The sequence below is a fragment of the Pseudoliparis swirei genome, chromosome 12 (genome assembly GCF_029220125.1).
Source record: "Pseudoliparis swirei isolate HS2019 ecotype Mariana Trench chromosome 12, NWPU_hadal_v1, whole genome shotgun sequence".
NCBI lineage: Eukaryota > Metazoa > Chordata > Actinopteri > Perciformes > Liparidae > Pseudoliparis > Pseudoliparis swirei.
Genome location: NC_079399.1, coordinates 20,688,146 through 20,810,823, shown reverse-complemented (window position 1 = coordinate 20,810,823; position 122,678 = coordinate 20,688,146). Strand labels below are relative to the sequence as shown.

General features: G+C 45.2%; 6 protein-coding genes across 8 annotated transcripts; 3 read left to right on the top strand and 3 right to left on the bottom strand.

Annotated features, from left to right (window-relative positions):
• Positions 1–7,261: 7,261 nt before the first annotated feature.
• stmn4 (stathmin-like 4) lies at positions 7,262–23,473 on the top strand. 2 transcript variants are annotated; one of them, XM_056428257.1, is made up of 6 exons: positions 7,262–7,273; positions 18,237–18,301; positions 18,768–18,863; positions 19,080–19,282; positions 19,872–20,063; positions 22,009–23,473. In XM_056428257.1, the coding sequence occupies exons 2-6, from the start codon at positions 18,289–18,291 to the stop codon at positions 22,066–22,068; spliced, it is 564 nt and encodes a 187-aa protein (XP_056284232.1). In that variant the 5' UTR covers positions 7,262–7,273; positions 18,237–18,288; the 3' UTR covers positions 22,069–23,473. The 2 variants fall into 2 exon arrangements, with proteins under 2 accessions (XP_056284232.1, XP_056284231.1); XM_056428256.1 differs by lacking the exon at positions 7,262–7,273 and adding an exon at positions 7,287–7,357.
• A 2,875-nt stretch (positions 23,474–26,348) lies between these two features.
• On the bottom strand, positions 26,349–28,488 carry il17a/f3 (interleukin 17a/f3). Its single transcript, XM_056428945.1, has 4 exons — positions 28,480–28,488; positions 28,146–28,327; positions 27,879–28,022; positions 26,349–26,484 (listed from the first exon to the last, which is right to left on the bottom strand). Exons 1-4 carry the CDS (start codon positions 28,486–28,488, stop codon positions 26,349–26,351), a joined length of 471 nt encoding a protein of 156 aa, XP_056284920.1.
• An 8,794-nt stretch (positions 28,489–37,282) lies between these two features.
• Positions 37,283–46,308, bottom strand: mcm3 (minichromosome maintenance complex component 3). The gene is made up of 17 exons (XM_056428079.1): positions 46,165–46,308; positions 45,866–45,978; positions 44,995–45,203; positions 44,742–44,872; positions 43,978–44,216; positions 43,369–43,477; positions 43,090–43,243; positions 41,913–42,044; positions 41,625–41,833; positions 40,531–40,705; positions 40,317–40,443; positions 39,853–40,003; positions 39,583–39,723; positions 39,380–39,486; positions 39,217–39,290; positions 38,677–38,764; positions 37,283–37,791 (listed from the first exon to the last, which is right to left on the bottom strand). Exons 1-17 carry the CDS (start codon positions 46,237–46,239, stop codon positions 37,593–37,595), a joined length of 2,433 nt encoding a protein of 810 aa, XP_056284054.1. The 5' UTR covers positions 46,240–46,308; the 3' UTR covers positions 37,283–37,592.
• A 13,540-nt stretch (positions 46,309–59,848) lies between these two features.
• On the top strand, positions 59,849–76,259 carry znf395b (zinc finger protein 395b). The gene is made up of 10 exons (XM_056428426.1): positions 59,849–59,958; positions 62,822–62,922; positions 63,038–63,213; positions 63,306–63,418; positions 65,332–65,546; positions 65,657–65,757; positions 69,407–69,755; positions 72,129–72,224; positions 72,307–72,413; positions 74,091–76,259. The coding sequence occupies exons 2-10, from the start codon at positions 62,866–62,868 to the stop codon at positions 74,200–74,202; spliced, it is 1,326 nt and encodes a 441-aa protein (XP_056284401.1). The 5' UTR covers positions 59,849–59,958; positions 62,822–62,865; the 3' UTR covers positions 74,203–76,259.
• Positions 76,260–77,604: 1,345 nt separating this feature from the next.
• Positions 77,605–102,175, bottom strand: pnocb (prepronociceptin b). Its single transcript, XM_056428386.1, has 3 exons — positions 102,098–102,175; positions 88,437–88,689; positions 77,605–80,022 (listed from the first exon to the last, which is right to left on the bottom strand). The coding sequence occupies exons 2-3, from the start codon at positions 88,572–88,574 to the stop codon at positions 79,414–79,416; spliced, it is 747 nt and encodes a 248-aa protein (XP_056284361.1). The 5' UTR covers positions 88,575–88,689; positions 102,098–102,175; the 3' UTR covers positions 77,605–79,413.
• A 7,513-nt stretch (positions 102,176–109,688) lies between these two features.
• si:ch211-63o20.7 (Serine/threonine-protein kinase pdik1l-B-like) lies at positions 109,689–117,388 on the top strand. 2 transcript variants are annotated; one of them, XM_056428962.1, is made up of 4 exons: positions 109,689–109,793; positions 110,582–111,318; positions 112,388–112,613; positions 116,605–117,388. In XM_056428962.1, exons 2-4 carry the CDS (start codon positions 110,596–110,598, stop codon positions 116,841–116,843), a joined length of 1,188 nt encoding a protein of 395 aa, XP_056284937.1. In that variant the 5' UTR covers positions 109,689–109,793; positions 110,582–110,595; the 3' UTR covers positions 116,844–117,388. The 2 variants fall into 2 exon arrangements, with proteins under 2 accessions (XP_056284937.1, XP_056284936.1); XM_056428961.1 differs by having other exon boundaries at positions 109,689–110,043.
• Positions 117,389–122,678: the final 5,290 nt, after the last annotated feature.

The window sequence follows — 122,678 nt, the reverse complement described above, 5'->3', positions numbered from 1 at the left end:
ATTAATTTGGATGTTCGGATTTACAGTGTATAGGCTACGATTGTAATTTATTTGTTATAAAGCCGGTAACGGGGATACATCTCATAAGTCCAGCATCAGGCCCTTGAAACAATGTACCAACATCTACAGATGACCCGCATCCATATCCATAAAACAATGTAAGATACATTATTTTAGATCGGCTCTTTATTAAAACATACGCGAAAGCTCCCGGGCCACCGTACTGGAGCCGCGCGCACACGTTCCCCTCTCGTTCAGCGACTTCTCTCTCGCTGTCAGCTCCTTGTTGCCATGGCGACAGACTGCTCCAGACTGACGGCTGCACAGAGAAGGAGGTCAAGACTTCTTTACGTTATTATAGCGTGGCAAAAAAAGAAATAAAGGAATAAAGAAAGTCTTCTGGAGCGTGTCATGTTGTTATTGTCTTCCGCCGGAAACTAAAAACACATCTTTTCCGACTATATCTGGATTAAAACACAGATTTGCACTTCAGTGGCATAAATAGCTCTTATTATGGTACTTTTGTAGTTCGACTATGTTGAGGAAATGTTACTTTCTGTATTCTTGTTGTTCTTTGTTTGTACTCTAGGTTGATGCACTTGTTGCAGTGGCCGTGGCCGTGCATTTTTCATATCCAGGCCTTCAATGCTCGATGCTTACTACAGCTGAACAACCCTAATGTAAGATATTAGTTCACCAGTGTTCAGGATTGCAGGGGCTTTTATTGTGAAGGAGCAGACGGAAAAAGATAAAGTTGTCGTGTTTCTTGTGTTATTACAGTAGCATAAAACCCTCAGTTACACTGAGAATTCAGAGAATCGATCAAGACAGAGCATGCTGTATTTCTATCGATGGCAATGTGCATGACATACACACACATACATCGATATAATATGATGAAGATGAGTTCCTGTTTACCCAAACACATGACACAATTACCATGAGTTCTTTTCAATATGTCCCTCTTGTTTCTTCACCTGTTCATTTGTGCAGTTCAGTTGCAACGTTGATCTGTAGATCCGCTCCGTGTCCCCAAGGTTGTCAAGCACACCGATCTTGCCAGGTGCCAGTCAGTACTCTGGTCTCGTTGCTGCCTGCCAGTTGGAACAACTCAAGTTTTTAATGATGCCCGACCCAACGCAAATCGATCGCGTGACCACAGCAGTCCGGTGTGCAGAGCTGCGGGCTGAGCCATGACTGCGCTTCGTGGTTAGAACTTTGAAGTGTGAACGAACCCCTGTCCCTTGGCGGGCTTTGTAATCGTGACCGGTCTTAAAGGATTGGGTGAGAATAGCCTTATAATTATATCTCGACCAAATCGATATCTTCTCCTCTTCCGCCATTGTGGGTTGAACAAACAGCTTAGTAGTACCCAGCAATTATTTCGTTTATCAATTCAATTTCCTAGTTCTGAGGTTCATCTACCCATAGACCCCGCCTCTCAATATTGGTAATCCAATCAAAAGACCTGCAACCTCCGCCTGCTCGCTGCTCCTGTGCTGCCGGTTCGGGGCCTTGAGAAGGCCTAGAGAATAACTCTAAAGCTGATTGGTTGTGCAACATTGTCATTCCCCATTCACTTGGAAGCTACCAGCATAACCGCAGTGTTGATTCTGAAGGCCTAAGGCGAATCTTAACCCCTGGCAACACGATGGCTGAATATGATTGGATAAAGATCTAAGATAAAAGACCAGCCTCAAATCTCAACAGGCGCTGGCACAAACCAAGAGGGCTTCAGGTGAGAAAACACTCTACAAAATAAGTGAATACATATTTGTGAGCAAATATATTTAGAAAATATATATATTCGCAGTGATGTTTGAAACGACAGAAGGCCTTGCTAGCTGATGACCCATACTGACTTATTGTAAGTAACTTTGGATAAGCGTCTAATGACATGTTATGTGTTCTCGAGGGATATTATTAATAAGTATTATGAACTAGTATGTGATTATGCCAAATTATTTTGTTTGTTTCTTTTTCTGTCTGAATGAAGTATGATTATTTATAAAGTTCAGATCTTCCCTGTTGATATTAATACCTAGAAACCTATGGACTGGCTGTGTTCCTGTCACACACACCATAGTCAACATCCAGTTGTGCTAAGTTAAATATCAATTTGTTACCATGGATACTATACCCTGTGTCTTAATCCAGCTTGTGCACACACACACACACACACACGTACACATATAGACACACACGCCTTCAGTAGAGGGAGTAAGGCTAGTAGAATGATCTCATCCTGGGACACTGAGGGATGATGTCAGACTTCAGAACGGCCCTGATGCCGCCGCTGAGCTACTGTGCAACTGTTTATGTTTGCTGCACAGGAGGGCCAGCTGTGTGTGTGTGTGTGTGTGTGTGTGTGTATGAGTGTGCTTTAGGAATATGACTTTTTATTTATTATTATGCCTCCAGTCTGTGTGGAGATCATGCGTCCAACCGTGTCTGTGTGTCTGTGTGAGTGTGTGTCTGAGTGTGTGTCTGTGTGAGTGTGTGAGTGTGTGTGTGTGTGTGTGTGTCTGTGTGAGTGTGTGTCTGTGTGAGTGTGTGTGTGTGTGGTGAAACCTTTCCAAAGCACCCTGACTTTGGGCGTGGTAAGCTGTTGACTGGTTCTTCTTAATCTTCAAAAGTTTCAACACCTGAGCAAACTTGTGAGATGAAAAATTGGAGCCTTGATCACTCTGAACGACCTTAGGAATACCAAATATTGAAATAAACTGCGACAAAGCCCTAACCACCGCCTGTTGTAATCGACCTCAAAGGATAAGCCGCTGGATACCTAGTGGTTTGACACATCACAGTCAGCAGATATTTGCAACCAGACTTTGAACATGGTAAAGGACCCACACAATCCACAATGAGATGTGTAAATGGTTCACTTACCACTTGTATCGGCTGTAGTGGTGCTGGTTTGATCTTCTGGTTTGGTTTCCCTGTCAGCTGACACACATGACATGTTCTGATATACTGCGACACATCTGTCTTTAGACATGGCCAAAAGTAGTGCCTCAGGATGTTCAAATATGTTTTCCGAACCCCAAAGTGTCCACACTCATCGTGTGCGACTTTCAGGACAAGAGGACGAAGCTTAGTTGGCACCACCAGCTGGAAAACCTCAGTTTCCCTACCATCAACAGCCATCCATCTTCTAAACAACAAGTCATTACGCAACATGTATCCACTTGAAGTGTTTACCCTTTCTGCCATTGGCGCAGCACAGTCAAAAAGACCCTTCAATGAAGAATCCTGACGTTACTCCTTTCCCACCTCATGGTGTGTAAGTAACACAGAAAACTCAGACAAAGATGAAACCTCCACTGTGTCAGTTGACTTTCCATCTGATAGCAAGTCATGATCCCTTTTGGCCCTAGCCCGTGTGATCACACACGAGGCCGTAACGTCTGGCACCACTGTAGAGCGCCTCTCAGCTCCTGCCTCCATCAGACCACCAGTGACTACCACAGAAGAACCATCAGCCCAGACTCTACCACCTGCCAAATCGTTACCCAGAATGAACTGTATCCCCTCGATTGGAAAAGCCGGACGTACCCCAATAGCCACATCCCCTTTAACAAGATCACAGTCAAGATACATCCTATGAACAGGAACAGGAAAAACCGTTAATCCCATCCCCCGAGTCTGAACCGTGTCACCAGTGTCACTTTTCTCAGACAAAGGCAGAACAGAGTCAATAATAAAGGAGTCAGACGCCCCTGTATCCCTCAAAATTTTAATTGGAATTTTGACCTGGCTACCTACCAATGACACCAACCCCTCTCTTATAAAAGGAGCATAGGATGCCAGAACCTCAGGTCCACACAAGTGGTCCGTAAGCGCCTTGTCAACACAGCCACTACTCACAGGAGCAGCGAACGCCACTGGTTTACCCACAAATCTTCCTCCCTTGGATTTTGCTCTAAGCACCGGACAATCTGGTTTCCAATGGCCTTTCTCACGACAATAGTTACAAGTATCCTCCGATTTCCCCCAAGCCACTTTCTTTGGATCCATCCCCAATGACCCAACATCAACAGCCCTTCCACTTCCCCCAAACCCAGGCAGATCTCCAGCGCGCCCTCCGAACTTGCCCTTATGCAGTAACACAAACTCATCCGCTGCTCCTGCAGCCTCGGATGCCAAAGTTACCCTTTGTTCTGTTATATAGGTTGCAATGTTGTCAGGAAGGATGTTTTTGAACTGTTCCAAAATCATGAGTGTGCGTCTCTCTCCCTGATTGTCTCCAGGTGCAGCCTCTCCCCAGGTGCTCTCAATCCAATCAGGATCTCCATAAAGGACCTGAGGAGGGCTGCAGTCTTTCTCTCTCTGGCCGGAGGATGTGGGGCGAGGCAGCCAGGAACCGCTGACCTCCGGGCTATGATTTGTGTTTCCGCCGGTGTTGTTATCCGGTAGCGGTGGAATAAAACTTCTCTCTTTTTCTACTCGCGCCACAGTCTCCATCGTGCGTTTGTTGTGGCTGAGAGCCAAGCCATGACACTGTGTGAGTGTGTGTCTGTGTGAGTGTGTGTGTGTGTGTCCGTCTGTCTGTCCACGGCTTATCTCGCATATCCTGCTGATATTGTGTGTGTTTAAATACCCCATGGGAGCCACTTCAGATAGGCGCGATACGAGAAGAATAAATGGCTGTTTTATTATCTTGGCCTATTTGGGAGGGGGGAGGGGAGAGGGACACACACCTGGCACAAAGTGAACAGGTGTTATTGCATCTGTGATTCTTTTTCTTCTTCTTTTTTTCAAAGTCAGAACATCTGGACTTTGACTGTGAGGATGAGTCAGACTTCTAGCGGCCATCAGCTCATCTCTGTGTTCACTCTGATTCGTATCGGTCGTATTTCCTGCATCAGTCGTGTGTCTGCAGCGATGTAACGTGTCTCCGAGGAAGAGGCACCTGATCCGTCCTCCCTCCTCAGAGCATTTTATTAGAACAACCGTCTCCTCCCACTTCTCCCAAGGGTGCTCCCAGCGCTGCTTCACTGGGTGCTCTGGTCCTCCCTCTCATCTTTGTTCTCTCAGAACCCTTAAAATAATCTGTTTGATCTTATTTCCTCCACTTTTCTTGTCCTCGCCCCTTCCTCCTCCACCTCCTCCTCCCCCTCTCTCTCTCCCTCTGTCATTCCCTCTGTCTCTCTCTCTGTCAGTCCCTCTCTCCCTCTGTCTGTCTCTCTCTTTCTCTCTCCCTCCCTCTGTCCCTCTATCCCTCTGTCTGTCTCTCCCCCTCTCTCTCTCCCTCCCTGTGTCTGCCTCTTCCGCTCTCTCTCTCTCTCACTCTCTCTCCCTCTCTGTCCCTCTCTCTCTCTCTCTCCCTCTCTGTCCCTCTCTCTCTCTCTCTCTCTCTCGCTGGTGATCTCATTTCCAGGATGTGTGAGATGTCACACACGCACTTGCCGTCATTGGAGGTTGATGAGAGGAGAGGAGAGAGCAACAACAGGACACACCCCGATGTGACCTCATCCCTCTCTCTCTCTCTCCTCCCACGCTGTAGCTCTTTCGTCTGTGTGCCTGTGGACAGGCGGTGACATCATGTCGGTCGCGTGAGCCTGATGAAGATCAAAGGGCGGAGGAGACTCCACCGGACACCTTTCCTTTGTTCCTCTAGCGTCGACACCTTTTTGGAGAGAGGAATGTCGTGATTGAAAAAGAGCATTTTTGTCATAAGTAGTGGGAGACTTTTATGAAGTAATAACGGTGGCGACGGCCATTCACATCCACACCTGCAGCAGGGGCGTGCACAGGCTCTCCAAGGGGGGGGGGGGGGGGGGCAAATTGAAAAAAAACATGCCGGATTAGTCTTACTAGACTCTCGGGACTGCAGCCACAGATCAACATCAACCAGCCAAATAAATGGCAATCGACCTCCTGTTGTTCCCAGCAGCAGCTTGAAGACACATGAAGACACTATTCAGTGTTCCAGATACATTATTATATTATTATATAATGCCCTTGGGGGCAGTGGAAACAACCAGATGTGCTCCCCAAAATAAGATTTGGGTTTGTTTCGCGTTCTGATGTTTGATGAGAGCTGTGGGAGTGAATGAAACCAGTGCAGCTGAGGGCAGGAAGACCTGCCCAAAGACCCCCGGACCTCCAGCATTCCCAAAAAAAAACATGTGCACTGAATGGTTCGTGGTAGATTATTAAATGCATATGTTAAGGACCTTCTCATGCAACAGGCCTGGATCCTGAGACCTCTTTACTGAGTGTTCATGGTGCATATTACTAAAATAATTTGTATTTAATCCAATTATCACACAGCAAAGCCGGGATATGTTATATTCCAGGATTTTGCCTATGCTCAACAACATACTACATAAGAAGAAGATGAACTGGTTAATCATGAATGAAACACAATTCAACTTGGCTGGTTAATATATGTATATATATATGTATATATATACATATATATATATATATATATATATATATTATAATATATATTATAATATATATATACTGTATATTATAATATATATTATAATATATATGAATATATATTATAATATATACATATATATTATAATATATATATTATAAATTATTATATATATATATATGTATATTTAAATATAGATTATAAGATATATAATTTGAAGTACAGCAAAAACATGCCAATAACACAACAGCAACACTTTAGTCATAATAGTATAAGTTGTAAAGTAGCTGTTTGGGTAAAGTTGGTAAGTACCGGTGTTTGTGATCTTAACACAATTATACAAAATGACAATATATTTAATATGAAGAACTGCTTCACACGGCAAAAGGTTCTCTACTCGTTCTTCTATATAGTGTTAGGTTCTAAATAATTTTGTGTTCTCCGTGTTCCCAAACTGGGACCCCTGCTGAGATGCACACACACACACACACACACACACAAACAACCAATATTCACCAATTTCTCCCACTACTTCACTCAACTCTCCACCATGCATAATAAACACACACACACACACACACACACACTCCTGCAGCACACAATAAAACAGCGGTCCCACCGCCCACCCAGCAGGACAGCACAAAGAGCTCGGCGACCCTCCCCCGATCCTTCCTCCGCGCTCTCATTGGCCGAGAGGCTTCCGGTGCTGGCCGTGTCTCGGGCCAATGAGACGGCTCCAAGGTGATGTCATCGGAGGCAGCGTTGATGCTGATGCTGTGTTGCCCGGCGCCTGTATCCGTGCAGCCAGACTTGGGGTAACCGTAGTCACCGCTCCATCAGCAGCAGCAGCGGCAGCGGCGAAGACGGGGACAGAGGGGGGTGAGTCTGCGCCGCGAGACGCACAGCTGCACACATCTGCATTTCACTTCACGTCAACTTCTGAGTTCCAATGCAAAACGGAAGGTGTGTGTGTGTGTACACGTGTGTGCTTGTGTGTGTACATGTGTGTGTGTGTGTTGTACAGGGGGCAATGGGGCGAGGGGTGAGGGTAGTGATGATGCGGTGGTTGCCGCTGACGAGAGGAGGAAAAGGGAGGGAACTCGGTGAACCACAAACTGTACGCGGCGTCATTTATTATTGATCCGCCACGTGTGCAGACGCAGCTTTGTGTCTGCATTTGGGAGAAATGTGTTAGTACGTGCTCTGTGGTGAAAAGGTGTGTGTGTGTGTGTGTGTGTGTGTGTGTGTGTGTGTGTGTGTGTGTGTGTGTGTGTGTGTGTGTGTGTGTGTGTGACGGGGGGACAACAGTTCACGAAAGCAATCTCTGTGAAATCAAAATGGCTCGTGAAGATTTCAGTTATTATGGGCTACATTTACCAAACATTGATATTCTCTTCACGCGGGGAGGAGTGGGGGGAAGTTGGTGTCATCGGTATAACAGCTCATTGTATCAGAAATCAAAATATTACACTCAATGTTATCAGAGGTTTCTAAGATTGTGTGCAGTATTCATACAAGAATACGTAAATGTATACACCAACTCAAGTTTGAAAGCAATAATTTGACATTTATTCACCATATAGTTCTTGGCCACATACATAAACTTTTGATACTTTGTTTTTTTTATAGATTAGACATTTTCAATGAGTGACCTTAAGAGCTGCAGGTCGGCAGGTTTGGTTCCAGAGGGAGCTGGCTGCATGCTAGCTTTATGCTAAGCTAACCGACTGCTGATATAGCTTCATTTTCATCAAGAAAGAGGAACAAGCTTTTTCTCCCAAAATATTGAACTCTTACTTTAGATTTAACATTTAACGCATGATGTATCATTATTAGCGATGTTTTTATTTATTTATGTTATATGCAAATGTTCTCAAAACCTTTGTATATAAGACGGGGAAGGCTAGATATTCCGTTGAGTGAAATTGAGGGCGGTTGTCTTCCTGAAAAGACATTCCAAGAATACCATAACATTGTTTCATGTACAACTTCGCTATGACATCACTGTCAGCACATTGTGAGTCGTCTCCTCTGCACACCAGAGGAAGGAAGCACCCTCAAGGAAGCAGAGCATCGATCTGGTTCCATCAGCTGTGTGCGCCGCAACGGTGTGTGTGACACCTGTCAGGGTGGTCCGGTCAGCATGTGATGAGACACTGCTTCTCAGGCACGTAGGTAGGTAGGTGGATGGGTAGGTAGCTAAGTAGGTAGGTGGGTAGGTAGGTGGGTTGGTAGATTGGTAGGTAGATAGTTAAATAGGTAGTTAGATAGGTAGGTGGGTAGGTAGGTGGGTAGGTAGGCGGGTAGGTAGGTGGGTAGGTAGATGGGAAGGTCTGTAGGTGGGAAGGTAGGTAGGTAAGTTAGTAGATAGATAGATAGGTAGGCAGGTGGATAGGTAGGTAGGTTGGTAGGTAGATAGGTAAGTTGGTAGATAGATAGGTAGGTAGGTGGATAGGTAGGTAGGTTGGTAGGTAGGTAGGTGGGAAGGTAGGTGGGAAGGTAGGTAGGTTGGTACGTAGGTAGTTAGGTGGGTGGGTAGATAGGTAGATAGGTGGGAAGGTAGGTAGGTAGGTAAGTTGGTAGATAGATAGGTAGGTGGATAGGTAGGTTGGTTGGTATGTAGGTAGGTGGGTTGGTAGATGGGAAGGTAGGTTGGTACGTAGGTAGGTAGGTGGGTGGGCACATGGGAAGGTAGGTGGGTGGAAAGGTAGGTCGGTGGGTTGTAAGATGGGAAGGTAGGTAGGTTGGTACGTAGGTAGGTAGGTGGGTGGGTGGATAGGTAGGTAGTTGGGAAGGTAGGTAGGTGGGAAGGTAAGTATGTGGGTTGTAAGATGGGAAGGTAGGTAGGTTGGTACATAGGTAGGTAGTTGGGTGGGTAGATAGGTCGATAGGTGGGAAGGTAGATAGGTTGGTAGGTAGGTGGGAAGGTAGGTAGGTAGATAAGTTGGTAGATAGATAGGTAGGTGGATAGGTAGGTTGGTTGGTAGATGGGAAGGTAGGTTGGTACGTAGGTAGGTAGGTGGGTGGGCACATGGGAAGGTAGGTAGGTTGGTACGTAGGTAGGTAGGTAGGTAGGTGGGTGGGTGGATAGGTAGGTAGGTAGGTAGGTGGGTGGGTGGATAGGTAGGTAGGTAGGTAGTTGGGAAGGTAGGTAGGTGGGTTTTAAGATGGGAAGGTAGGTAGGTTGGTACGTAGGTAGGTAGGTAGGTGGGTGGGTAGATAGGTGGGAAGGTAGGTAGGTGGTAAGGTAGGTAGGTGGGAAGGCAAGTAGATAGATAGATAGATAGCGGGTGGTCAAACTGCAAAGGGAGTGTTCAACATGTTAATAAATAGGGTCACATGTACAACTCTCGTGGCTAGGTGATTTGCCTAGCTTAGCATAAAGACTAGAAGCAGTGCGAGAGAGCTAACTTTCAGGTCGCTACTTACTCCATCATGCAATGTTTCCAGCTGTAGCTCAGGGGGTAGGGGGTCGTCCCGTAACCACGAGGTAGCCGCTTCGATCCAGGCTCTCCCCATTAGTTGCATGTCGAAGTGTCCTTGAGCAAGGCACTGAACCCCCAGCTGCTCCCCGGGCGCTTCACTGCAGCCCAAGGCTTCTAACAAAGGAGGGGTCAAAGGCAGAGAAGAATTTCTCCACAGGGATCAGTAGAAGTGTACATTTCTTTCTTTCTTTCTTTCAACGCTATCTGAGAGGATGAAGGGGCGGTAGTAGCAGCAGGGGACATTTCTCATGTCCCACACCAGGAACCACTGGGATGTGATTTGCTCGTGCGTTCCTCGTGGGTGTCCACATGATGAGTGAGCTTATGACACCGAATAGAATTAAAGCCTTACTGCACTCAGCTGCGGATAGGTCAACGAACTGTGCGGCGCTCCTGGAACCTCGTGTGATGAGATTCTCTAATTAGCTGATATTTAAGACCTGCGAGCTGCTTGTTGATTTGATTAACTGGGAGAAGCAATGTTGTTCTTAAAACGCGATCACATATTCATTTCCTGTCGTGGTCTGTCGTCGTACTCTTCAGATAGAAAGAGAAAACCTTTGCTCTGCCTCATTATGTAAGCATCTCCTTCACACGTTTGTTTGCTCGATCGATTCTCGTCGTCCAACAGATGCCCATCAATTCAGTGTTGATGTCACCATCTGACAGATAAGCAAAGGGATAGACAGAGAGAGGGAGGGAGAGAGAGAGGGAGAAAGAGAGGGATGGCAGGTGGTGGAAGGTCTGATAAGACAGTTCTTTGCTTCTGCTCTTTCTCTCTCCCTCCCCCCCCCCCCTCTCTCTCTCAATTCAATTCAGTTTGTTGCAATTACTGCTTGAATGAAGTCTGACTTAAATGAAAGTATGCTTGTCAAATATTAACGAGTATAATTTGTTTTGGGGATTAGCAGGTCACTGCCTGTATCACAGAGACATATTTGCTTCCACACAGAGGTTTGGAAGCAGCTGGTGAAGCGGCTGTCGTCGCGGTCGATGCCTCGCTTTGTGGTTTGAGGCATTCCTCTTCCTTTGCATCCTCTTGCGTTGCGGCTGTGATTCACTGCAACACAGATGGCTGTCCGTCCCTCTCTCTGTCCCTCTGTCTGTCCCTCTCTCTGTCCCTCTGTCTGTCCCTCTCTCTGTCCCTCTGTCTGTCCCTCTGTCTGTCCCTCTCTCTGTCCCTCTCTCTGTCCCTCTGTCTGTCCCTCTGTATGTCCCTCTTTCTGTCCCTATGTCTGTCCCTCTCTCTGTCCCTCTGTCTGTCCCTCTCTATGTCCCTCTCTCTGTCCCTCTGTCTGTCCCTCTGTCTGTCCCTCTCTCTGTCCCTCTGTCTGTCCCTCTGTCTGTCCCTCTGTATGTCCCTCTCTCTGTCCCTCTCTCTGTCCCTCTCTCTGTCCCTCTCTCTGTCCCTCTGTCTGTCCCTCTCTCTGTCCCTCTGTCTGTCCCTCTGTCTGTCCTTCTGTCTGTCTCTCTCTCTGTCCCTCTGTCTGTCCTTCTGTCCGTCCTTCTGTCTGTCCCTCTGTCTGTCCTTCTGTCTGTCTCTCTCTCTGTTCCTCTCTCTGTCCCTCTGTCTGTCCCTCTCTCTGTCCCTCTGTCTGTCCCTCTGTCTGTCTCTCTCTCTGTCCCTCTGTCTGTCTCTCTCTGTCCCTCTGTCTGTCCCTCTGTCTGTCCCTCTGTCTGTCCCTCTGTCTGTCCTTCTGTCTGTCTCTCTCTCTGTCCCTCTGTCTGTCCCTCTGTCCGTCCTTCTGTCCATCCCTCTCTCTGTTCCTCTCTCTGTCCCTCTGTCTGTCCCTCTGTCTGTCCCTCTCTCTGTCCCTCTGTCTGTCCCTCTCTCTGTCCCTCTCTCTGTCCCTCTGTCTGTCCTTCTGTCTGTCTCTCTCTCTGTCCCTCTGTCTGTCCCTCTCTCTGTCCCTCTGTCTGTCCCTCTGTCCGTCCTTCTGTCCATCCCTCTCTCTGTTCCTCTCTCTGTCCCTCTGTCTGTCCCTCTCTCTGTCCCTCTGTCTGTCCCTCTGTCTGTCCCTCTCTCTGTCCCTCTCTCTGTCCCTCTCTCTGTCCCTCTGTCTGTCCCTCTCTCTGTCCCTCTCTCTGTCCCTCTCTCTGTCCCTCTGTCTGTCCTTCTGTCTGTCTCTCTCTCTGTCCCTCTCTCTGTCCCTCTCTCTGTCCCTCTGTCTGTTCCTCTCTCTGTCCCTCTCTCTGTCCCTCTGTCTGTCCCTCTCTCTGTCCCTCTCTCTGTCCCTCTCTCTGTCCCTCTGTCTGTCCCTCTCTCTGTCCCTCTCTCTGTTCCTCTCTCTGTCCCTCTGTCTGTCCCTCTGTCTGTCCCTCTCTCTGTCCCTCTCTCTGTTCCTCTCTCTGTTCCTCTCTCTGTCCTCTCTCTGTCCCTCTCTGTCCCTCTGTCCCTCTCTCTGTCCTCTCTCTGTCCCTCTCTCTGTCCTCTGTCTGTCCCTCTCTGTCCTCTCTCTGTCCCTCTCTCTGTCCTCTCTCTGTCCTCTCTCTGTCCCTCTCTCTGTCCCTCTCTCTGTCCCTCTCTCTGTCCTCTCTCTGTCCCTCTCTGTCCCTCTGTCTGTCCCTCTGTCTGTCCTCTCTGTCCCTCTGTCTGTCCCTCTCTGTCCTCTCTGTCCCTCTGTCTGTCCCTCTCTCTGTCCCTCTCTCTGTCCCTCTCTCTGTCCCTCTCTCTGTCCCTCTGTCTGTCCCTCTCTCTGTCCCTCTCTCTGTCCCTCTCTCTGTCCCTCTCTCTGTCCCTCTGTCTCTGTCCTCTCTCTGTCCCTCTCTCTGTCCTCTCTGTCCCTCTCTGTCCCTCTGTCTGTCCTCTCTCTGTCCCTCTCTCTGTCCCTCTGTCTGTCCCTCTCTCTGTCCCTCTCTCTGTCCTCTCTCTGTCCTCTGTCCTCTCTCTGTCCTCTCTCTGTCCCTCTCTCTGTCCTCTCTCTGTCCTGTCCTCTCTGTCTGTCCCTCTCTCTGTCCTCTCTCTGTCCTCTCTGTCCCTCTCCTCTGTCCTCTGTCTGTCCTCTCTCTGTCCTCTCTCTGTCCTCTCTCTGTCCTCTCTCTGTCCTCTGTTCCTCTCTCTGTCCCTCTGTCTGTCCCTCTCTCTGTCCTCTCTCTGTCCCTCTCTGTCCCTCTCTGTCCCTCTCTCTGTCCTCTCTCTGTCCTCTCTCTGTCCTCTCTCTGTCCCTCTCTCTGTCCCTCTCTCTGTCCCTCTCTCTGTCCCTCTGTCTGTCCCTCTCTCTGTCCCTCTCTCTGTTCCTCTCTCTGTCCCTCTCTCTGTCCCTCTGTCTGTTCCTCTCTCTGTCCCTCTCTCTGTCCCTCTCTCTGTCCCTCTGTCTGTCCCTCTCTCTGTCCCTCTGTCTGTCCCTCTCTCTGTCCCTCTGTCTGTTCCTCTCTCTGTCCCTCTCTCTGTCCCTCTGTCTGTCCCTCTCTCTGTTCCTCTCTCTGTCCCTCTGTCTGTCCCTCTCTCTGTCCCTCTGTCTGTCCTCTCTCTGTCCTCTGTCTGTCCCTCTGTCTCCTCTCTGTCCCTCTGTCTGTTCCTCTCTCTGTCCCTCTGTCTGTCCCTCTCTCTGTTCCTCTCTGTCCCTCTGTCCCTCTGTCCCTCTCTCTGTCCTCTCTCTGTCCCTCTCTGTTCCTCTCTCTGTCCCTCTCTCTGTCCTCTCTCTGTCCCTCTCTCTGTCCTCTCTCTGTCCTCTCTCTGTCCCTCTCTCTGTCCTCTCTCTGTCCCTCTGTCTGTCCCTCTCTGTTCCTCTCTGTCCTCTCTCTGTCCCTCTGTCTGTCCTCTCTCTGTCCTCTCTGTTCCTCTCTGTCCCTCTCTCTGTCCCTCTCTCTGTCCCTCTCTCTGTTCCTCTCTCTGTCCCTCTGTCTGTCCCTCTCTCTGTCCCTCTCTCTGTCCCTCTCTCTGTCCCTCTCTCTGTTCCTCTCTCTGTCCCTCTCTGTCCTCTCTGTCCCTCTGTATGTCCCTCTCTCTGTTCCTGTCTGTCCCTCTCTCTGTCCCTCTCTCTGTCCCTCTCTCTGTTCCTCTCTCTGTCCCTCTGTCTGTCCCTCTCTCTGTTCCTCTCTCTGTCCCTCTCTCTGTTCCTCTGTCCGTCCTTCTGTCCATCCCTCTCTCTGTTCCTCTCTCTGTCCCTCTCTCTGTCCCTCTCTCTGTCCCTCTGTCTGTCCCTCTCTCTGTCCCTCTCTCTGTCCCTCTCTCTGTCCCTCTCTCTGTTCCTCTCTCTGTTCCTCTCTCTGTCCCTCTGTCTGTCCCTCTCTCTGTCCCTCTCTCTGTCCCTCTGTCTGTCCCTCTCTCTGTTCCTCTCTCTGTCCCTCTGTCTGTCCCTCTCTCTGTTCCTCTCTCTGTCCCTCTCTCTGTTCCTCTCTCTGTCCCTCTGTCTGTCCCTCTCTCTGTCCCTCTGTCTGTCCCTCTCTCTGTCCCTCTGTCTGTCCCTCTCTCTGTCCCTCTCTCTGTCCCTCTCTCTGTCCCTCTCTCTGTTCCTCTCTCTGTCCCTCTGTCTGTCCCTCTCTCTGTCCCTCTCTGTCCTCTGTCTGTCCTCTCTGTCTCCTCTCTCTGTCCCTCTCTCTGTCCCTCTGTCTGTCCCCTCTGTCTGTCCCTCTCTCTGTCCTCTCTCTGTCCCTCTGTCTGTCCCTCTGTCTGTCCTCTCTCTGTCCTCTCTCTGTCCTCTCTCTGTCCTCTCTCTGTCCCTCTGTCCTCTCTGTCCCTCTCTGTCCCTCTGTCTGTCCTCTCTCTGTCCCTCTCTCTGTCCCTCTCTGTCCTCTGTCCCTCTGTCTGTCCTCTCTGTCCTCTCTCTGTCCCTCTGTCTGTCCCTCTGTCTGTCCCTCTCTCTGTCCTCTCTGTCCCTCTCCCTGTCTGTCCCTCTCTGTCCTCTCTCTGTCCTCTCTCTGTCCCTCTGTCTGTCCCTCTGTCCTCTCTCTGTCCCTCTGTCCTCTCTCTCTGTCCCTCCTCTCTCTGTTCCTCTCTCTGTCCTCTCTCTGTCCTCTCTGTCTGTCTCTGTCTGTCCCCTCTGTCTGTCCTCTGTCTGTCCCTCTGTCCCTCTGTCTGTCCTCTCTGTCTGTCCTCTCTGTCCCTCTCCCTGTCTGTCCCTCTCTGTCCCTCTACCCATCTGTCCCTCTCCCTGTCTGTCCCTCTGTCTGTCCCTCTCTGTCCCTCTCTGTCCCTCTGTCTGTCCTCTCTGTCCCTCTCTGTCTCTCTGTCCCTCTGTCTCCTCTCTGTCCCTCTCTGTCCTGTCCTCTGTCTGTCCCTCTCCCTGTCTGTCCCTCTGTCTGTCCCTCTCTGTCCCTCTCTCATCCCTCTCTGTCCCTCTGTCTGTCCCTCTCTCTCTTCCTCTCTCTGTCCCTCTGTCCTCCTCTTCCTCTCTCTGTCCTCCTCTCTCCCTCTCTCTGTCCTCTCTCTGTCTCTCTGTCCTTCCTCTGTCCCTCTCTCTGTCCCTCTGTCTCCCTCTGTCTGTCTCTCTGTTCCTCTCTGTCCTCTCTGTCCCTCTCTCTGTCCCTCTCTCTGTCCCTCTCTCTGTCCCTCTGTCTGTCCCTCTCTCTGTCCCTCTGTCTGTCCCTCTCTCTGTCCCTCTGTCTGTCCCTCTCTGTCCCTCTCTCTGTTCCTCTCTCTGTCCCTCTCTCTGTCCCTCTCTCTGTCCCTCTCTCTGTCCCTCTGTCTGTCCCTCTCTCTGTCCCTCTCTCTGTCCCTCTCTCTGTCCCTCTGTCTGTCCCTCTCTCTGTCCCTCTCTCTGTCCCTCTGTCTGTCCCTCTGTCTGTCCTTCTGTCCATCCCTCTCTCTGTCCCTCTGTCTGTCCCTCTGTCTGTCCCTCTCTCTGTCCCTCTGTCTGTCCCTCTGTCTGTCCCTCTGTCTGTCTCTCTCTCTGTCCTCTGTCAGTCCCTCTCTCTGTCCTCTCTGTCTCTCTGTCCCTCTGTCTGTCCTCTGTCCCTCTTGTCTGTCCTCTACTCTGTGTAACCTCTGTCTGTAGCGCCTCTCTCTGTAGCGCCCTCTACTTGTAGCGCCCTCTACTTGTAGCCCTCTGTCTGTCCCTCTACTTGTAGCCCCTCTACTTGTCCCTCCTCTCTGTAGCACCCTCTGTCTGTGCCCTCTGTCTGTCCTCTCTTGTAGCACCTCTCTCTGTAGCCCTCTGTCTGCCCTCTCTCTGCAGCGCCCTCTGTGCTTGCACACCTCTTGTAGCATCCTACTTGTAGTGCCCTCTACTTGTAGTGCCCTCTGTATGGAGCCTCTCTGTAGCGCCTCTACTTGTGGAGCCATCTACTTGTACCTCTCTGTAGCACCTCTACTTGCAGCGCCTCTACTTGTAGCCCCTCTACTTGTCCCTCTACTGTCCCTCTACATCAGGGGTGCTCCCTCGTCGATCACGACCAGTCTAGTATTGGTAGATCGCATGACATAAAAAAAAATTTGCCCGCCCCCCTGTCACTTTCTCTATAGCGCCACATTACAGCAGCAGCACGTCATTTCTGTCTCTTCGTGTCGCGTTAACAGTCCTCTGCCTGTGGCTCTCTCTGGAGCTCCGACGGGTCCGTTTGCAGCGCCCTCACGGACGGCCCAGAAAAAGTCACTTAGCACCCCCCATCAACAACTCTTCTCGGGTCCCGCGCGGTAGGTGAGCACACTTACTAGCACCCCCGGTCGATCGCCTTGACTTGGTCACATAATAAGTAGCTCGCATGCTGAAAAAGTGTGAGCACCCCTGCTCTACATGTAGCACCCTCTACTTGTAGTGCCCTCTACTTGTAGTGCCCTCTACTTGTAGCACCCTCTACTTGTAGCACCCTCTACTTGTAGCACCCTCTACTTGTAGTGCCCTCTACTTGTAGCACCCTCTACTTGCGGAGCCCTCTACTTGCAGCGCCCTCTACTTGCAGCACCCTCTACGTGTAGCATCCTCTAGTTGTAGTGCCCTCTACTTGTAGCAACCTCTACTTGTAGCGCCCTCTACTTGCGGAGCCCTCTACCTATAGTAACCTCTACTTGTAGCGCCCTCTACTTGCAGCGCCCTCTACTTGCAGCGCCCTCTACTTGCAGCACCCTCTACGTGTAGCAACCTCTAGTTGTAGTGCCCTCTACTTGTAGCACCCTCTACTTGTAGCACCCTCTACTTGTGGAGCCATCTACTTGTAGCACCCTCTACTTGTAGCACCCTCTACTTGCAGCGCCCTCTACTTGCAGCGCTCTCTACTTGCAGCACCCTCTACTTGTAGTGCCCTCTACTTGCGGAGCCCTCTACCTGTAGTAACCTCTACTTGTAGAGCCCTCTACTTGTAGCACCCTCTACTTGTGGAGCCCTCTACCTGTAGCGGCCTCTACTTGTGGAGCCATCTACTTGTAGCAACTTCCACTTGCGGAGCCCTCTACCTGTAGCGGCCTCTACTTGTGGAGCCATCTACTTGTAGCACCCTCTACTTGTGGAGCCCTCTACCTGTAGCGGCCTCTACTTGTGGAGCCATCTACTTGTAGCAACTTCCACTTGCGGAGCCCTCTACCTGTAGCGGCCTCTACTTGTAGCGCCCTCTACTTGTAGCATCCTCTACTTGCAGCACCCTCTACTTGTAGCGCCCTCTACTTGCGGAGCCCTCTACCTGTAGTAACCTCTACTTGTAGAGCCGTCTACTTGTAGCACCCTCTACTTGTGGAGCCCTCTACCTGTAGCGGCCTCTACTTGTGGAGCCATCTACTTGTAGCAACTTCCACTTGCGGAGTCATCTACCTGTAGCGGCCTCTACTTGTAGCGCCCTCTACTTGTAGTGCCATCTACTTGTAGCACCCTCTACTTGCAGCACCCTCTACTTACAGCACCCTCTTCTTGCAGCGTTTAAATGCCACCCGACTGGAGAACTAGCGCCACCTTATCTCGATGAACCTGCTCCTATTATAATAATATTTAGACACATACTTTACAAATTGGCACGCACTTTGGATGGAAACTTTGAAGCATTGTAACTTTTCGTGTCACTTTTGATATGAACAACATATGCATGTTGACAGATTCTTGATTTCTTTTTGTGAGGACAAAGAAAAGTAATTGAAACAATTTTCCACTAACAAAGCTTTTAATCGCTATAAACCCATTATCAAAGCAGGGATGGGCAACTGTTGTTCACATGTTAACAAGAAGATGACATATGTATGATGTTACGTGTTTGATGATGTCTTTATATTTATATTTTTCACTAGCCAGAATGACCCTCGGTTTTGGCCCACATGAATTATTTGAGGCAGAGCTGTTCTCTCATTGGTTGAATTAAACCTGAATGGGAGGTGCTTGCTCTCCAGCTTGCCGTCCTGTTCATTCTCTCCATTCTCACATTCATTATATGACCTTTGAATGTGTTTCATTCAGCCCTCCCTTCCTCTCTCTCCCCTCTCTCTCTCTCTCTGACAGACTGAGAAGGATCTTCAGCATCCCAGGAGAGTTACACATACACAGTGAGAAGATGACTCTGGCAGGTAAATGCATACACAGCAGAAAGTCACACTCACCATTGCCCACGGCTCCATTGAGGGAATGATGACGACGATGCGCTATTATTATTTTAACCATGTGTTATGACATGTCATAACAACATAAAAAAGATGAAGAGCCACTGTAAGAGTAAACACAATGTCAAGCATCATCAAGCAAGTGCATTAGTGTTAAGCCTAACCCTATATAGGTCAGGGTTAGGTTAGGTTTAATTTAAGTTGGAGGTTAAGTTCATGTTAGGTTTAGGTTAGGGTCAGGTTAGATTCAGGATTAGGTTACGGTTAAAGTTAAATATAAAGTCACGGTTAAGGTTAGGATTAGGCTGGTAGAGGTTATTAGGGCTAGGAAATGCATGTGCAGGTGGATGTAATGTCCTCTCTCGTAATGTAAACCCAACTGTGTGTGTGTGTGTGTGTCTGTGTGTGTGTGTGTGTGTGTGTGTCTCCTCAGCCTACAAAGAGAAGTTCAAGGAGCTCCCCCTGGTGTCTCTGTTCTGTGCCTGCTTCAACCCACAGACTTCAGACAACCCTTCATACAAGGCAGAAGGTAACAATAAATCACTTTAAACGGCCATACGGTATTCTTGCCAAATATACATGCATGCATTCTGGGAAATGTCGGAATTATTGTTCCCAAAGCACTTAGCAGAGACCTGTAGAAGTGACGTGGGTCAACCACGAACCACACTGACGGTGTGTAATAGTGTATTAAAAATGCATAACAAATGAAGAGTCTAAACATGGCCACAATCCAACGCCACAGATGCGGTGGACCTGGGCTGGCGCGTCATCAAAGACGTGGAGGTGATTGAGCTGAACAAGCGGGCGTCTGGCCAGGCCTTCGAGGTCATCCTCAAGCCCCCATCCTTTGACGGGGTGCCAGAGCTCAACGGCTCCTCGCCGCAGCGCAACCCGTCCCTAGAGGAGATCCAGAAGAAGCTGGAGGCGGCCAAGGAGAGGCGAAAGGTGAGGTCATATTTACGACGAACCCGACCGGACCGGACCCCGAACCCTAAACTCGTAAACCCTGGTGACTCGTAGCCCCAGCTGCTGCTCATTCAGGCATTATCTGACCACGCTCTTTGTGGCCAGCGTGATTTATAAACTCAGGAGGAAATAGGGTGGAAATTGATAAAAGGAAAGAGGGAGGGTGTGGAAAGATGAAAAGAGAGACATGAAAGCACAAGGAAAGCAATCCTGAAAGCTCGAGTCACGGTGGCTCATGTTCATCGAGCCAAGAGGATGGTGGAGAGAGGGGCGAGGAAGGGTGAGGAGAGAGGAATGATAGCTGGCACAGGGAATGTGTCCGGCCACTGAGCAACGCCTCCAACGTCAGATGTTTCCTTTAGTAATCCTTCAGCGGCCCGAAGATGTACGTCCTCAATCAGATCCTTGCTCTGAGTGATGGACACGTCGCAATAGGTTTGGTTCCTTCACATGAGAGCACGAGTTTGTAGTCGGCAGGACTTTGTTTGAGAAAAGTACTCAAGATCCCAGCAACATGACTACTAGTCCTCTGTTTGACATACCCGCGGTGCTCTCTGTCTCCCTCCAGTGCCAGGAGGCGGAGCTGCTGAAGCACCTAGCGGAGAAGAGGGAGCACCAGCGCGAGGTCATCCAGAAGGCCTTCGAGGAGAACAACAACTTCATCAAGAACGCCAAGGAGAAGCTCGAGCAAAAGATGGAAGCCAACAAGGAGAACAGGGAGGCCCTGCTGGCCGCCATGCTGGAGAGGCTGCAGGAGAAGGTACGGTCCAGTTGATTTGCTCTCAAGGTCTGAGTAATACCATAAGTAATACCATAAGTAATACCAAAGGTAATACCATCAGTAATACCATGAGTAATACCATAAGTACTACCATAGGTAATCACAAGAGTAATACCATAAGTAATACCATAAGTAATCACATGAGTAATACCATCAGTAATACCATGAGTAATACCATAAATAATCACAAGAGTAACACCATAAGTAATACCATAAGTAATCAAAAGAGTAATACCATAAGTAATACCATAAGTAATACCATGAGTAATACCGTAAGTAATCACAAGAGTAATACCATAAGTAGCCTAATACCGTGAGTAATACCATAAGTAATACCATGAGTAATACCATAAGTAATCACAAGAGTAATACCATAAGTAATACCATAAGTAGCCTAATACAGTGAGTAATACCATGAGTAAAACCATAAGTAATACCATGAGTAGGCTACGTGCCATTCAAGTGCCACATGCTCATCTGTTTTTATTCAAGGTATAGTCGGAAAGGATGTATTTTTTAGTTTCCAGCGGGTAATGTAGAGACTCTGCACTCGACACTACACAGTGCACTCAGTGTAATCGAGGAAATATTAAAGGAATTGCCCAACATTTTGAGAAATGTGCACATTTCCGTTCCTGAAATTCTGAAATGAGCTGGAGCCGGGAGACAAATAGCTTCACTTAGCATTAAGACCATACATTGTTGTTTTAATACTTCTGTTTCTGTGTTGTTTCTGTTAAGCAAACACAAGACAATGTGTTAATCAGTCAAGCCTTTTCTCTTTTTATTTACTTTGAGACAGCCAGGCAACCGGTTTCCCCTGTTTCCAGTCTTTACGCTAAGCTAAGCTAAGCTAATTGATTGCCTTATAGCTCCAGCTCCAAAGTTAGCATGTGCGGTATCAATCTTCTGATCTGACTCTCTTTAGTGAAGCAGATGACGTGATTTCCCAAAATGTGGTTCGATATCTTCTTTCAACTTCTATGTTTATGTTTAGTTTAGTTGTGTTGGTGTCATACGTGTACATCAGCAGCCAGCTAACCTAGTTTCGCAAAAAGACTGGAAGCAGCTAGCCCGGCTCAATCCAAAGGTAAAACAATCCGCCCACCAGTGCCTCCAAAGCTCGCTATTTCAGAAATGATGTGTTGCATACGGGCGTACTTTGCAAAACATTTCCTTTCATCTAAAACTCAATGTTTTCTGCAAATGAGGCACGCTATACGTACATAAACTGGGCTTTTCTATTTTTATGTGGTGCAAAGGCTTGATGATGGAAAGTGTTTAGCTCTCCCCACTCGGGAGATTTCCCCTGTTCAATTCTTCATGAATGCTGATATATATACACTACCGTTCAAAAGTTTGGGATCACCCAGACAATTTCGTGTCTTCCATGAAAAATCACACTTTTATTTATCAAATGAATATAAAATATAGTCAAGACATTGACAAGGTTAGAAATAATGATTAATATTTGAAGTATTAATTTTGTTCTACAAACTTCAAGCTCAAAGGAAGGCCAGTTGTATAGCTTATATCACCAGCATAACTGTTTTCAGCTGTGCTAACATAATTGCACAAGGGTTTTCTAATCATCCATTAGTCTTCTAAGGCGATTAGCAAACACAATGTACCATTAGAACACTGATGGAAATGGGCCTCTATACACCTCTGGAGATATTTCATTAGAAACCAGACGTTTCCACCTAGAATAGTCATTTACCACATTAACAATGTATAGAGTGTATTTCTGATTAATTTAATGTTATCTTTATTGAAAAAACAGTGCTTTTCTTTGAAAAATAAAGTCATTTCTAAGTGATCCCAAACTTTTGAACGGTAGTGTATATATATATATATATATATATATATATTTATATATATACTGTATGTGATGATTAACGCTGTCTCTTTATTTGTCTGGCAGGACAAACACGCGGAAGAAGTGAGGAAGAACAAGGAGATGAAGGAGGAAGCCTGCCGGTAGATGAGTGGAGAAGAAGAGAAGAAAAGAAGAAAGAGAGAGAGCAGGAATGGGAGTTTTATGATTGGTATGACAACATTTAAATACAATTTAAATGAAAGGAAATCAAAACAGTGCAGGAAGGAAGTAAAAAAACAAACTCTAAAGCCACTGAACAAAGGGGAACGCTGAGAGTTCACATTGATGTGAACAAGCAGTACAAAGTTTAGCCAACTCAAAAAGAAATCTGTCTCTTTGTTCCACAGGAAAAGTGGGTTGGGTGTGGGGTTGTGGGGGGGGGCATCGAAATAAACAATAAAATGGTCGATTGGTGAGGAACAAAAGCATCAAGGTGGGAAAGATGTACACGTTTGAATCTTGGCTTTCATTTCTGCAGCAGGACACTCGCTATGTATTTTAGCATCGGGAGTTGCCGATCACACCGTTTCTAGCCAATCAGAGGAAGGAGTTGTGATCTAATACATGATAAATGTGTGATGTGCTCAAACTAAACACTGGACACACAGATGTAGTTTAGGACTTCTAGACAGTCACAACCAGGAGCAATAAGAGTCTTCTGGACTATTACCAGTCAAGACACATAAACAGGAAATTACACACAAGCTGCTGCTGCTTCCCTTATTGAATACATCCAAATTTAATGAACAGATTTCCCCTCGCTCCACCGCTCTCATACAATTTGTGGGATATTGTTGTGTCTGTCTGTTGGGAGTCTGTTGCGTGTGCAGAACTCATGTGAATCTCACAATATGGTTTATGAATATCAAAGGAAAGAATCGGAACGCGCTCCAGGGACAAACACACACACACACACACACACAAAAGCTTGAAAAAGGGGGGAGGACGCCCAGCTGCATTCTGCCTCGTTCCAGCTCTTTATAGAAAAAAAAAGTTTAAATAACTTTTAACCCTCCTGTTACCGTAGGGTCAATTTGACCCCATTCAATGTTTAACCCTCCTGTTACCTTTATATTTACTGACATATTTTACCCTTGGGGTCAATTAAAACCTCCAGAAAATTATTAGAATTAATATTGTTTTCCAAGTTTAAGTGTGAGGTACTTTATGTTTGTTTGTTGACTACCTAAATAGCCCTTTAAATATATAAAAAAGTTGATATTTCTTATATGTTTGACACAGTGAAAAACAGCCTGGGGTCAAATTGACCCCAAAGAACACCGACATTAAACATTGAATGGGGTCAAATTGACCCTAAGGTAACAGGAGGGTTAACCGTAGTGTCTAGTTATAAATCAGTGACATGCATTTGAGTCTTAGATTTTAGAGCACTGATTGCACTCTTATTTCATTAAGCACAACTCAAAAGCACATGGACAGCAGATTTGGTCATGCGGAGGAGTAGTTGTGATGGAGGGAGGGGGGAGGCGGGGGGGGTTCTGGCTAACCAGCGGTCTCACTTTGCTTTCGGCATGTGTCACTGTGCTCTGATTGCCAGTGTTTGATTTTTTCAAAGGAATGTAAAACCCAACAAAAAGAAGAGTCAAACGTAAAACATGAAATGAGCTTGTTGAGTCATACTGACTTGATGGAGGTGTGTACATGTTGCACTGTGTCTGTGACGGGGTTGTACTTGCTGTGGCTGTGTGTCGCTGTGTATCTTCGAGGTTGGGTTGATTGTATCTATTTGGCATGGTCAGTAAAAAACGGCTTGATTGAAACTCTGCTTCTCCTCATTGTTCCTTAATGTTTTTTTGCATGCATTTTATGGTCATTCAAGCCAATTAATATAAATGAAAGAGTATTTAAATCCATAATTGATGTGATAGTTACATTTTACATGATAATGTAAATGCTAGAATATAAAGTTAAAAAATAATTAAAGCTGCGAGCAGCGATGAACGGGGCCTCGCTCATCTGCGCCAGTCGGGGGTGCCGGCGGGAAGTTTGGGGCAGATTTGAGAAAGTCCAGTGGAGTTCCAACAACCAGTTCAATTTAACACATGTATAAAGTTGCATGAGTTGTTGAGCATCCACAGCCACCAAGCTAGGAGTACATTATGGTATAAAATGTGTTCATTTCCCTTTGCCAGTAGGTGGCGCTTTGACTTTGAGTGAAAATAAGCTTGTCGATATCCTCAGATTGTCACTTGTATCAAGCATGACACGTTTGGGGCAGATTCAAGCAAGTCCAGATGAGCCAGTAGATGGCGCTGTGACTATGTGAACATATTCATGCATCATGTGTCTCTCGTGAAGTCTAGACCACATCATGGAAATTAAATGTTTTTAAAAAGTGATGCAAAAAGAACTGTGCCCTTCATTGTGAACCCGGGTCTCTGGGTCACAGGCACATGCTCATCATGTTGCACCACCAATCAGATGAAAAAACTCTCTGCCTTAGGAGATAACATTACGGTCTAAGTAAAAAACAGCATGGTCTAAAATGTATTCAGGACTTTGCTGGCGTCATGCGTGATTACTTTTTGGAATGATTGTGTCAGTAATAGTTGATAACATAACAAATTACAGGGCATTTATTGGGTTTCACATAACGTCACGATTTTGATGTGAAAAGTCACCAATCTCCTCCATATTTATCGTTAAAGTCTTTAGATCGTCCTTAACCAAAAGTGAAGTCGATTCGGACAAGTTTTGTGGGAGAAATCCTTAATTGTATAACGGCAAAAAATGACAAATTCAAGCAAAAAAACGCTAAAATCGCCCAACTTTGGCGAATTACTGTAGCGTCCCCTATTGTGCATGTAACAGGATGCAATGTGCACATATACTGCAAGTTTGGAGTGATTAGTTCCAATGGTGTTAAAGTTATGAGCATTGAAAAACAAGACACGCCCATAATAGGTTCATTGGGCCATATGATCTTAACACAATGTGATATAAAAAATCATTTGATACCTAGTAGGTGATATAGCTTCGATCATGATCAATAGAAAGTTTGGTATAAATCAGACCGAGTGTGTAGGAGAACTGGCCAATTATGTGTTTTTAACTAAATTCAAAATGGCGGAAATCTAAGTAGGCGGAGCTTAGGGGTCTGAGAGGCTTTTTGTAGAGCAGGTGAAGATGGATATGTGTGATGCATTTTGAGTCAATCGGACATTGGGTGCAAAAACCGTGGGTTTTTGAATGTATGAAAATTCAAGGGGGCGCTATAGAGACATTTCTTTACGGAAAAAATTACGAGAACTCCAAAATCTAATATTTTTCACCAGTCTGGATATGCATGGGAACTTTCACATGGGTTGGGGTATGATGAATACGTCTTGAACACGTTTCTTTGGAGAGGAAAATAATAATAATTCCTCGAAATATGATAGGTTCCTCTACGACGAAGTGGTCACGAGGACCCTAATTATCTGATTCTAACACCTGTCAGAGAGATTATTGTTAAGGTTACATTCATGAAACATGACGATACAACCTTAATACATACCGTAAATATGTATTAGGATCTAGAGAGTGTGTTTATGAATTGATATGGGACATATATTATTAAACATTGCATGTAAATTCTGATAAATATCTTCTTTTTTTCTCCTTCTTTTTTAAAATGAATGACATAATAAATCAATGTCCTATTGAACAATATCTAATAAATTTTCACAGCCTAAAAATCATTAAATTAAAAATATTTAAATAAAGCATTCTGAACGGTTGTTTTAAAAGGTGATTTAAAAACAACAACAACAACAAAAAGACACAATTATTGAGCATACACAAAAATAAATTTCCAAGAACTTACTTCTCACAGACAGTAAATGTGTTTGTCAGACACTGTTTATCATGTTCCACCACTAGGGGCTAGAAAGCATCACAGCTCTCACCAGTAATTGGCTGCTACATGTTAAAGGACACTCTAGACCACAGGTTAAAAACACAAGGCCCGCGGGCCGAATCCGGCCTGCCGCATCGCTTTAATGTGGCCCCTGGCGGCTTTAGAGACATATGATCACCTTTTCTTAAAGAAATTGAAGAAAAATATCCCGTGCTTTTATTTTGACGGTTTTAGATTAAATGGATTAATGTTGTAATATTAGAGACATTTTCTTATGTATAATATTTCTACACTCAAATAAACAATAATCAAATGCAAAACGTTGTATAACAATATTTTCGAAGAGTTTATAAAGTGTTTCCGGCCCTTTAAGAGGGCAGCCATGATGCTGATTTGGCCCACGGTGAATGTGAGTTTGACACCCCTGCTCTAGACATTAGAAAGTGGTGCAACAATATTCCTCTGTGTGTCTTTGTAACATACATAATAGAGGATTCAGTGATCAATAAAAATAATATTGCTAATATCAGAAGAGTCCTGCGTGTGGCGGCTGTGGGACCACACTGGGCCTCACACAGGTGCAGCCCACTGAGATCACCTCCGTCCCCAGTCTGAAGCCGTACCGTTTCCTCCTCCTGCTACCGGACCTTTTCTTCGAGATTCTGGGGTGGGATGGAGAAATGTGTGAGGGGCCGATAGAACGGCGATGATGTCGTTGTAAGATGAAAAAGAAGGGGAAGAAACAAGCAAAAGCACTTCCCAACTTATTTATCATCTATGCACCCCATAATGTTCACTCACTCATCATTAAATGGGTAAACTAGAATGGGCACTCGGTAGAGCGCATACCTTCGCATATCACAAGATTGGGAATTGAACTATGAACATGTTGGCATTAGTTGCATGCCAATTGGATACAAATTGACCGTGCTATGGTAAAAAGAAGATGTTGACCTTTTCATGACCTTGACCTTTGACCCGATCGATCCCAAAATCTAATCAAATGGTTCCCGGATAATGACCAATCATCCCACCAAATTTCATGCGATTCAAGAAGACGTTGACCTTTTCATGACCTTGACCTTGACCTTTGACCCGATCAATCCCAAAATCTAATCAAATGGTCCCCGGATAATAACAAATCATCCCACCACATTTAATGCGATTCGGTTTAATACTTTTTGACTTATGCGAATAACACGCACGCACGCATACAAATACACGGCGATCAAAACATAACCTTCCGCATTTTCAATGCGAAGGTAAAAATACTTGTACTGTACGTATGTACAGTTCAAGAACCCTTGGAAATTTGAGTCAATACATACACTTTTTTTTTTTAAGCTGCAATAAAAAACTATTAAAATACCGCCGGCCAGCAGATGGATAGCATCTTCCTGCCTGTCAAGAGATGATTAGCTTAGCTTAGCATTAAGATCATATATTCTGCTTCTGTGTGGATTAAAGAAATACAGCGCAATGTGGTAATCAGTCCACTTTTATTCAACTTTTAACTTTGAGCTAGCTTAGCATAAAGACTGCATCAAGTCGTTATGCTAAGCTAGGCTAATGTGCAGAAGAATACAGTGCTCTCACTCTGTTCTTTTACACTCATACTCTTATACCTATACTCCGTTCTTGTACTCTATGTGTATATAAAATCCTACTTACATCCTGGAAATATTGAAACTACAGTTCATCTTGTGCTCGTGTATTAGCTGTATTAATATACAATATGCCATATGCAGAAGGATTACGGAGTCAGGAAAGGAGGGTGATATTCTGAAGGAAAAAAACTCAACATTTCCCAGAATAAAATCGTGAATTTCTGAGAAAGAAACTTATTTCTCTGAGATGCATATAAAAAAATCTGATATACTTTTTTAAAAATCAATAGATAATCACTGCCCAGCAGCTGGTTTCTTCAGACTACATTTCCCTTTGTTCGGTAGGTTTTTACCAGTACGACCTGGTTGTAGCCCAGTGACTTCAACCAGAAACAGAAGCAGATCCGACTACTCGTCCGCTGCTTCGACTAAAGACCGCGCTGGCTCACTTGTGGAGGACCAGGACCTGGTGGTAGATGGGTTTGGCCTCCATGGCTGCATCCTCTGCTCCCCCCCGCAGGCTCAGGCAGCCGGATGTCAGGCACACGGCGTGGAAGATCCTCCGAGGCAGCCGAGACTCCACGCGGGACTCTCTGGAGAGGGAGGAAACACGTCCGCCTCGATGGCGTTGAAAGTCCACAACGGAGAACCGAATTATCTATTTTTTATGCATCGACTGGTGCAAATCGATGAGAGGAAGCCCGGCGAGGCCTCACCTGTACGTCCACGGGGACAGAGACGTGTTGGCGATGGCGGAGGCGGCCCTGCCGATCTGAAGCGTCACTGCGGGATCCAGGTCCAGTCTGGCGGATCTGCGCCTCAGTCTGGCTCCCTGAGCCGACTTCATGGAGACCGCCAGGCCCAGCACCAGCACCAGCACCAGCAGAGCTCTCGACACCTGAAGCCAGAAAGAAGAAAAAAACATCAATGCCAAAACACACAAAGGGACACACGACTGATGCTAAAACATTCCCACAAAATAAGTTTCACATCTCTCTTTCTTTGACTATGAGTGACCTCGAGGCCACGGAGGAGATGGAGAGCACTCACCGGAGGCATGGTTCTCCTGCTTCTGTCTCCGGTTCTCTCTCTCTGGGTTTTTATACGTAGGCGGGCTGTGCGTCGGTGTGTGTTGGCATGATCTGCGGTGCGTTTCCCGTTATGACTGTCACCGATTTTTGAAAGATGTCGATCTGGAGACACGAGCAGCGTCTTTGTTCGTCCGTTACTTTTCACCCCGTGAGCTCTTTTCCTCCCGCCTTGGTCGTCGCTGCTCAGCTATTTATTTTCACATTTGTATTTAGTTTGATTGTAAAGTAATATTGATTATTCATCGCTATTTAGGTTATATTTTGATATGTTAGAGTTTTTTCTTATGATAGTTGCAGTTTAGTTGAATACATTATGATTGTTGTTTGAATTCAATTCAATTCAATTCAGTTTATTTGTATAGCCCAATTTCACAAATTACAAATTTGTCTCGGAGTGCTTTACAATCTGTACACATAGACATCCCTGCCCCAAAACCTCACATCGGATCAGGAAAAACTCCCAAATAACCCTTCAGGGGGAAAAAAAGGGAAGAAACCTGGAGGAGAGCAACAGAGGAGGATCCCTCTCCAGGATGGACAGATGCAATAGATGTAATGTGTACAGAAGGACAGATTTAGAGTTAAAATACATTCAATGAATATGACAGAGTGTATGAATAGTTCATAGTAGGCATATTCCACGATGGAGACCTCCACGATCCATCAGGCAGATGGCGGTGGGGAGGAGGAGTGGCGGAGTCTCAACAGTGGGCGGAGTCTCAACAGGACAGTGGCGTAGTCAGGAGCAGGAATTCCACGACCCAGACCTCGATGATCCATCAGGCAGATAGGATCTATGCCGTCTCATAGGGTCCGATGACCCCATGAGACGTGAAGTCAAAAGGACTCCCGGGAGAAAGCAGAGTTAGTAAGGTGTGATTGAGAGATGAAAATTCATCCTTAAGGAGAGAAAAAGAGGAGATAGGTACTCAGTGCATCCTAAAACGTCCACCGGCAGCTATAAGCCTATAGCAGCATATCAAGGGGCTGGACCAGGGCAAACCTGATTCAGCCCTAACTATAAGCTCTGTCAAAGAGGAAGGTCTTAAGTCTACTCTTAAACGAGGTGACTGTGTCTGCCTCCCGGACTGAAATTGGAAGCTGGTTCCATAAAAGAGGAGCTTGATAACTAAAGGCTCTGGCTCCCATTCTACATTTTAAGACTCTAGGAACTACAAGTAGTCCCGCATTTAGTGAGCGTAGCTCTCTAGTGGGGCAATATGGTACGACAAGCTCCTTAAGATATGATGGAGCATCACCAATCAAGACTTTGTAGGTTAAGAGAAGAATTTTAAAAGTGATTCTTGATTTTACTGGGAGCCAGTGCAGAGCAGCTAGTGCAGGAGTGATGTGATCTCTTTTCTTAGTTTTAGTGAGAACACGAGCTGCAGCATTCTGGATCAACTGGAGGGACCTAAGAGATTTATTAGAGCAGCCTGATAATAAGGAGTTGCAGTAATCCAGTCTCGAAGTAACGAACGCGTGAACCAATTTTTCTGCATCTTTTTGAGACAAGATGTGCCTGATTTTTGAAATATTACGTAGATGAAAGAATGCAGTCCTTGAGATTTGCTTTACGTGGGAGTTAAAGGACAAGTCCCGATCAAAGATAACGCCAAGTTCGAGGCAGTATTTCGTTTTAGGTTCACTGATTGGGTAACACTGGGCACCTGTGGTTATATGTAGGTGTGGGTAGGCGCAGGACCAGCATGCACCTGGGTGGCCTATGTTTTTTTTTTACCAGCACACAAGAGGCAGTGTCAGCATTTTGTTTGTTTAGGAAATAAATTATCAGAGTAATATCATACGGAAATGGACATAACTTTCTTTTGGTTTGGCGTCAACTCCGAAACCCACGGTGCGTCAGTGGCAATTAGATTTATAGTTTTATTTAATTTCTAAAGACAAATGGCCACTACAAATAGCTTCAGATATTTTGTACATTGTTCTTTTGACTTGGCCCCATTTTGACCCGCCAGTGCCTCGAAGAAGCAATGAGTAAGATGAGCCGGGTGACACCCAAAGGTGGGAACACCTTTTTAATGTGGTTGTGAAAACAGTACACAATTCTATTTGTTTCTTTTACAGCAACAGGTGGTGTAATAATCTGCAAGTGGAGCTTGATTTCTTTTCTTTCAGTGCACAGAACAAAACCAGAGCGGATGTTGTGAACCTGAACCAAAAGGTCTTCCCTTGAAATGGGCCTGCGGGTGGGACCTGTCATCCTTACTGTCTCTTTAAGAAACCGACTCATCGTGGTTAAACAGCCTTAAACTTTGATTTTACTTCTCCGAGTCATATAAAACACAGAGGCCACCTACACACCGCCGGCCCAGTCTGAGCGATGTAGGTCAGAGAAGCGCTGATGACAGTTTCTAGGAATGAATCAGCAGAATTACTTTCAAACAGAAACTTTGCGATAACATCTTCTCTGCTCCTGCGAACTGGAGCGCGGCCACGGGGAGGAGAGACGGGTCCAGAGCGCCTGTTGCTTCTCACCGACGGCCGAACAATGTGTTGAAACCACAAAGAGGTCGTTGTGACCTTCAACCCGGTGCTCGGAGTTTTAACTTTGAGCTAGCTTAGCATAAAGACTGCAGCATGTCGTTATGCTAAGCTAGGCTAATGTGCAGAAGAATACAGTGCTCTCACTCTGTTCTTTTACACTCATACTCTTATACCTATACTCCGTTCTTGTACTCTATGTGTATATAAAATCCTACTTACATCCTGGAAATGTTGAAACTATAGTTCATCTTGTGCTCGTGTATAAGCTGTATTAATATACAATATGCCATATGCAGAAGGATTACGGAGTCAGGGAAGGAGGGTGATATTCTGAAGAAAAAAAATCTACATTTAACAGATTAAAATCGTACCATACCTCATCTTGTGCTAGTATTTTAGCTGTATTAGAGCCATTGTAGGTGGAAAAAAAGGGGGAAAAAAGGATTGCTGAGTCGGGAAAGGAGGATAATATATGGTAACTAGAATGGGCACTCGGTAGAGCGCATACCTTCGCATATCACAAGATTGGGCATTGAATTATGAACATGTTGGCATTAGTTGCATGCCAATTGGACAAAAATGTATCGTGCTATGGTAAAAAAAAAAGATGTTGAGCTTTCCATGACCTTGACCTTGACCTTTGACCCGATTGATCCCAAAATCTATCAAATGGTTCCCGGATAATAACCAATCATCCCACCAAATTTCATGCGATTCAAGAAGATGTTGACCTGTTCATGACCTTTGACCTTGACCTTTGACCCGATCGATCCCAAAATCTAATCAACTGGTCCCCGGATAATAACCAATCATCCCACCAAATTTCATGCGATTCGGTTCAATACTTTTTGAGTTCTGCGAAAGATTTTGACCTGTTCATGACCTTTGACCTTGACCTTTGACCCGATTGATCCCAAAATCTAATCAACTGGTCCCCGGATAATAAACAATCATCCCACCAAATTTCATGCGATTCGGTTCAATACTTTTTGAGTTCTGCGAAAGATTTGGACCTGTTCATGACCTTTGACCTTGACCTTTGACCCGATCGATCCCAAAATCTAATCAACTGGTCCCCGGATAATAAACAATCATCCCACCAAATTGCATGCGATTCGGTTCAATACTTTTTGAGTTTTGCGAATAACACGCATACAAATAAATAAATACACGGCGATCAAAACATAACCTTCCGGCATTTTCAATGCGAAGGTAATAATAGGGCTTTCAATAAACTAAATGGGTTCTGGCATTGGGACCCAGGCAAAGGGGCGGAGTCTATAAAAAGGAGGTGAGAAGTTTATCCTGGGCCTTTCCTCCTGAGCTGAGACCCACCTGAGAGAGCAGCTGGAGGCCTTTGATTGGTGTAAAGCATTGTTTTAATAGTGAACATGGAGAACCATGATGTATTCTTTTGAATTCATAGTGTTAAATAAAAGGTTTGCCGCCCTATTCGCTGTCTTGTTCCTGTTCATGCCCTCTATCTATGCATAACTCTACACACTGACCTCCCGGATGGTGCAGCTTGACCCCACATTCACGTATTAGTTGTCTAATTGACTCCATCCCTCCTTTATCATGACCTACATTCAGGACTTTATCGAAAGTCTTTTCTGTCGTTGTAACATTGAGCGAGCAGAATGGTATCACTTTGGACTCAACAAATGAAAAGGCCCAAAGCTCTATCCTGCAAACTCCCGTTGTATTCTGGAGGTTGTGTCTACCGTACATACACAGCCCTTTGGATAGAGAGAATCCTTCAGCGAAGGAGGGGGAGAGATGATTCCCAGGGCCCACTCCTCCCTCTGGTTACAGAAAGGAATCCTCCTTTAGAGGATACAAAAACAATGAAATCCAGGAAAGGACTTGAGGGCCCCCTGTGTTCATTCACTGGCATTACATCCCTTCTTTCACTCTGTCATACTCATTGAATGTGTTGTAACTACATAATGATTCCTTCTGGTCACATGACATCTATTGTTGATCCAGAATGCTGCAGCTCGTATTCTCACTAAAACTAAGAAAAGAGATCACATCACTCCTGCACTAGCTGCTCTGCACTGGCTCCCAGTAAAATCAAGAATCACTTTTATAATTCTTCTCTTAACCTACAAAGCCTTGATTGGTGATGCACCATCATAATGTAGCGACCCTGTGAAGTGGCTGCCAATCACAATGTGGCACCGTGCGTGCTGGTCGAGGGGGCGTGCCTGTGATTGGCGGAGTAGAGGGGAGGCGGGGTTAACCTGGGGAAGAAGGGGAGTTAAGTGTGGTTGACGGGAACCGTTGTTGACGTTGGAGCTGCGGAGCTGAGAGGAACACGCTGTCTGTGTTGGAGGATGCCCCAAATAAAGAAGGAGTAATAACGCCGTCCCGTCTCCGTGTCATCAGTCCATAACGTCTGAGACGTTACATTGGTGTCAGAAGTGATTTCGGACTAACAAGATCGATAAATCCGGTGGAGAGCTAACCTAGCGTGGAGAGAGCTAGCCGGGTAGCCGACTGTTTGGCATGGATCGTGTCGGCGGGACGAAGGTAAAGAGAGAAGATAGAGACATGGAGGAGGAGGGAGCTTGCGGATGGTCAGAGGACATCGCCAGAGAGTTCACGGGAGCTACAAGGGAGGCGAGGCATCGCCTGAGAGAGTCTGCAGCGAAGATGGCCAGAGACGCGGGTTTGAGTCCCGCAGCAACTTTTCGCTCCGTTTCTCCGCGGAATGTAGCGATACCGGAAGAGGGTTGCGGCCAACACTCAGTTTCAACGCCGACGGTAAAAACGCCGAAATACTCCGGTAAGGCGGCCTGGGAAGCCTTCCTTGCCCAATTTGAACTTCTATCACATGCTGGGCGATGGTCCACGGAGACTAAAGCACTGCAGCTGGCGTTGTGTCTCACGGACGATGCGCTGTCCTGCCTCCTACTGCTGAGCCCGGAGGACAGGCGGAGTTATCAAGCGCTGGTGGGGGCCCTGCAGAGGCGGTTTGGACAATGTTTACAGCCGGAGCTCCTGCGCAATGAGCTAAATAACCGCTGCAGAAAACCTGGGGAGCCGCTGCGTGTGTTAGCCAATGACATTGAAAGCTTATCACGGAGGGCCTATGTACACATGCCCCCCGGAGTACAAAGCGAGCTGGCACGGGACCAGTTCATCAGAGCAATCTCCCCCACTGAGTTGCGGGTCCAAGTGCAACTACAACACCCACAGTCGTTGCAGTCGGCCTAGGAGATGGCCGTGGAGAGAGAGAATGTGTGGGGTGTAGCGGCTGAACGCGGTCAAAGAGAGGGTCCACCTGCCGTACGGTCTGCAATGCCGAGTCACTCAGAGGGAGAGAGACCGGCATGGGTGACTGAACTGATTAGAGCCGTGTCTCTACAACCAGCACACCGACCACGCCCCGGCCCCAGGCTCTGCTGGGGGTGCGGTCAGCCAGGGCACTTAGCCAGGGAGTGCCCCAAGTCAAGCGGGTCTCAGGGAAACGGTTCAGGGCTCGCATAGAGGAGGATATGCGGACCCCGACCCCAACTCCAAACCCCCATCCTCAAGTCTCGACAGCAGGAGCCCAACAGTGCACCCGGGGGCACCAGACTCCACGTCCCCCAGAAGCAGACGACGACTCAGAACTGGAGCCTGTTGTGGCAGTGGGACGTACTGGTAAGGGAGACTCGTGCTATGTCCCCATCACTGTGGAAGGAGTGCCCTGCTTGGCGCTATTGGACACAGGGTCAACGGTAACCCTGGTTAGACCAGACATGGTCCCAGGCTGGATTCGTTTCGACGACACCACTGTTCGACTGCGCACTGTCACCGGAGAGCTGGCACCCATGAAAGGCAGAGGTCGACTGACCATATCGGTGGGGGGAGCGACGGTCTGTCATCAGGTGTGGATAGCGGCCGTACAGGACCCATGTATTCTGGGTGTGGACATTTTGAGGGCCACAGGCTGCCAGTTAGACCTGCAACGATGCACAGTGAGTTTCCAAGGAGGGCCTGCTATCGCGATGATCCCCAGTCTCACCCCTGCACTGCCTCCCTCCGGACCTCCCGCACCATCAGCGAGTACCGTAGAGACTGTAGACAGCAACCCAGGCCCCCTCACTGTCTCCCCTGGGGCAACCCTTGCGTCGTCTGACCACACTATGAGCTTCACAACTACGCCCCCGTCCGGGTTGGTCCAGAAGGAGGTGGAGGTGGATGGGACGCTGATGGCGGTGAGGGAGGTGTGGAGCAAGAACTGTGGCGACCTACACCCTCAGCAGCAGGAGCAGTTGTGGCAGCTTCTGCTAGAGTTCCGAGGCAGTTTCGCAAAGAGTGAAGACGAGGTAGGTCAAACTCATCTAGTGCAGCATGAGATTGACACAGGGGACGCACGTCCTATCAAGTGCCGCCCACGCCGCCTCCCGCTGGCCCGTCAACAGGCATGTGACGAAGCGGTCGAGAGCATGCTGCAGGCGGGTGTCATCGAGCCGTCCGATAGCCCCTGGGCAGCAGCCGTTGTCATGGTTCCAAAAAAGATACGTGGCTGGCGACTGCGCTGACTACATGCCTGTAAATGGGGTAACCAGGAAAGATTCATACCCACTGCCCCGCATTGATGAGTCTTTGGACCTGGTCTCTGGGTCCTCCTGGTTCTCTTCTTTGGACCTCCGCAGTGGATACTACCAGGTGCCTCTCGCCCCGGAGGCCCGGCCAAAGACTGCGTTTTGCACCGGACGGGGACTGTGGCAGTTCAAGGTCCTCAGTTTTGGACTGTGTAACGCTCCTGCCACCTTCGTCAGGTTGATGGACAAGGTATTGGAAGGAATTCCACGTCAACAGTGCCTGGTTTACCTGGACGACATCCTGGTTCACGGTAACTCGTTCGAGCAAGCCCTGGCATCATTGCGGTTGGTGCTGGAAAAAATCAGAGCGGCAGGCCTAAAGCTACACACACACACACACACACACACACACCTGAAACCTAATCCTACTGGCTCATGCTGAGCTGTTAAGTGAAGGTGGGAGCTGAACACAGGGACCTGTGAGCTTCATGGGACCTGTGAGCTTCATGGGACCTGCCTCCCACACAAAGTGGATGCTTTATTTTTATTTTTTTACTTCTTGTGAACACTCTTCGTACTGAAGCAGGAAGAGGTGAAGTCCTTCTAGAGCAGCTCTTCGTTAAAGTGTTCGCTCCAATTCACACGTGTGACATTAAAATTCCTCCCTGCAGTATTTCTTTGGCACACTTTTATAACAATTTGTCACAAAGACATTTTATAAAAGAAAAAGGTCTGAAGTAAAGATACAAATGAAACTCCAAAGCATGCTTCATATTTTGAACTACCTTGTCATTTGCAAGTGCCTTCATCCATTCAAGTGTTTATTCAAAATAAAGTTTTATTCACGTAACACACATGGGTCGAATAAATGCACCTGCACGAGGCATGCAGTGATCTCCTCAGGGTGCAAAGTATGAATGTATATAAAACGCATCTCGTCTGCCACCAGTCGAAAATACTAAATTCAATTCACTTTATTTAGTATAAATACTTATGTATTTTGGACACAAGGTTGATTTGTTGTAGTTCTCACGGTCGTTGCTGAGAACTTGGAGGTATGTCCAACAGTTGGACCTCGTAAACAGACTTCATCTGTAGTCCCAGTCACGTGAAGGTGATAGTTCAGGGTCTCAAATGTCTTTTTTTCCACGATTAAAACTTCACATTTTAGTGGGCCCCCTGTGGGGACCAGTCCACTGAGTGTGTGCGCAGAGAAAGTCTTAAAAGGCTGAACCAGGTTCACCTGGTCCAGACCTAGAGATGCTGCTATAGGCTGATAGGCTGCTGGGGGACACTTAGGATACACTGAGCACCTATTTATTTTCATCTCTCCATCACACATTACTAACTCTGCAGTCTTTGTAACTTCACATCTCAGAGGGTTCATTGGACCTGGCTGGGTCTGATACTTCCTGCCCTTACTATTTCTTGGGAGTTGTTTCTGATAAGACGTGAGGTCAAAGGTCAGGGATGTTGTATGTGTACAGATTCTAAAGCCCTCTGATACAAAATCATAATTTGTGATATTGGGCTATATAAAATAAACCACATTTAAATGAATTGCTAAATAAATAAAAAATGTCAGGTCAACTTTAAAACAATTGGTGGAAAAATAAAAAATGGTTTTCCCAGTGTAGAAACTGTGCAGAGAAGGTTAAAAAAAAAAAAAAGTATGAAGTGACATGTCTTATTGTAGCACTTCATCAACAATCGGAGTCTTGTCCCATTACATTTTTATTTTTTTAATAGCTAGAAATAGAACAGTTACAAATGTCAAAAATTCTTGTGAACTATATACAAATCCGGACGCGTTGGTGCGTCGCGCTGTCAGGGCGTCGGACACGGAACCACCGTCCATCGGGAGGACAAACTGCATGTGTCATCATGGCGGGGACAGAGATCAGCTGTTGGGTGTTTTTGTTTTGTGTGTGCAACACAAAGAGATGAAACATGACCGTACAACAACAACAACAACAAAACAGTCCCGGTTTCTTTTTTTTAAGTCCATGCGATCTCCGCCGGCCCCTCAGATGAGGAAGATGATGTCGTCGGCCATCATGACCTGGTTGTCGTCCTGCATGCGAGCCAGGGCGCCGCGAACCTCGGCCTCCGTGAAGCGGCTCTCGCGCCCCTTGTTGATGTCCTCCGTCAGGCTCGCCCTCTTCACCGATTGGGCGTGGGCCGACTGGAACACGGCGAAGAGGGACGACTTGAACTCCTTCAGCCTGGCGGCGGAAGAAGAGCACGGCGTCGGTTACGGTTAAGTCTCAAGACTCGTCAATCAAAACTATTACGACCCCTCTCTCCTCTGAACACATGGCTGGACGTTACAGAGGACGTTGACAACATGGAGAAGATAACGGCATCAACAACAAAATGTGTTGCATAGGTAACACCTCATCGACCCGATTTCATTTTCATAAATTAAATGTACAATAGAGAATATATCACTCCCTAGTTAGACACTGTTTTCTTTTTGTTTCATTCAGTCGCTTCGTTGTTGATTATCTTATGTTTTACACTTCTTGCTCTAAATATATATTTAACTAAAACGAGCATCATCTAAGAATCTGCACATGCAATGTCAATTGTCTGAAAGACATTTTTAAATGTCTGATTGATGCTGACTTTCAATAAAAAAAAGTTAGTAAAAAAATTCACACACACGCACAGTGAAGACCTCCCTAATGAAGGTAGATATGTCTTAATTACGGAAACAAAATAAAATTTCTTGAGATCAAATTAATTGATTAGGATTTGCAGCAACATATTTCAGCTTCGTAAGAGAAACCAACTATTAATTTACTTAAAAAACAATAAATTTGCTCTTAAAACACATTTTTTTGTTTATGTAATAAAGACACACATCTGCCTCCTTCCCCCCTGACTTTATAGGGAAGCAGTTGACACATTGAGACGGTCAACTGAAACGACGACATAAAGCTAATTTGCATCGGCACGATTAAAATAATGTTTACGATCGTAAAGTAAAAGCGCAAAAAAAATATATTTGTTGTTGTCTGGAACTACTTCCATCAAGTAGCGGCTGCTCATGAAGAGCACGCATCTGCAGCACAGCGGTGCACTTCCTGTTTGTGTGCGTCGCCCACCTCTCTGCGGAGAGCTGTGAGGCGGCGTCCATAGGCTCCTCCTCCTCCTCCCGCTGGGGCCTGGCCGGCTTGGGGGTCCCGGCCTGAACTAGAGTGACCAGAAGGACCGACGTGAGAACTCCAATACAAACTTGGAAACATGCCAGCTGAAGGTTAAAACACGTTACAGCCTCAAGCGTGTAACATACTGTCTGACTATCAAAAATAATTGGGCCATACACCGTTAAAGTAACACGGTACATAACAGTTTTAGGAAAAATTTAAATGATTTTTAGGTTTTTTTGCCCGCATATCCAGACGTTTTTCATTACACAGTAAATATTGTGTTTAGCATGGCAGGGCTCCATCACGAGAAGAACCGAGTTGATTGGATATATTTTTCAACAGATGTTCAGCCTCCACAGAAGTCAAGCTACAAAGTCCAGATGCAAAACATTTAGTTTGCAGTTTATCCTTCTTAAAAACAGAATAAAAGCAAAGTAGATGTGCTAAAGTGAGCCTGAATGTCTGGAATGGGTCCCTAATAAAAGGGATGCTTACTCTCAGGAACCTCCTGCTGCTCGCTGAAGTCATACGGGCTGTAGGCCTCGCTGCCCTGAGAACCGAGGCGCCCCCTGCTGGACAAACGGGATAGTGTGAACAACGATGGCCGCGAGAGCCTTTTCCCCATTTCTCCATCACGTCGAGGGGTCAAAAGCGTCACCTCTTTTTCTTGTCCGTTTTCTGTGAACTCTGAGTGGAGGCCTCCTCCTCCTCCTCCGAACTCAAGTCCCGCTCCTGCCGCGGGCGTTTCTTCACTTTCTCCAGGACCTGCGGAAGGAAACCGGACGGCGTGAGCTTCGTTCACGCGTCGAGACGCGGGAAAGCATCGTCCCGTTCCTCGAGCCGCCGCGGTCAGGACAAAACCTTTTTGAAGTAGGCGAACTGGACAAGCTCCACGGCGACCTCCGAGTCCTCCAGCTCCACGGCTTTGCTCATGCGGGCCTTGGCGTGTGCCGTGGACAGCCGGATCAGCGTCTCCAGCGTTCGGGCCGTCACCGGAGCGGTCTGAGGGAGAGGAGGAGGAGGGGCGGGGTCAGAGCAGCATCGAGACAAGACCCCTGCTCAGGACCTCATGTCTAACCCCCCCCCCCCCCCCCAATAGATACTCTTTATAAAAAAAGGCCCGGTGCTCACCCTGGCCATGTCGGCACCCATCTGCTCCTGGCTCCGCAGCCTCGTGTACTCCTCTGCAATGTGATTGGCTGCCTCCTCAGTGAGCACGGGCGTCACCGCCTTGGCGATGTGGATGTACTTCCTCATGAACTCCTTGCTCAAAATCTTATCCCTGAGACAAAAAGACACAGTGCATCTTTCTTTATTTATATATTTTTTATTTACGTGTGTGTATGTGTGTTTATATATATATATATAAATAAATACAAATTATATATATATATATATATACACACACATAAATAACACACACATATATATAAACACACACCTACATAAATAAAACACATATATATAAATATATATATATTAATCTGAATTTAAAAAATTCAGTGAATCAAATAATTATATATAAAATATATATATATATCATTTTTTAAGTCCCTGCAAAGGTTTAGTGTGTGTGTGTGTGTGTGTGTGTGTACCTCTTCTTCTTGGTTCCATGCAGCAGGTTGTTGTGCTTCTCGTAGATCTGCAGCTCCTCGTGCTCCTCCACGATGGCGTCCGGGTCTTCAGTCGCCAGGACGTCCACCGAGCCGCCGAAGGCCATGGCTGCGAGAAACACACACGACCACGATTAAAAACAAACAGCGACCGCTTTACAAAGACGGCCGTGACGGGAGGTCCTCGAGCACGTACCTGTTCCCTCCTGCTCGCGGGGGTCTCTGTAGCGGTGCATCCGCAGCACGTGGTCAGAGATCTCGCGGTCCTGCTCGGCGTCCATCTGATCCAGGACGATGAAGAGGAGGTCAAAACGAGACAGCAGCGAGTCCTGGAGGCCGATGTTCTCCATAGGGGTTTTGTACTGGTCGTACTGCACGAGACCAGAGAGAGGGGGATTAACACTTTCAGAGGTGGAGGGAGGAGGAGGAGGATGAAGAGGAAGGAGCATGAAAAAGGAGGAAGACGGATAAGAAAGAAGGATGAAGTAGAAATGATGAAGGAGTAGCATGAAGAGGAAGAGGGAGGAAGAAGGAAAAAGAAGGATGAAAATGAAAAGGGAGGAGGAGGAAGGAAGAAGGAATGATGAAGGAGTAGGATAAAGAGGAAGGATGATGAAGAAGAGGGTGGAGGAAGGAAGGCTGAAGAAGAAGAAATGATGAAGAGGAAGGAGCAAGGAAGAAGGGTGAAGAAGAAGAAGGAATGATGAAGGAGTAGGATGAAGAAGAAAAAAGAAGAAGAGGAATAGGGAGGAGGAGGAAGAAGAAAGAAGGATGAAGAAGAAGAAATGATGAAGAGGTAGGAGAAAGGAAACGAAGAAAAAAGAGGAAGGAAGAAGGAAGGATGGAGGAGTAGGATGAAGAAGGAAAAAGAAGAAGGATGAAGAGGAATAGGGAGGAGGAAGGAAGAAGAAAGAAGGATGAAGAAGAGGAAGAGGTAGGAGAAAGGAAACAAAGAAAAAAGAGGAGGAAGGAAGAAGGATGAAGAAGAAGAAGGAAGGATGGAGGAGTAGGATGAAGAGGAAGGATGATGAAGAAGGGATGAAGAAGAAGGAATGATGAAGGAGTAGGATGAAGAGGAAGGAAAAAGAAGAAGGATGAAGAGGAAGAGGGAGGAGGAGGTAGGAAGGATAAAGAAGAGGGAGGAGGAGGAGGATGAAGAGAAGGAAGATGAAAGGAAGGAGGCTGAAGAAGAGGAAGAAGGAGAAGAAAGAGGAAGAAGGAGGACGAAGAGGGAGAAGGAGAAGAAAGAGGAGGGAAGAAGAAGAGGAGCAGCAGCAGCGCGGTGGTTACCCGGCCGTAGACGGGGTTGGCGGCCGCCAGCACGGAGCAGCGCGCGTTGAGGCGCGCGTGGATGCCGGCCTTGGCGATGGTGACGCGGCCCTGCTCCATCACCTCGTGGATGGCGGTGCGGTCCATGTCGGACATCTTGTCGAACTCGTCGATGCACACCACGCCGCGGTCGGCCAGCACCATGGCGCCCGCCTCCAGGCAGCGCTCGCCTGGGGGGGAGACAGACGCAGAGGGTGAGCGATCAGGCTCGAGCGGACGCCGGCGGCGGCGAGGAGGAGCGCGTCGTACCGGTCTCCTGGTCCGTGGTGACCGCGGCCGTCAGGCCCACGCCGGTGGAGCCCCGCCCCGTGGTCGGGATGGCCCGCGGCGCCGTGTGGAGCACGTAACGCAGCAGCTGGGACTTCGCTACCGACGGATCGCCTGGTGAGGAAGAAGAGGAACACGAAGAAGAATAAAGAAGGATCAAGAGGAAGGAAGGATAAAGAAGAGGGAGAAGGAAGATGAAGAGAAGGAAGATGAAGGAGGAAAGGAAGGAGGATGAAGAAGAAGAGAGAGAAGAAAGAGGGAAAAGAAGAAAGAGGGAGGAGGAAGGAAGGATGAAGAAGAGGGAGAAGGAGGAGGATGAAGAGAAGGAAGATGAAGGAGGAAAGGAAGGAGGATGAAGAAGACTGGGAAGGAATAGGAAGAAGAATGAAGAAGGAAGAAGAGGAATAGGGAGGAGGAAGAATAAAGAAGGATGAAGAAGAAGGAAGGATGGAGGAGTAGGATGAAGAGGAAGGATTAAGAGGAAGAGGTAGGAGAAAGGAAACAAAGAAAAAAAAGGAGGAGGAAGGAAGAAGGAAGGATGGAGGAGTAGGATGAAGGAAGAAGGATGAAGAAGAGGAAGAGGAAGGAGAAAGGAAACGAAGAAAAAAAAGGAGGAAGAAGGAAGAAGGATGAAGAAGAAGAAGAAGGAAGGATGGAGGAGTAGGATGAAGAGGAAGGATTAAGAGGAAGAGGTAGGAGAAAGGAAACGAAGAAAAAAAAGGAAGGAAGGAGGATGAAGAAGACTGGGAAGGAATAGGAAGAAGAATGAAGAAGAGGGAGAAGGAAGAAGAAAGAGGGAAAAGAAGAAAGAGGGGGGAGGAGGAAGGAAGGAAGGATAAAGAAGAGGACGAAGGAGGAGGATGAAGAAGAGGGAGAAGGAGGATGAAGAGAAGGAAAATGAAGGAGGAAAGGAAGGATGAAAAGAAGGAAAATGAAGGAGGATGAAGAGAAGGAAAATGAAGGAGGAAAGGAAGGAGGACGAAGAAGAGGGAGAAGGAAGGGGAAGAAGAAGAAGAAGCGAGAGGAGGGAAGAAGAAGAAGAGGAAGAAGAAGTGAGAGGAGGGAAGAAGAGGAAGAAGAAGAAGAAGTCTCCCCAACAAAGTGCAGCAGAACCATGGATCAACACTTTGTGATCATTGCAGAAACAAGATGGCCGTACCGATGAGCAGGATGTTGATGTCTCCTCTGATGCGCGAGCCGTTCTCCAGAATCTTCTCCACGCCGCCCAGCAGCATGCACAGGATGGCCTTCTTGATGTACTGGTGGCCGTGGATACTGGGAGCCAGGGAGTGGGCCAGCTGGTCAAACACATCCTGGACAACACAACAAGTGATACAGATATAAAAAAAGGAAAAGGGAAGAATTCAAGGAATCACTAAAACAAGATATTAGGGAGCCGATCGTCATCGCGAGTCGTCGTGGGAACCGGAGGTCTGACCAGGGAGCGGCTCCGGCTGAAGTTCCTGATCTTGGCCACGTCGTCCGCCGAGAAGTTGGGCGACACTTCCTTGCTCATCGGTTTGACGTGGCAGGCGATCATGATGGTCCTGAGCGAGGAGGAGGAAGAGGAGGAGATAAAGATAAAGAACTCAGAGGGGGGCGGAGTCAGCCACTCAGGCGGGACGCTTTGATCCTGTCTTACGTGAACGTCATATATACACACAAATACATACACATGTATGTATAAATATATATAAATAAATACATATATAATATATATACACACACATATATATAAATATATACACACACATATATATAAATAAATACACACTAAAAAATATATATACACACACATATATAAATTAATACACACTAAAAAATATATATACACACATATATATATATATCTACACACATATATATAAATAAATACACACTAAAAAATATATATACACACATATATATATATATAAATAAATACACACTAAAAAAATATATATACACACACACATATATATAAATAAATACACACTAAAAAATATATATACACACACACACATATATATATATATATACACACATCCACGCTGTGATCCCGTCTCACCTGAAGGTCCCGGAGGTGAAGCCCCCCTTCTTGCCGGGCAGGCAGCGGTACGTGCCGATGGCCTGCACGCGGTCGCCCGGCTTCACCAGGTCCACCAGGTCGTTGTCCAGGATGATGTCCACGGAGCGCGGCAGCTGGCCGGCCGGGGCCTTCTCCGGCATCTCCTGCACCGTGATGGTCTGGTGGTCTTTGTAGACCGAGAGGCCGAACTCCGTCTCCAGGGGGTTGTTCTCCTCGTCCTGGGGGCGAGCGCCGAACGCGAGTAAAAGGTGCGTTCACGCCAAAAGCAGGTGCCAATTTTGGCGCAAATTGCACATTGCGAAAGCCAATCAGTGTTGGCGATATATATGTATATGTATATACATATACACATGTATAAATATATATATACACATACATAGATATTTATACATGTATAAATATATATATACACACATACATAGATATTTATACATGTATAAATAAATAAATATATATACACACACACGTATACGTATAGATATTTATACATGTATAAATATATATACACATACACACATATATATACATACACACAGACACGTCTTCAACAAGTATTAAGCAGAAATAGTGGTTAGTTCTTCGTGGTGGATGAAGGAAATGATAACCGTTTCCACGGCGATACGCTTTTGGTGTGAACGAGGCTTTAGTGATGTGTACATGCGCGCGCGTGTGTGTGTGTGTAAAAAGCATGGAGCTAAAGAACGTCTCAGATAAGTGAGGCGCTAAGAGTCGAGTGGCGTTACCTTGGTGGGGTAGATGGCGCTGGTGGGGAAGGCGTCCAGCGAGGTCATGTCGCTGTACTTCCTCTCGATGGTCTTCTTGGTCGCCGGGCAGTAGTGGACGCTGCGCACCACTTTAGGACGCACCAGGGAACCTGAAGGAGGAGGAGCCAATGACACGGGCGGTCTTAACATCACCTCAGCCATTTTGAAGCAACGATGACATAACAGTGGAGCCCAGGTGGGGGGAGGGGACCACACACACACACACACTCACACTTGGTGATGATGCCCTCCACACACACCATGCTGCCCAGCAGGCGGGCGTTGAGGGTGCGGGGGGTGACGTGCTTGGTGCCGAAGCTGCCCTCCAAGGCCACGAAGAACTCCTCGTACTGCTTGGCGTAGGTGGCGTCCACGGAGGCCACGAAGTCCTTCAGGGCGCGCTGGAACGCCAGCAGCTCCTCGAAGGCGTTGCTCATGAGTCTGGGCGGAGAGAGGGACGGAATATCACCTTCACTGTGCGATGGGCTGTGTGTACACGGCCATATGGGAATGACGACGACGACACAAAAACAAACTATACATGTTGAAGACGTGTATTCAGTGATGCTGCAGAACAATAACGTCAAAACTGAACTGAGACCACTAATACTGGTTGTAGCGTGAAACTTACTGCTGGTGAAACTTCTTTATTTTCTCTCTTTAGGTGAATAAACGTGAATTAAAACTCGTAAACAATCAGCACCGTAAGAGCGTTAGCATCATACGGTCTATTAAAACTATTAAACCTTGCAATAAATGCGCATCTGTCCATCCGTAAAATAAGTGCGCTTCCGTTTAACCTATCAAAATAAAAGTCCGATTAAAGTATAAAGAGGAAGTAGATTAAAACGTCTATAAAGTATTCAAACGATACAATATAAAAAAGTCATACATCAAAACTATTAAGGCAGATACAAAAACAGTCAAACACATAATAATAAACCTCTCATGGGGTTATTTACACTGGTTATTTTATGCAATGAATAATAATGTAGGAGAATGTAAAAGGTCAAAACAGGTCAAATGTGTAGCCACGGTTTCTTAGATCAGCTGACTGCTTTCCCAAACGACACACACACACACACACACACACACACACTTACTTTGCAGCCCGGGCCTCGTTGCGCCTCCTCAGGTCGTTGATGTTGACCACCAGGCGACCTTTATTATCACTGATCATTTCCCGGACCTTACTTTGGTAAACCCCCTGGTCTTGCTGCCGGAAACGGACATAAAAAGGTTTCTAAGTGTTAAAATAAAATCACTTTAATATTGATTTCACTAAAAGATGCTTCCGATATGGGCGAAAGAGACTCAACTGTCACCGGCGGCTTTACTGACTTCTTTTGTTATGGCCGCATGGACACAACTAAAGATAAAACGGGATAAAAGTCCGACTTACGTCATCGTCCAGGAAGTCCAGGTAGTCCCTCTGAGCCTCTCTCATCGCCTGGTCATCCACGACGTTGGTAGACATGGTGGGTTTTTATTTATCACGCTTATTTCCCCTGAATCTTGGAAATCGGTGCTGTGCGCGCCTCGCTGCAGTCCGACTACACACAGAGGAGCTTTTCCCGCCACTGCGTGTCGCGTGCAAGCAGAGCGTGAGAAGTGATTGGTCAGCTCTGCGCACGCGTATTGCGTCGTCGGCGGGTAAGCGTCCAGCTGGCCAATGAAATCCACCGGGACGAGCACATGGGCCCGCCCCTTCAAAAACTCGCGCGAAAGTGGCGCCGGAAGAGGGTTGTGGCCTGGCTGGGGCTCGTGTGTGTGTGTGTGTCAGAGGGAGAGAGAGAGAGAGAGAATGGGGGGTGTGGGGAGAGTAAGGAGGAAACAAAGTATAGGATGTCAACATATCGTTGTACAGTATATCATTAAAAAGTGTTTAATACGTTGCAGTATGTAGTATATCGGGAAAAAGTCTGACAGCGTACAACTGTGACCAATGCAGTTTACCTTTAGGCCACTAGAGGGCGCCAAATCACTATAAATACCATACAAATGTGCTCAAAGAAGCGGAGCTTCATTTTCGTAGTTTGGCTCTAGCTCACAGATTTAATTTGATATAGTTCATTAAACCTGCCTGTAGAATCCTTCATATCAGCTGTGGATAAAATAATAATAGCACCTGGGAGGGAAACCAGTGTGTGTGTGTGAGACGTAGAGAGCTAACTTGATGTGCGTTGTGATATTCATAAGATTACAATTAATCTTCTTTATTCCTTTTTATCTTGAGTTAAGATCATATTAAACTTTATTTATCCTGGAGGAAATTATTGTGCTATTAAAGTGTAAGTAAGTGTTATTAAATATTACAACAACAACAAAAACAATAGAAAACTAATATTTACATATTTGAACAATAAAACTAAGAATTATTTTTTTTTAAATACTGACACCAGTGAAAAATAGAATATGATTGCAATAACAGTTAGGCAAATAAATACACTACAATAGAGCAAAAAAACAACAAAGATTAAACACAAGAGTAAAAATACAAAATATAAGAATTGACACTAACACCAGTGCCTAATGGAAACTTTTTAAAAACATTTACATTTTTTATTTGGTTTATCTGATAAGGGACAGTGCACATTAATAAAACATTTCTGTAAATGTGCCAGAGTTATCAGCCAAGAGGTTATTTTTCATCTGTAGTCCCGAGAGGCAAATGTCATAAAACAAACCTAAAAACATAAGATTACATATACAACTAAAATAGAAACATAATACTGAGCATGATATGGATAGAGTGAGTCAGTGAAAAGTGTGATCGAGTTAGCTATTCAAAGTGAGAATAGTGTAGATGTGGTTTCTGTAGACGGCGTTGCCCTGGCATCCAACACCACTGTAAAGAATCTTGGCGTTATCTTTGATCGGGACTTGTCCTTTAACTCCACGTAAAGCAAATCTCAAGGACTGCATTCTTTCATCGATGTAATATTTCAAAAATCAGGCACATCTTGTCTCAAAAAGATGCAGAAAAATTGGTTCACGCGTTCGTTACTTCGAGACTGGATTACTGCAACTCCTTATTATCAGGCTGCTCTAATAAGTCTCTTAGGTCCCTCCAGTTGATCCAGAATGCTGCAGCTCGTGTTCTCACTAAAACTAAGAAAAGAGATCACATCACTCCTGCACTAGCTGCTCTGCACTGGCTCCCAGTAAAATCAAGAATCACTTTTAAAATTCTTCTCTTAACGTACAAAGCCTTGATTGGTGATGCACCATCATATCTTAAGGAGCTTGTAGTACCATATTGCCCCACTAGAGAGCTGCGCTCACTAAATGCGGGACTACTTGTAGTTCCTAGAGTCTTAAAAAGTAGAATGGGAGCCAGAGCCTTTTGTTATCAAGCTCCTCTTCTATGGAACCAGCTTCCAATTTCAGTCCGGGAGGCAGACACAGTCACCTCGTTTAAGAGTAGACTTAAGACCTTCCTCTTTGACAGAGCTTATAGTTAGGGCTGAATCAGGTTCACCTGGTCCAGCCCCTTGATATGCTGCTATAGGCTTATAGCTGCCGGGGGACGTTTAGGATGCACTGAGCACCTATCTCCTCTTTTTTCTCTCCTTAGGGATGAATTTTCATCTCTCAATCACACGTTACTAACTCTGCTTTCTCCCCGGAGTCCTTGTGACTTCACGTCTCATGGGGTCATCGGACCCTATGAGACGGCATAGATCCTATCTGCCTGACGGATCATCGAGGTCTGGGTCGTGGAATTCCTGCTAACGACGACGCCACTGTCCTGTTGAGACTCCGCCCACTGTTGAGACTCCGCCCACTCCGCCTCTCTACCGCCATCTGCCTGATGAATCGTGGAGGTCTCCATCGTGGAATATGCCTACTATGAACTATTCATACACTCTGTCACATTCATTGAATGTGTTTTAACTCTAAATCTGTCCTTCTGTACACATTACATCTATTGCATCTGTCCATCCTGGAGAGTGATCCTCCTCTGTTGCTCTCCTGAAGGTTTCTTCCCTTTTTTTTTTCCCCCTGAAGGGTTATTTGGGAGTTTTTCCTGGTCCGATGTGAGGTTTTGGGGCAGGGATGTCTATGTGTACAGATTGTAAAGCACTCTGAGACAAATTTGTAATTTGTGAAATTGGGCTATACAAATAAACTGAATTGAATTGAATTAAAAGAGCTTCTTGTCTGGAACAGTTAATTGATCGACTGAAATTCCGAAGAACGAGAAATTCCGAAGAACGAGTCTGCTGAGTGGACTATACCGACCAAGTGAACCACCCTCCCAATGAATCAGGAGACTGAAAGGAGAGGAATTGGTCCTCCAACATGTACTCCTTTCACCGGCTTGTTGTCAGATCAATTAGTGAGACAAAAGGCTCCACAATGGGCTTGTTCATGGGCTCGCTGTCAGCGCCTCCTTCTCTCCACACCAATGGTACGAGTCCCTCCCTGAGTCACCTGCCTGCTGCGAGCCACATAAAAGCACCGGCAGTGGAATGACTGACAGCAGTTGGTGACAGGGGAGTCAAGCGGCAGACACAATGTAAGTAGTGAACACCTGTTTGGTTCTTGTTTGGCTTTTTCGCTCTATCGTCTTTTTTGGAAAGAATATGTTCTCGCTGTATGTTTGCTGGACATCATCAGATTGTATTTTAATCGGAAGAAATCCATGTTTTATTCCACATCACCCACTTTGGTTTGCTTGCGACTTATGTTTTGCCGACGTGAACCCTGAACTTTGCCGTTCTTCCAGAACCCCCGGCACGATGGCTCCGATAGGGATGGTAGGCTCGCTGGGTTGGCTCTCATCCCCGGAGGTGGGCATCGTCTCCCTCGTCGTCTTCCTCGTCCTCGGCGTCACTCTCCTCGCACTCTGCGCCCGGTGTCAAAGGTGAGGGGGGGAGTCATATGTTTGACGAGGGAACGTGACTGTGTACTTGTGCTCCTCGAGAACCATAGAACACACGCCCGATGGCTCTATTCGATGGCGTCACTCAGAGGGAGTTGAAGTGATTAAGAACACCCAAAGGTGTTGGTGATGGTGACCAACCCAAAACAAGTCTGCTCCAGTTTGCCTCACAATGCGCCCGGCTGATTCATTTCTACCCCTCCCAGACATAAGAATAATTGGTTAACGCCACTTTTCATCAGCACAGAGCCGAAGACTCGTCGGACCCGATGTGCGATTTCGCGACGAAGGGCGTCGCCCATTTGTAGAGGAGGAAGCGGAGAAGTTTCTCTCAGAGATCTTCTTTCTTGAGGAAGTTGAAGCCAAATGGGCTGTACTTGATCCAATAACCCTACAACACTGATGCTCCCAATGAGATCTTTGTGTGTGTGTGTGTGTGTGTGTGTGTGTGTGTGTGTGTGTGTGTTTGCATTCGTTCCATACCAGTGTCACAGAGCTGAAACAGCACTTTAACAATCTGCAGCCTGTTTCTCTACATTCCATTGCTGGCTTGTCACTCTGAGGAATGGGCCAGCAATCACAAGGCGTCAATTGTTGGTGTAATTAACGGAGAGGAGCACAGCGGCGTCACCTGTGCTGATTGAGTTTGGACGCGGGTGGCCTCAAGGAGTTATTCGCTGCATATCCGATACCCCCAGTTTGTTTGCTCGTGAGTTTTACGCCGACGATGTAATCCTTCACTTTGCCAACGCCGTTGGACCTTTCAGAGGAGGACCATGGCTGCAGCAGGGATGGGTCGGCGTTTTCATCCCCGAGGGTGGGCATCAGGCACGTGCACAGACATTTTGGGGGGCAGGTGCTCAAACCAAAAAAAAGGGCACCCAATGCTAAAAAAAAATTCTGACAGAGTTGAAGCATGAGCAGCAATACACTGATGATGCAATACATCCTCGACCTGCGTCTCCTCTGGCAGCATCAGACCGCTAGCTTACATTTTCTTTATGAATAAAGATGAATTATTATATAGCAACAACAGTACAAGCATTCTGATTGGCTAATGGTCGTCATGCCAGCCACGTATTGCCCTCCTCGCTGGTCTGATACAGATCCGTATTGCCCTCTGACGTCATTTTCAAAATGAGCGATATTGATAGACATCAACAACCAAGAGCAGTGGTCCTCAAGCTCCGGCCCACAGGCCGGATACGGCCCGCCCCGCCTCCACATTTGGCCCGGCCCTCTGAACAAGAGAGGCCTTATGATTTTTTTTTCAGTCTGGCCACGCAAATCCTAGACTAGCCCATTAAATAGAACGTAATAAGAATTCTCTCTCTCTTTTCTCTCTCTCCTCTCCTCTCTCTTCTCTCTCCCTCTTTCTCTTTTCTCTCTCTCTCTTCTCTCTCTCCCTCTCTCTTCTCTCTCTTCTCTCTCTCTCTCTTCTTTCTCTTCTCTCTCTCCCTCTCTCTATTCTCTAAACATAACTAACGTCAGTAAACAGCTGGACGAGGCTTTGAAATCACAGTTTAAAAAAAAAAAAATGTAGGAAACGTCGGACCAGTTGTGACGTCATGTTTTCAGCAGCGTAATGTTGTGGTTGATCACAAAACAACGTCAGGGGACAAACACCGTCATTACTTGTGTGTCTGGTGCTGCGGGTCAGAGGAGAAGGAGGTGCACCCGTTTGGTGGCGCGAGGAGACCTGCGCGGAGGAGGAAGTGGAGGAGGAGGAGGAGGGAGGAGCGCGGCGGGGGGAGGGAGAGGAGGGGGGGCTCGTGAGCGCCGCGGACAGGGTTGCCAGGTCTGTGTGACAAAACCAGCCCAATGGCCAATTAAAACCAGCCCAAAAACCAGCCCAATATCAGAACTCAAAATATGCCCGTGCCAAACCATATACACTGCTGTTAAAGTCCATGTCCAGTACCGCTGCTAACCATGTTGGTGTCCTAAGCATAACTCCTTCATGATGGGGGGGGAGCTCTGCGGCGCGCGAGACGGAGATCGGAGTCGTGTTAACGCGACACGTAGAGACAGAATGACATGCTGCTGTAGAGACGACCAACAACAGACGGATTGGAAGCTCATTCTGCACATGCGTTAAATGCGTTAACAAAATTTAACTAATTAATCCTGTAATTTAATCATAACGCGTTAACGCGTTATTTTTCACAGCACTAATATATATATATGGTTCTTTGAAATAAGTTTTTTTTAGGGCACTTATAAGCTAGATAGCTTCAGCCTCGACCCTTTCGGTCAGCCACTTTCTTCTTTTGTTGAATTCTGATTGTTGTATATTTTGCTGATCGAAATAAACTAAACTAAACTAAACTAAAATAAACTAAACTAAACTAAGGGGTTAAAAGGGCCCCATTTGTGAATCCCACAGAACCAAACCCACCCCGGGATGGGGTGTAGGAGTAATCACACAAGGTGATTCTCGCCAAACCGTCCCACCCCGTTGGGGAGGTCGGCGATTCATAATCATACTCGCCTATGAATCGCTCCTCCCGTGTAGGCGATTCTGAATCGCCTATCGCCCACCTCTCCTGTGAGATTCACAAATCCCTGCTGCTTTGCTGGAAATCACTTCTACTTACAGACTCTGGTTCGGGGCTCCGTGACGTCACTAGCACCAAAGCGCTTAGATGTCACGTGACAATGTTTCCATGGTGACGGACAAGGTCGCGGAGATCGAAGGCACTGCGCGGATGTGTTGGCGTGTACGTGCTGATCTGGAGTCAGTTTGGTAGGATTTGGGTATAAATAAATTATTTCATTTAAAATATGGATTTTTATTTAAAGATATTCATGTAATTTGCATGCAAAATAGGTCTACCCGAACCAGCGGACAAAAAATTCAACCCGCGGCAACAATTCAAAAGTAGCCCAATTCCGCGGGAAAACCGCGGACCTGGCAACACTGGCCGCGGAGCATGTCGGGGCGAAATTCTCACAAGAACTCAAATAAATGCCCCGCCGGATGATAAAACACATTTGGGGGCACTTGATGACAGAGAGAGTAACTTTTATTATTAAATACGGATGAATAAATAAAAAAATCTCCAGCAAAAAGGGCACTTTACTCATCCAGGGCAAAGGAGCTGGTGCTTGAGCACCACTAGGGCTCTATCTGTGCACGTGCCTGGTGGGCATCGTCTGAGAGTAGCACACGACTATAAGGGGCCGGTAGAAAATAATCAATGGTTAATGCAAGGTAGCATTTTTTGGGAGACGTCCTTCGAGAGGGACTAGATCAAGTCCCAACTGAGAGAAATCTTGATCAAGTCCAGATTGGTCTTGATCAAGTCCAGGTTGGTCTCGATCAAGTCAAGATTGGTCTTGATCAAGTCAAGATTGGTCTTTATCAAGTCAAGATTGGTCTTGATCAAGTCAAGATTGGTCTTTATCAAGTCAAGATTGGTCTTGATCAAGTCCAGATTTGTCTTGATCGAGTCCAGATTGGTCTTGATCAAGTCAAGATTGGTCTTTATCGAGTCAAGATTGGTCTTGATCGAGTCAAGATGTGTCTTAATCAAGTCAAAATTGGTCTTACTCTTGATCAAGTCAAGATGTGTCTTGATCAAGTCAAAATTGGTCTTTATCAAGTCAAGATTTGGCTTGATTGAGTCCAGATTTGTCTTTATCGAGTCAAGATTGGTCTTGATCAAGTCAAGATTTGTCTCACCAAAGCCAGAATAATACTGCACTGGATTATCATGCTGGGCCCGTAAAGCAGGACAGGATGGTGCTGACGGCAGAACTATAGGCACCAGGATGTTGTGAAGGATATAAACTCATAAAGAGGGGGCAACAGGTGGCAGACGGACATCGTCTCAAAGGTCTTGAGCCGTCATTCAAACCCACATATGTTGATACGACTGTCTGCACCTTCGTCCCCATAGCGCTGCATCATCGTAGCACCGAATAGCCTCTCATTCTATTCTTTGTCATCCACAGGAAAACAATCAACGCCTACGACATGAAAGGCGGCGCAACGGTAAACGTTTCTCATCTTCCTCTCCCTCTCTTTCTCTCTCTCTCTCTCTCTGTGTTTCCACTTCTTTCTCCGCCGGCCCGTCGCCAAAGAACTTGGAGGACAGTAGAGTCTGTGCTACTGAAAGCCACTTCTGGCCTCATTAGATTCACACGATGCGAACCCATAGGGACTAATGTCTAATTATGTGACACATTAGAAAGAACATTTTCAGGCGAATAAGACTGCGTCATGGCCATTATATCCTGAATATGATTAATATTGGCTTGTGATTACGATACTTCGATGCACTTCTAAAAGTTATCCGTCCTGAAAACCCCCAGCTCAATGTGGCCAACTATTTAAGAGTATAAGGAGCAGTCGCCGCTATAGCGAGAAAGTCCTCACCACTGACAGCCTCAGGCCTCACTCTGAAGCCACGACCCACGAATATGACCATCATCCAAGTAAACAACCAGGCAGGTAGCCCATCCAATCATGTGGCCTAAGTGAAATAACTGGACGGGATCATTTCAGTCCTGCACTGGATTCATTTCTCTCGTTTTTACGGCGTTAAAATTACGCAATATGATGCCACCCAACGCGATCTGAGGCGTTGTCTAACTCACTCAGTGCGTTTACATGATGGTATAATTCGAATCTTGCTTTAGTCGGACTATGCTATCTTTTGGGTCATCTGCTATTATCCCAATATATATGGCAGTGAGTAATTCGAATCATTGGCCTTTGAAAGCATGTCATATCCGATACGATAGGAGGCGCTGTTTTCATTACAACTCGTGGTGATACAGCCATTTCCGCTTGACCTCTTCACCACTACCAACAACAACCAACAACAACAACATCAACATTTCGAGAAAGAACCATGAACTTTAGTATGTTCAACTCCTTCAATACATTAAGCATCAATTCTGTCTGCTCTTCGGTCCAGAAATGTGTGGTGGCTCTTGTGTTCTCCAGAGCGTTGTTTGTTTGTTTTCTGCCGGCCAGGCTCCCGGCAGTGACAACTTATCGTCTCTTTCGACTTCCGGGTCACGACATGGGAGGGAGGGGGAGGAGGGCGTCGGGATCTCAAGCATGCGCAAAGACGCAAAGTCCAGTTCCTAATCCAATTCACCGTTACATGCCGCGATAGTCGAATTATCAACCGGATCGGATCGAGTTATCCAGGGGTGTTAATCGGATCGTAGTCGGACCGCACATAGTCGAACAAAGGTGTTTACATGAAACGGATAATTCGATTTCAGTCCGACTAAGCCAGTTATTCGAATGCATGTAAACACGGTCAGTATCGATAGCATGAGCTCAGAGGAACCAACTGGTGAGGCACAAAGGGCCAAACCACCAGATCGGTGTCTGATGAGTCACCAGAAACCAATGTAAAGCTACAAATCGTATAGCGCCTCATCTTGAGGCCGGGTGTGGAACATCCCGCTCGGTGACACAAAGAGTCCCAGGTTGACACCTGAAACTCTCTGATGTGCTGCCTTCCTCGACTTGAGGGAGCCACACCTGAAACAATTACGGGAGTGGCACGAGGAAACGGTTGTCATGGCCAATCTGCGATGACAACAATGTCATTGTCGGCGTCTATAATTCTGTTGTTTTCATGTGTGGGTGCAATGCGTCACTTTGAGAGTTTGATATGTAGAACCACACATCACGCCTAGAGGCCTCGCTTCCAGACTTTATGCTAAGCTACGCTACCCGACAGCTTCATATTTAACCTATTTACACAAACCAAGCCCCCATTAAAGATTTCTTCCTTTTTTCCTCGTGAAAGGGTTTTTCCTATTCTTTTGGGAGTGTTTCCTGATCCGATGTGAGGTCAAAGGTCAGGGATGTCGTATGTGTACAGATTGTAAAGCCCTCAGAGAGTAATTTGTAATTTTTGATATTGGGCTATACAAAATAAACTGAATTGAATTGAACCTTTTCTTTTCCGTCACTTTGACAGACCGACGGAGCAGGAAAATCCAACGGGACGACTTCAGGAGGAGCTACCGGTGAGTTCTTCGTGGATGTCAAACAAAATGTTGAATCAAAGTTTCCTCACGTCACTACTGTTTTTTTTCTTCTTCTTTTCCAGACCCGGGAGGCTGGAGGGACCATAAAAGCATGCCTCCCAGCACGCTACCGAAACCCGCTGCTCTGTCCGGCTAACCAACCAGTTACAGTCCTGAACACTAACACACACACGCACACACATACACACAAAAAAAATTATATCCCAATTTCTAAGGCAGAAAGCAGGAAAGCTGTTTTTTTCCAACCTTGATATTGTCCCAAATGGACAGATGGATGGAAAACCGAGAAGGGCCGGTTCCTCTGCCAGCTCGTCTGGATACATTCGCCCTTTGCTCACGTCCCTCATTCATGGATTCTGAATTCTTCTGAGAAGAACTTTTCTTCTAAATACTTTCTGTCTTTAGCTTTATGAGAGTTTGTATTCTTTTTTTTTCTTTCTTTTAACTTTTTTGTTGTTGTTAGATTCTAAAATAGCCATGGAGCTGGCAGAAACCTTCAACTTCAGCATAAGTCGTGTTTACTGATCAGTTCCACAGTTTTTGGGGGGAACAATATGCTTATTGACTTTCTTTCTGAGTGTTTTAGAGAAGATCGATACCCCTCTCATATGAGTCTGTTAAATACGAAGCTGCAGCTAATCTCCCCATCTCCAGTCTGTATGCTAAGCTAAGATAACAGTGCTAGCAGGTTTCAGATACTGTTGGGAAATCGATGGAAACCAGGGGCTGAGACAGGGAAACCAATGCATCCACAACTGTTGGCTCACGGGATTGGTAATATAGGGATGTGTGTCAATAAATTGTGACTTTTGGTGAGCATTTGTTCAAAACCTTACGTTTGTATTCCTTCTTATTGGGCTTCTTTTTATTATTATATAAGTGCTTCTGACGTGGGCGCAGGTTGAGTCGCCGCCATACTCATACCTTCATTGACATCTGACGCCCGTGATACTCGTGGGTCTGTTCGTCCCGGACACAAAGACAGTCTAGGAGGCCATCCTCGTCCTTCCTCGGAGAGATGGGAGTGGCGCCCGAGCTTTTAAAAGTGAACCAAAGGTCAAAAGCTCACAGTAGGGTGGAGCTGTCCTTCTTGTCGTACCAGTTTGTCGTGCCTGCAAATATTGAGCTCCTGAACTGTCCTAACAAAGCCTACCTAAGTGACACTGATGTCCCCGAGTCTGCCTCCCTTGCAACTGGACATTCCAAACCCTGTTTTCTCAGCATTCTTCAACAATGTTAAAGTCCAAATTGAAATAAATAAATGTGTTTGATTGATTAATATAAAGTGTTTGGCATCTTTAAAACGGGCTTATGCTGCATGTCCCTGAATTTCCCTCTGGCTCCGCCATGAGGTTGACACAGAGTTGTTTTTTAGTGAATTATTTCAATTATTGGATGGATAGAAGTCAAACTTAGTAGCCCACATATGTTCATGCTTTCCAGATGATTGACATATGTGGTTTTGATTGAAATTCATGGTTTAATGTGTCCAACGGGCTTCTTATATCATGAAAACCGATGACATTCCCATCAGGAACAGCTGTACTTTGTCTTAAAAGTAGGGCTGTCAGCGTTAACGTGTTAATCTATGCGATTAATTTGGCCGCGTTAACGCACTAAAATATTTTAACGCAACTTTGTTTACTTCCGGTGTGCGTTGAAGTTTTTACACTGTTTCCGTTTTTAAAACGATTATTTCTCCGCGAAAATAAGGAGCAGAAATCAGTTTAAACTCGTGGATGAATCAGTCGGGTTTCCTCCTGCTCCTCCTTCCTCCCGTCTCCCCCTCTGATACACAGAGGAACGGAGGGGCGACGTGTCGGGTGACGCGGCGCGGAAAGAACTCGTCACACGAAACTTTCAACGTGATTGGTCAATCCGTTTGTCTGTCAACATTTTGCGAAAAAAACAACCAATGAACACTCAGTAAATCACAAAGGACCTCCCACCACAGGTGAGGCTCATTAGCAGCCTGTCAGTCAGAGAACCAGAGAACACGACGCGAGGACAAATGTGCCTCATATAGAGCTGAGATTGTTCTGGAATGTTTGATGTATAACACGTGGGTATGTGTCACATGCAAACGCCTTTAAAAGGTACATTTACATTTTTTTGTAAAATGGAGAAAATGCCCCCAGCCTCCAGAGGGTTAACGTGACATATGTGAATGTCAGTCAGTTACCAAGGCCACTGGTTCTGCTGTTGTTCAATGTTAAAGATGACAGGACCAATGGGGTCTCAATATACTTCTTTTTTTTTACTAATCTGGATGTTTCACTGAAGAAACAATTTATCATCCACGATATTAAATACCTCGCTGGCACTTTATAGGTAGGAACCTCTTTGAAAACACAGCTCTGTGTGAAGTTTTGTCTTTAAAAAGAAAAAGAAAAAACTTTTAATCGCGATTAATCGCGATTCATGAATTTCAAAATGTGCGATTAATTAGTTCATTTTTAAAAATCGATTGACAGCCCTACTTAAAAGTGCTACATTGCACATGTTAGCATGCTAAACTAAGATGGTGGACATGGTCAGCACGTTAGTGATGTCATCTAGTTTCAACTGCGTGGTACGACTCCACTCCCTTGGAACCGTTCTTTTTTGGGGGGGTTTTAACATTAGCATATATTGTGGGTAGTACCTGCTAAGTGGTACTGTTTTTTTTGTTTTAGGGGTGGAATTTAAAAAACTGCAGACCACTGATTGGTCAGAGAGAATCCCACTAGGATCGCTGACATCCGGCACAAACACGCCATTTTTTCAAAGAGCTGAGCGACGCTCGAAACTTTTCTTCATTCCTTCACACCCAAAACGTCGGCCCCCAAAACCACGAAAAAGCAGGTCACGGGCGGAGAGGATCTCACGGTGTGGCGCCATGGCGATCAGCATAGAATCCCGCCTTCGTTGAGAGAAGGCGCCATTATTTCTGATGGAAGATATCTAGAATGGTACTTCACCTGAACTGGAGGCAACACTGCCACCGTAAACCGACACCTGTCCGCTAACCACTACTTTCAAAATCATTAAACCTCTTGTACGATGGCGTACGTGGCAATGTCTTATCAAAACTCCCGCTGTGAACAATCGCTGTTGCCAGAAGGCCCGACGGAAGCTAACACGGTGTCATTAATGTATGAAAAATATTCTGTCAAGTTTATTAATCATATTGGGACTATGATTGGGTTATTTCTCTCTCTCTCTCTCTCTCTCTCTCTCTCTCTCTCTCTGACCGTGTCGATGCTCAGACCCTAAAATCTCTGCTGACTGGATGTCTGGTGGAGAGCGTTGCAGACAGCTGGCACTAATCCGGTCCCTTGGACACACACACACATACACACACACACACACACACACACACACATACATACATTGGAAACACACATGCAAATTGTGTTTGATCTCCATGCAGGCATTTACTCATGTGATGTTGTGTGGGGGGGGGGTGGGGGGTGATATGCACCGTATATATATGGCGTGGTGTCAGCAGTTTTTAGTAGTTTTGAGCTACTGGATTAAAACTGCTCATGATGCATTAAAAGGGTTTTTATCACTCATCTGTGTTATAATATAGTTATTCCACTGCATCAGATTAGTAGCGGCATCACCCCTGCACATATTCCTTCATATGTATATCACTATTATGGTATTTCTATCGGCTTTCTATGAGACTCTGTGGTAGTTGTGTGCTATATTTGATCCATGTTGGTATTATATATATATTGGGAATAATGTTCTGCATATTATTTGCAGTATCTTCATAAATATATAGAGAAATTGTGTGAGGAAAAAAAAACCGTGCTGAACTCGTTCTCTGTCATTTCGATGCATTTCATGTCGACATGTTGCATTTTGCACATTTTAATTTGTCATTTAATTGAATGCATAAAGCTCGAAGACAACACATATGTGTAACTGCATAAGACCGCCAGAGAACCGGCCCGTGAGGACGCTGTCTGCCGCCGCTGCTGCTCCGGTAACCCCTCACCTACATCATCCTTTTGTGCAAAGCCCGCCGATGCTCGGTGTCTCCGCGCTCTGGCCCAGCTGCCACCAGCGCGCCGACATTGGTTCGCCGAACACACACACGTATTGCGCGTATCCGGCCGACCAACCCCCTCCTCTCCCCTCCTCTCCTCTCCTCTCCCCGCCCCCCTCCCGACCGCCCCGGACAGACTGGAGAAGCCGGCGAGCAGCGGGACAACCGAGCCGAGCCGAGCAAGCGACGAACCGGCCGCTGCAGCTCCGCGACGGGACGGACGAGGACCGAGGTTCTCCGCCGAGCGAGTAAGAGCCGGAGAAATAATATTATTATTAGTATTTGTATGCAGCGGATATGTCTGCAGCGAGGCACCGTAGGAAATGTTGTTTTCCTTCAGCGGGTGAGCGGGGGAGGAGGAGGAGGAGGGAGGAGGAGGAGGGGGCTCCTGATCTCAATCTGCGTTGCCGGGTAGAGATCAGTGTTGTTGCCGGCGGAATGGTTACACTCTGCCTTATATATTGAAGTTACTGTCGCAAAAGAGCCCCACAAACACCGCGGGGAGAGCCGGGAAGAAAAACACACACGACGTGCTGTTTGGGAACGTGTGAATGGCGTCATTTAAAAAGCTCCGTCCGCGCGTGCAACAATAACACACGTGATTGTAATGGTGTTATGTGTAACGGTGTAATAAATATTAAAAAATGCGTGTATACGCTCTTATTATGCGTCGCTTTTGCATCCGCCGAATTAGTGGGAGGGGTGACGTTATTATTGTGTGTGTGTGTGTGCGTGCTTGTGTGTGTTTATGTGTTAATCTTACACAACAACCGCTATATTTTCCTCCCTGCGGTTCTATCTCCTCCTTCTGTTGCATGATGGGTAGTGGGTGTATATATATTTAACCGTCCTGTGTTTTGATTATTTCTTCTGGCCCTCAAATGCGCGCTGGTTTTCGGCGGCAGTCCCCCGGTCCGGCTCGTGGTCCCCACGGCGAAACTCGTGTCCGCACACGTTGTCAGAAAGGAGGTGTGTGCCTGAAACACAGAGCTCGGCCAATCAGCGGCGGCCCCGCCTCCCGGACTCGGCCACTTGTTTACTACTGAAGCCCGATGCTGATTGGTCGAAAAACGTGTTGGGAGGGAGAGAGCGAGTGAAGCGGGCTTTGCGCTGCGTTCACGTACACGGGGGAAAAAATGGGAGAGTTGAGTACTCTCGTTGAAAACACTGCGACGATGGTTTTAACGGGAGGTAAACAACGTAAGAACGCGCAGGAAGTGCTGTTTACACAGTTCACGTTGTGACACAGTCACGTGATTTAAACACGTCACAGGGTGAGGATCGTTTATGCGCAGCTGTTAAACAGTTTAACGTCATGTTTTGTGTTTTTTTCTATTTGTATGTGTTTGAATCGTACTATTCATGTACTATATGTATGTGAAGTGAACATATTAAAACAAACAGATAATCATGGTAATTTTCATCACTGAAACTAAACATCATTTTGTTATTATAATAATAATAATTATTGTCTGTTAGTAGCAAGTTGGCAAAGCCTCCAATTTAGAGCAACATCTCCAAATGGTGTACACATTAAAAAAATATTTAAAACGGGAGAAAAAAAGCCTCATCTCTGAAAAACCAAAACTATTTGGCATCTTTGACACTTTTTTATTACAACGTATTTATTGTAGCGTGAGCTCAAATGTGCATTATGACTCGGTTTATGTCCCATCCGTTATATGTGGTTTGATTATGAATCGGTTGTTCAGACTCTTCAGAAAACTGACAGCCTTAAATGGACATAAAACATGGATCATGGATGGTAAATACTAAAAAACAAATACAGTTTTGAGCCACTCAGCCGTTTCATCAGCATTATTCCCACGTGCCCTGAATGCAGCATTACCCCCATTTTACCACTATGGGCGTTAGGTCACAGTGAATGGACCCAGACTTCAGATCATGTCTGAGGATGGCATACTTTATCAGAATATGCAACAAACCTAAACAGCAAGATGTGGCTCCGCCCCCAAAGCTGTGCTACCTTCAAATCCCCTGCGGCCTTTTTGCTCTACAGATCCAACACTAGTGGGTGTTTGCCAATACTCATTTGTCACCGTTAGATCATCAACATAGTTCTTCATCAGAGAAGGCCCAGCATGTATCATCTGGCTCTGCGTTCACTCTGAGCACGCTCTTCCTGTTTGGAAATGACCTTTGACCTTCCCCGCAGAAGGTGTTCAAACGTTAAAAATGAATACGAAGTTGATCTAAGCCAGTGGTTCTCAAACTGTGGGGCGCCACCCTCAATTGGGGCGCCGAGGTATTACAGGTGGGGGACGGGGGGCAGTGCGGAGAACTTCACATATTAAAAAAGTATGTGTAAATATTTACGTTACGGTTACGGCGTTAACAGGTTAGCTTGCGCATGCGCGATCGCGACGTCACAGATGGGTCGCAGACCATGGCAGGGAAAAGGAAGGGCCTCACATGAGTTGTTATTGTTGAGTTATGTAATATTAGTGAATATTCTGTGTTTTCTTTTCTTTTTTATTGTACATCAACTTTTTTTTATTCCCCAAAGTTTTTTTTTCTTGTCAATTTACGGAAAAAATCTACGAAATTCAGCATCTAGAGAGTCTCTCCAAATGTGCAATGGACACAGTGGCATACTCAGAGAAGCTCTACATGTGCCCTGAACTACACAAGGTTGTGATGCTATCAGCGTGGTCAATTTCTTAAAAACAAGGTCCCTGAAAGCACCACTGTGTTCACTCTGTGAGGAGACGGACGCCGGTGGCTCACGAGGAAACGTGTTGTCTTTGAGCTCAGAGACTTTACACATCCGTCATGATGACATTTCATATAGGACAATATCATTACAAATGTACACATATTATTCTGCAAAGAGGAGGTGGACTCCATTTAGCATTTATTTTATCTTTAATATATATGTTTATTTATAAAGCATGTGTAGTTCTTTGTTTGTTTTTTACTTGTGATTTTATATGTATTTTATTATATTTTAATGTTTTGTACTATCTGGACCTTGAGTCTGTCATAAAAGTTTGATTGACTTGAGTACCCGAACAGAACAGAAGTGCAATGCCATTTAATTGCACTGCCGTGGTAACATTTGACGACCTCGTGACCTCATCTCGTCCGCAGCGAGGTGTGACCCCCTAACCGTGTGCAGCAGCGCCGTGGCAGCTATGGGGCCTGAGGACAGAGGCGGAGCCGGCGCCGGGCCCGACACACAGCGGACTCTGGTGAGTGGGCGGCGACGGCGACTCGCGGCCCAGCCCACGCTTCTCATCCACTCGGTCATCTGCTCCCGTTGCTTTGCTGACCAGGAGCTCTTCGTGTCGTTACCTCTCACCTAAGATGTGCGCGCGGGTGGAGAAAGCGTTCGCGGAGAGCCGGCATCGCAAGAGCGCGGCGTCGGGCGAGCGGCGGCAGAGGGAGGCCGAGGAGCGCGGCTGGAGCAACCCGGCCGCTCCCTCGAGAACCCCGACGGCGCACCTCGGCGACGCGTCGGCGACCCGGGACGCCCCGTACTGGTGAGGGGTGGAGAGGCGATGGTGTGTGCGACGGGGCTGGACCTCGTCACACACGCGGGAATCTAAAGGAGTGTGTGTGTGTGTGTGTCCAGTTTACGCAGCCCAGAGTCGGTGGAGATGGACGAGATCATGGCGGCCATGGTTCTGACCAGTCTGTCCTGCAGCCCCGTAATCCAGAGTCCTCCACGGATGGACCCCAGAGCAGGTCTCTCTCTCTCTCTCTCCCTCTCTCTCTCTCCCTCTCTCTCTCTCTCTCTCTCTCTCTCTCCCTCTCTCTCTCTCCTCTCTCTCTCTCCTCTCTCTCTCTCTCTCCTCTCTCTCTCTCTCTCTCTCTCTCTCTCTCTCTCTCTCCCTCTCCCTCCCTCTCTCTCTCTCTCCCTCTCTCTCTCTCTCTCTCTCTCTCCCCCTCTCCCTCTCTCTCTCTCCCTCTCTCTCTCTCTCTCTCTCTCTCCCTCCCTCTCTCTCCCTCTCTCTCTCTCTCTTTCTGAGGAGGCCTTATTATTAAGGGCTTCTTAGTGGTCACTGATGACTCCATCAATGTAAAACAAAAAATTAACGCTTCATAGATCATTTAGAGAAGACAAATATTGGGTTGCCAGGTTGGTTATCCTCCTGTATTTGATGTTAAAACACGTATCCATGTTAAGAAAGTGTTATTAATAGTGCTGTGAAAAATAACGTGTTAACTCAGTTAATCCAATTACAGGTTTAACTAGTTTTTTTTTTTTAACGCATTTAACGCATGCGCAGAATGAGCTTCCAATCTGTCTGTTGTTGGTCGTTGGGACGAAAAAAAAGTCACTTGTAAAATGAGCTTCCAATACACCACTTCAATCTGAACTCTGTCCGCTCTCATGCAGACGGTCTGTTCATCGGTAATGATCCGTCCGCAGGTTCACCTCCGGAAACCTTGTTACGACTTTTGCTTCCTGTAGATCAGGGTCTCAACACGTCGATCGCGACCTGCCAGTCGATCGCGGCGTAGTGTCGGTAGATCGCATGACATTAAAAAGATTGGCCCGCCCCCTGACATGTTCTCTAGAGAACGTCTTTGTTCTTTTATTAAACTAAACGTCTGTTGTTGATCGTATCTCCACAGCAGCATGTCATTTCTGTCTCTTCGCGTTGCGTTAACACTTATCGATCTCCGTCTCGCGCCACAGAGCTCCGTGCGCGCATCGGGACCGAGCAAAAAAAGTCACTTGTCAATCTGTCCACCTTTAGATTGTATCATGGTGGAGTTAATGGTTGACAAACAAGAGAAAATGCTCTGTTTAACCCTCCTGTTACCTTTACATTTACGAACATATTTTACCCTCGGGGTCAATTTGACCCCAGCAATTAAAACCTCCAGAAAATTATTAGAATTAATATTGCTTCCCAAGTTTAAGTGTGAGGTACTTTATGTTTGTTTGTTGACTACCTAAATAGCCCTTTAAATAAATAAAAAGTTGATATTTCTGATATGTTTGACACAGTGAAAAACAGCCTGGGGTCAAATTGACCCCAAAGAACACCGACATTAAACATTGAATGGGGTCAAATTGACCCGAAAGGTAACAGGAGGGTTAAACATTCTGTTTAGGATGAAGATGTATTAATGTTCCATATGGAAGAAAACTGCTAAATAACTGCTGAGTTGCAGCACCATTGTATAGAAGAATGTATAAATGTATATATCCGTCTTTTGTCATAAATCTCTATGTTCTCACAAAATATACCGAGAATATCGGTAATATGTGATTAATCATGATTAATCCACAAAAACCTGTGATTAACCCGATTTAAAAATTTAATCGTTTCACAGCCCTAGTTATTAATGACTTGTGATTGATCTTTAACAAAGATTAGAACAACTTATAAAGACTTTGCTAAAGCATGTGTGCTCTGTTAGTAAAGCAAGATTTCAAAAGATAACCAAAAGCAACGGGAACGAATAATATAGAAACACGCAGGACTAATATAGGAGCTCCTACTGGGTCTACTTTCCCGTACAAAAACATTGATTTAAGTCGTATTAAAAGTAAAAAATAGATTACTTGTTGCTATTTTTTTTGAAGAGCCAACATCTTTACAGTGTCGAGAGGTCATTTGGGTAACGGACTTCCTGCTTTCCAGCTGGCCCGTCTTCCTCCGCCGACATGGAGTGCGGTGGCAGCGGCGGCTGCGGCGGCGAGCTCTCCGACAGCGGCAGCAGCGGCTACTGGAGCTGGGACCGTGGCAACGTGAGTCCCGCCCCCTCGACGTCCATCACAGAGATGGACAGCAGCCCCGACGAAGGCCTGCAAATGGAACTGGAGCAGGGGGAGGAGCTCGGTGCCAAAAAGTCAAAGGTGAGGGTCACAGCGGCGGCGGCCTCGGAACCGGCCGAGGAAGTGTGTGATGGAAGACTCGTGTCTTTCCGTGCGTCACGCCTTGATTCCCTGCCTCCCGTCTCTCTCAGAGCTCTTTCAGAGGTGTGTACAGGTGTCTGTGGCCCAGCTGTGGGAAGGTGCTCACGTCTTCAGTGGGAATAAAGAGACACATCCGAGTGCTGCATCTGGGGTGAGTTGGACTCAGGCGTCAGTCGGTGTGAGCGTCCTCGTTACAGACGGACACGGCTCGGAACGACTCGATCGTGCTGCTGCGGCAATACCTTTATATATACAGGAACATTATTCTAAGGGACTGGAGGAACATTTGAATGTTTTTTTCAAGCGGTCTGAATAGTAAGACTAAAATAACTACTAAACTGCTGCAATGTTTCGGCTACACCTCAACACCATGAACCATGCCATGGCCAACAGGAAAGATGATTTTTGCAGAAAATGCTTAAAAATATATAAAGTGCTAAAAAAAAGGAATATATATAATTTAGTATTTCTTTATTTAAAATTAAATTAAGAAATACTAATATATATATATATATTAGTATTTCTTTATTTAAAATAAAATAAAGAAATATTAAAATATATATATATATTTTATATATATATATATTTGTATTTCTTTCTTTAAAATAAAATGAAGAAATACTAATATACATACCTGCAAACTTGTCACCTTTCGGTGAAATTCACCGTTTTGAACTCAAAATAGGTCATCCACGTGAATCGTGGAGATCCGAAGAGTTTTTTGGGGGGGGGGGGGGGGGGGGGTGTCACCTGGCCCGCTGCCGTTGAGATTGCAGTGAGACGCGGAGAAAAGTGTGAAGTGGTGCCCTTCGCAATAAAACATCTTTGATGGGATGTGTCGCGTCTCGGCCAATCAGCGTTCAGATGTCCACAGCGTTTGGGGGTTCAGGTTAGCTTGAATGTTAGCCGCTACATCTGCTGCTGTCACGCTGCACGGTGTAGCGATGCTAACAAAGTACCCGTACGTTAAACACGATGTGATTTAGCATATCTTTAGTATCGATACTTCATTAAGAGAGCAATTAGAGCTCACGCGCTGCTCCGTGTCGAGCTGTCTGCGCACACTGCGCTGCGCAGCGCTCACAGCGAGAGAAGTGGCGCAGCTTTAGAGACCGACTTCGGCTTAACAAATAAAAAGATGCCAGAAGTGAAATGTGTGTCTGTAAAGTTGTGTAACTCTACAGCTGCTCATCCTGATGAACTCGGTATCATCTGGTCAGAGACTAACGGCCTCATAGTGTATAATCAATGCTATGATGGAACCATGTAGTTTCATTCATATCTGGCTGTATTAATACTAATATTACTGTCATTTGTTAAGTGTTGAAAAAGTGAACCATACAGATGTTTTATTTATTACTATTATAGATAAATATACCAGTCTCGTATTTATGGTACCATATTGTTTTTATGGTATTGTATTGAATTCTGGTATTGGGTATTGTAGCAGGCCTGAGGCCGCCACCCGTGGGTTTCCCCCCCCAGCACCAAGGATCCGCCAGACAGCAAGACGTTATGTTCAAAGACATGTTTTATTCCGCACACACGACACCGAGCAGACCGCAAATCACGTGCCTCTGCTCACCTCTCCCTCTCCACTCTCAAGTGGGAGCTTTTATAAGGGCGGCCTCGGCTGCTGACTGATTGCCAATCACCAGCAGCCGAGGCCAAATCAGACACAGCTGCCACACTCCCCACCACTCGATTTAGGCCGGGGCTCCATCCGCCTAGTTTACCCCTCCCCCATGAGAGCTTGGGCGGAGGAGGGGCTCTGGGGGACCGGGCTCGGGAGGAGGGGGCTCTGTGGGACCGGGCTCAGGACGTGGGGGCTCTGGGGTCGACTGGGATGGGAGGACGGGGAGCTGAAGCCAGCCGAGATGGGGACGGGGCAGGGGTAACAGGCGCCGCCGACGGGCCCCGGGGATCAGGGGTTGGTAGCGGCGTCGGGTCCTGGGGAACCAGGGTCGGCCTTCCGCCGACGGCTCCTGGACCTCGGGGGTCAGCAGCTCCGACGGCTCGGAGGTCGGCAGCTCCGACGAGTCCTGGGGCTCTGGGGTCGGCAGCTCCGACGGGTCCTGGGGCTCGGAGGTCGGCAGCTCCGACGGGTCCTGGACCTCGGGGTTCGGCAGCTCCGACGGCTCCTGGACCTCGGAGGTCGGCAGCTCCGACGGATCCTGGATCTCGGGGTTCGACGGCATCTCCGACGGGTCCTGGACCTCGGGAGTCGGCAGCTCCGACGGGTCCTGGACCTCGGAGGTCGGCAGCTCCGACGGGTCCTGGGCCTCGGAGGTCGGCAGCTCCGACGAGTCCTGGACCTCGGGGGTCGGCAGCTCCGATGGCTCCTGGGCCTCGGAGGTCGGCAGCTCCGACGGGTACTGGGGCTCTGGAGTCGGCAGCTCCGACAGGTCCCGGACCTCGGGGGTCGGCAGCTCCGACGGCTCGGGGGTCGGCTGCGGCGACGGGTCACGGGGAACGGGAGTCTGCCACAGCGCCGGCGGGTTTCGGAGGGTTCCGAGGAACAGGCGGCTCTCCTCCGCCTGTGCCCGCCCCATCTCCTCTATCCGGGCCAGTATCTGGCCCAAGCTGCTCATCAGCTCTTCCTCCTGGTCTGGCTCCATCCCTTTCAGGCACTGGGTCCTCGGGGGCCCCACGTTGGGCTCCAATGTAGCAGGCCTGAGGCCGCCACCCGTGGGTTTCCCCCCCCAGCACCAAGGATCCGCCAGACAGCAAGACGTTATGTTCAAAGACATGTTTTATTCCGCACACACGACACCGAGCAGACCGCAAATCACGTGCCTCTGCTCACCTCTTCCCCTCCACTCTCAAGTGGGAGCTTTTATAAGGGCGGCCTCGGCTGCTGACTGATTGCCAATCACCAGCAGCCGAGGCCAAATCAGACACAGCTGCCACAGGTATCATGATATCTATGGCAGGTATGTAATATGTATAGAAGTTATAATATGAGTATCGTGACAAACAGGTAGAGACAGAACAGATTCAGGGAAAAGTCCATGAGGACTGTTCAGGCAAAAAAAAGGAAGTTGGTTCATGAATGACTTTAACCATATTATATATAATGACAATGTGTATTTGTTATTACTATCATTATAGGGCTGAGTCAGAGCGGAGGACCTTTTGTTCTTAAACTGTTTATTATCACAATTTAGATTTGTGGTCAGAACAATAAAATGACTGTAGTTGTGGTTCTAAAAGCTTTGAGGCTTCAAACAACGTGGATGTGGTGTGGTGACAACAACAAAAAAGAAAGTCACCTGCACCCCCCGTTGTCACCTTTTTCACCCCTCATGAGTTTGCAGGTATGAATATATATGTTATATATATTTGATACATAATATATATATATTTATTATATTTTTTAGCACTTTATTTTTTAATTGGCTGAAAATAAATATATTTTATATTTGGGTTGGGCAAAAATACTCACTTACCTGCTGGTAATTATTGTTCAGTCTCCTAACTTTGAGAAAATCTTTTCAACAAATGTTCTCAAATGTTGAATGTCTCTGATTGAAGATGTGTTCATCGGTTTAGGTATGAGTGAACAAGATTACAAACGAAGTACATGACAGTGTTGTTTATTATTTGTTAATATAGAGGTAGATATCCCAGTGTCACATCCCCTCAGTCTGCGGTCAGGTGTTCAGGTCGTGGAAGAGCTCTGACTCTGTTACAGGAAGCGTTGTTTTCTCTGGGCCACAGCGAGGGCTGCGTTCAGTAAAGGTCCAAACCAACAGCTCACACTTGTTACCCTGCATGTCTGCTGGTCCGTCCCCCCACAGCAGCGGGTCAGATCAGTCCCAGAGAGAAGAGGACTTCTACTACACCAGGATCTCCTGTGAGACCGTGGACACCAGCTCCGCTCCGGGTCCGGCTCCAGCTCCGGTTCTGGTTCCGGCTCCAGCTCCAGCTCCAGCTCTGGCTCCTTCCCAGCAGGCCCTGAGCCAGGCCACGTCCTCCCATCTCAGCTGGGCCTCCTGCGGTTCCCCTCCACCCTCTGGGCTCCAGATCCCGCCAGCTCACAGACCCAGGTCCAACTCCAGCTCCGGGGCCGGTCCGAACCGGCCCAGTCCGCTCAGCCAGTCGGCCCCCAGCAGCTTCTGGCAGATCCACTCAGAGCATCTCTATCAGGTGGGTGGTTTCTGACTGGGATGGCTGTCAACGACAGTCCATGTTTCTTAACAATATTTTAGATAGATAGATATATACTTTATTAATCCCCAAGGGGAAATTTGTCGTGACAGTAGCAGCACCAATGAACCAAACACACAAGAATAACAAAATAAAAACACAAAATATAAGAAACAGGGATGAAAGATATAGAAGTATACAAAGTAAAATAAAAGTAAAATACAAAACAAAACAAAATATATTTGTACATATACAACACACATGCATACACAACACACAACACCAATGACAAATCAAATACAAAAATATTAAATTAAATTATTATTTTGGAACACTGAGTGTATTTGGAGATTTTTTGAAACCCCCTTTCTCTCGCAGAGATAGAACACGTTAGCGTAGCTTAGCATAGAGACTGGAGACAAAAGCCATTTAGCAGCTGGAGCCGCGTTGTCATCATGAGGCCAGCCGCACAGGAAACAGTCCCACGCACACGAACCCACCTAACACCACAACATGTGATGGTTCTATTTTTTAACTTCCGTTTTTTGTGTGTAAACATAACCTATAAATCAGTGAGCTACAGAGGAACTCGTCACATGTAGCAAAGAGCTTTTTAAAATTTAATTTCCTTCTCGTATGACTGAGCAGATGATTGATTAGTGCAGTGTCGGCGCTTAACCAGCCGCAAATAATGTAATTAGTCCCACTTTGAATGTGAATATTCCAATGCACCATTAATGTCTAAAAGCTGTTTGCAGGTGGATATTTATTATCCGAGAAGACACTCAATCCCTCCGGCGACAGAGGTTTTCTTTGAGGTCACATTGACGTCCCTGTTTCAGCGTTGACATTTGAAACCGATCACTAACTTCAATAAATATTTACTAACTTCAATAAATAATTTTTTACTTCTCAGAGTTCTTCTCCCGGCAAGCGAGCAGGCACGGCTCCGAGAGAGCCTTAAAAAAAGGAGATGTCAGCATGAATTATTAAATGTCAGACGGGGAGGTGGCGTGCAAATACAGGGAGTTCACGCTGCGAGCGTCGCAGTTTCCTCTAGCCCAAAATTCAGTCGTGGAAATCGGGCCGCGAACGGAAACGGAGGTAGATGTGTGCAGATTCGTCTTTATACTTCTGCCGCTAAACATCTCAAAAAGGACATTCTCTGAATGTCTGTGCAGCGGTGTTGTTGTTTCATCGGTCCTCTTTCCCCTACTCTACCCCATCTGACGAGCCAATGAGCGGCCGCTTTGTTTACGCATCACGAAGCAGCTCATTTAGCCGGTGACCCGCATTTACCCTGCGCCGCCGAGTCTGTAAATGGATGCTTTGTGACAGTGAGAGGGTAAGCTGTCTCCCCTCCAGGAGACGAGCCTCTCACCAGCCCGTAAGAGGCCGAAAACAGTCTCCCAGTGTGGCTGTGAACAGCAGGTTTCGGACCCGATGGACACTTTGGATGCCAAACCCGCCGAACACGTGTAGTCACGGGGACTCATTGGGGGAGTGAGGTGAACGCAGGGTTGCCAGGTCTGTGTGACAAAACCAGCCCAATGGCCAATCAAAACCAGCCCAAAAACCAGCCCAATATCAGAACTCAAAATATGCTTGTGCCAAACCATATACACTGCTTTTAAAGTCCATGTCCATGTGTGTACGTGCTGATCTGGAGTCAGTTTGGTCGGATTTGGGTATAAATAAATTATTTCATTTAAAATATGGATTTTTATTTAAAGATATTCACGTATTTAGCATGCAAAATGGGCAACACGCTCCAAGAGAAATCCCAGGACATGGGATAACGGTTAGGAATGTGTGTGTGTGTGTGTTAGTTTGTGGAAGCCAACGGTGCCTCGTAGGCTTCCTTTGTGTTATAATGAAGGCAAAATGGTTTCTGCGTCTGCTCGCGGTGTGATATCGAGTCATATCAACTAATAAGTGGCCAGATAATCAATGTTTTTTGTCCACTAACAACATTTTTATTTTTAGTATGGAATATATATCAGGCAGTTTATGGTCCTGCAGTCATACTCTTATCTTGAACTCATCTGGGGGGGTGTTTCAATTAAAGTGGTTCATCTTGAACCAATCCACAGGGACAGAGGACCTCTTCATATCTGGAACCCGAAAACAATCAACAAGCATGGTTCACAGAGTGTGTGAGTGCTTGATGGTGGGCGTTCCCTTTGAAAAAGAACATGCTTTAAACCTTAAATTAGTATTTTTCCAAAAAGGGTTCTTTGGAAGAAACAAACCCGCAGTCTTACAAAGAACCCTTGGGTTCTGGGTAGAACTTCAACCCATCAGGTAGAACCTTTTAGAACCCTTATTTCTCAGATGAATCATGTGTCGCCTCCTCTCTTCTACTCCATCCAGGCATGTAGCCCCGTCCAAGTATCTGTGGCCTCCAGGAGCCCCGGCTGCCAAGGTTTGACCCCCTCCACCACCGTCTCTGGCCACAGCAACACTCCGGTGGGTCTTCGGTCCCAATTTGCTTGGATCCAGTTGATTGTGTAGCAACAGATGCATTAAATGACCTCGTGTGTCTCTTTAGGTGGTCAAACCTCGCTGTCGGTCCGTGAGTGTCGGGGAACAGTGGCTCCAGCAGAACCGGCTGCAGCCCATCAGCGTGTCTCCGTCCCGCACTCACTGCTCCTTCAGGTGAGGCGTTGTTCACACCCTTGTGTTTTCCTACCCTGGGACATTACGCTATTTCCTATTTACTTATTTAACGTCTGGCTAGTTAGCTAGCTAAACGTACTAATTGCCTTCGCATTGAAAATGCGGAAGGTTATGTTTCGATCGCCGTGTATTTATTTATTTATATGCGTGTTATTCGCAGAACTCAAAAAGTATTGAACCGAATCGCATGAAATTTGGTGGGATGATTGTTTATTATCCGGGGACCAGTTGATTAGATGTTGGGATCGATCGGGTCAAAGGTCAAGGTCAAAGGTCATGAACAGGTCAAAATGTTCTTGAATCGCATGTAATTTGGTGGGATGATTGGTTATTATCCGGGGACCAGTTGATTAGATGTTGGGATCGATCGGGTCAAAGGTCAAGGTCAAAGGTCATGAACAGGTCAAAATGTTCTTGAATCGCATGAAATTTGGTGGGATGATTGGTTATTATCCGGGGACCATTTGATTAGATTTTGGGATCGATCGGGTCAAAGGTCAAGGTCAAGGTCATGGAAAGGTCAAACTCTTTTTTTTTTACCATAGCACGATACATTTTTGTCCAATTGGCATGCAAATAATGCCAAAATGTTCATAATTCAATGCCCAATCTTGTGATATGCGAAGGTATGCGCTCTACCGAGTGCCCATTCTAGTTCTCCCATGCTTTCATGCTATGCTGCCTACAGAAAATGAGATGAATAAAGTCGTCACTCATCCGGTGGTAGCCAAGTGTTTTCCTACGCTGTGACGTTACGCTGTTTTCTATTTACTCATTTAGCGGCTGACTAGTTAGCTAGCGAGTACTAGCTTATCACAGCACATTACTCATAGGCAATGACAGCACAGTAGGTTAGGAGTTGGCGGAACATGCTCGGAGAAATGAAATAACGGCGTCACATGCGAACATTAGCTAATTAGCTGTACATGTAAAATACGGCTGATAGGGAGGTCATTAGTTTCGCTGGTATAATTAAATTCAGTTTATTTTGTAAAGCCCAAAATCCCGAATTACAAATTTGCCTCAGAGGGATTTACAATCTGGACACATACAACTTCCCTGACCCAGGAAAAGCTCCCTAAAAAATCAAAATGAGAAAAAGTTAAGAGATCACCAATGGTATTGATAACATAATTATTTAATTATTTAAAGCAGCCAATCAGGTTTAGCTGAGTTGCATAACAGTATTAATCATTTTGATCATAGAATTCTGTATCAAAGGGATTCTTAATTAATCTGCAAATAATTTGTATCTAATCAATCAATAAATGACAATAATGAAAAATGTCCTTCACAGTGATGTCATCAAATGTCTTGTTTTGTCTGACGAACACTCGGAAATCTAAAGATAGGAAAGAAGGAGGGAATATTTGACACAATAATGAAAATAAAAAGTTATTGTGCTGCCAGCATCTGGCCACTATCTTTCACCTCCAGGTCGTCATTTAATCGCCCGTTCCCTTGCTGTCACATTTCCATGACATGGCTAGGAGAAGAAGAAAAAAATGTATTCAATCTTCTCTCCATTGTTATTTATTTGTTCTTTTCCCTCAGTCTGAGTATTATTTTATAGAGATTGCTCGCATCAAGCCAGTGCTTTCCTTTTTGCCCTCTCCCACTTTCTCATCCACATGATTTGTGCCTCTGCGTCTGCAGGAAAGGTCGCGGGGAGGCCAAGAAGTGCCGCAAGGTGTACGGAGTGGAGCGCAAGGACCAGTGGTGCACCGCCTGTCGCTGGAAAAAGGCCTGCCAGCGCTTCCCCGACTAAAGACTGTGGATGGAGAGAGAGAGAGTGTGAGAGAGACGTGGATGGATGAGTGATTTAAAAAAATAAAGAAAGACTTTTGTCAAAAAGAGGACATAAATCAGGGCCTGAGAGCCATCGAGAAAAACAACACTTCTGGCTTTGTTTTTAGCTTCCAGGCAACATCCATCCTAATCCTAACGCAAAGCTCTCTGCCCGGTTAAGTTTGGGTCCACGCTACTCTTCTCCTGACGTTAGCTCAAACCGCTCTAAATGGCGAATTTTGAAAAAACACAGTCACGTTTTGCTTCCTGATTGGCTTTCATCCGTCAAAGGCGTGTCCTTCCCTGATTTTCGTCACACGCGCAGCGCTTCATTTGTAAATCTGTCTTTTATTTCTGTCTGTGTTATTGCTGCGATGTCGGGGAAATCCAATCGTATTTACAACTATGAAAATCTTGCATGTTTGGCCTCAGTTTAGACTGTGGCAAACAAACGGTTAAAAGCACTGTTTATGTGACATGGGATGAGAGAAAGGAGGCCAATCTGTGTATAGATGCTTTAGAAACAGGAAGTCTTAAATATAGTTTACAGGTTTTGATTCTTTACAGTGCATGAATCTGAGGTATGAGTTTCCAGATAATTACAATTCCTCCTCCGCATTGTGGAGGTTGGTTTATGTTTTGGCAGCTTACCCGCTATGATCATATCTCTGAGTTACACTCGTTACCGTGTTGACTCTTTGCAGCTCTTTCGGTTCGTTTTCAGTTCTCTCGTATAATACAGCGCACTAGAAGCCGTGTTGAGTTCTGTCAATCATGCTTGGCTGTAATCACGCTTTCATTTTTTTTCTCGACTTGTAATGCCTGCGAGTCCCGGATCCTGGTATAGACCTGATCCAGTGCAAATCGAGCTTTCCGGTAGAAAACAGGAACGGCCTGCGCTTTGCAAAAACTCACCCGATCTGATGTGTTTTTCTTCCGCCACCTTGACCGCCATGTGTATGTCGCCACCTAGTGGCGAGGTTGCAGATTGCAACCAATGTAAACTCCTCTTCCCGCGTGCCAAATGTCTGGAACCACGATTTGGCCAAAGCAAACAGGTGTTTTGGTCTGTGCATTCGGTGCTACCCTGGGAAGAAGACCCCGCTCTGCACATCGAGATATATATTACGGCTCATTTTAAGGAGACAGAAACACATTGATTCTTATTTTTTCAGGTGATTTTTCCCGCTCCGCCAGTAGATCCTCCCGAGGTCAAAGCAAAGAACTCTCTGGTCCATCGCTGATCTTTTGAACTGCAGAGCAGACGGTCCACTTCCTGTTTGCACACCGGCATCGCGTACGCCTAGCGCGTGCCCAAGTCCATGAAGATGTGTGTGTTTTTTTGGGGGGCGTGTTGGTACGGACGGACGTCACTTCAAGAAACCGGTGCTAAAGCGTTCGTGTTCTCGGAGGTGTTAATGTGGAAGTAGCCTCGGCCTTTTTGTTACCTTTCCCTAAAGTAATGCAAAATGGACTTTTTTTCTGTATCTTTGTAACTTGAGAAGTGAAGTCCGCGACGGTGCTAACTGTTGACTGACTTTGACCATGTGATGTGCTAATACACCTACGATACTCTCCTACTTTATCCAAAGGTTCATATTTCATGTATGCCCCTTGTAGCTCGACTGTATTAGACTGCTACTTGGCTGTTTTCTTTATTCCAATCCTCTCTTCCAGTGGTTACGCAGTGGTTATGGTGTACATCATATTGTGTGCTTTGAGTTACGTACATGTATTTTATACCTTTTTTTTTATTGTCTTGTTCTGCCCGAGTATTGGGGCAGATTTATTATGTTTTCTCTTTTTGTTCATGTTTTTTGGCACTTTTTGTTGGAATATAAACTCACAAGAATAAGCTACATTTTGGTTCGACTCAACCAAGTTCCTATTTCCTTCCTGCCCGCGTGTTGACACACGACCAGTACGGAGTCATGGCAGCGTTAGAGGAATTAGTTTGTAATAGCAATAAATAAAAAAATCTGAAAAAAAGAGGAACTATCTTGTCAAACACAAATTAAAAAGCACTGAGAATTTGAACATTTTAGTTTTTTTCTTCTTCTGCATGACAGTCCACAAAAGAAATAGCAAACTGTTTTATTGTAGTTTTCTCTATACACATTTTTGTATGAATACTCAGAACAATGGTATAATGTCAGAAATGTGGTCAGAAATTTACACTGTATTCACAAATTCCATTTTTTTTAGTGTGTTGGGTTGACAGAGCCACACACTCATACGCATACATTATTACATCTCGTAATCAAAACACTAATAAACATTTAAATACTATTAAGATGCGAAAGAAAGATGTGACCTGCAAGGGGAGGGAAATGTGCTAATGGGAAAGACAAATTAACATTTTTGTTATTCTGTATAATAATGACCACAGCTGACATGCACTTTTCACTTCATCCCCCCTTCTCTTAAATGTGACATGAGGAGGGTGGTCCCACTAAGACCTCTCTCATCCAACAGTGATGATCCACACCCAGTTCCCAGCTTCATGCACTTCTGTACAGTGACATGACCCTAGTGCCAATGTTACGCCTTTATTCTTTTGCTCCCTTGTTTCTAGAGTTGCCGGGTAAGTTAGGGACTGTACAAAAATGATTTGATAATTGCAATATTTGGAATATTTGCAAGGTGCAAATTCGTGGCTAGGTGTACTGTCCTATAATTGACCCTTTGCTAAGACCCGCCCCCTGCTGCTACTCCATCAAGCTGTCAGTTACCATAAAGCCCACACTGGCCACAAAAAAGATTTCCTTGAGAAGCAGACAGAAGGTTTTACTTTACTCTGTGTTTGAAGGATTTATCCAGGAGGTCAAAATACCAGCACATCACCTGGAGATGCAGACGGAAGAGCACGACATGGAGGAACAATATTGTTCCAGTAAACTGTGCTAATGTTAGCTCCACACGGAGGAATAACGGTGTTCCTGTAAACTGTGCTAACGTTAACTCCACAGATGTTTATGTGGACAACAGTGTTCCTGTAAACCATGCTACTGTTAGCTCCACATGGAGGAATAACTGTTCCTATAAACTGTGCTACCGTTAGCTCCACATGGAGGAATAACGATGTTCCTGTAAACTGTGCTAACGTTAGCTCCACATGGAGGAATAACGGTGTTCCTATAAACTGTGCTAACGTTAGCTCCACATGGAGGAATAACGGTGTTCCTGTAAACTGTGCTAACGTTAGCTCCACACGGAGGAATAACGGTGTTCCTGTAAACTGTGCTAACGTTAGCTCCACACGGAGGAATAACGGTGTTCCTGTAAACTGTGCTAACGTTAGCTCCACATGGAGGAATAACGGTGTTCCTATAAACTGTGCTAACGTTAGCTCCACATGGAGGAACGGTGTTCCTATAAACTGTGCTAACGTTAGCTCCACATGGAGGAATAACGGTGTTCCTGTAAACTGTGCTAACGTTAGCTCCACACGGAGGAATAACGGTGTTCCTGTAAACTGTGCTAACGTTAGCTCCACACGGAGGAATAACGGTGTTCCTGTAAACTGTGCTAACGTTAGCTCCACACGGAGGAATAACGGTGTTCCTGTAAACTGTGCTAACGTTAGCTCCACATGGAGGAATAACGGTGTTCCTATAAACTGTGCTAACGTTAGCTCCACATGGAGGAATAACGGTGTTCCTATAAACTGTGCTAATGTTAATTCCACAGGTGTTTATCTAGATAACAGTGTTCCTGTAAAATGTGCTAACCTTAGCTCCACATGTGGACGACAGTGTTCCTGTAAACTGTGCTAACGTTAGCACCACATGGAGGAACAACGGTGTCCCTGTAAACTATGCTAATGTTAGCTCCGCAGCTGCTTACGTGGACATGGATATCTCCTCCCCGGATACCGAGTCTCACGAGTACACAACATTTAACCAGGACTAGCTCCCAATCCACTAAACCAGCCAGAACACAATAAATATTTGAAACCCCCTTTGAAACCCCCCTCACTATGATGTACCAGTCTGAGGGCGGGGCTTAGCGAAGGGTCAATTCTCTACACTTGTGAAATTAATTGAACAAATTCAGTTTTGGGTTTTTTTTTAGAAATAGTGTGCCAGCTTTATTTTTTTTTGGGTGAGTGGGAGGGTCCAAAAAAAATATTAATAACTGCTTTTATAAAAAAGGGAACCATAAGGTTCAGCCCCCACCCACATCATTGTCGTACAGTCCCTTAGACGGCTGATAGACAGGCACTAATAATACTGTCAGAATGGGGCATAATGGTTAGCTCTGGTCTCAGGAATTTTCTGATCGTTAAGTTTGACAGTGAAGGACGTATCAGCATCAGACATAAATCTAGTGTCTCTGTATGTTTGACATCTCAAAAATCCAAAGAGAAATGAAATATTACAGGGGAGATAGCAGTCAGTACCCAAGGGGGACGCTAGAGGGCAGTATTGTTCCACTGAGAGGAGTGAGCCTGCCAACCTGCTGCTTCCCGGAAGAGAAACTCATCACTTGCGGGGTTTACATTGATATGTAAACATTACATTGATATTACATATATGTAAACCAGTGTAAATGGTGCAGAATTAGAATACAGGAATAAAGGGAAGGGGAAATACTTTTTTCAGGGGTCAAATCTCAGATAGAAGCAATGAGAACAATAGAAGGGGGGTAGGAGAGATCGAGAGTTTTACAATAAAAAAAATCATATCCATTGTGTTTAATTTATTAGCAATCTGAAAATAATATAATAATAATTGTTTGGGATTTGTTTCATCCCAAAATACAATTTTAATTTGATGTCGTAACATAGAGAGCTGTACATTAGTAACAGCTCTCATACCACGCAGTGCAAACAAAGCATCCATCCACACATTGAAAGTGCATTCAACATGATTTTAAATGTCACCTCTGGTGAAAAGGCTCGCGGTGAACCAGTTTTCTAATCTCTCGTTTGGCCCTTTTCTTATGATGCCGACACACAAAAATATATATCCGATTGCACTTCCTCTAATTCTTTTATTTTTACAGAATGGCATGAAATGTGCTTGATAAGAAGGACATCACCGGCAAAAACATTCCCTGTTTCTGAGGTGTCGCGAGATGGCGGAGTCCTGTTCTTCTGGTGACGATGCCGGCGCTCTTCAAGGTGTGAGTGAGCTGCACAAAACGTGATTGGTTGAGATAACTGGAGGGGGGGGCAAACGGATACACACTACAGTTGGTTTTGCCTCCAAACCCGGGTTACAGGGGCGCTGTTGAACCTGCCGCTGCGGCTGCTCCTCATGCCCAGATACTGCCTGAGCAGCTGGTTCATCCGTTTCTGACTGTTCCACTTGCGGGCGGATTTCCGGACGCCTATGAAGCCGCCGTAGCGCTTTTGTAGGGCCCTCATGGGCGAGCCGATCAGCTTCCTGTATCCGTGGCGCCCCCTCTGAAAGCCGCCAAAGCGTTTGGACAAGACGACGGCCTCCGAGCCCTCGTCCTCGCTCAACCCTTCCTGCTGGCCGTCACTCCCCACGTTCCTCACCTCCCTCTCGCCGTCCGCCAGCAGACTCAGGACCGGACCCCGCGGGCCCTCCCCATCCTCCTCGGATTCCATCGGCGATGAGTCGTACCGGACGCCGCGTTGCTCAAAGGGCGCCTCGTCGGCGGCCGGCTCGCCGTCCGAGTCCAGGTCGAGGGAGGTCAGCTGCAGCTCCTCCCCCGTTCTCTTGAACAAAGCGGCCCCCTCAGAGAGAGTGGGATGGCGGGACACGGCACGTCGACACACCTCCCATGTGAGGGAGGAGGAGACGTGACCCTCGCACTCCAACAAGCACACCTGCAGAGGGAGAAGAGAGATGGACGTGTCAAGAAAAAAATGCATCAATCCGGAGAACGATCCAAAATTCCAGTTTCTAGTCGTGTCGTTGGTGGAGAGTTTGAGTGTTTCATTTGAGAGTATTGATGCATTCTATCAGTACGGTGACCTCAGGAAACACACGGTGGCCATAGTGGCCATGGAAAGTGCTCCGTGTTAAGGTGCGTTCACACCAAAAGCAAAACTATTTTTTCGCGCAAACTGAATCCCATGAAAAGTCAACGTACAGACGTGTGTGGCTGCGATAGATGCGATATTTTCCCGGGCGGCGTATTTGGGGCGACGCGATGTGGCCGACGCGTTTTCAGCGGCGCAATTTTCGCCCCGAGTTGAAATATTTCAACTTTGAGGCGTCATCTCACAACTCGGGCCAATCAGCTCTTGAGTTCCGCTCTCGTAGCGCTGGAAGCGGAAGTCTTTCAGACGTAACAGTAACTTCATCGGTGAAAGTGACCGAGCTGAGTGAGCCTACGGGTGATGTCATGAACCCAAACACGAGGGCGTTAGTGTGTGGGACGTCCACAACAAGTATAAAGCAGAACTAGTGGTTGGTTCTTCATGGTGGATGAAGGAGATGATAACGGTCTTTACGGAGACGAGACACGGAGATAAGCCCCGCCCCTCGCGGAGCGTCTCGATGGTCGAGCGAGTAAACTCACGCGTTTTGGGCGACGCGAAACCTTTACTGAGACTTGAACTGCAGGGAGCCAGGAATACATCGTTGTTTATTCCTTTGAAGCAGATATCCATCAGGATCCCCAAAAGAGATTAGGCACAGCAAGATTAGATGTTGATTATCTTTTTTTGATACTTGATGCACGGCCAAGATACTGCATCACAGACCATGGCAGCATCGCAGCCTATTGCGTGTAATCAGGTAATCATCAGATTTGATTAGAGTTACTTGTCAACATTATTTTTATTTTGGCTTAATGTCGATAATTAAAGCTGCATTAATACGTTTTATTATGGCCACTTCGGGGCTTCGTCTGCAGTGACCAATCAATCAATGGTCTACAGTGACCAATCAATCAATGATCTGCAGTGACCAATCAATCAATGACCTGCAGTGACCAATCAATCAATAGTCTGCAGTGACCAATCAATTAATGGTGTGTAGTGACCAATCAATGCTCTGCAGTGACCAATCAATAGTCTGCAAGTAACCAGTCAATCAATGACCTGCAGTGACCAATCAATTATTGGTGTGTAGTGACCAATCAGTGCTCTGCAGTGTTTTACCTCCACCTTTCTGTCAGTTCAGCTCACTTTGAACCTCAACAGATGAACCAGGTAATCAGGGAGCAGAATCATTCTAATGTTCCCCCGATAAGGAACATTCCAGGTGAGACGAGCAACTGTTCAACATCTAGTAGCTAACGTTATCTGCTGCCCGGTGCAGTGAAGGTTTACCAGGACCGACATCGACAACCTAAACACAGAGCAGGAAGTTGCTAACAAGGAAAGGAGGGACGTGTCATCACGAGTTAGCTGAGCGGCTCCTGACCTCATGGCCTGTGCGTCGTCAGAGTTAATGGCCGTTGTTCCCTCTGTGATGGACGTCCGTATGAAAAATCATGTGCTAATATGAGACGTCCATCATTTTGTAAGTGTGACATCTAGTTCTGCAAAGAAATGACCGACAGCCCATAATTGGACGATATTACAAATCAGTTTGAAGGACAGCAGGTAAATTACGTCCACGTTTTTCGAGTCGGCTCTTCGACTTCTGCTAATGATATATTTGCTCTTGAAAGGACATATTTCACTTTTTAATATAGAAAGGACTTCGCCAGAGCTGACTCAGCAGGTTCAACAACCTCTCTGTCTGATTGTCATCACAGCTGTGAGTCGGGCCCCTGAACACTCAGTCCTCTCCACGGAAAGGACGAATGAAGAGCATTTGAAGTTTGTTTAATCATTGATCTGCTTTTTAATTTTTTCCTTGTGATTGGTAAAACCACTTTTTAACCTGCTGACTCATTTAAAAAGAAGACTGAATGAATCAATATGCCCTTAAATGTAGAAAACCACAATGCATTACCTCCTCTTCAGACAGAGTCGACGCCACGCTGCAGAGATTTATGCCCACGCGGCTCGCCGCACGCCAGTTTCTTGAACTCCGCGCCCTCTCAGTTAAATTTCAGTTTGAGGTAAGAAGCAAATCCCATTCACACGTCAACTCTTCCACAAACGAGATGAATTGCATTGTTATCGGAAAACCTGCTCGCATCAGAGGACGGGGAGAAGAGGGAGTTCCGCTGAGAATCTATCAGTGGAAATTAATTATCCATCGTAAATTAAATGAGCACACAAGGGGATTCTCCGCGTCAGATCAATGGAGCAATCTAAAGGAGTTTATGAGTAAGACGAGATGTATGTGTGTGTGTGTGTGTGTGTGTGTGTGTGTGCGCGCGCAGCGGTGTGTTTAAATACTTGCGAGGGCATGAGGATGAAAAGGCTGGGAGAATCCTCCGCAGTGAGGATGCTTCTTAGGCTTTATATCGTCAGCATGGTTCAGGGCTGGTACTCAAATATAATCTCAAGGTTAGACGCCTCACATCAAGTTTGGACGGGGAACTTTGTCACAAGTTCTGCCATCGGTTAAATAAAATCATTCAAACACTAAACGAATCATGAACGGGTTGAAGAAACTCCTCACGTTACAGGGCTGGATCTAGGTAGTGGCTAGAACAGGAGGGGGGGGAGAGGGAGGGCAGACGTCAGAGCTACTGACTAAGTCTGCGTAGTTAAGGGAGGCCCTGGAGACAATACGCTTATGTACCTTATGAACTTAACCTTCCTCTTGTGTTAGGGTCGGCACCGACCCATTTGAGGTTTTAAATGCAAAAAATAACCACATACATTTGTTTATTTTCATCAAGGCTTTTTGACTTTGTCAGGAACCTCTATTTCAACAAAATAAAACAAAAACATTTTGTTTCACTAAATTATAAAATGCTCTGGTTGAAATTATGACCTTTGTGTTGTTAGGGTCGGTTTCGACCCGGTTATAAAAATAAGATTATAAAGCAATAATTAGAGCCAAAACTGAAATCATAAGTGCACTGTCAGCCAACACAGTGGCAGCCAGCTCCTCCCCCAATCATGGGAGCTTTAGGGGATTCTCATTTTGCATTGTTCTCCAGAATCTACAGATTTACACAGGCAAAGCTGTGAGTGGCATCCCTGAGAAAAACCAAGGAAAACGTGTGGTCCTCGATATGACTACTGGACTGCAGGGTCACAATATCACTTGTGACAATTTCCTTACCAGCTATGACTCAGGCCACCTGATTCTAAAAGAAAGAGGTGTGAGGTCTGCCCAAGCAAGACACACGTATTGTGCTTCAACTGCAAGAAATATCTCTGCAAAGAACACAATAAAAGTGTCACTTTTTGCCACACATGCATCTAAACACACACATACACATGCAAGTTCTTGCACACAGAGACTTTACTCTGATTGAGTTTTTTTGTTTGTTTTGGAACTAGTAATTGATTTCTATTGGTTTGATTTGCTTGATTGGTTGTTTGTTTGACCTTGCAAATCTATATTTTGTGTTATGACTTGTTCTGCTTTTTATTTTGTGTTTGTATTGAAGTTCTATTGCTGAAAAAAATACTTTTTAGCCTTTTTCTTGAAGTAAATATATATGGGTCGAAATTGACCCTAACACCATAAATGTTACTATCGTTAATAATATTAACAAATTTATTTCAGAGATGTGTTCTAATACCCCTCAGTAATAGTCAGGTAACACAACAACCCTTTATTTATTTAAATGATTCTCTTGAGGTTCATTTTACCATTTTAAAATTGAAATATGATATACTGACAAAGAAAAGGCCCAGAAGCCCACACCAAAAATATTAAAACCAATATTTTCATGGATAAGGAAGCCTAACAAGGTAACCAAGAGATGAGAAACAAATTGGATGATAGATCATTGTTGTTGGTGTATTTTACAGCTGATTTAAGACACGGGTCGGCACCGACCCGCTAACATAAGAGATGGTAACAGAAAGCTAACACAGGAGGAAGGTTAAGTAACGCAAGTTACATAACAAACATACTTATTTTAACCCAGACCACAATCCTTTCCTAAATCTAACCGAGTAGTTGTGTTGCATAAGTAAACTCCATAACTAAGTCAACCTATGTTGGAAGTTTATTTTGAAAAGAAACTATGAAAGGAAACTAATTTGCCTTTTCTGATAGGTCTTTACTGACGTCATAGTTTAATGCATAGGCTCTCTGACCATGTGTATATGCCGAGTAGATTTCATCTCTCAATTCTCTCTGTCCTTTTAAGATAAGACCGGTTCGCCAGGCCCTGTGCGCCGAGAGAGCCACCTTGCGAGCGTCGGAAAAGAAATGACGAAAAATCTAAACATGTAGACGACCTGCTCGCCTATCAATCTCTTCCCTCTTCCTTCTCAGCCTCTATCTCTGCAGCCAGAAGCTCTTTCTACCAAACAAAAATGAAATCTTCTTTCTCTAACCCCCCAAAAGATAGTCTATCTTGGGAGGAGTAGGGGGACAGCCCCTCCCCCTTCTGCCGAGCCACTTCGTCGACTTCTTTACACACAACATAGATGACATACGCTTCTCCTTTACTAATCCATCTTCTATCACGACACTTCTATCAACTTCTTCTTCTAACTTGGAGAGGATATGTGTCTGATCCTTGCCCTCTCACTACAGGGGTTCCTCAAGGCTCCGTCCTGGGTCCCCTCCTCTTCTCTCTGTACACTAATTCTCTTGGCTCTGTCATTTGCTTGCATGGCTTTTCCTACCACAGCTATGCTGATGACAACCAACTAATCCTCTGAAACACAGGTAGCAGCACGAAACTCTGCCTATCTGACTGACATCTCTCAGTGGATGACTGCACACAACCTGGAAATCACCTGGAAACTAAAAACACATCTTTTCCGACTAGCTTGAATAAAAACAGATTAGCACTTCAGTGGCACTTGAATGGCACTTATGGTACTACTTGTGGTATTACTTATGGTATTACTCATGGTATTACTTATGGTACTACTTGTGGTATTACTTATGGTATTACTCATGGTATTACTTATGGTATTACTCATGGTATTTTTTATGGTTCTACTTATGGTTCTACTTATGGTATTTCTCATGTTATTATTTAATTCAAGATGCCCATGGCCCAAATCCCCAAATTAAGACTTTAAAACTGCTGTCCGCAAACCAATTGGTGGAGTCATGCACTCAAAGAAATGACTCATTGGATGAACTCAATTAAATAGTTGGCAGGTTTTCCATCCAATAATTATATGCAACTCCAACTCAAATTTAGCACATCAGTGCAATACAATGTAATTAAGTTAGTCCAACTCATTTGTATCAAATACATCTAAAATAAAATAACGATATTCATTAAATTAAATTAATTTGTGTTTGTCCAACTCAAAATATAAACTAACTAACGAACTAAGAAAATATGCAAACTCCACACAGAAGGAACGCCCCGACTGGGAATTGAACCCACAGACCTCTGGCTTTGAGGCGACAGTGCTAGCCACTACACCACCGTACAGCCCTAAAAGTGACTTCACCTTGTAAACAACTGATTTTCAGCTGGCGCATGCGCAAAGGGTAGTCCTCAATGAAACACATTTATTTTGAGTTGATATGCACACCATCTAACCTAAATAAATCTCATAAATGAAAGAATTCATATATTTTGTGTTCCACCCATTAAATATAAATATCTATTTTTGTAATTGATTTATTTAAATGTATCAACCAATATTTAAATGTGTCACCTCGAAGAAGGGCTTGAATCTTTTTGTGAGTGTAACCTAAATAAATCTAATAAATGAAAGTATTCATACATTTTGTGTTACACCCATTAAATATAAATATCTTCGTTTTGTAATTGATTTATTTAAATGTATCAAACAATATTTAAATGTGTTACCTCTAAGAAGGGCTTGAATCGTTTTTTTGAGTGTGGTGACGATACCAACACTTCTTGTACTGTCTATGGTTGAATATTGTGTAGGTCATCAAACATTTTCAGGCTCTATAAATACTACCAGACCTATTCTACTGTTTATCAGGTTGATCTGGTTTGATGTTTGACTCTATTTTGTTGTACTGGTACTTAATGTGTGCAACAACAGTATACAGGACTGTCTCAGAAAATTAGAATATTGTGATAAAGTTCTTTATTTTCTGTAATGCAATTAAAAAAACAAAAATGTCATGCATTCTGGATTCATTACAAATCAACTGAAATATTGCAAGCCTTTTATTCTTTTAATATTGCTGATTATGGCTTACAGCTTAAGAAAACTCAAATATCCTATCTCTAAATATTAGAATATCATGAAAAAGTATACTAGTAGGGTATTAAACAAATCACTTGAATCGTCTAATTAACTCGAAACACCTGGAAACACATTTTCAAATGTTTGATTTTGTTTTGCTGTTATAAATCTTTTTTTTAACTTGGTCTGAGGAAATATTCAAATTTTATGAGATAGGATTTTAGAGTTTTCTTAAGCTGTAAGCCATAATCAGCAATATTAAAAGAATAAAAGGCTTGCAATATTTCAGTTGATTTGTAATGAATCCAGAATGCATGACATTTTTGTTTTTTTAATTGCATTACAGAAAATAAAGAACTTTATCACAATATTCTAATTTTCTGAGACAGTCCTGTAGTTGAATCCAGAGTAACAAGGTGTGACAAAAAGCCCCTACAGAAAAAAAGAAGAACAAATATATATATATATATCTTTATATATTTACATATATATATATTTAGATATATAATATATATATAAATATATCAATATATATATATAAATGTATATATATATATCTTTATATATTTATATATATATATATTTATATATACCAATGCAGCATGTAGAAGTAGCTCATAATTATGTAAATAATAGCTGTTGCACAGCTGATTAGTCCAAACGTAAACAAAAGGTTGGCGTTTACCCTAAAGATTAGCATGATACGAGTTTAGTAATTGGAAGGGATGACGCTATGAAATGCTCCGTGTGTGTGTGTTTGTGTCTTTCTGTGTGCATGTGTGGACCCGTTCACAAGTGTTTAGGTGTGTGCACTGATACATCGAAGAGTCCTGACATCATAACACACGGCGGCTGCTTCACGCACACATCTCTCACATCTCACATCTCACAGCTCTCTCGCAGGCTGGAATTACTTAGTGGATTCCATCTGTGGCTCAATGGGAAAGCGAGAAACACAATGAGGAGCTGATCAAATGTGTCAGTTATCCAATGTAAGCCGCGCTGATGATACTGAGCAGCAGTCAATTACAGAGTTCTATTACAATTCCCCAACAGGTCCCAGCTGTCTCTCTCTGCATCATTATCATCTAAATTAGCCATCGTACAGCCATCCATGGACGCCCACGCATTACATTTACCCGCTGCGTCTCGCACTGTTTGGAAATGAGATTGTGTCCCGATATCTTCATGTTGGTCGTGAAGCATTGCACAAGTACCGTTGATACTTACAAATGCAAATAATCCAAATAACAATAGTGTTTGGTTGAAATTTAATGCCAACTGTTGGGAAGAGCTCAGAAAAAATAGCTTTGTAATTGTTAAGTTTTAGCCCCCTTTAGCCCGAAGGTTTGGGTTTTGACGATGTGACAGAAGCGTCCTGCCCACGCTGTGGTTCCCCTTCAGGGAAATACCGTTAGCAATAATTAGTTGATCAAACCGACTTTAACAAAGGCAACTCTACCATTTATTTAAATGGAGGCAGTTCAAACTGATTGTTTTATTCATATTCTAGTGGAAAGATATTCCCTTTATTATGTATTATTTATTATGTTCTTTTATTTATTTATTTTTTAATTTCTCCTTTTTTTATAGTCCTTTCTAGTATGGATATTACAAAAAAATCGTGTTTAAAAAAAAAAGATTTGTTGAGAGGGTTTTCTATGCATTAATTGACAGGAAGTGTTTACTTTTTACAATCTTGAGCCATTCGACCAACATGACACCCCTTAATTAACAAATGAATACCTTGGGAGACTGCTTTAAAAAAAATGTACCTTCATTGCACACAAAAAACCTACAATGATCACATTATTAGCCTCATATTAACTTTGAATACACAGGCCAACAAAGTGTACAACAACACGTTAAGCAGAAGCTCTTATAGGCCCGGAAAATAACTCACTCAGACAATCACAAACACAAACACACTTCCATCAGGGTGACACTGTACCCACACGGGCACACACACTCTTGTCACTGTTGATAAGAGCGGATAGTGACTCACGAAGACAAACAATGACACACACACACACACACACACACAGACACACACAGACACAAATCCTCACCATGGTGTTGAAGACTTGCTCCAGCTGCTGCTGCTGCAGGAGCACACCACAGGCCACACATTCCCCCTGGCAGTCGCTGCGTCCAGGGGTGAAGAGACTTGCCAGCAGCACCACCAGGTACCACAGTGGAATCTTCATCGCTCAGCACAGCCAGACGGGCAGCGAGTCCAGCAGGTACACGGGAAGAGTCTCAAACAAAGGCTCACCAGCTGGAGAATCTGGGCGATTAAGCCTTATGGGATGTGGGTCCAGCCTACAGGGAGAGGAAATACAGAGTAACAGGAGCATTGCATCAATTCCAGCTTATAGGAATCATCAGCTGGATTTGGGCAGTCAGTCAAAGCGTTGGTGGTGGCAGCAAACACCAGGGGGTGGACAATGTGGGTGGGTTGGAGAGAGAGTACAACCTGAGGCAATAAATGAGATAATGGGTATTTTTTTCTTTTCCTCCAGTTGTAGCACTGCTGGAAATCAGACCTGCAGAAATGAGCAGATCTGTGCTCCAAGAAATCCCGGACACCTCGGGTCACGCCCCGCATCAACAAAAGCAGCTCGGGCTGCAAAACTGTGAACCAGGTGCACAGTTTTTGTTGTTGCTTGACCTCCACTCCCTGACCCCCATCTATCCTGTCACTCATCACTGTATCATCACATAACACGGAAATAACAAAGAATCAACAGCAACTCAGAACATAACAGATTGCTTCTGACCATAGACTGCTGCCTCACCAGAAACGTATGTTCTTTGTGTGTCTATGAGCCCGGACCATTGATGAATCAACAAATGCATGCTCTCATGTGGTATTTTAACACTTATCAAGTAACTCTCAGGCTCCCAGCAGAGTTTTTTTTAGGAGCAAGTGCCTGTTTTTTCCCAATGGTGACACACTAGTGAATAACAGGTGTTGAAATATCAGGGGGAAATATGTGTCAATGTGCCAGCAGAGGAAGTGAGGAAGAAGACCGCAAGTAAACAATGCAGTATTTAAAATACGTTGCCTTTACAAATGTTTAACGAAGAGGGAAATGCACTCGAGACCTTTGGGAGAGATCAAAGTTACGCTCGATGTATTTGCGTGAGAAGTAATTGATTCCAAGTCCTTGGCGGAACCCTCTGGTTGTCTGAAACCCTCGGAGTATAGGAGGGTCTTTCGTAGAACCCCCTGGGTGTGTTCTAAATGCAATGCTTTGCATCGGCTTTGGAAGCACCCTAGAAAGGTGGAAAGCTTCCCGGATAGAACCTCCACAGAGGGTTCTGGGCAGAACCATCACACCATAGAAGGGGTTGTCTGTAGAACCATTAAATGGTGTTTTAAAGAACATAGTTCGGGAAGGAAGGCCACGCCCCTTACTCAGCCAATCACTCGAGCCCTCGGTACTTAATCACGTCGAACCTATTCACTCCCTCTTCGTCTCGGCTCCGACATCCCTCCCTCCCGACCCCGTTCTCGTCTTCCCATTTCTCTACTACGGGAACAACGGGGGACTCTGCACCGCCAGAGCTTCAGAAGAGACAACCCCCACCCATGAGTCTCCACCCCCGCCGTTCCTTCTAACCACCAGACGCCAGCCGTCTCCAATCGCACCCCTCCAACCCGCTCTTCACGACCCTTCTACCCTTTTTCGTTCCGGACAAAATCATCCCTTCATCCATTTATTTCACAATAAACCAACTGTAAACCTTTGGCGTGGTCTTCATGAGTAAAAAGAGAGTTTGGGGTTGAAAACTACACAGATGGTTCTAGGTATAACCCTTTTTATCGGGGTCAAGGTAGAACCCTCTGAAATATTAGTTAGAACCTTTACAAAAAGTTCTATCAGGAACCAAAAAGGGTTCTCCTGTGAGGTACAGCCAAAGAACCATATATGGTTCCAGTTAGCAGCTTTGGTTCTAAGAGTGTACGAGGGCATCTTTAAACCTGCGTTACATTATTTTTTGGCCACTTGGAGGAAGTGGAAATGAGCTAACGTATTCTCATCTTCTAAGTTGATATGGCTCACTTGTTAGCCAACAGTTGCAAATCCAACACATATCCAGAAATATGAAGAAGAAGAAGAAAAAGGCTTCGGACGTCCTGTTGACACAAGCGCCAGTCGGCTCGAATGGAAATGTGTCCTCGGGCTTGACGAGGACCGGGACACAATCCGTCCCACAGTGCAGACCCTTAGATCGATGAGAAACACATCGCGGTTGTTGCATTAACGGGTACACTGATGTGAAAATGAGTAAATATGTCAGAACGAGCACACCGTGACCACATCGCTGCTCGTAGTCAATGGCATATGGAACAGGTGGTGCGTGACCCGGCCTCATCTAGAAATATAGAAATGTCTTTATGGGAAATCATTAGAGGGACCGGTTTATTTGCCTTGCAGAGATGTTTTATGCAATGATCATTTCGTAGCCTGCTGACTAAGCCCATTTGATATTATTATGCTCTCCCTTAAGTGGCCCCTACTAAGTGAGTTGAACAAATGAGTGCAGCGTAAGTGATGGCGTAGGCCCTGGATACGCTCCCGCATCACAAAGAAGTGGCTCCCACACATTAAGAACATTCTACCATGTGAGTGTATTAATGTGAGCTGTTTTTGTCCGTCAGGAGCTTTATGATGAGATAATGAATGTCCGTTCCTTTGCCTCCGCACATTCAGAGGCTCAGATTAGAATATTGGGATTTGGGTTTGTTGCTCAACAATTTGGGGACAGGGTCGGATGCTTTGAGGTAAAACATTATCAGAAGCTTTTATTTTCATTTCATTCAAGAACTCTTCAGTATTTTCTCTGTGTTTCAAGGACAACATGATGAAGATCCAAAATGTTCTTTTAAATGTACTTTTTCTGACAGCTGTGTGTGAAAGCAATTTAACCAATGTTTAAGTGAAGTCGATTTCATTTCATTTGCACGGTGGTGGAGTGGCTAGCACTGTCGCCTCCCAGCAAGAGGGCCACGGGTTCAATTCCCGGTCTGGGTGGTCCCTCTGTGTTTGGAGTTTGCATGTTCTCCCAGTGTGGGTTCCCTCCTGGTTCTCTGGCTTCCTCCCACAGTCCAAAGACATGCAGCGCAGGTTAATTGACCTCTAAATTGCCCGTAGGTGAGAATATGAGCATGAATAGTTGTATGTGTGCCCTGAGATGGACTGGCGACCTGTCCAGGTGTCCCCTGCCTTTGCCCAATGCCAGCTGGGATCGGCTCCAGCGGTATGCATAATGGAAATGGATTTCATTTCAATTAGTCCGCAGATTAGTTGAACGTGGATTCATGTAGCAGCATCTGGTTTTTGATGAACGGGCAGAGTGATTTACGTCTTCCTAGAGGCTCAGGGACCAAGTAAGTACTAAACCAGCGTCTGCTGCCGTCTCTTTTTGGAACGGAAGTCATCACAATTGACAAAGGCATGAAGTGTTACCGAGCTCCATTGTCATCGATCTGCGGCTTCGCGATGCGAGTATAGCTGTTAGCTGGTAGTAATGGGTCGTGTTGGTTGAGTCATTGACAAAGGATGGGTTAAGGCTGACTGCACTTGCTCAATGTTTATTTACTACATCCTCAAATCTGTTTGCACACGTTTTATCCCCACACAGCGCCTCAGTGAACGAACAGAAGCTGAATTAGGCAGAAAATATACAGAATCCTTGTGTTTACAGCATTGTGATAAATGATGAATTTATTATTTGTAGTTCGACTATGTTGAGGAAATGTTACTTCCTGTATTCTTGTTGTTCTTAGTTTGTACTCTAGGTTGAAATGCACTTATTGTAAGTCGCTTTGGATAAAAGCGTCTGCTAAATGACATGTAATGTAATGTAATGATGAATTTATTCAGATTAGGAAAAGAAACCACAATCATTCATGGAAAAGGCACATCTGTATACCTTTTACGACACAAATAATGCCTTTTAAGGGTCACTCCACTTATTTGGACACATTAAGTGCAGTTAACTCATTATGAGGAGCACTATGTCCCTCCAACAGCAGCCGATTCTACACGTCATAGCAGGGGAAACACAGGGGAAACTAATCAAAATCAATTATGGTCCTGTTCTATTTAGTGTGTCCCAGCCATTCCGGCACAATGGCCCACCTCAATTAAACTGGGCCTTAATTAATGTTAAAGATTTTTTTACCCATAGTTTACCCTGCAATGACATTTCAAAATGGCCGCCTGAGAGTTCCCAAATTGACTTGATAAGCGACAGGAGATGTGGCTTTTGACAGAAGGGCATTTAGTAGGCAGGGAGGATCTAATAAATGAAGATGTAGTGTTTTTGAAGCTTGACTAAGGACTAATAGTCAGGACATCTCAACCTCTGCTGCTTCAATTTTAAGAAATCTCTTGCCAATCTGACATTTGAAGTTCCCCCAACTTTAATAAAGTAAAATATTTTAATACATCGCTGGAGTTCACCTGTAATTGATTTCTTTTTCCTCACTGAAGAGCAGTCGAGGCCAGAGGATATTGTGTTTTAATTGACATGAACTTTAAAAATATCACAAGTCAAGCACAATGTTGTTCTCTAAAACTACAGTCGTCATTGCAAAGGCCAGGATCGAGGTTTGGCGATGTAGGTCAGTCCACCACTTTAGTCCAGTACATACATGGTTCTCAGACTTAGGTAAACTTTTCCGCTAGTGCCACTGTGATCTGGAGATGGATGCTTTTAAATTAAATGTCTCAACAACTGTTGGATGGATTGTCATGAAGCGGGCTGCTGTCCCAGCCTGGGGGCTGAACACAACAACTACTTGGAATAGTGGCAAATCAAAATTGTCATTATGTTAGCGTGCTAGTTAGTGTCAAAGCTTAAGTTAGCTTAGTCTTCTTAAGACATAACACAATACTTCCATTTTTAAATGTCATCATGTCTATACATCCAATTGTATATAGAGCTTTCTCCATTCTCTTGAGAGAATAATACTAAAGTAGGCCCCAATGACGGTCACTAAAAGACAGAAAACTTTATGGGCTACGTAGCCTAAGACAGGGCCAGGCCTCGGGTTAAGAAACACAGGATATTATCTACAATTATTTAGTGTCAAATGGTCACTTGTTACAGAAACACTAACTAAAAAAAACAACGACATTCGGAGCGTATAACAGTAAACAACTTTTTTCCATGTGAAGTTCATTGCTATGCTAGCACACGTGAGCTAGCACATGTAAGCGTGCCCACCTGGTTAGCTCACTGTGCGCTGTTCTCATACAGAGGTGACAGCTAATGACATAACAAACTCCCAACTTCTTATTAACACCGTTAGCTTTGTTTGTAGTTCGCACTGTTAGCACACTAAGCTCGAATCTGCCTCCGAGAGGAGACAATAGCAGCGCTCCCAATCTCGTTTTACACAACTTGAAATGGAGACGCAGTCATCTGACAACTAAAAGTATGATATGAAACCATTTCATTTATTTTACTTGGCATGCTTGACATGCGTTGGATTACTGTGCCCGGCAGGACCCAGACAGCCAGGCGCCAGAAAGAGTCTCCATTTGACATATCTCAATAAGTTCAAATTGAATCTGTGGCCTTCACATCTGTGACTCTGAGCCGTGAACCGACACACTCTTCTCTATTCCGGTAATAATACCGCTCTTGGTCTTGATAATGCCACTTGTCCATTTTTGCCACCCTTCCCTTACATTTGCATATTAATTCATCTGGTCACATAATTTGCATAATCTTTCTGACAAAGCTAGCAGTGGACCGGGTGCAGGGGGCTGATGTACGATGCACCGGACGGGGATGAAGCAGTCGAGGGGGAAAGGGAGGCCCCTGAACGCCAGGCGTTCCCCCAGGTTGCAACAAGAAAGCACAATCCGTCCAGCAGCCTGGAAAAGAGCTGCATTTGAAAAATATATTTTCAGCATTCACAAACAACCTTGACCTTAGAAATACAGGCTGACATGAAAGCAAAAGGAAAATGGACCATAACGAAGGGCCAGCTGTCCCTCTACCTTGAGAGTAGTCTTTTCATCTTGCACAATTGAATGCTTTTAGCCAGTCCTTTCCAAAACAAATGGACTGTTTTATGCTTCCATTAGAGTTTACTAAGACCCTGAGATGATTTCGAGAGAATTTTTTCCTCCCTTTCAATCACAAAGGAAGTGTTACGGCCTCTTGGTAAACAAGGGACGCACAGGCCGCAACATACAAAAAAGGAATACAGCTAAGGGGGAAACAAAAGACGCAAATAATAAAGTTAAATACTTGAGCAAAATAAGGAAGATTTATTTCACAGTTAAGGTTTAATGAAGGGCAGAATAACAAAGAAGCAAAAGGAAAAATAGGCGTCAGGGTCTCCAAGGCCAACACAACAAACAAAACCACGATGCTAACTAGAAATCAAAAGATACCACTGACCTACCATAGAAAAAAGGAAAAACAAAACTAAGCTCAAATGGACACAACAAAAATGGCAGAGAACCCCTACAAGCTGGACCCGAAAATACAAATGGTGGCCTAGTCCTACACTCAGGCACCATACCACGGAATGGTCACAGCTCAGAGGTGGAGAGAGAGAGAGAGAGAGAGAGAGAGAGAGAGAGAGAGAGAGAGAGAGAGAGAGAGAGAGAGAGAGAGAGAGAGAGAGAGAGAGAGAGAGACACTTAGTCTGGGTGTACATATGTCCCGCCCACTGATTAGCTGATCCCTCTCAGGTGGTGTTGCTCCAGGCGTACCAGACCTGAGAGATAGCTCCACCCTCTTTCTGAAAGAGGGCTGTCTAAGTCACGGGACGTAACAGGAAGCAATCAGAGCATTCATTAAGACGACCAACCGGCTTGTGCATTTAGTTTTTTCTTAGAACCTTTAAAAAAGGTAACACAACAATTCTTTCTTCATTTAAATCAAAAAAACATTCATATTTATAATAAGACTGATTGATTTTTTTGCACACACCCTTTTAAGGCTGAGACGTGTGATTTAAGAAGAACTGAATACTCGTGGATTGTATATTTCATTATTTGAAAGCAGTTTTTTTTGGTAACTATGTTGATATTATCCTGTATGACTCATATAGTTAAATATGGTTCCAAATGTATTCATATAGCCTAACAATATCGCTATTCATTTAAATTAGCCATCAATGCAATTGTATAACACTGTACAATAGTATCCATAATATGCATTATGAATATCTTTCATTATTTGACCTCCTCCCATTTCCGTCAACAATGGCCTCGCAGAAATGTTAATGGAACCATTTATTCTGTATTTCAGATGATATGAACTGCTGAAAGGGTTTTATCTATTTTTGGGGAGTTATAAAGCCCTTTGAGGCAAATCTGTAATTTGCGATATTGGGCTTTATAAAATAAATTTAATTTAATTCAATCGCTCTGAAAGCAGGACTAAAATAAAGGACATATGGCACCCGGACGCATTCGGCTTCACGTGATATATTGGGGCGTTATGCTAATTCCCAATTCTCATAAATGCGCCCTCATTTATCACGTTCATTGACTCATCGACCTGAGGTTAGGAGCGTCTGCTGAATCTGACGCAGCTCACTCGTACGAGCCCAGTGCGCGACACAAAAAAAGGTAAGAGGACACCGAGATGCCTAAATACCTAAATATGCGTATTGTGGTCCTGAGACATGAGAGGGAACGGCAGTATGTTTTAGTTTTTTCCCCAAAATGAAATATAAGATTGAACCACGATGCTTTTGTGTCTCTAGAGAGAAAGCCAACAAGTGAATGGACGTGAGAGCGGGACGCGAAGCGAAGCGTGTTAATAAAGCTATACCGCTGGGACGAATCAACATTAGTGGTTGTGATGGAGGGTGGCGAGGGCGCCACGGCGTCACCAATCTGAGACGGCCGAGGGAGAAGAAAGGCTCGGCGCTCGGCTCTGACAAAGCTCCGACTCCCTCTATCTCCTCCATTAGTCCCCTGCATGAGATGGAGAACACAAAGGAGTCTGCTAATGCACAGTTATCTTCTGCTTCCGGTTGCATCCACTTTCCTGTTCTTACCTCAACACTCCCCACGTCTCCACGTCCACACATCTGTGCACTGTGGCTTTTTTTAGATTTAAAAAAAAAAAAATCTTTAATGACATATTGCCGAGGTTTCCAGCGGTGCATGTGTCTCATCTGCCCTTCAAAGAGGCCGCGCTGAAGCCAGGAGACACCAAAATGACATATGGCGTGAAGATGTGGTCACTTTGAATGAAAGGAAAACGATTAAAATTCTGTTCTACTTATTACTTCTTGCAGGGTCATTAAGGGAGTCTGATTAATTCTTTATAACCTGAGTTGTATAGAATGTGTTTTATCGCCTCACACTCGCTTGAAACCGCTTGTTGAAAACGCGTTGATGTGAAATAACGGGCCAATAAAGTGCAGTTTGGTGTGTGAGTGGAGAGCGGAGGGGGGGGGGGGGGACATGGTACTCATTCAAAATTCATAGTTTTCTCCACTCTGGTTCTGATACATTTCTCCGGCCGTGCGGCGTGAAATCAATACAGTTTATTATTTTAGACGGTCGGTTGACTCAAATGAAAACTGTAATCTGTCGTTGCTTGAATATAGTTGTCCTCGTCCGGGTTTTTAAGTAACTTTCGATTTTTCTCACTCAATTCTAATACACAATACAGCCTGTGAAGGCTATTTTTTTTTTTTTTAAAGAAAGAAAACATCAACACTGTCCAAACTGTGAAAACGGTTGAAACTGATTGTCATTTTTAAACACTGTGACTTCACCTCCATCGTATTGAGGTGGAGGGATGAAATGGCGGACGTCTCAAAACCTGAGCACATCGAACCTGATATACCAGCACGCACACCCATACACCACCAGGTGAGAACATATCTTAGTTTTTTGTAATTTGACTCTTTTTAGATTACACTTGTAATACTATATACTCCAGCACATGCATTTAGACTGAAATGTTGTTTTTTTACATACTGAGGAGACATTTTTTTTCGTTTGTAGGATTGAACGAAGGGGGGGGGGGGGCAGGCATGGGGAGTGGAAAAGTTAAGGTACGTTTGCACGCCCAATTTCTTTTGGGGCCCCGGATATCCATTGTTTCTGACAGTCCATAAGATAAGACAGTGAAGTTGCTCTGTAGTTTTGCTTCATTCAGTATATGATAACACAAGAGACAGAATGTCCGGGTCATAGTGATATTTGATGCTCATTTGGAGTCTATCACCGAGAAAAATCCTAACAATGTATATTAATGCAAAGAATAGGGAGATGTCAAAGGTTATTTCTTATATTTCAAATTCAAAATAGCCAGCTAGCTTCATGAGAGTCTACTGGAGTTATAAATAACGTGTCCATGTGAGAAACAATAGTTTAATTTAATGATATCATTAAAACATTTCAAATTAAAAGAATTAATATAGATTATTTGGGGGGGCTGAAGAACATTTTAGAGGGGCTGAAGCCCCCCTAAAATACGCCTAACGACGCCCCTGCCGACAGCGTATTTCATTTGTTTCCTACTCTCGCCTTACAATATTTGCTCATAGCAACTACAAGTTTAATACAGAAAAGATGTTCGGCATAAAATGCATTAGAGCTACTTGTTTTGTATAAAGTAGATCAGCGAGTGAAGACTGATTATCCAGATCAACAGGGACATTCACCCCTCTTGTCTGGAGGCGGGGTCAGATACATCATAAGGATAATTATCGCTAGATTGTTACGAGAATCAACGTTGCAGATTTACACGTTTTTATTTGAGTAAGCTGATATCCACTGGGGATGAAGGTCGACGTCTCAGTTTGAGGTCTACTTTAATGCAGCGTGATGTTCATTTAGTCCATGATGGTCCATTTAGGAGCAGGGGATGCTTTAGGGGCGGGGCTCCAGGGTGATTGACAGGTCACTACCACGGCATTGTTTGTGTTTTTTCGTCTTACCACTTGAACCCTTCCACGGTGTATATTTCAGTTCGTGAAATTTAATTACCTTCGCATTGAAAATGCGGAAGGTTATGTTTTGATCGCCGTGTATTTGTATGCGTGCGTGCGTGCGTGTTATTCGCATAAGTCAAACAGTATTAAACCGAATCGCATGAAATTTGGTGGGATGATTGGTTATTATCCGGGGACCATTTGATTAGATTTTGGCATCGATCGGGTCAAAGGTCAAGGTCAAGGTCATGAAAAGGTCAAAATCTTCTTTTTACCATAGCGCGGTCAATTTGTATCCAATTGGCATGCAACTAATGCCAAAATGTTCATAATTCAATGCCCAATCTTGTGATATGCGAAGGTATGCGCTCTACCGAGTGCCCGTTCTAGTTGTGACTTTTTTGGTCGCCTAAAATGTTTTTATTCAGCGTTTGGTTATAATTAGCTCCGCCCCCTTGTGTCACTTCCCAAAAACAAGATGGCGACGGACGAAAAATGCCAAACTCAAAGCTTCAGAACTGGAGTCCACAAATCAATGGGTGAGTAAACGTCCACTTCTTCTATACGCAGTCGATGTGTGTCGGGGTGAAACCTGAAAGGACTTTATTGTCCCCAAAAAAGAGCATAAAGTTGAAGACAAGACAGTAAAGCATGGAAAACAACGTGATAACTTAAGGGGGTGTTAAGTTTTAACTTGATTGCGCCCCCCCCCCCCCCCCAACCTATGTCCTTACCACCGTGATTTCTCCTCGACCTCAAAACTCACATCCGTAGAAGCTCAAAGGAAACAACAAGAGTCGTGCAGTGCCGCAGAAAGTAAAAATAACCCCCCGACTTTGACCACCGCCGTCCTGTCCAAACACAGATAACAAGTTACTCTTCAGTTTGAGGAGGATTACACACTCACACACTCACACACACACACAGCCACACACAGGATCATCTCGCAGTGTAAATCCAGCCTGCACAGCCCAAGATAAACGGTGCGTGACTCAGACTCCCGGGAGAAGGTGCGCTTCCTTCCCGTCGCCGACAATGACTCATCTAAGAGAAGGAGCTTAATCCCGTTTAGCCGAACCAGAATTCCCCCCCGGCGGAACCCGTCACCGGCCCCGCCGCGGGCACGGGGAACCTGGTTGTCGTCAGCGTAGAAAGCGGAATTGACCGGGAGGGTCTGGAGGTCAATCGTGAAGGTCGTAGAAGTCGCATCGATGCCGCAATGACGCGCAACCCAGACACGTTTTAGGTCTCAGGAATTCTCCTCGTCGTACATCTGCTGGAAGAATCCCGCTTCCTGGTTATCTTGCTTCGGGAACTCTGACTGTGGAGCGCGCAGATTGATTGGAAATTTGATGAAGTGCATCTTCTTCTCACCTCGTATCCCGCATAGAGCCGATAACTCTCTCTCACACACACTATTAAGTGGAGAAGCGATACTCTTTATGCTCGTCTTCCTCTCGAGGCATCATCATATCAGATCAATTGAGCGTATTATTGCTAATGTTTCCATCAGTTGTACTTGCAGGGTTTCTTTTAATTGGGGAACATATCTGCACCTGAGGGGCTGATCCTCCCCAGCGTCAGATGGAATGTCTTCCGGAGGGTGAACTCAAACCAACGGTCGTCTCATCGAGTCCGCGTGAAGTCTGTCTTTATGGCTGCCAGACGAATCCTTCTGGGACTCGGATGACGGCGCCCTGGGAGCGGAGCGCAGCGCCGACGCGGCGCCTTTCCATTCGGCTGATGAACTGTCACAGAGGGATTCTTTAAGGAGGCGAACGGCGGATGCTGCTCGCGGAGAGCTATTACTGCTGTTATTTGATACTGAGAGAAAAGAAACCAGAAAGAGAGGGACATTCTCTGATGGTTGGGAGGAGGAGGAGGAGGAGGAGGAGGAGGAGGCATCAAAGCTAAACCACCGAGAAATAAAACGGATGAAGTGAAAAACGGTCAAAGCACAATCAGCTGTAGACTTATTGGGAAGAACAAAAGGTTATCAACCCAACGGGGCCTTAATGATGGGGTCCGGCCCCAGACTGCGCGGCTGGCACGGTGTCATCGCCGATCCGGTTGCCGTTAAGCCGCGTCGACATCGGCACTAATCCATCGGACACGGAGCTGGAGGGTGGGAAGAGCAATCTAGCAGAGACCCTTTCATCAAGGGGACGACGTTTGCGTGAAAAAAAGTGATGAACTGCAAAAGTACTCGTGCATTATGGGAGACGGGAGAGGGTGGCAACAGGAAACGGGAGTGTATGTGTGTGTGTGTGTGTGTGTGTGTGTGTGGGGGTGGTATCTGTCAAAACGTTGCCTGCTTCTCCGTCAGAAGGTTGCTCCGTGATCACCGAGAGCGTTTGTAATCGTGAGAGAGTTTTTAATGAATGTTGGCACCGAGTCTGAGGAGTCGGTCCAATCACAGCGCAGGCAGCAGGAACCAGAAGAAAAAGACACTTTTATCAGCTGATTAGAGAGAGAATGAATGCTCATCATGTCCTGGCAGACCGCCAAGACGGAACAACTCATTGCAGATGAAATTATGATGAATTATGGTAGTAATTATAAGGATCTTGGCACAATATATTTTTTATTGTTTCAAATATCAGTTGTTAAGAGGCTAATATATAATATATATCTTAATAAGACTATGAGCCAAGGTATATTTTGACACAGAAGTCCACATGCATTGGGTAACTCTCACTTCACATAATGAAGTGCACGATAATGAAATCGTCTGAGTCCGTCCTGGAGGCATGTTCCAGTCCCCGTGTCGCCCGAGTGAAGTCATCTATCTGTGAATGGCACATTAAGCCCCCCCCCCCCCCCCCCCTGTCTGCGCCACCATCGCCTTTACTGATAATGGCAAAAAGATTATGCACATTCATTATCATTTAAGTCATTATTATCATGCGCTTGGCATAACAACAGCGTTCAATGGTTCCCTTCTCCGGTCCTGCTGGTGCTGCTTTAGGAACAATACAATAGATTTTTATCAATGATTCTTTGAAGCCTTTGTGTGATTTAATGTGACATATAAAAAACCCAGGGATCGATCAAAGGCCAAAACATAAATAAGCTGCTTTTGGAGAGGCATTCACTGACTTCTTCAATTTAGCTTTAATATTCGTAAAAAAAACCCGATTTGTTTTATTTATGTTCTTTGTATATTATTATTTTTTTCTTTTTATAGATTCACTTTTTTTATTGTATCATTGTAGCTACATTTTTTAAACATATTTTTCATATTTACACGCACGCTCGACCTGTCAGATTAAAGTGGAGTGCACCTCATCCAAATACCGAATTGGAAGCGGCGTCTCGCTGCTCTCTCCGCACGACTTGAGACTATCTCTCCCGTTAATTAAGCAATAAGCAGGTGCGACGCGGGTACAGACGACGGTGACTGTGGCGCCTCCGGAGCCGCGGGGACGCAATCAGGGTAATGGAAGAAAAAAAAAAGACGAAAAAAAGATTACTGCAGGTGAGCAGGGTTATTTACCGCGAGGCGCCTCCTGAGAGCAGAATCACACATCACAAAGCCAGAAACAGACCGAGCGGAAAACTCAAAAAAGAAAATAGATAAGGGGGGAGCATGAACGAGGGGGGGGGGGATCCTAACAGTGGTTGCCCTACGCTGACGATCCCCTGGGATCTATCAGACAACAAGTCCTCTGCTCAAGAACTGCTCTCTCCTCTGAGCGAGCATCCTGGCGTCGACTCTATAACTCGTTAAACTGCCACACAGGTACGCTCAACTAACCGAGCAAACAAAGTCACACCGGAGCGCCAGCTTACCTGTTGTCTGTGACGTAAAGGTCGGTTCTGGTCAGGGTTCCTTCCTCCTTCTGCTGCTCGCCGGACGCTTCGAGTGGCTCGGCTCGTATCCTAAGGCGAAGGCTCTTTCTAACGACTGAACGCAAGCCTCCTCCGAGGCTTCTTATAATGGCACACCCCTTCCCTCCTGGCTCAACCCTCCAGTCCCCACCGCCACCTCCCTCCCTTCCCCTGTATACCACCATTCACATAGAGGAGGGGTAGAGAGAGAGAGAGAGAGGGTTGGATTCCCCCATTCTGTTACGCACCAACAAAAAAAACACACAACCCGTGACCCCCCTTCCCGCCACTGACGTAGCAAGGCATCGCCTACGCCACCGGTTTCGTCTTCGTCTCTAATGGGGCTGTAAAAAAAAGAAAATGCATCATCCACCGGAGTGTTAGGTGTCCTGTGAAGCCACATCGGCTGCCAAGGTCAGGGGGGCGGGGGGAGGGGGGGGGGGGACACTAGGGTATCGAATCGTATGTTTTACCCCCCGGAAAGTCCCGTCGAGGAAAGCAGCGGCAGCGGAGACGATTGCGGGGTCGATGAGGTCGTTGGTACCACACCTGAATAATGGAGACTTTATTCTCCCCCCCAGTGAGTGACGGAGGGGATGATGGGGGGCGGTGGATGGGCGGCGGTCTGGGGTTCTGCCGTTGAGGGGGTTGCTGTCGAGTCACGCGGCGATATGTCACGAGGACCCGGGACCTTTTCTCTGGTCGCCGTGGGCCTTCCCCGACGGAAAATAATCCCGTCAGCTCGTCGGGCCCACGGCGTCACCGCGTTGGTTCGACCTCAGCGCGGCCGCCGAAGTATCGGCTCATACGCCAAAGTATTGGGGCTAGAAGAATTTTTTTAATGGGATGAATTCCAACGTTATTTCCGTGACAAAGGACAGATCAATCCCTAGTGGCGATCATGAGCTACTGTCTCTATCTTTAAGCCAAAAAAACCAGAGAAGTCGAGATCCTCGGATCCCCTCTTTGTTCTCGATGAATCACAAATCGTCCTATTTCATGGAAATCCACCAAACGAGTCCTTTTCACTCAGACCCCAAATATCAAAGTCACCGAAGCGTGTGTGCAATCAGCAGAAGGCTGCGAGGGCGGCGATGATGTCGATGATTTGAAGGCTTTGTTCTACGACATAGAAGACGCGAGTAAACACCCCTTGCGGATCTTATTTCACGAATCCGACTAAAAAAGCCATCCGTGAAACGCCGTGCCTTGGTCAGACGTGACTCATCCCGGAGAGCCTTGATGTGCGTGCAACTGGATTTCGCGTTGACCTGCTGGTGGCGCTAGACTCAGGAAATCCCCAACGTCTCGAGTCCATATACAAACGGTTTGTCTATACGCGCTATAGTTGTGTGAGTACACGCGATGGACTTATCCTAGTGATTGTGTTTTCTATTTAATACAAGTCACTTTTAGGCATTGAAGTCGCTCTTCAAAGCGGACGCCCTCCTCCTCCTCGCGGTCGGCTGCAGCCCTCCTGTGAACCGTGTGAATGGCGGCCCTGAACCTGCGTGCGCGCTGATAGTGGCGGATGAATCGGGTACATAGACGGAGAACCTCGGTGCGGCTGAGATAAGGAGCCAAGAGGAACAAGCGGCCGTCGCGAGGGGGCCTGTCTGTCATTGATATCGCCCCTTATCCAAGCGGCTGTCCGGTGTGTACACACACACACACACACACGCTTCCTCCGGCGGCCAAGAGGCAGGTGATTACCTCCATGACGGAGAAGGGCGAGCTTCACTCGCCGCCACGTCGCATCCAAAACCTCAAAAGTCCGAGTTTTAGGATAAGGACTTTATTTTTTTCATCCTCACAGATGTCGTGAAAATGAAGTCCTGTATTGTTGTTGTTGTTGTTGTGTATTTTATTCAGGCAATCATTGCAATACAATACAATATTATTCTATAATATATACAAAACAGAAAGACTGAAAAGGTATCGGTAGGAGCAACAAATGCTAATATATTCCTATCCTAAATTATTATAATGAAATAAATCAGAATATTAATATAAAATAAAGAAAAATGATAAAGGAAATTATACATATATATATATAAAATAAGGAAACATAATACATTATATATATATACAGTATATATATAAAATAAAGAAAAATAATGAAGAAAATAATATATATATATGTGAATAAATTAGGGCTGTCAATCGATTAAAAGAATTAACTAATTAATCGCACATTTTGAAATTCATTAATCGCGATTAAAAGTTTGTTTTTCTTCTAAAGACAAAATCTTCTAAATGAACGAGTAATCCCTTCAGACAGCATGTATTTTAGACACTTGTTTAATTGTATTCTTTTTGAAAGACCAAACTTCACACAGAGCTGTGTTTTCAAAGAGGCTCCTACCTATAAAGCCCCAGATGTATCAAAATCCTAGAGACGCCCCTGGCGTTAACGCTGACAGCCCTAGAATAAATATATATAAACATATATATTATTTTCTAGATTAGTTTTCTTTATTTTATGTTAATTTATTTATTCATATATATACATATATATATCAAATAAAGGAAAATAATAAAGAAAATTATATATATATATATCCACATACATCTTACATATAAATACGTTTCAATCCCATGTATTACCCCCTAGAAATAATCCTTTTGAAAACCAAAAAGGAGTTGACCATTCTTATATCCATTTTAAAGTTGTTCCATAATTGGACTCCTACAATAGAAATACCTCTTCTTTTTATCCCTTTTTTGTAGCCTTCTGTACAGAAAACTTACAAACATCTCTCAAATCATATTTACACTCATGTATAGATAATGTTGTTGTTTTTTAATTCGTGAAATGCACGATGTGAATGTTTCACACGGTCTGTACGAAATTAATTTTTAGAAGAGAATAATATTAATTCCAGAGATAATCTTTAAAAAATATATTTATTTTCCGGCATTGGAAGAGAGCCCAACTGGTTCCCGGTGTTAAGAAACAATAAGAACACAAAAAGAAACGTTGTTGTCTCCCTGAAGCTTTAATCACTCCCAATAATTCTCAAAAAGGATTAGAAACGCAAATATCCGTCTATAGAAATCTGGAATTGCTTTTTCCAAGCGGGCATGTCACAACATTAAAGCTGAGGGGGGTGCATCATCAGAAATGATTTGTATTAAAGGGAACATGCAAAATAATTGAATCAGAGAGCGATGACGAAAAAAAAGCTTTCAGGAAAAAGAAACATTGCGAGGTGCTTTTTATTCCCCAGTTTAGACAAATCAGAGGAAGTGATGGCTGAAATAAAAAGCCGGACTTATTATGCAAACAGCTTCAATGTATTATCTGTCCCAAGACAGTTCCCTATAATGAACTCCACAACAAGCAGACAAGAGCACTCTGCGGTATTTCTCAAAATTTGCATTGTCGCACATTTGCATAAACATCCACTGTGTGTTTGGCTTCATGGCCAAGTGACACCGTCGCTTCCCGACTTCAACAACGAGAGATTTGGGGACATTCACGTCAGTTGGTGGCTGTTGGGCTTCCTGCCAACGCTGTTCGCCGGTCCACATCCTCTCCTCTCCATCCAATCCAGTGCCCTCCAAAACCCAGGGATTCAATTCAATTCAGTTTATTTTGTATAGCCCATTATCACAAAATAAAAATTTGCCTCAAAGGGCTTTACAAGCTGTACACATACGACATCCCTGACCTTTGACCTCACATCGGATCAGGATAAACTCCCAAGAAATAGAAAAAAAAAGGAGAGCAACAGAGGAGGATCCCTCTCCAGGATGGACAAAACAATAAATGTCATGTGACCAGATGAACAATAGATGTCATGTGACCAGATGAACAATAGATATCATGTGACCAGATGAACAATAGATGTCATGTGACTAGATGAACAATAGATGTCATGTGACCAGATGATCAATAGATGTCATGTGACCAGGTGAACAACAGATATCATGTGACCAGATGAACAATAGATGTCATGTGACTAGATGAACAATAGATGTCATGTGACCAGATGAACAATAGATGTCATATGACCAGATGAACAATAGATGTCATGTGACCAGATGAACACTAGATGTCATGTGACCAGATGAACAATAGATGTCATGTGACCAGAAGGAATCATTACAGATGTTTACAACACATTCAATGAGTATGACAGAGTGTATGGGGGTGGGGGGGGGGCCTTCCTTCCTTGTCACTATTTTTTTTTTGGAAGATAATAGCATTTTCATCCCAAATAGCACTGAAGAAGAATTGTTACACCTCTAAGAAAAAAAACTGCCGCGTCAGCAGCCGCCAGACGGCTTGGGGAAAGTAAGTTTGATTTCCGGAGCGTTGGCACTCGGCGAGTCTCACGCGTTCGGATATCGATCTCACTGCGTAACTCCTCTCACGGCAGAACTCTAACTCACCGAGTGAGAGAAGGAGCATGGAGAGAGACTGCTGTGAAATTAAGAGTGATGTTTACTCTTTATGCTGGGGGGGGGAGGGTGGGGGGGCCTCGGGATTAATTGCAAGGGGTCATGAACTCAATCAAGGAACTAATTACTGTTGCCCCTCCTGTTGATACACTCCATAATTAGCAAGCAAAGCTCCACACACACACAGACACACAATGAGTCTGAGGACGGAGGCGATTATAAATAAATACATGTGATTTAAACTATAATTCTTATCGAACGCGGTGACGTCTTTTGGGGAAGATGCTGCTTGGAATGGTTTATTGAATTTTTTCGTGGGGAAATTCAATTCCGCCATCTCCAAAATATTTCCCTAATTCTTTCTCCCGGCGCGGCGGCACTATATATATTACGCCCGGTGGTGTCGGCGTGCAGGCGTCTGTCACAGCGCTGAGGTATGGTAATAGAATCATGGAGGCCATGTGCTTCAAGATAAAAACAAGCCGAGTGTGACTGCCTCCATCTTCCTCAAGTAATGAAGAGGATTCATGATTGGCATCGTTGATGAAACACACACACACACACGCACACACACACACGCGCACACTTCGGAGACGTTCTTTTTTCCTTTTTTCTTCCAGTGTGCTTTAGTGCAATGAATCACCATGTTTCCTATTATATTCTATGATAAGTACAAACACACACACACACACATACACACACTTGTACACAATGCTGTTATCTGTCATCATCACCATTGCCGCTCCACCACCAAAAAAAGTCGATACTGATGCAGCACCCACTCGTTGTGTGTGTGTGTGTGTGCGTGTGTGTGTGTGTGTTGTGTTCAGATGGTCTTTTTTGATTAAATGGGGACCGCAGCCACGAGGGAAGTTTTGTCTTTTTGCACTTCCAGTTCTTTTTGTCAAATTAAATGGCTTGATTACAAAGGTGTCCCACTTCATATACGCTTCCTGTTCAGATTCAACCCTCTAGTCAGGCGTGATCAGCACTTCTCCCGATTGTTCTTCCCTTCTCTAGTGTCTAATGCAGTGGCGGCTGGTGATATTTTTCCGGTAGGGCTATCCAATCATTTTCAGCAAACATCCCAGTATGCAAAAAAAGTAGCAACCACGCATTTCTAGTTTGTAGTTACACAATTTACATTTATTCCAACACTGACATAATAAAGACATATTACTTATACAATGCAGTATATTAATATACATATATATATATAAATATATTATTTATATAATATATATTTAGATTTATATTATTTATATAATATGTATTTATTATATATTTATTATATATATTATTTATATAATATATATTTATTATATATTTATTATATATATATATTATATATATTTATAATATATATATTATTTATATTATATATTTTTATTATATATTTATTATATATATATTATATATATCATTTATATAATATATATTTAGAGAAGTGCTCGCGTTAAAAAAGAGTCTTTTATCTACAAATGCACTTGCCTTTCTAATATGCTCCCTCCACCTTTCAAAGAATATTTAAACACCAACTCACAAGTTCATGAATACAACACAAGACAATCTGATAATCTCCATCCTCCCTTCAGCCGTTCTCCATTAAACACAGAGGTTCTTTACTCTGGAACAGTCACATTCTTATTGCTAACTCCTCATCTTCACTCAGTAACTTCAAACATAGATGAAGGGCCAGCCTGGTGAATCGAGAATGAGCCATCATGTAGTCTTTAGTATTTGTATTGTTATCTATGCATACATTGATGTTTGAATCCACAGGACCAAAGGACAAGGTACTTGTTTATCGTGTCTTATGTTTGATTTACCCCGTTTCACTATATTCTTGTTTATTAATTGAGGTCAGAAACTTGTCTAAGCCCTTTGGGTTTCTTTTCTCACCTGCACTCATTTATGTGTCTTTTTTTTCATTTATTGTGCGAATAATAAAAATAAAAAATAAATAAAAAACGCCTGACGAGAACAAGCCGCTTTTAGGACGCTGATTGCTAAATTGTATATCACTCATGTATATCTTTAATCAGTAAATGGTTAAACTGCTTCTTAGACGCGCCTCTTCTGGGCCAAAATCATTCGGCCCCGGCAGAGACATGCAGACAGGCGGGGAGGACGTGCAGGAAGTGCAGGAAATCATACCATATTTTATAAATATTACTGGGTATTTTCCATATCTCCAAAAAACAAATATTGACCATTTTTATAATTAAAATATATAATTAATATTAGTATTATAATTTTTAATTTTTTGTGTGGCTCAAGGTGTGTGTTTCAGGCTCCGCAGCCCTCTATTGGCCAGCCGCCACTCGTCTAATGTCTCTTGTGAGTGAATTCTCTTTTTGAATGTGCCTAATGGTGGGTTTCTTTCTATAGAGGAGGACATTATGTTTTGGAATCATGATAATCATACAGAAATCATAATAGCAACGTCGAATAAACATACACATAATATGGGACACGTCATTTGCTTTGCTGGTGTAACTAACTACAGTATACATTAGCATACATGTTAAAGGCTACTACTCATTGAATGTGTTGTAACTCTGTAATGACTCCTTCTGTACACATGACAACTATTGCTTCTGTCCAACCTGGAGAGGGATCCTCCTCTGTTTCTTCCCTTTATTTTGTTCCTGTGAAAGGGTTTTTTCTATTTCATGGGAGTTTTTCCTGATCTGATGTGAGGTCAAAGGTCAGGGATGTGGTATGTGTACAGATTGTTAAGCATTCTAAGGCACATTTGTATTTTGTGATATTGAGCGACACAAAATAAACTGATTTGAATTGAATATATGATACACATTGCATTGTTCAGCCTGGTTAATTTAATCTAATATCAGTTCATTGCATTAAAATATGTTGGCTTCACTTAAAATAAACGTTGCATTGTCATTCTTCCCGATATCAATAGCTGACGAGTCGGCGTCACTGATCTTTTAGCCAATCCGGTGCCTGGAATGTTTCGAATTGTACTCCGCCCCACGGCTCAGCTCTCAACCAATCACAACACGCGGTTGAATCTTCGGAACCAATCACAACGCACGTAAGTCCGGAGCGGGACGCTCTAAATCTAGATACGGAAGTGTCTCGCATCAGCTGGTAGAAGTGTTGTTGATCTGCCGTTTAACAAATATCTTCGCTGTTTATTGACTGTAAATAATCAAACTGTGTTGAATATGGCGCGATACGGTGTGTCCATCAAGTAGATGCAAGTCCACCCGCTGCTGGTAATGTAAGCGGAAGTCTTTGAGGCTAAGTTTGGAATCAAACGAAAGAGTTTTGCGTTTCACTTCCTGTTTAAACTGACACGCTCGTGCGTTAAATATCCCTTCATATGTCCGAGAGGCCACGGGAAATGTAGTCGCTACAGTAAATTGTGTCTCGTTCACGTCAACTTGAGTACAAACAGTCGCGTTAACGCAACTTATTTCCGGAGTAAACCGCTCTAGAAGCTCCAGCACCGTGAGCGCGAGGCATCACAGGTGAGTTTCATTCAGCCTGCGGGCCTTCATTTGGGGACTCGAGTGAAAACGTCAACTTTAAAAGTCAGTCGTTGAGAGTTTGCTGCTATTGACAGTTAACGATATTAAAGTTGTTAATGCTAGACGCTCGTTACCTTCGCATTGGAAATGCGGAAGGTTATGTTTTGATCGCCGTTTATTTATTTATTTGTATGCGTGTTACTCGCATAACTCAAAAAGTGTTAAACCGAATCGCATGAAATTTGGTGGGATGATTGGTTATTATCTGGGGACCATTTGATTAGATTTTTTGATTGATCGGGTCAAAGGTCAAGGTCATGAAAAGGTCAACATCTGTTTACCATGCCAATTTCTATCCAATTGGCATGCAACTAATGCCAACATGTTCATAATTCAATGCCCAATCTTGTGATATGCGAAGGTATGCGCTCTACCGAGTGCCCGTTCTAGTTTATACTTGTATACGTTATCACTAGCTAACCTACATGTCATTTGTATCACGCTAACCTCCGTGTTTCGTCACTTCCGGTCCCATTAGGCCCCCTGTGGCAGATGGAGGAGCTGTACACGTTAGAGAGGGAGGTGGGACGAGGCAGCTACGGCGTGGTCTTCGAGGGCTACATGGCCAAAACGGGCCAAAGGGTGGCCATCAAGTGGCTGCCCTGCAGCGACCCGGAGCGCATCGAGCTGTACCTGCAGGAGCTGTGGGCCATGAGGGCCACCGCCATGAATCACGTCAACGTGATCGCGCTGCACAGCTGCCTCCTGCAGACCGGGCCGAGGACCCTGAAGCCCCTCAAACCAGGGAAGGTGCCGCAGCGCCTCGTCGAGAGCGTGCTCAAGGGCAGGGTGGCCGGAGCGGCGCGGTGGCGAGAGTGGGACGACGTCCAGCGGGGGAGCGGGCCCCCGGGCCCGGGACTTCAGGACGGGACAAACTCTCTTCAGGGCGAGAGCAAATCCAGCGCGTCTGATTCTTCAACCCCGCACAGGACTCCTCGGAACCGAGTCCGGAAGAGGCCGGCCCCGAGGGAGGAAGAGGAGCCGAAGACGCCCCCCCCGCGCTGCTTGGCCCTGTGGCTGGTGATGGAGTACTGTGATGGCGGCGACTTGAACCGGTACCTGCTCTCCAGGCCACCGGACTGCGGGCGTAACCGCGGCGTGGTGAGACAGCTCTGCAGCGCCGTGGCCTTCCTGCACAGTCTGGGGATCACCCACCGAGACCTGAAGCCCGACAACGTGCTGGTCTGCGTGACGCAGGGGGGCCCCGTCGTCAAGGTAGGGGGGGGGGGGACGTCCTCGTCCTCGTCAGTACACGCCTTTTTGAAGGGCATAATTAGTTTCTTTCAAGAGGTTATCGGGTTTTCACAGTAGCGATGAACTTGAGGCCGTAACGAATGTAATAAAAAGTCATTTGAGATAGATAGATAGATATATACTTTATTAATCCCCAAGGGGAAATTTGTCGTAGCAGAAGCAGCACCAATAAACCAAACACACAAGAATAAAAATATAAAATATAAAAAACAGGGATGAAAGATATAGAAGCATACAAGCAAAATATAAAATAAAATATATATGTATATATACAACTATATATGCATACACAATACCAATGACAAATTAAACTAAATATAAAAACACCAAATATAGACAGTGTGCAAAATGCAAAATGTGTGTATGTGTGTAGTGCAAATGAAATGTGTGAAGTGCAGATCAACATAGTGTGGATATGAAGTTATTATTGTAGTTGTAGAGAGTAATCGACGATACCAAAGCTGTCGGTATCCTAACGTTTGTGCCAAATATTAATTTAAATAGAGATGATCCAGTATCTGTTTTGTCAGGTGTAATACAACTTTACCACACACGCTTTAAAAATAGTGGAATTAAGATCAGATAATCATGTATTGGTCCCTCAGTGGGGAGATTGTAGGAGTGCAGGTGCACAGCAGCGAGCAGTAATACAAGTATGAATAAAAACATTAAGAAAAATACAATATGCAGATGGAATAAAAGTATACACAAGGCAGTAATTATGTATATTAATGGAATATATTGCACTGCAGTTTGTTCATTCAGAAGTAAGTATCACTCATTGTTTGTGGGGTAGATCCTTTATTATCAGGGCTAAATGTAATACAGAAATACGCCTAATGTATATCTTCCCTCGCAGGCCTTATAGACATCCTCACATGCAATTTGTGTAATGTTCTAGTCTTTTACAAATCTTTACATGGCCTTTTATCCAAGGGACAAAACAAAGCATCGGGTTTCAGCACGTTACTACTTCAACTCTTGCATTTCAGCCTTTTTATTCTGAGTCGATCTGCTCTCCGACCTCTAGGTGGCGGACTTCGGCCTGAGCAAGATGAGCGAGGGCCCGGTGGACGGCGAGCTGACCCGGCAACACTACTCCTCCACCTGCGGCTCCGACTTCTACATGGCGCCGGAGGTGTGGGGCGGACTGACCTACACGGCCCGGGCGGACATCTTCTCCCTGGGCGTGATGTTCTGGGCCGTCCTGGAGAGAATCACCTTCCTGGAGGAGGGCGCCAAGCGGGAACAACTGGGTGAGCAGGCAGCCGGGAAGATACCCGCGATGGCCTGACGCGTCAGACGCGGCGGTGTTGTCGCGGCGTAACGCTTGACGTCCCGACTCCGGGCCGCTCGACCGCGAGCGAGGCGCCGCGTCGGTATCGCTGAGAGATTATAATCTCTTTTTTTATTTTATTACTATTTTTATGTCCTGTTTTCCTGTCCGGACCCAGGTGGCCAAGCGGCGCCTCGATGAACGCCGGGCCCGGTTCTGCTCTGCGCTGCCGGAGTAATGAAACGGCTGTTTTACAGACGTCTCATTTCATTCACAAAAATGGTCCGAGGGGAGATGCGAACCGCTGTCCCCACGCCGTAACCTCCCCGCGTCATTCATACTCTATTAGGCGGAATGAAACGCTTCTGATTGGAGGGAGCGAGAGGGGGCTTCAGTGGATTCTCAAATGAAGGAGAGAAAGAAAGGAAGAAAAAAAGGAAGGAAAAATGGAATTTAGCGTCGGCGATCACGCTCCTCTTTGTCCGTGTGTGGAAATGGGCCGAGGCAGCTGGAGGCTTTCTCCCAGACAGATAAAACGGTCCATTATTTTACTTTATCTTCTCTCAAGACCCACACACCCACACGGTTATTTGACTAGGCAGGGGAGCCGAGTCGAGGAGCGAGACACACACACACACACACACACACACGCACACACACATCTCCTGTGTTTGTCCTTGAGGTGCCGGTTTGCTTTTTCAAAGAATTTTTTTTTTCCCTGTATTTTTCAAACTTAAGTTCCAAGGCTGCAGGTCTCGTCTCGCTCACTTACAAATCAAAATCTACTAGATTACGAGACATTCGGTCTCTCGCTCCTCTTTTTTTTTTTTTTTGCATCGGTTTCTTTTGTCTGTTCTCTCACTCGAAGCTCAGCTGGTGGCTGAAGTCTCATTTTGTGCCTTTGGTCCTTTCCAGTCTCAGTGTGGACCTACAGAATTCACTAAGCGTCGACGAGAGGAGTCCTCTGCTCTGTGTCAGCCGGCCGCTGGTCGCTTGTTGTTTTATAGAACGCATACCGGTTGTTTTCAATTTACAACGGCGTTGCGAATTTCTCCCGCGAGTAGATCCCACGCAAGGTCGACGCACGGACGCCAACGGTTACCGAATGACGCAAATTGAGCCGAGCGAAAAATTCGCCTCAAGTAATAATCGACGGCGAGTTGCGAAAGCCAATCGGCATCGAGCTGCTCCGCCGTTGGTGAATCTAACTGCTGCTGTAGTGGAGCTGGAAGAAACAATTAATCAGACAGTCAGTGAAAGTCACGGAGCTGTGTGAGCCTACGGGTGATGTCATATATAAATATATATATATTTAATATATTAATGTTATGAACCCAAAAACGAGGGTGTTAGATGTTCCGATGTTTGTGGGATGTCCTCTAAAAGTATAAAGCAGAACTAGTGGTGAGTTCTTCATGGTGGATGAAGGAAATGATAACTGTTTCCACGGAGTAAAGCCACAGTTATAAGCCCCGCCCCCTCTACGCCACGAATAAACCACAACTTGTTGGGCGAGTAAACTCGTATGAGTTTGGTGTGCAGTCCCCTGTAAAGGTGCCCTTTGGAGTTAATTTAGATTTGGTGTAACATGCCAAAATCAAATTAAGTTCTCCAGAATATCTGAATATTTATTTCAGTTTTTTCAAATTAAACTAGATGAATAATTAAATAATACATACTCTAATAAGAAATAAATGTCTCATTTCACGTAAAATAGGTGGGTGCCTTTTTTTTTTAAAGAATAAAACTACACAATGGAAAGCTTTTGGAAAAAAACCCGCATCTTGAAATAAAAACTTTTAATTTGAGATGAAATGATTTTCCCTGAATTGTCGTCGCCCTGCAGCTGCAAATTCACTTCTGATGTGACGTCAATCAAAAAAGAGCCAAGATATTGTTTTCTTGTCATCTTCTTAAAACGTATAATTTGTGTTCAGGGACGTTTTTCTTCGGCTCTGTTCTCTCGGCGAACGTCATTGTCGGACGGTGAATTCATGCATTATGATTCTGATCGTATCGGGCTCTCGGGTTTATTTCCCGCGCCCTCGTCTCTTGACGCGAGTCGGTACGATTGCTCGAAGACGGGCGCTTTGTCTCCTCGTCGGAGCTTCACGTCGCTGCTTTTAATAATCGTCACGGGCTCTGAACTATGGAGGACTTAAAATGACTTGAGTATAAATAAATAAATAAATACAGCTTATTTGAATATAAGGACACGCATAAATAAATGAAAGATACGTGTGGACAAATAGTTAGACATAAATAAATGCTTAAATACAGAAATGTAGAAATAGATTTATTTAATGATGGAGGAGTCCGTCGGCACCCGGCGAAAGGCCGATGTCGAGCACGCCGCGCGAAACGCCTTCGCCGAGTAGTCTGAATAGTACCCGTCTCTCCCCGTGTGTGTGTGTAAATCTCACTCGCGTTTGATTGGCTGAGTAGCAAACTGATTTACAAGGCACGCAATTGGCTGCTTCTCCCCCGGTTGGCTCTCGGTCTCGCACGCGGTCCTCGTCTTCCTCATCGCTCACCTGTAGCCTGACGATAGGGACACAAATCACCTTTGATCCCTTGTTGGATCAGTTTCATTGCGCACCTATTCTACAATATATGAAAACGACATCCATAATGGATACTTTAGAAACTTGTAAAGTTTATTTATTTGGCACTTATTACAGTCAAAGTGCAGTACAGTAGTTGATTAAAACAATTTGGCAATAATGGGGGCCAAAACATGTCAACAGTTTAAAGAGCAGAGTAAAATACACAGTAAAAGACGGTATAATAAGACTGTGTGAGATACACTTTCAGGTGTTTATTTAACTACTTTTGTCTGTTTGCATCTGTAGATTTTGCCTAAATTCACCAAAAGTTATCAGAAGGTTAAGCACCACGTGCATATTTAAACATTGCCTTTTAAAAAACGTGTACTATAAAAAGTTTGCTCCTAGAAGTAACAACCAACTGGAGAAGTGTTATGGTTATCTATTTATATTTTACTCTTTTACTTGTAGTGACTGTAGTGCATGTCGGTAGTATATATTAAAATATATATATATATATTAATACATATATTTTATTATTAATATATATATATTAATAATATATATTTAAGAAAAGAAAAAATATATAAAACATATGAAAATTAGCACGGATTTAATAATGCCTGATTTTGAAACTTTAAAAATATATTTTCAGGAAACTGGTGTGTCTCAATGTGTGTAGTCAACTGTGGAGGTATCTTGGCGTATGAGAGTTAACGTGTTCAGCTGTAATGTTGACATGGCGTCTGATGTTGGTCACACAGCCGGTCCTGACGAGGCGCTGGTCCCCGCCAGGACTCTGGTTCTCTTTATTGTGATGACTCGGCCCTGGGGGCACTGATTGTTGTTAGGCCACGCCCCCAGTCGCACAGCTGATGGCGATTAGTCAATCATGTTCCACCATGGGGAGAAAATCAGCTGCAGGCAGATGAATAACTTCAAGTCTGCAACTAGACATACAGATTCAAACATTCCATCACTCATTCATTTATATATATATATTTATTATACGTATATATATTTTAAATATTTATTATACGTGTATATATATTTATATATTAAAAAATATATATATATAATATATTTAAGAAAAAAAATGTATATTAAAGAAAAATATATCCTATATATATATATTTACAACAATAAAATATATAAGAAAAATATTTGCAATATATTTCAGAAAAATAAATCTTATATATACAATATATTTTTCTGAAATATATTGGATATATTTTTCTTAAATATAATACATATATATATATTTTTAAAGTGTGTATATATATTTGTATATAATTTTAATATATATATTAAAAGTGTATATATATATATGCGTAATTAAAAAAGAATCTATATATAGATCAATCTAGATGTGTATATATCTATACTGACAGGAAGTGGCGTCTCCCCTCGTGTTCCCTTCTTCAGGCGCCTACGTCTGCCGCGGTCGCTGGCTGATGCCGCTGGGCGAGGCTCTGTGGGAGAACGCCGACCTCCAGCTGTGCATCCCCACCAAGTTCAAGAGGACGCCCCCGCTGCCCCCGCCTCCCGGTGCCGCCGTGAGCGCCCTGCTTCTCGCCATGCTCGCCTCGGACCCGGACACTCGGCCCCCCGCCGACCAGCTGGAGGCCCGAGTGAGCGCCGCTCTCGAAGAAGACGCCCGCTGACTTGAGTGCACTTAAGAGACCCGGAATGGCTTCAAGCAGCTCAATTTCTAAACCGTGCAGCAAACCACACGCAACAATATTCCGGTCCATATCGAGATCCAGAGGGACCCCCCTCCCCCGCTGTGCGTGACGTGGAAGTCCCACCGAGGCCTCGAACGTTCCAATCCAGCCGCAGCGAGACGCAAGGCTTTACCGCTCCGCTCGCCACGTCACCTCGGCTTCGTTCCGGCCTCGGGTTTATTTGTCCTTAAGCTTGTTTACTTGTTAAACATTGAATTATTGTGATTTACTCCAATATTTCTTCCACATTGCGAGAATGGATGCAGGTGTCTTTAAATATGGGGGGGGGAAGTAAATCCTTTTGTAAAGCAGTAGACGACTCGGTCTAACCTGTTGGCGCTGTGTCAGCAACAGGTGTCGAGTTGTTGTTTGTGTTTTCATCCAGATGCATTGTGTAAATAAATCAGTTGGAGTCAAAATGTGTGTTTTTTAAAAGTAGAAGTCTTTGAGACCAGGCGAGGACATTTACATATTTTTTAGGGGGCCGTTTTTGCCCCCAATGACATCCAGAAATAAACTGGGGGCACTTTTTTTTTTTTTACTTTTGAAATAACATTTAACAGACAAAACCAAGAACAACAAAATGCTATAAAAGGGGTAAACAGATTCATTATATTCAAACACAATGTAATTTCAGAAAATTAAAAGACTGAATTTGTAAGAGGCGTAAAAGATTAAAATACTAAAAGGTCCTAAATGTTTTTGTTTGCAAGCGCCAACGTTAAACTGACCCGGTGTTGTTTTGAGGGGGCGACGTGACGTCACTCGATCAGCTGGCCGGTGACTCACTGTCACTAAAGGAACCGACTGCAGCCGGACAGGAGGCCGGCCCAGTTCACAGCTACTGGTCATCAGTCTTGGTCCTGGACTCCATCTTTGAACACTTACGACTTTAAAACATTTTTTTGTTGCTCATGCCAGAAACCCTTTGGGAATTTTTATATAAATGAACCTGAACGTGTAATTAACTTTTTTTTTTTTCATCGAATGGTCTGAAAGTAACGGGTTTGATACGATGCTCTTTATGATTATAATACATTTGAAGTCATTTGATTGAACTCTGGGGTCAAAGTGGGGAAACTGTCCCACCAAAAGACTTCGATCTGAGACGTGTGGGTCTAGAAAAAGTTCTTTTCTCACAGCTGAGGGGCGTTTCACATTTCCAGAGAGACGGGTGGCACAATAGATAGATAGATAGATAGATACTTTATTAATCCCCAAGGGGAAATTTGTCGAGTCAGTAGCAGCAACACACAAGAATAAAAAAACAAAACACAAAATATAAGAAGGGTTAGGGTGATCTGGCAAGAGGTGAACTGTTGTAGAGCCTCATAGCCGTCGGCAGGAATGTTCTCCTGTATCTCTCCTTGTGGCAGCGGAGCGTGAGGAGACGTCTGGAGAAAGTACTCCTCTGTCCCTGTAGGAGGTGGTGGAGAGGGTGGTCCGGGTTGTCCAATATGGACACCAGTTTCTTCAACGACCTCCTCTCCACCACCTGTTCCAGGTGCTCCAGCTGGCAGCCGATGATGGAGCCAGCCTTCCTAACCAGTTTGTTAAGACGGCTGGTGTCACCGGCACCGATGCTGCTCCCCCAGCAGACAATGGCAAAGTGCAGCACACTGGCCACAACCGACTGGTAGAATAACTCCAGCATCTTGCTGCACACGTTGAAGGATGAAGCTTTCTCAGGAAAAGAGCGACTCATCCCCTTCTTGTACACAGCGTTGATGTTGGCCTTCCAGTTCAGTCGGCTGTCGATGGAGACGCCCAGGTACTTGTACCTCCACCATGTCCACGCCCACTCCCAGGACACTCAGAGGTGTAGGAGCTGTCGCCTTCCTCCTGAAGTCCACCACCATCTCTCTGGTCTTGGCCACGCTCAGCCGCAGGTGGTTCTCATCGCCCACTTTACAAAGTCACTCACCACTGCCCTGTACTCCTCCTCCCGTCCATCCCTAATACACCCGACCACTGCAGAATCATCAGAGTACTTCTGCAGATGGCATGACTCCGTGTTGTACTGGAAGTCACTGGTGTACAGGGTGAAGAGGAAGGAGACAGAACAGTTCCTGTGGGGCTCCAACATCACTGACCACCGTTCCAGACAGCACACGCCCATTCTGACAAACTGTGGTCTGCCTGTGAGGTAGTCAGTGATCCAGGAGATGGTGGACGCGTCCACACCGCCACCGCAGCTTCTCACTCAGCAGCAGTGGCTGGATGGTGTTAAATGCACTGGAGAAGTCAAAGAAAGTGACTCTCACAGAGACATCGGTTCCATCCAGGTGCGACTGAGCTCGTTGCAGCAGGTAGATGATGGCGTCGTCCACTCCCACATGAGGCTGGTAAGCAAATTGCAGAGGGTCCAACGATGATTTCACCTGCGGCCGGAGGTGGGCCAAGACCAGCCTCTCCAGCACCTTCATCACATGGGAGGTGAGTGCGACCGATCGGAAGTCGCTGTGGCCAGATGGAGCTGTCTTCTTTGGGACAGGGTCCTGGCGCGGCGTCTTCCACAGCACGGGACTTCCCCAGCCTCAGGCTGAGGTTGAAGAGGCGCTGCAGGACACCAGACAGCTGGGTGGCGCAGGTCTTTAGGACCCTGGGGCTGATGCCATCAGGACCTTCAGCTCTGCGCTGGTGTAGTTTCTCCAGCTGTCTTCTCACCTGGTCAGTCGTCACAGAGAGAGGGGAGGGTGGAGGAGCCCATTGTTATTGAGCGCTCGGTGGATGTGCAGCTCAGCAGGGGGACAGAGGGGAGGTGTTTGGGAGGTGTGATGTGTGGAGGAGACGGGAGGGCTGTGAACTGAACCTATTGAAAAACAGTTCAGCTGGTTGGCCCTCTCCAGGAGCCCCTGGCTGTCTCCTCCCACCTTGAAGCCAGTTATCTGCTTCATGCCAGACCACACCTCCCTTGTGTTGTTCAGCTGGAGTTTCGCCTCCAGCTTCCTCCTGTAGGAGTCCTTGCCTCCTGAGCTTCACCTTTAGGTTGCGCTGGGCCTCCTCAGCTCATCCTGTCTCCAGACCTGAAAGCAGCTTTCTTCATGTTAAGAAGCGCCTTCAGGTCCCTGGTGATCCAGGGCTTGTTGTTGGGAAGCAGCGCACAGTCCGTGATGGGATGGTGGTGTGTTCACAGAACTTGATGTATTCCGTGATGCAGTCGGTCATACTGTTGATGTCCTCCCGTGCGGTCCACACAGCACATCCCAGTCCGTTGACTCAAAGCAGTCCTGTAGAGCGTCGTTAGCCTCCAGAGACCACCTCCTCACAGTCCTGGTAGTCACCGCAGCCTCTTCACCAGAGGAACATACCTGGGTGTCAGCGGACCAGGTCATGATCAGACCTGCCGAGGGGGAAGGGCAGTGGCGCTGTATGCGTCCTTAGTATTAGCATACAGCAAGTCCAGAGTTTTATTGTTCCTTGTTGGGCAGTCTATGTATTGATGGAAGGTTGGCAGAGCTTTTTCCAATGTGGTGTGGTTAAAGTCACCAGTGATAGCCATGAATGCTCCAGGCTGATGATTCAGCAGAGCAGACACAGTGGAGTGGATGGTGTCCACAGCTTCCTCAGCGTCAGCTGATGGCGGCACGTACACGACAACCACAATGGCGGACGTGAACTCTCTCGGCAAACAGTACGGGCGCATCCCCACGGCCAACAGTTCAATGTTCGAACTACAGAAGCGCTCCTTCACGCACACATGGTCCGGGTGGCACCACCGTTCATTCACATAAACAGCGATCCCGCCTCTTCTTACCGCTCTGTGTAGCGTCTCTGTCAGCCGAACAGTCCTGGAGCCGGGCAAAGACGCGCTGTGATCCGGATAGTCCGCGTGCAGCCACGTCTCAGTGAAACACAAGAGGCTGCTCTCACGGAAGACCCTCTCGGTCATTACCAGCGCCGAGCTCATCCGTCTTATTCGCCAAAGACCTCACGTTCCCCGTTATGATCGACGGTACCGAGGGTTTGTATCTCCTCGTTTTAGCCCTCCGCTTGACACCCGATCTGCAACCGCGAGCCCTTCTCCGTAGCTCCAGCGGGATCACAGGTCTGTCTCCAGGCAGAAGCTTCGGCCTGCACAGCGCGATCAGCTGAGCACGCGAGTAGACGACGGTCCCAGTCATTGTTTTGCTGCGGCTCACCGATACTCACGACAAAGTGAACAAAAGCCACAGTAGAAGTATAAATGAGGCGTTTACTGCACAGGAGGCGTGTGTACGTTTTCAGAAGATGACAAGAAAACAATATCTTGGCTCTTTTTTGATTGACGTCACATCAGGAGAGAATTTGCAGCTGCAGGGCGACGACAATTCAGTGAAAATCATTTCATCTCAAATTAAAAAGTTATTTTTAAGATGCGTTTTTTTGCTAAAGCTTTCCATTGTGTAATTTTATTCTTTAAAAAAAGGCACCCACCGATTTTACGTGAAATGAGACATTTATTTCTTATTACCTTCGCATTGAAAATGCGGAAGGTTGTGTTTTGATCGCCATTTATTTATTTGTATGCGTGTTACTCGCATAACACAAAGTATTAAACCGAATCGCATGCAATTTGGTGGGATGATTGGTTATTATCCGGGGAACATTTGATTAGATTTTGGGATCAATCGGGTCAAAGGTCAAGGTCATGAAAAGGTCAACATCTTCTTTTTGTCAATTTATATCCAATTGGCATGCAACTAATGCCAACATGTTCATAATTCAATGTCCAATCTTGTGATTTGCAAGATGAGGCGTTTACTGCACAGGAGGCATGTGAGCCAGGGGCGTTTGAAGGATTCAAAGAAAGGGGCGGGGCTAAGGTCTGGGTATGTCTGACCGCAATTATCTTTTGGATATCCATCGTGTCAAATAGTTCATAGATGTGAAGGAACTTGAAGGACAAGCGAGAGACGTCGATGGTTATTTCTTGTGTTTGGAATTCGCTCGTTCACGCGAGACGGTTTCTAACGAAATGCATCCCGGCTGTGTGTCACTCCCTGTCGTTTGCCTCAAGTAAAGCTAAATGTAAGCAGGTAACATCGTTGACAACTACCGACACATCCTGTAACTACCTGGATTTATAAGTTCCCTCTGTGCGGCGCCGCTGTCCCTCCTGTCGTCAGCGTCGGAAATTCACCAGGGCAAAAGGGCAAAAGTGCCCCTAAGAAATATAATTCTGCCCCTGATTTCATGAGAGGGGCAGAAAATAATATATTGATGATTTTTTTTTTTACAGAATATTTGTAGTGAAATAGCATTTACAGTTTGTTATGCTGAAAATATTATTTTACAAAAAGAAAATATACAAATGTATAACCTTGTAGACCTTTTTTTTTTTAACATAAGATGAAAACGAGAGAAAATAATAACAAAAAAAGGCAAGACAAAATAATTATAATTTAATAGCGTTTTATTTTTGTTCTTCGTTGTGTCCGTCTCATCTGTATTGTCTGTTCTGGTAGGTACACACACAAAAATCAATGAATCTAATTTTTGATGATTAAAAAAAGAAGAAATAAGTTATATTTGAAAATAGCTGTTTACAAAAATGTAATCATAAATAACCAAAGAAATATGAATGAAATTGAATATGATCGTCTGATTTCTGTATTTTTATTGTAAAAAAACAACTAAGAAAGCACTTTGAATCTGTAGATTACTGCCTAAATCTTATTAATGCCATTGCTCAGATCCTGTAAGCCTAAATAAGTATATTTATTATTTTTGAACAAAGGTTAAATATTATTTCATAAGTTTCAAAAACATGCCCCCAATTTATTTTGAAATGCT

What these genes read in the sequence shown, in the direction of transcription:
- stmn4 (XM_056428256.1), top strand. An exon ending in CGGCCAAGGAGAGGCGAAAG is followed by an intron (nt 19,283 to 19,871) that starts GTGAGGTCATAT and finishes GTCTCCCTCCAG; the next exon opens with TGCCAGGAGGCGGAGCTGCT. An exon ending in TGGAGAGGCTGCAGGAGAAG is followed by an intron (nt 20,064 to 22,008) that starts GTACGGTCCAGT and finishes TTTGTCTGGCAG; the next exon opens with GACAAACACGCGGAAGAAGT.
- il17a/f3 (XM_056428945.1), bottom strand. An exon ending in CTGTCCCCGTGGACGTACAG is followed by an intron (nt 28,023 to 28,145) that starts GTGAGGCCTCGC and finishes CTCCCTCTCCAG; the next exon opens with AGAGTCCCGCGTGGAGTCTC. An exon ending in CAGGTCCTGGTCCTCCACAA is followed by an intron (nt 26,485 to 27,878) that starts GTGAGCCAGCGC and finishes ATCCCACCCCAG; the next exon opens with AATCTCGAAGAAAAGGTCCG.
- mcm3 (XM_056428079.1), bottom strand. Translation starts at nt 46,239, where the DNA reads ATGTCTACCAACGTCGTGGATGACCAGGCGATGAGAGAGGCTCAGAGG. An exon ending in AGTTCGCCTACTTCAAAAAG is followed by an intron (nt 39,487 to 39,582) that starts GTTTTGTCCTGA and finishes TTCCTTCCGCAG; the next exon opens with GTCCTGGAGAAAGTGAAGAA. An exon ending in AAAACGGACAAGAAAAAGAG is followed by an intron (nt 39,291 to 39,379) that starts GTGACGCTTTTG and finishes TTTGTCCAGCAG; the next exon opens with GGGGCGCCTCGGTTCTCAGG.
- znf395b (XM_056428426.1), top strand. Translation starts at nt 62,866, where the DNA reads ATGGGGCCTGAGGACAGAGGCGGAGCCGGCGCCGGGCCCGACACACAG. An exon ending in ATCCGAGTGCTGCATCTGGG is followed by an intron (nt 65,758 to 69,406) that starts GTGAGTTGGACT and finishes GTCCCCCCACAG; the next exon opens with CAGCGGGTCAGATCAGTCCC. An exon ending in CGCACTCACTGCTCCTTCAG is followed by an intron (nt 72,414 to 74,090) that starts GTGAGGCGTTGT and finishes CTGCGTCTGCAG; the next exon opens with GAAAGGTCGCGGGGAGGCCA.
- pnocb (XM_056428386.1), bottom strand. Translation starts at nt 88,574, where the DNA reads ATGAAGATTCCACTGTGGTACCTGGTGGTGCTGCTGGCAAGTCTCTTC. An exon ending in AGCAAGTCTTCAACACCATG is followed by an intron (nt 80,023 to 88,436) that starts GTGAGGATTTGT and finishes CTCCCTCTGCAG; the next exon opens with GTGTGCTTGTTGGAGTGCGA.
- si:ch211-63o20.7 (XM_056428962.1), top strand. Translation starts at nt 110,596, where the DNA reads ATGGAGGAGCTGTACACGTTAGAGAGGGAGGTGGGACGAGGCAGCTAC. An exon ending in AGGGGGGCCCCGTCGTCAAG is followed by an intron (nt 111,319 to 112,387) that starts GTAGGGGGGGGG and finishes TCCGACCTCTAG; the next exon opens with GTGGCGGACTTCGGCCTGAG. An exon ending in CGCCAAGCGGGAACAACTGG is followed by an intron (nt 112,614 to 116,604) that starts GTGAGCAGGCAG and finishes TCCCTTCTTCAG; the next exon opens with GCGCCTACGTCTGCCGCGGT.